Genomic DNA, 144,179 nt, shown 5'->3' on the forward strand with positions numbered 1-144,179 from the left:
CAATGAATGAGAGTTCCTGTTGCTCCACATTTTTGTCAGCATTTGGTGTCATCAATGTTTTGAATTTTGGTTATTCTCATAGGTGTGCAGTGGTATCTTGTTGTTTTAATTTGCATTTCCCTGATATGCAGGGAATCCATATGATTGGAGCATATTTTCATATGATTGTCTACCATTTGTACATCTTCTTTGGTGAGGTGTCTGTTCAGGTCTTAAGCCATTTTTAAATCAAGGGTTTTTTTTGTTTTCTTATTGTTGGGTTTCAAGAATTCTTTGTATATTTTGAATAACAGTCTTTTATCAGATGTGTCTTTTGCAAATATTTTCTCAACACATTTCTAAAAAATGAAAACATACTAAGTATGTTGTGAAATTAAGCTACATATCAACCACCAAAACAACATTAGAAAGTTTCACCATAGAGGTGATTTTAGCATTTCACTATTTCATATCACAAATATGAGTAATTCCAAGATGTTAATTGCAGTATGAAAAATTCTTCAGTATTGGTTTTCTGTTCCTTTTCTACATCATGTCCCAACTTCCATCCCCATACTCTCTGTGTTCCATTCATGTGGAACCTTTTCTTAGGTTCCCAGAATAAATACTTATTCTAAATAGGTATGCACCAAATAATAAAATTTCAAAATATTTGAAACAAAACTGATTGAACTGTAGGTAGAAAATGCAAATGCACAATTGTAGTTAGAGATTTCAACAGCCCTCTCTCAACAACTGAGAAACGACAAAAAATCAGCAATGATATAGAGAAAGTAAACATCATTCAACCTGGTCAAATTAAAATTTACACCACATCCCACCAACAAGAAAATGCACAGTTTTTCAAATGCTCAAGGAACATGCACCAAGGTAGACCATATTTTTGGTCAAAACAACCTCAATATATTTAAACTATTTGAAGTCATATAGAGAGTGTTGTACAAACACAACTGAGTCAAGCTACAAATCAATAACAGCAGGATAACAGGAAAACCTCCAACACTTGGAAATGAGACTATACATTTCTAAATAATACATGGTTCAAATATAAAGTTTCAAGAGAAATTTTTAAATTGTTGAGATGTAATATCAGCAAAATAGCAGACAAGAAAACTCCAAGACCATTCCCCATGGAGATATAGAAAAGGAACCAAAAGCTGGCTAGAGTGATCTTGTGGGAACTCTGAAAAAGTAAAAAATCTGCAGCTGCCAAGAAAATAGCCAGGGAAGAAAAAGACACATTTGAAAAGGTAAGGAAATTTCATGGTGTTTCTTCTTGCCCTTGCCCCACTCCATCCCCAGCATGGTATGGTCTTGCTCTGGAGCAGGTGCCAGCACAGTTGCCAATTCCCGCCCTTGAACTGGGGAGAGTAGAGCAAATGCATGCTCAGAAAAGACCTGAGAAGACCTCAAGCTTTCTGCTCATGCTGATCCCAGGGCTCAGAACACATGTTCTTAATTAGTGAAGGGCATCTGAGGCACAGATCAGTCTACAAGGCTGGAAATTCAAGTATTCGGGTATTTTCAAATACCCGAATTTCAACAAAATTTTTACAATACATACAAAGAAGCAGAAAAACATGGCCCACGCAAAGCAAGAATATTTAAGTGGCAGAAAATATCACTGAGGAGACATCAGACTTACTAGACAATTACTTTAAAATAACTTTCCTAAACATGACCAAAAAGCTAAAGAAAAACATAGACAAAAGAACTGAAGGAAATTAGGAAAACAATATATGAACAAAATGAGAATATCAACAAAGTGAGAAAAATTAAGTGAGGACATTTCTAGTGATTTTGCAGAAATAAAAAGAATTGTAAAAGAGTACTATGAACAATTGTACTCCAACAAATCAGATAACTTAAGTGAAATGGACAAGTTTGTAGGAACATATAACCTTCCAAGACTGAAACATAAAGAAATAGAAAATCTGAATACACTTATAACTGATAAGAATATTAAATCAGTAACCAAAACCTTCCAACAAAAAAGCTCTGCATCAGATGGGTTCACTGGTGAATTCTACCAAACATGTAAAGAATTAAACCAATCTTTCTCAAACTCTTCAAAAAACTAAAGGGGAATAACACTTCCTAACTCATTCCATGAGACCCACATTACGCTGAGCTAGTACAAGTTAAAAAATTACAGATCAATATTCCCTGTAAAGATTGATACAAAAATACTCAACAAAATACTAGCAAACTTAATTCAGCAGCATATTAACATGATTATACACCACGACCAAGTGGGATTAATTAATACAAGCATGTTTTAGCATATGAACATGTTATTATTATACACCACATTAACAGAATGAAGGGGGAAAAACATGATTATTTCAATTGCTGTAGAAAAAGCATTAGACAAAATTCAATGCCATTTTATGACAAAAGCACTCAAATCCAAAATAAAAGGAAACTTAACATAATAATATTTATGCAAAACTCACAGCTAACATTATACTAAATGGTGAATGACTGAAAGCTTCTCTTCTAAGATCAGGAATAGGAAGACTACATTCACTTTTGCCACCTTTATTCAACATGATTTAAGTTCTAGTCAGAACAATTAAGCAAGAACAAGAAATAAAAGCATCCAGTTGGAAAGAAAGAAGTTAAATTATCTCTGTTCATAAGTGACATTATCTTAAATGCAGAAAACAATAAATATCACACACACACACACAGAACTAACAAACAAATTCAGCTAAAGTTGCAAGATGCAAAATCAACCCACAAAAACTGGTTGTGTTGCTATACACTAACAATGAACAATATGAAAAGAAAATTAAGAAAACAGTTCCACCCATAACAGCATCAAAAAAGGATAAAATATTTAGAAATAAACTTAACCAAGGAGGCAGAAGACTTCAACATTGAAAACTACAAAATGTTGCTGAACTAACTGATAGAATACACAAATAAATGCAAACACAAAGGGCACACTCTTCCAGTTTTAAGAAGAATAAATTCTGAGAAACTAATGTACAGTATGCTGAGTATACTTAACAATACTGCATTGTATACATGAAGGTGCTAAGAGATTAAACCTTAAAGGTTCTCACCATAACAACAACAACTAAATGGTAATTATATGAAGTGAAGGATATGTTAACTAACCTTATTTTGGTAAACATTACATAATGTATATGTGTGTCAAATCATCACTTTGTACACCTTAAACTTATACAATATGTCAATTGTATCTCAATAAAGCTGGAAAAAATGTAAGTGCACCTCAAACTCATGGATCAGAAGATTTAATGTTGTTAACATGGCAATACTACACAAAATGATCTACAGATTCAATGCAATTCCTGCCAAAACTCCAATTATGTTTTTTGCACAAATAGAAAAATCCATCTTAAAATTCATATGGAATCTCAAGGTATACTGAATAGCCAAAACGATCTTTAAAAAGAACATATTTGGAGGACTTACAATTCCTGATTTCAAATCTTACTACAAAGCTGTAGTAACCAAAGAGTGTGGTTTTTGACACAGGAATATTTGTTTTGTAATTCAAATGATACTATCAAGAAAAGGAAAAGAATATTCATAGGATGAGAGAAAATATTTGCAATCATGTCTCATAAGTGAGCTGTATCCAGAATATACATAGAATATTTACAGCTCAATAAAAAAGACAAATATATCAATTTAAAATTAGGCAAGAATTTGAATAGATATTTCTCTAAAGAAGATAAACAAATGGCTAATAAGTTCACAAAAAATGCTCAAATCATCAGGAATTAGGGAAAAGCAAATTGAAATTATAATAAAATACCACTTAATATCATTAGATGGATATAATTTTAAAACACAGGTAATGAAAAGCACAATGAAATGCAACTTTACACTTTCCAGGATGGCTATATTCAAAAAAGATGGTTAATAACAAGTGATGAAAATGTGAAGAAATCTGAACCTTCATACACTATTGGTGGGAAGATAAAATAGTGCAGCAGTTTTGAAAGTAGTCTTGCAGTTCCTCAAAAAGTTACAGTTACCTTTTGGCCCAGAAATTCTACTTCAAGGTATATACCCAAATGAAATGAAACATATGTCCACAAAAAGACTTGTATACATATGTTCATAACAGCATTATGCATTATAGCCAAAAGGCAGAAATAACTCAAATATCCATCAACTGATGAGTGAATGAACAAAATGTGGTATATCCATATAATGGAATACTATTTTGCCATAAAATGAAGTACTGATACATGCTAACACATGGTTGAATCTTGGAAACATTATGCTAAGTTAAAGACCTAGTCACAATCTTATAATCAGTCTCATGCTTTTGATAGATTATTCAAGATCTGCTGATAAGAAAATGCCTGGGCTGGTCCTGTTTTGCTGTTTATTTGGAGTGTAAACATATATTGATATCACCACTTCACATGGTTATCATGCTGGATTTTGCCGGGAAGAGTAATGCAGTGAGAGATGATTATGTCTGCAAAAAGAGGTATGGAAGACTGAGATCTCTTAACCTGATGTCCTCCTGCTAGAAATATGCCCACTAACGAGAAAGACCTACAAACACCTGCAGTTCCTATCTTCTTGTTCAGGAGAAGTGTGTGTATATGCATGTGTGTTGGGGATAGGATTAGGGAGAATGGGGCTATGGAGATATAGAGAATTTTTAGATTTGATACAAGAATATGTGGTCCTTACTCCAGTTTCCTGGTTGCTTAAAAGGAACTAAACATTAAAATATATATATATATATATATATATATATGCCATATTAGTTTATAAATGCTTTTAATCAAAAAGTATAAGCATAAAATAAAAATCTGAAAAATAAAAAGACCTAGTCACAAAACATCACATATTTTATTATTCCATTTATATAAAATTCCCAAATAGACAAATCAATAGGATATAAAGTAGATTAATGATTGACAGGGACTGGAAGAAGGGAAATAAAGGAGTGACTGCTAATTGGTATGGGATTTTTTTTAGGGTGATAATAATACTTTGAAATTAGATAGTGGTGACAGCTACATAGTTATGCATATACTAACAACCACAGAATTGTATGCATTAAAGGTGTGAATTTTGTAGTGTTTTAATTATATCTCAATATAAAAAAAAAACTATGGCTAAAAATTTTTCCAAATATAATAAAAGATATAAACTCGTAAATCCAATATGATAAAGAAACCTCAGACACAAGAAACATTAAACAAGTCACATCATAATCAAATTCTTCAAAATAAATAATAAAAAAGAGTATATTAAAATCAACCAGAAATAGTAAACAATTTATGTACAGAGGAAAAACAACAAAAAGAAAAGGATGACAAGAGATTTTTCATTCAAAGTATTGCAAGCTATTTACAATAGCCAGGACATGGAACCAACCTAAGTGTCCATTGGCAGATGAATGGATAAAGAAGATGTGGCACATATATACAATGGAATATTACTCAGCCATAGAAAGAAATGAAATTGAGTTATTTGTAGTGAGGTGGATGGAACTTGAGTCTGTCATACAGAGTGAAGTAAGTCAGAAAGAGAAAAACAAATACCGTATGCTAACACATATATATGGAATCTAAAAAAAAAAAAAAAAAGGGTTCTGATGAACCTAGGGACAGGACAGGAATAAAGACACAGATGTAGAGAATGGACTTGAGGACACAGGGAGTGGGAAGGGTAAGCTGGGACGAAGTGAGAGAGTAGCATTGACATATATACACTACCAAATGTAAAATAGATAGCTAGTGGGAAGCAGCCACATAGTACAGGGAGATCAGCTTGGTGTTTTGTGACCACCTAGAGGGGTGGGATAGGGAGGGTGGGAGGGAGATGCAAGAGGGATGGGATATGGGGATATATTTATATGTACAGCTGATTCAATTTGTTATACAAGCAGAAACCAACACAACATTGTAAAGCAATTATATTCCAATAAAGATGTTAAAGAAAAAATATTGCAAGGAAGACAGTAGAAAACTTTGTAAAAGTAGAAAAAGGAAGAAAAAAAATTTGACCTAAAATTATCAATATCTTTCAAAAAGAAAGCCAGAGGACTTTCACTTATGGGAAGTAAAAGTAAACATACTTTTCCCTAATCCTCCCATTAACTACAAAATACTCTGGATATTATACATAAATATAAGAAGATTCTTACATGTGATGAGAAAAGGCACATTAGTAGCAACAGGATGATAATTTCACTAAGTTTTCTCTCTTCCTCAGGTATTTCAGAGTTAGAGCTGAAAAGCCCAGCAACCTGGAAATTCCACAGGGGCAGATTTTAAAAGCCCTTAAAGAAAGTTTAATCCCTCTAGTCAAAAATCAGGATGCGGCAGAGGCTGGGATCAAAATGGCAGAATAGAAGGATGTGGAACTCACTTTCCCCTACAAACTCATCAAAAATACATCTACATGTTAACAATTCTCATGGAAAACTAACTGGAAACTGGCAGAAGAACTCCTATACAACCAAAGCTGCAAGAAAGATCTCCACGTAACCAGGCAGGACAGAAAAAAAAGGCATTGAGTCAGGACCTGCACCCTTGGGAAGGATATGTGAGGAAGAGAAGGTCCACGTGGGAAGACCCTTGCCCTGGCAAGTAGCAGGCCGAGCCACAATCTGGGCATCCCAGTCCAGGGATCCTGCACAGAGGAGAAAAGCCCCCAGGTCCTGCTGGGAAATCTGCTGGGACAGATAGGAGGGCTAGAGAATCCTAGACTCTACTCACAAGGAAGAGTGAGAGCTGGCTTGCCAACAATCAGGACAGATAGAGCCTTGCACTGGCAGCTACAGCCTAGCCACACTTTCCAATCCAAAGGGGTGAATAGCCTGGGCCCACTCACTCCACACCACAGCCTGGTACAAGATCTGTGCAAAGTCTCAGCCTAGCCACACAGAAACAGACCAGTGTGCCTGGGCTGTGATCTGGGTGGAGCCATGGAGGCCATTGTCAGTGCATGCACAAGGTGGCAGGTGGCATTGTGGTGACCACTGTCAGCAAATGCATGGGGCAGTGCCACAAGACCATGCAGGGTCTGAGCTGAATCTTGGGCAGACAGGCCCTGGGAGAGGACTCGTCTAACAATGCAGAGACAGCCTGAGGGGCCTGGGTGTGGTCTGGGTGGGGCAGCAGCAGACACTGTCAGCACATGCAGGAGCACACAGTGGTTCCTCTCCCACTGAGAGCACCCTAGCTCTGCCCACTCCACTCCACAGCTTAACACTACATCTGGGGCAGACAGGTACTGGGAGAAGACTGCCACAGAGACAGCCCAGATCTCAGTCAGCAATGCAACCAACTCAATTCCTGCAGCCACAAAACCCCAACCCCCAGTCCCAGCCTACTCCACACCACAGCATCCCACTAGACTGGAGATGAACACAACAGTGAAAATGATGCAAACTTGGGCTACTTTTGAGCAGAACCATGAACATATACATAGTGATACATAGGTCCTCTGTGACCACACAGGCCTCACTTGCTTCAGCAATCACCTCCTTTGGGGCAGGGCAAACACTCAAGGTAAATGGAGCCTGATTGAACCCAACTCTCAGGGCTTATACTCTAACAACTGGGGAGCAGACCACACCCCTGACAGGGCAGTGACAGCCATGGAGTACAGAGAAAGCTCTGCCTCACATCCTTCACAGGCTCTAGGTACCGCAACAACAACAACACCCCCTATTAAGGGGATAACAGCCAGCACACTATGAGGAAAGACATGGCTAGGATCCATGCCAAAACCAGTCCTTGCACCAAACACAATTCAATACACACAGTCTACACAGGGATGCTCCCACATAAATACATCCCTTCAAGACCATAGTAAATAATTGTTTCCCCTACATTCATAGAGACAGAGAAAGTTAAGTAAAATGAAAAGGCGGAGGAACTACTCCCAATTAAAAGAACAAGACAGATCCCCTGAATGAATAAATAATAAAACAGAGCTCACCAGTCTACTAGACCCTGAGTTCTAAAAGATGATAATAAAAATGCTAATCAAATTAAGAAACATTATTGATAGAAATGCAGATCACTGTAACAAGGAACTAAAAAATTATTAAGATGAACTAATCAAAAATAGACAATTCAATTGCCAAGATAAAAACCAATCTAGAAGCAATGATAGCAGACTAAATGACACAGAAGAACGAAAAAGTGATCTGGAAGGTAGAATAATGGAAATCACCCAATCAGAGTAGCAGACAAAAAGACAATGAAAAAAAAAAAAGAAAGCAACATACAAGACCTATGGTATGAAATAAAACACGCCAACCTACACATAATAGGGATTCCAGAAGGAGAAGAAGAGGAAAGAGGATCGAAAATGTATTTGAAGACATTATGGCTGAAAATTTCCTAAAACCAAAGAAGGAAAAAGTTATGCAAGTACAGGGCAAAAGTTAAAGACAGGATTCTAAAACAGCAAGAGAAAAACAGTCAATTACAAGGGGATGCCCATAAGGCTATCAGCTGATATCTCTGCAGAAACTTTGCAGGCCAGAAGGGAGTGACATGATATATTCAAAGTCCTGAGAGGGAAAAACCTACAACCTATGATACTCTACGCAGCAAGATGATAACTTAGAATAGAAGGAGAGATAAAGAATTTCTCAGACAAGCAAAAACTAAAAGAATCCAGCAGTGCTAAAGGTATCTTAAAAGAAATATTTAAAGGTCTTCTCTAAATAGAAAAAAGCAAGAATCTATAGGAAAGGGAAAATCACAATAGGAAAGGCAAATATATAAAAGGATTGACGACCATTAAATAAGCCAGTACATAGATTTAAAAACAATAAAACTGTTTTGTAAAAGCGATTATAACTACAATTAACAGCAGAAGAATAAGCATGAGCACATAAAACAAAACATCAAAATCACAAAATGTGGGGGAGGGGAGTATAAAAATGCAGATCTTTTAGAAAGTGTTTGAACTTGAATGACTATCAGATAAAAGCAAGTAGATATAGATATGGGTCAACATACATAAACTCTATGGTAACCACAAATCAAAAATATACAATAGATTCACAAAAATCAAATAGGAAAGGACTGAAGCAAGCTACAAAAAAAATCATCAAGCTACAAAAGGAAAAAAAGAAGAAATGAACAAAGAAGAACTACAAAAACTACTGGAAAACAAGGATTAAAATGGCAATAAATACAAAGCTAACAATAATTACTTTAAAAGCCAATGGATCAATCAAAAGACATAGAGTAGCAGATTGGATTAAAAAACAAGAACCTGCAATATGCTGCCTACAAGAGACCCACTTCAGGGTAAAAGACACAAACAGATTGAAGGTGAGGGAATGGCAAAAAATATTTCATGCAGATGGAAACAACAAGAAAGCAGGAGTAACAAAAACTCATATCAGACAAAACTGAGTATAAAACAAAGGCCTACCACCTAAAAGAATTAGAAAAAGAAGAACAAACAAAACCCAAAGGCAACAGAAGGAAATAAATAATAAAGATCAGAGAGGAAATAAAGAAAATAGAGATTTTTAAAACACAGAAAAGATCAATAAAACCAAGAGCTGGGTTTTTTTTAAAAGATAAACAAGTCAACAAACCTCTAGCCAGGCTCACCAAGTAAAACAGAGTGAGGACCCAAAAAAAATAAGAAATGAAAGAGGAGAAATAACTGATACCACCCAAGTACAAAGAAAAATCATAAGACAATAATATGAAATTATGTGCCAACAAATTGAACAACCTAGAAGTTTCTAGAAACATAGACTGTCAAAACTGAGCAAAGAAGAAACAGACAATTTGAACAGATCAATCACTAGAAGTGAAATAGAATCTGTAAAAAACAAACAAAAAACTCCCTGCAAACAAAAGTCCAGGACCTGATGGCTTCACTGGGGAATTCAAGCAAATATACAAAGAATAATTTATACCTATCCTTCTGAAACCATCACAAAAGATTGAAGAGGAGGAAACATTCCCAAAGCCATGCTATGAAGCCACCACCATCCTGATACCTAAACCAGACAAAGACACTATTAAAAAAAAAAAGAAAATTACAGGCCAGTATATTTGATGAATATAGATGCAAAAATCCTCAACAAAATATTAGCAAACCAAATCCAACAATACATAAAAAGAATCATGGGATTTCCCTGGTGGTCCAGTGGCTGGGACTCCACTCTCCCAATGCAGGGGGCCCAGGTCTGATCCCTGGTCAGGAAACTAGATCCAACATGCTGCAACTAAGAGTTCACATGCTGCAGCTAAAAATCCCACATGCCGCAACTAAAGATCTCACATGCCACAATGAAGATCCCACATGCCACAACTAAGACCTGGCACAGCCAAATAAATAAATAAATAAATTTTTTTAAAAAAATGAATCATGCACCATGATCAAGTGGGATTCACTCCAGGGTCACAAGGATGGTTCACCATAAGCATTTCAATCAATGTGATACACCACATTAACAACAACAACAACAAAAGCATATGATCATCTCAATAGACACAGTAAAAGCATTCGAACAAAATTCAACATCCATTCAGATCAAAATTCTCATCAAAGTGGGTCTAGAGGGAGCATATCTCAACATAATGCCATTTACTTCAAACCCACAGCCAACATCATACTCAATGGTGAAAAATGGAAAGCCTTCTTACTAAATTCAGGAACAAGATAAGGATGCCCACTCTTCACCACCTTTATTCAACATAGTATTGGAAATCCTAGCCACAGCAGACAAGAAAAATAAATGAAATGTATTCAAATTGGAAGAAAAGAGGTAAAACTGTCACTATTTGCAGATGACATGATAATTTATATACAGACCCTAAAATCCCCACCCAAAAATTCTTAGAGCTAATAAATGAACCGAGAAAGGTAGCAGGATACAAAATTAATATACAGAAATCTGTTGCATTTCTTCACACTAATAATGAAATATCAGAAAGGGAAAGTAAAAAAAAAAACTATCCTGTTTAAAATCATATCAAAAAAATACTTAGGAATAAACTTAAACAAGGAGGTGAAAGACATATGTGCTGAAAACTATAAAATATTGATAAAGGAAATTGAAGATGATTCAAAGAAATGGAAATATATCCTGTGCTCTTGTATTGGAAGAATTAATATTGTTAAAATGGCCATACTACCCAAAGCAATCAATAGATTTAATGCAACCCCTATCAAAATACCCAGGACATTTTTCACAGAATTGGAAAAAATAATCCTAAAATTTATGTGGAACAACAAGTCCCTTAATACACCAAGCAATCCTGAGGAAAAAAACAAAGCTGGAGGTATAACCCTTCCACTCTTCAGCCTATTCTACAAAGCTGCAGTAATCTAAACAATGTGGTATTGGTACAAAAATAGACATATAGATCAATGTAACAGACTAGAGAGCCCAGAAATAAACCCACACACCTACAGTCAATTTATCTATGACAAAGGCAGCAAGAATATACAATGGAGAAAAGACAGTCTCTTCAACAAGTGGTGCTGGGAAAGCTGGACAACTACATGTAAATCAATAAAATTAGAATACTCTCTCATACCATATACAAAAATTACCTCAAAATGGTAAAGACCTAAATATAAGACATGACACCATAAAACTTCTAGAAGAGAACATAGGCAAAACACTCTTTGACATAAATAGTAGCAATATTTTCTTAGATCAGTCTCCAAAAGTGAAAGAAATAAAAGCAAAAATAAACAATTTGGACATAATCAAACTTAAAAGTTTTTGCACAGCAAAGTAAACCATCAACAAAACAAAAAACCTATGAAATGGGAGAAAATATTCACAAACAATGCAAATGACAAGGGGTTAATATCCAAAATATACAAAAGCTCATACAACACAATATCAAAACACAATCTGATCAAAGAATGGGCAGAAGACCTAAATAGACATTTCTCCAAAGAAGACATACAGATGGCCAACAGGCACATGAAAAGATGCTCAACATCACTAATTATTAGAGAAATGCAAATCAAAACTACAATGAAGTATCATCTCACAACAGTCAGAATGGCTATCATCAAAAAATATACAATTAATAAATGCTGGAGAGGGTGTGGAGAAAAAGGAAACCACTGACACTGTTGGTGGGAATGTAAATTGGTGCAGCCACTGTGGAAAACAGTACGGAGTTTCCTTAAAAACTAAAAATAGAGCTACCATATGATCTTGCAATTCCACTCCTGGGCATATATCTGGAAAAGATGAAAACTGTAATTTGAAAAAATACATGCACCCCAATGTTCATAGCAGCACTATTTACAATAACCAAGACATGGAAACAACCCTCGTGCCCATCAATAGATTATTGGTTTAAGAAGATATTGTATATGTATACAATGGAATACTACTTAGTCATAAAAAAGGTTGAAATATTGCCATTTGCAGCAACATGGATGGACCTAGAGGATATTATACTTAGTGAGGTAAGTCAGACAGAGAAAGACAAATCTGTCTATCTGTCTATCTATCTATCTATCTATCTATCTATCTATCATCTATCTATCTATCGATCGATCAATCTATTGATCTATCGATCTATAGATATATCCGAATCACTTTGCTGTGAACCTGAAACAAACACAGTATTGTAAATCAACTATATTTCAAAAAAATAAAATATTGCCATTGGCAGCAACATGGATAAAGCTAGAAAATATACTTAGTGAAGTAAGTCAGACAGGGGAAGACAAATACTATATGATATCACTTACATGTGTAATCTAAGAAATAATACAAATGAATCTACAGTAATTCCCCTACATACGAACCTTCAAGTTGTGAACTTTCAAAGATGCGAACATGTGCTTGCATGTCCAATCATGTTAAGTTAGTTCGCGTGTCTGGTGTACACTGTCACGTGCGTGCATCCTCTACAAGTGGTCGTGCTTTTGTGTACTTTACTGTACAGTACTGTATAGAGTACAGTAGTACAGTATCTTTATCTTAAGGCCAGGATATCTGGAAGCAAGCGTAAAAGCAGCAGTGACATAGCTGATACTGCTAAGAAGTGCCAAGTGATAACGATGGAAACAAAAGTGAAAATAATTGAGAGAGTGGAGCAAGGTGAAAAGATGGTAGACATCGCTCGCTCGTATAACATGAATCATTCAACCAACGGCATGATTCTAAAGAACAAGGACAAGATCATGGAACATGTGAAGTCTGTTGTGCTGATGATGTCAACAATAATATCGAAGAAGCATGGAAAAGTGATGGAGGAGATGGAGAAACTTCTCAGTGTGTGGATGCAGGATCAGCATCAGCATCAAGTCCCACTCAGCTTTATGCTGATTCAAGAGAAAGCTAAAAGCCTTTATGAAAACTTGAAGAAGAAACACGGTGAAGAATCAGAGGGCTCACCTTTTAATGCCAGCCATGGCTGGTTTCATCGGTTCAAGACTAGAGCCAACCTTCACAACGTAAAAGTAAGTGGTGAGGCAGCGAGTGCAGATACAGTAGCTGCCCGGCAATTTCCTGAAATGCTTTGAGAAATTATTGATGAAGGCATGTATTTACCCAAGTAGGTTTTTAATATGGATGAGACAGGACTGTACTGGAAGAGGATGTCAGACCGAAGTTACATCAGTAAGGAGGAACAGTTGATGCCAGGCTATAAAGCAGCAAGGGATAGGATAACTCTGTTGTTTGATGGTAATGCTTTTGGCAATGTGAAGCTGAATCCTCTCTTAGTTTATCATTCAGAGAGCCTAAGAGCCCTTAAAAACATAGCCAAGGGCTCTCTTCCTGTTGTGTGGAAGAGTAACCCCAAAGCCTGGGTTACGCAGGCCATTTTCCAGGACTGGTTTGTCCACCACTTTATCCTGGAGGTAGAGAAATATTGCTTGGAAAAGGACGTCCTAGTCAACATTCTTTCACTGCTTGACAATGCTCCAGGCCACCCCCCATTCGTGGACGACATTCAGTCCACCGTCAAAGTAGTGCATCTGCCACCTAATACGATGTCGCTCATCTAACCTATGGACCAGGGAGTTATAGCGACTTTCAAGAAATATTATTTATGTCACACTTTTCGTCAGACAGTAAAGGCGAGAGATGAATCAGGAACAACATTACAACAATTTTGGAAGGACTATAACATCTACAAGGCCATAAAAAACATTGACTTTGTTTGGTGTGAGGTTATGGCTGTCACCATGAATGGGGTTTGGAAGAACCTTTGCCTGAAGTTTGTTCATGATTTTCGTAGATTTGGGAAGGTGGATGAGGAGTCCAAAGAGGTCTTCAGCAACTTAGTGACCCTCAGCAAGAAGCTGGAGCTAGATCTGCAAGAGGATGACTTCATTGAACTCCTTGCTGTGCAACACAAGGAGCTTACTAATGAAGACCTGTTGGAATTGGAGGCCCAGAGAAAGGACGAAGAGAGACAAGAGGAAGAAGAAGTAACCAAAGAACCAAAGAGATTCAAGATGCAGGAAATGGCAAGGGGATTTTCTTTATTTGAGGAGGCACTGTTAATTTTTGAGGCATAGGACCCGAATGTAGAATGGTACACAAAAGTTGCAGCAGCCATTCAGAATGCAATCCAGTGCTACCGTGTCGCCTATGATGAGAAAAAAAGAGCTACTACCCAGATGTTACTGGATCATTTTTTCAAGAGGGTAGATAGAATTGAATCCAGCAAGCAACCAGAACCTGGGCCATCAACATCAGGCGTGAGTGAAATTGCAGCTTGCCCTCCATCTCCTACTGCTGACGATCCTTCAGCTCTACTATCTCCCACCTCCAGTCAGTAACTCTTCTTGCCTATTCGCCCGATGCCAGCCCCTGTATGCCAGCTGTTGCACTGTACTACTGTACTTTTCAAGGTATTTAACTGTAAGATTAAAATTTTTTCTTTATTTTTTGTGTTTTTTATGTATTATTTGTGTGAAAAGTATTATAAACCTATTTCAGTACAATACTATATAGCCGATTGTGTTAGTTGGGTACCTAGGCTAACATTGCTGGACTTATGAACAAATTGGACTTACGAACGCATTCTTGGAATGGAACACGTTCATATCTAGGGGACTTACTGTACTGAGAGATAAGTGTTGGGTAAAAGAAAAGATAGATTTATTGAGAAAGCTGGCAGTCCTTGGCAGAAGGTGAACTCATGTGCCAAGGAACCAACTCCTCACTGCCCATCAGGGGGCAAGAGCTTTCAAAGGGGAGTTTCAGGGGTACATAGGCAAGGGGGGGTTGCTACGTGTAGAAGAGCACATTCAGCGCCAACAGTCATCTTGAAATTGGTCATATGGTGGTCTGATCAGCATCATCTTGATTAAGTACAGTTAATCTTCAATTCCAGGGTTGGTTTGTTCCCATTTCCTTGAAGCCAGTTATTGCAATTGTGTAAGATGGAGCAGCTTATGTCATAGCTACAGTCTGGTCATCATGTAGTTAACTTCTTCCACCTGGTGGGGGTTTCAGTATATGCAAAACAGCTCAAAGAATATGTCTCAGAATATTATTTATAGTCCTTGAATAGGAACTAAAAGTCCTTGACTTTGTTTAATGGCTAAACTATTATTATTTTGTCTTGCTTGACTATTTTCCTTTGTTTTTGCATTTTCTCATTTCTCTGATTAAATGTATTCTTTGGAACTTGAGGTAGGCTTAGGAGGCTAAAATTTCTCTACAAACAAGGGGCAGGTGGAGGGCATTGGGCCAAAGTGGAGAGGGGAAGGGTCTGTCCCATGAAGGCCCCATAGGGTCCTACTCGGTTACAAAATCATACCAACTATCATTTTCAGCCGCAGCGGAATGAAATTAGAAATCAATGACAAAGTAAAGCTGGACTACTTATAAATATGTGGAAATTAAGCAACACACTTCTAAATCAGTGGGTGAAAGAAGAAATCAAAAGGGAAATCAAAAAATATCTTGAGGGAATTCTCTGGTGGTCCATTGGTTACAACTCCACACTTTCACTGCTGAGGGCCCAGGTTCAGTCCCTTGTCAGGGAGCTGGGATCCCACAAGCTGTATGGCCAAAATAAACAAAAAATCTTGAAACATTCTGTAGGTTGCCTTTTTGTTTTGTTGAAGGTTTCCTTTGCTGTGCAAAAGCTTTTAAGTTTAATTAGGTCCCATTTGTTTATTTTTGTTTTTATTTCCTTTGCTTTAGGAGACAGATCCAAAAAAAATATTGCTACAATTTATGTTAAAGAGTGTTCTGTCTGTTTCCTTCTAGAAGTTTTATGGTTTCTGGTCTTACATTTCAGTCTTTAATCCATTTTGAGTTTATTTTTGTATATGGTATTAGAAAATGCTCTAATTTCATTCTTTTACATGTAACTGTCCAGTTTTTCAGCACCACTTATTGAAGAGACTGTATTTTCTCCATGATATATCCATGCCTCCTTTATCATAGTTTAATTGACCGTTAGTGTTTGGGTTTATTTCTGGGCTCTCTATTCTGTTCCATTTATCTATGTGTCTGTTTTTGTGCCAGTAACACACTGTTTTGATTACTGTAGCTTTGTAGTATAGTCTAAAGTAAATGAGCATGATTCCTCGAGCTCTGTTCTTCTTTCTCAAGATTGTTTTGGCTATTTGGGGTCTTTTCTGTTTCCATACCAATTTTAAAATTATTTGTTCTAGTTTCATGAAAAATACCTTTGGTGTGTCGATAGGGATTGTATTAAATCTGTAGATTTCCTTGGGTAGTATGGTTATTTTAACAATAGTAATTCTTCCAATCCAAGAACACAGTATACCTTTCCATCTGTTTGTGTTGCTTCAATTTCTTTCATCAGTGTCTTATAGTTTTCCAAGTACAGGTTTATTCCTAGGTATTTTCTTCTTTTTGATGTGACGGTAAATGGGATTGTTTCCTGAATTTAAATGAAAAGAAAACCTACAGAATGGGAGAAAATATTTGCAAATGATATGACAGATAAGTGATTAATATCCAAAATATATGGACAGTTCATAAACTCAACATCAAAAAAACAAACAACCCATTAAAAACAAACAACCCATTTAAAAATGAGCAGAAGATTTGAATAGACACTTTTCCAGAGAAGAATTACAGATGGCCAACAGGCAGAAGAAAAGATGCTCAACATGGTTAATCATCAGAGAAATGCAAATTTCTCTGATGTATTATCTCACAACCAACAGGATGGCTTCATCAAAAAGACCACAAATAACAAATGTTGGTGAGGATGTGGGGAAAAGGGAACACATGTACACTATTGGTGGGAATGTAAATTGGAGCAGCCACTGTGAAAACCAGTGGGGGGTTCCTCAAAAATCTAAAAATAGAACTACCTCATGACCCAGAAATTCCACTTCTGGGTATATATCTGAAGAAAACAAAAACACTAATTTGAAAAGATACATCCATCCACATGCTCACTGCAGCACTATTTACAATTGCCAAGGTATGGAAGCAATGTATGTGTCAATAGATGATTGTATAAAGAAGATGTGGTACATATATACAATGGAATACTACTCAGCCATAGAGAAGAATAAAAAAATGTCATTTGCAATAACATGTATGGACATGGAGGGGTTTATACTTAACAAAATAAGTCAGACAGAGAAAGACATATACTGTATGATATCACTTATGTGTGGAATCTAAACAATAAAACAAACTATTGAATATAAGAAAAAAGAAACAGACACAGGTATAGAGAACTAACTAGTGGTTTCCAGGTGAGAGAGGGAAAGGAGTGTGGGCAAGTTAGTTGTAGTGGATTAAGAGGTACAATCTACTATGTATAAAATAAACAAGCTACAAGGATACGTTGTACAGCACAGAGAATGTAGCTAATATTTTATAATAACTATAAACATATAACCTTTAAAATTGTTAATCACTATGTTGTGCATCATGTAACACTGTAAATCAACTATCCTCAATAAAATACATTTTAAAAATATTGGGTTGGCCAAAAAGTTAGAGACAGCAGATATATGGACTGATCACTCCTTTCAGACTAATCCGGATTTGCCACCTGGCTGGAAAAGAATCAGTGACATCGCTGGGACCTATTATTGGCACATACCAACAGGGACGACTCAGTGGGAACGCCCTGTCTCCATCCCAGCAGATCTTCAGGGTTCTAGGAAAGGGTCCCTTAGTTCTGTAACACCATCTCCCACCCCAGAGAACGAGGATTTGCATGCAGCCACAGTCAACCCGGACCCCAGTTTAAAAGAGTTTGAAGGAGCAACACTGCGCTATGCATCCTTGAAACTCAGAAATGCCCCACATGCTGATGATGATGATTCTTGTAGTATCAACAGTGACCCAGAAGCTAAGTGTTTTGCTGTGCGCTCTCTGGGATGGGTGGAAATGGCGGAGGAGGACCTCGCCCCTGGCAAGAGTAGTGTTGCTGTCAACAACTGCATCAGGCAGCTTTCTTACTGCAAAAATGACATCCGTGATACAGTCGGCATTTGGGGAGAGGGGAAGGACATGTACCTGGTCCTGGAGAACGACACGCTGAGCCTGGTGGACCCCATGGACCACAGTGCACTCCACACGCAGCCCATCACCAGCATCCGAGTGTGGGGCGTGGGCCGCGACAACGGCCGGTGAGTGCCCCGGACCAGCGCTGTCTTTTGTCACCTCACCCGGTGCCCCAGTTTTAGCTTAACCCTGAAGCGGGGCCTCACTGTTACTGCATGTTGCTGAATATGAAACTTGACAGTAGACTCTCTATAGAAATGTGTAAAAACTTAAAGCACATCTCTATCCCTGCCTCATCAACCCTCCGAGCTCCTTCCGTTCCTTGTTTCTGTACCTCAAACCTTTTGTCAACTCTGGATCCTGCCTCTGATTCCATGTATTTCTCCGCCCCCCCCCCACCGCCACTCATCCTCATTCATCTAAGTTCCCTACTCATCCAGGCTTTCTGAACTCCCACCTTTTTATTTTTTTTTGTCTTCTCTGCAGTCTGTTTTAAAGTTGAGTCTCAGCTATTTCAGATGCTCTGCTATTGGTATTTTCTTTGTAGAGGGTTTGTTGGAAGGGAGAGGTTGTACAGCCTTTAATCACATGCTTTATTATTTTTTTAAATTTGTTTTATTGATGTATAGTTGATTTATAATGTGTTAATTTCTGCTGTACAGCAAAATTCACACTGTACAGTATAACTGTACAGGGATTCAGTTATGCATAGATATACATATTCTTTTCCATTATGGTTTATCATAGGATACTGAATATTTCCCCGTGTTATACAGTAGGATCTTGTTGTTTATCCAAATCGCAAGCTTTAGATCATTAACTCATGCTGATAAGGAGCTTCTGGGCTTTGAAGTTGGCTGAACTCTTTTAACGTTTGAAACGTCTGGTCATACCAAAGTTCCACTCAATGTGTATTTTTCTGAAATTGTACTGAATATTTGTCATTGCCAGCAAGTACTTCTTAATAGATGTGTTGTGAATTTTTTGCTCTCCAGAGTGACTGGAAACAAGGAAGTTCTGATTTTCAAGTACATATTCTAACTAATAAAGTAACAGTAATCACAGGCAAAAAATATATATATATATTGGGTTGGCCAAAAAGTTCGTTCAGTTTTTGTAAGCTCTTATGGAAAACCCGAACGAACTTTTTGGCCAACCAAATATATACACCCAACATCAAACCACAGCAACATATTAAGCAAATACTAACATATCTAAAAGGAGAAATAGACAGCAATACAATAATAGCAGGGAACTTAAATACATCACTCTTTACAATGGATGTATTGTCCATACAGTAAATTAATAAGGAAATATTGGACTTGAACCATACTTTACACAAAATGGACTTAGATATATTCAGAGCATTCCATCCAACAGTAGCAGAATACGCATTATCTCTAGTTCTGACATAACATTCTCCAGGTTAGATCATGTGTTATACCACAAAATAAGACTGAGCAAATTTAAGAACTTTGAGATCATCTGAAGTAACTTTTCCCACCAAAATGGTATAAAACTAGAAATAAAAAGAGCAGAAAAATTGAAAAATTAACAAGTATATATAAGTTAAACAACACACTCTTAACCAATGTGACGAAGAAGAAATCAAAAGGAAAATCAAAAATTATCTTGAAACAAAAGAAAATAGAAAGATAACATACCAAAACATATGGAACACAGTAAAAGCAATGCTAAGAGTCAGGCCAATACTGATTTTTTTTAAAGCTTACATTAAGAAAAAGGAAAGATCTCAAATAAACAACTTATAGGAAACATCATACTCAATGGTAAATGATTGAAAGCCTTCCCTCTAAGATCAGGAATAAGACAAGGATGCTCATTCTCATCACTTTATTCAGGATAGACCTAGACGTTCTACTAAAAGCAATTGGGCAAGAAATATTTTTAAAAGGCATCCAACTGGGAAAGTAAGAAATAAAATTATCTGTTTGCTTTTTACATGATCTTATATATATATATATATATATATATATATATCTTTTATATATATATGTATATATATATATATATAAAATCTCAAGTATCCCACTATTAGAACTAATAAAAGAATTCAGTAAATTCGCAGGATACAAAATTAACACACAAAAATAGTTGCCTTTTATACACTAAAATGAACTATCTAAAAAGAAATAAAATCCCATTTATAATAGCATCAAAAACCAAGAAAGTGAGAGATCTCTATACCAAAACTATTAGATATTGATGAAAGAAATTAAAGAAACACAAATAAATGGAAAGATATCCCATGTTTCTGGATCAAAGTAGAAACAACAATCCTAAAATTCATATGGAACCACAAAACGCCCCAAAGAGCTAAAGTAATTTTGAGAAAGAACAATGCTTAACACAATGAACACTCCCAGATTCACTGCAGCATTATTCACAACAACCAAGATTTGAAATAACCTAAGTGTTCATCAGTGGATGAGTGGATAGGAAGATAGATATAGATATATAGATCTATCTATCTATCTATCTATCTATCTATCTATCTATCTATAACATAGCATATTATTCAGCCATGAGAAAGAAGGAAGTCCTGCCTTCTGTAACAACATGGATGGAACCTGAGGGTATTTTATGCTAAGTGAAATAAGTCAGAGAATGACAAATACTGTATATTCTCACATATATACAAAATACATGAAAGCTGAACTCATAGAAACAGAGAGTAAAATTGTGGTTGCCAGGTGTTGGGGGCGTGGGGGTAATGGAGAGATGTTGGTCAAAGAGTACACATTCCAAGCTATAAGATGATTAGTTCTGGGGATCTAATGTACAGCATATTGACCATAATTAAGTATACTGTATTATATATCTGAATGTTAAGAGAGTAGCTCTTAAATGTTATCTTCTTTCAAAAAGTGGAAATTATTGAAGGGGATGGAGGTGTTAACTAACATTTTTGTGGTAATCATTTTGTAATATATATATGTGTATCAAATCATCACATAGTTTGTCTTAAACTAACATATGTTATACATCAATAATATCTCAATAAATCTTTAAAAAGGAAAAGAAAAATATCTCATATAAACAATCTAATTTTATAATTCAAGGGAATGTAAAAAGAAAACAAACTAAGCTCAGAGTTAGCAGATGGAAGGAAATAATAAAGCTAAGAGCAGAAATAAATGAACTAGAGACTAGAAAAATAATAGAAAAAATCAACAAAACTAAGAGCTGGAATTTTTTTAAAAATAAAATTGAAAAACCTTTACCTCACTAATAAAAAAGAAGACTCAAATAAAATATATGAGAGAGGAGATATTAAAATGATACCACAGAAATAAAAAGGGTTATAAGTCAATTATATGTCACCAAGTTGGATAACCTGGAACAAATGTACAGACTCCTAGAAACATACAACCTATAAAAACTGAAAAATGAAGAGATGGGAAATCTGAATGGACAGATGAGTAAATAGATTGAATCAATTAACACAAACCTCCTAACAAAGTAAAACCTGAGACAAGATGGCTTCACCAATAAATTCTATGAAATATTTAAAGAAATATGAAAATGCTCTCAAAATTTCCAAAAAAAAAAAAAAATGAAGAGGAGGGAAAACTTCCAAACTCATTTCATTATATTTTTTCAAGGAATGCTAATATATAGTTCATTATTTTAAAAGCAATATAAATTAAATTGATATGGTTCTCCTGGGCTCATTTGGTTTAAATTCAATGCTACACTGAAAAATAATAGTTTTCATTATTTTTTGTAATTTTTAATTAAAGTTTAATTGATTTATAATATATTAATTTCTTTTGTACAACACAGTGATTCAATATTTATATAGATTATACTCAATTTAAAGTTATTATAAAATATTGGCTATATTCTCTATACAAAATATCCTTGTAGCTTGTTTATTTTAGGCATAGTAGTTTGTACCTATTTATCGTCTACCTCCAACTTGCCCCTACACCATTTCCCTTTCCACTGGTAAACACTAGTTTGTTCTCTACATCTGTGAGTGTGTTTTGATTTTGTTATATTTAATCATTTAATTTTTAGATTCCACACATAAATGATAACATACAGTATTTATCTTTCTCTTTCTGACTTACTTCACTAAGCATAATAACCTCCAGGGTCCCTCCATGTTGCTACAAATGGCAAATTTTCATTCTTTTTTATGGCTGAGCAATATTCTATTTTATACATAAACCACATTTTCTTTATCCATTCATCTGTTGAAAGACACAGGTTGCTTCCATTGCTTGGCTATTGTAAACAATGTTGTTTCGAACATAGCAGTGCATATATCTTTTCAATTAGTGTTTTCATTTTCTTCTGAAATATATGTGGGAGTGAAATTGCTGGATCACATGGTAATTTTATTTTTAGTTTTCTGAGGAACCTCCATAATGTTTACCAAAATGGCTGCACCAGAGTACATTCCCACCAACAGTGTACTAGGATTCCCTTTTCTCCATATCATTGCCGACATTCGTTATTTGTGGAAGCTTGTCAATAGCCATTCTGACAGGTGTGGGGCAATATCTCACTGTGGTTTTGATTTGCGTTTCCCTGATAAGTGATGTTGAGCATCTTTTCATGTGCCTGTTAGTCATCTGTATGTCTTCTTTGGAAAAATGTCCAATCAGGTCTTCTGCCAATTTTTTCATTGGGGTGTTATTTTTTTTTATATTCAGTTGTATGAACTGTTTATATATTTTGGATATTAACCTCTAATCAGGCATATCATTTGCAAATATTTTCTCATATTCAGTAGGTTGTCTTCTCATTTTGTCAATGGTTTCCTTTGCTGTGCAAAAGCTTTTAAGTTTGATATAGTACTAATTGATTATTTTTGCTTTTGTTTCCCTTGCTGAGGAGACAGATCCAAATATCTATATATATATATATATTGTTAAGACCTATGTCAGAGATTGTACTGCCTATGCTATCTTCTAGGATTTTTATTGTTTCCAGTCTTATAATTAGTCCTTTAAACCATTTCGAGTTTATTTTTGTATATGGTGTGACAAAATATTCTAAATTTGTTCTTTTATATGTAACTGCACAGTTATCCTAAATACCATTTATTGAAGAGACTTCTTCTTTGTATATGCTTGCCGTCTTTGTTGTTGATTAATTTACCATATGTGCATGGGTTTATCTCTCTGTTCCATTGATCTGTCTTTGTGCCAGTACCATACTGTTTTGATGAATTTAGCTTTATAGCATAGTCTGAATTCAAAGAAGGTAATACCTCCAGCTTTCTACATTCTTGTCAAAATTGCTTTGGCTATTCAGGGTCTTTTGTGGTTCCATATAAATTTTAGGATTATTTGTTCTAGATCTATGCAATAAGTCATGGGTATTTTCATAGGGACTGTATTAAGTCTGTAGATTGCTTTCAATAGACATTTTAACAATATTAATTTTTCCAGTCCATGAAAACAGGATATCTTTCCATTTCTTTATATCATCTTCAATTTCCTTCACCAGTGTTTTATAGTTTTCAGAGTATAGGTCTTTCACATTCCTTCATTAAGTTTATTCCTAGGCATTTTATTCTTTTTGATGAGATTTTAAATGGGATTGTTTTCTTGCTTTCTCTTTCTGACAGTTCATTATTAGTGTATAGAAAAGCAACAGTTTTCTGTATCTTAATCTTGTAACCTACAACTTTACCAAATTCATTTATTAGTTCTAATAGTTTTTTGGTGGGGACTTTAGGGTTTTCTATATATAGTATCATGTCATCTAAATAGTGACAGTTTTACTTCTTCCCTTCCAATTTGGATGCCTTTTATTTCTTTTTCTTGTCTGATTGCTGTGGCTAGGACTTGGAATAATATGTTAAATAGAAGTAGCAAGAGTGGACATTCTTGTCTTGTTCCTGATTTTAGAGCAAAAGCTTTCAGCTTTTTACCCTTGAGTATAATGTTAGCTGTGGGTTTGTCATAAATATTTACATGTTATTATGAGATATGTTCTCTCTATACCAACTTTGATGAGACTTTTTATCATGAATGGATGTTGAATTTTGTCTAATTGTTTTTCTGCATCTATTGAGATGATCATGTGATTTTTATCCTTCATTTTGTTAATGTGGTATATCACATTGATTGGTTTGCAAATATTGAACCATCCTTGCATCCCTGGAATAAATCCCAATTGATCATGGTGTATGATCCTTTTTTATATGTTGAATTTTATTTGTTCATTTTTTGTTGAGGATTTTTGCATCTATATTCATCAGACATATTGGCCTATAATTTTCTTTTTTTGTAGTGTCTGCATTTGGTACCAGGGTAATATGGCCTCATAGAATGAATTTGAGTGTGTTCCATCCTCTTCAGTTTTTTGGAATAGTTTGAGAAGGATAGGTATTAGCTCTTCATTATATGTTTGTTCAATTCCCCTGTGAAGCTGTTTGGTCCTGGATTTGGTTTGGTGGGAGATTTTTTGATTACTGATTTAATTTTACTACTAGTGATCAGTCTAGTCAGATTATCTATTTCTTCCTGATTTAGTCTTGGAAGATTATATGTTTCTAGTCTATCCATTTCTTCTATGTTGTCCAATTTGTTGGCATGTAACTGTACACAGTATTCTCTTACAATTGTTTACATCTCTGTGATATCAGGTATAATTTCTCCTCTGTTATTTCTTATTTTGTTTATTTGGGTCCACTAATTTTTTATTAATAAGCTGGGCTAAAGGATTATCAATTTTTTTCTCCTTACAAAAACCAGCTCTAATTTCATTGATTTTGTCTACTGTTATTTTGGTCTATATTTATTTCCTCTCTAATCTTTATTATTTCCTTCCTTCTGCTTACTTTGGGTTATTTTTGTTGTTGTTCTTCTTCTTCTTTTTGTAATTCCTTTAGATAGTAAGTTAGTTTGTTTATTTGAGTTTTTCTTGTTTCTTGATGTAGGCCTGTATAGCAATAAACTTCCCTCTTAGAACTATTTTTGTGGTATTACATAGATATTGTAAATTTACATTTTTATTTTCATTTGTCTTGAGATATTGTTTGATTTCTTCCTTGATGTCTTCACTGACCATTTTTTTTTTAGTAGCATGTTGTTTAGTCTCCACGTGTTTGTGTTTTTCCCATTTTTCTTCCTGTAATTTATACCTAATTTCATACCACTGTGGTCAGAAAAAATTCTTGATATAATTTATATCCTTTTATATTTATTGAGACTTTTCTTGTTGCCTAGCATGTGATCTCTCTTGGAGAATATTCCATTTGCACTTGAAAATAATGTGTATTCTGCTGTTTTGAGATGAAATGTCCTGTAGATATCTACTAATTCCAACTGGTCTAATGTGTCATTTAAGGCCATTGTTTCCTTATTGATTTTCTATCTGGAAGATCTGTCCATTAATATAAATGAGGTGTTAATGTCCCTACTATTATTGTATTATTGTCATTTTCTCCCTTTATGTCTGTTAATATTTGCTTTATTTATTAAATTCTCCTATATTAGGAGCATATATGTTTAGAAATGTCATATCCTCTTCTTGTTTTGATTTCATTATCATTACTTAATGTCCTTCTTTGTCTTTACTTATACACTTTGTTTTAAAGTCTGCTTGGCTGATATGAGTATTGCTACCTCAGCTTTCATGTCATTTCCATTTGCATAAAATATCTTTTACCATCTCCTCACTTTCAGTCTGTGTGAGTGTGTTTAGCTCTGAAATGAGTCTCTAGTAGGCAGAATATAGATGGGTCTTGTTTTTTACCCAATCAGGCACCCTATGCCTCTTGATGGAAGCATTTAGTCCATTGATATTTAAAGTGATTATTGATAGGTATGTACTTGCTGCCATTTTGTTACTTGTTTTCTGGTTGTTTTTGTAGTTCTTCTTTGCTCTTTTCTTCTTCTTTTAGCTACTTCCCTTGTGGTTTGATGATTTTCCTTAGTGGTATGCTTGTGATGTTTTCTCTCTTGTTTTTGTGTCTCTGTTATAGGTTTTTTATTTGTGGTTACCATGTGGTTCATATATGTTGACCTATAACTATATCTATTTGTTTTAAACTGATAGTCATTTAAGTTCAAACACATTCTACAAGATCTATATGTTTTATTCCCCTCCCCCAAGTTTGTGTTTTGGATGTTATACTATACATCTTCATGCCTATCCCTTAACTGTTTATCGTAGTTATATTTGATTTTACAATTTTTGTCTTTTAATCTTTGTGTTCACTTATTCAAGTGGTTGATCCACAGCAATTACTATATATTGCTTTTATTAGTGTGGTTCCTCCTTTCCTACATATTCTTTCTTGTTGTAGCCTTTTCTTTTCCACTTAGAGAAGATCTTTTAACACTTCTTGTAGGGTCAGTTTAATATTGATGAACTCTTAGTTTTTGCTTGCCTGAAAAGTTCTTCATCTCTCCTTCAATTCTGACTGATAACTTTGTGTGATACTCTAACCCAAGGTAGAGTATCCTGGGTTGTAGGTTTTTTCCCTTTCAATGCTTTAAATTTATCATTCCACTCCCTTCTGACCTGCAGAATTTCTGCAGAAAAATCAGCTAATAGCCTTATAGGGGTTCCCTTGCATGTGACTTTTTTTCTCTTGCTGGCTTAAAATTCTCTTTTTAAAATTAATTAATTTATTTATTTGGTTGCACTGGGTCTTAGTTGTGGCTTGCTGGTTCCTTAGTTGTGGCATGCAAACTCTTAGTTGCAGCATGAATGTGGGATCTAGTTCCCTGACCAGGGATTGAACCCAGGCCCCCTGCATTGGGAGCTTGGAGTCTTAACCACTGAACCACCAGGGAAGTCCTTAAAATTCTCTCTTTATCTTAAACTTTTACATTTTATTTGTGATATGTCTTTATGTGGGTCTCTTTGGGTTCATCTTTTTTGGAACTCTCTGTGTATCCTGTACCTGGAAATCTGTTTCCTTCTTCAGCTTTGGGATGTTTTCAGCCATAATTTCATCAAATATATTTTCTACCCCTTTCTTTCTCTTATCTCCTTCTGGGACTCCTATAATGCAGACGTTAGTATGCCTCATGTTTTCCCAAAGTCCCTTCATCTATCCTCATTTTTTAAAATTTGTTTTTCTTTTGCCTGTTCTGATTGGGTGATTTCCATTTTTCTATCTTCCAGATTGCTTATGTACTATTCTGTATCACCTAGTCTGTCTGTTAATTCCTTCTAGTGTTTTTTCATTTCAGTTATTGTATTCTTCAGCCCCGACTGGTTCTTTTCTATATTTTCTAGTTCCTTGTTTAAATTCTCACTGTGTTCATCTATTCTTTGCCCAGGTTCAGTTAGCATTCTTATTACTAATGCTATTCTTATTATTCTAATGCTTTGAACTCTTTATCTAGTAAATTATTTCTCTGTGTCTCATTAGGGTTTTTTTCAGTTTTTTCTTCCTTTTTCTTTTGTTTGAAACAAATTCCTCTGTCTTCTGATTTTGTTTAACTTTCTCTGTCTCTATGAAGTTAGATGAACAGTTACCTATTCTAATCTTAAAACAGTGTCCTTATGTGGGTATGTCCCTATGCAATCTGTATGTGCCCAGTGGCTTTTGCTGTGAGAGCTGGATGTGAAGTGAGCATAGGTCCCATCTTCCCTTTGGGTGTGCTGGCAGCTACCACCTTGGTGGGAGGTAAGGCTGGAGATGGAGGGGCTAGAGCCAGAGCCAGGTGTGATCTGGGGCTTTTCCTATCCTCAATGGCCATCATCACCTTATCAGGGGGGTGGGATTGGGACCCCAAGAGCTAGAGAAGAGGCCCTGGTTCCACTCCTTCTAAGTGTGCATTCTTCCCCCAGCAATGGCACTTCCACTCTAGTGGAGAGCAGTGCCAGAAAAAGAAGGATTGGGGTCGGTACCTGGTGCAAGCTGGGGTTTATTCTGGGATGATCCCATCAAGCCAGTCAGAGCCCCAGTCTATTTCCAATCTGCTGCCTCTACAGCTCGCCAGCAATGGCTGACCCCACCCTATTCAGAGGCAGGGCCAGGTCTGAGCGATCTGTGCTTCCTCCAAGTGCATGCACCTCCCCAGCAACAGCACTTTCACCCCAGTGGGGAACAGTGCCCGAGCAAGAGAAGCTGGAGTGGGTACCCGGTACAGGCTGCCCCACATGCTAGGAAGGTCCCAGCATGCCAGTCAGAGCCCCAAGTTGCTCCCAAGTTTTTGCCTATAGTTGCACCAGCAATGGTTACCCTCATCCTGTTCAGATGCAGTGCTGGGTCCAGGTGGCCCCATCCCTTTCATGTGTGCACTCTCCTCAGCAAGGGCAGCCTTCACCCTAGTGTGGAGCTGCACCAGAGTAAGAGGGGCTGGAGCAGGCACCCAGTGCAAGCTGGGGTGCATGCTGGGGTGGTCACAGGAAACCAGTCAGAACCCCAGGGAATTTTCAATGTGCTTCCTCCACCTTGGTGCCAGGAGTAACCAAGTGTGTGTGTGCATACTTCATGCATGGAGTCTCGGTTTCTTACAGCCCTCCAGTAAGTCTCACTGGTTTTCAAACCAGCTAAGGAAACTCATCTTCCTGGTGTTGGACCTCAGGGCTGCGTTGCCCAATATGAGGCTCAAACACTCACTCCCCAGGCAGGATCTCTGAGCCCATGATATCCCCTTCCTCTTCTGTGTTCCCTGCTAGGGGTAAGGGTCATGACCTAATTGCTTCTCCTGACTTCCTGCCCAACTCCGTGTGGATCTTTCTTTATAGCCTTGGTTGTAGAAGGGCCTTTCTGCCTGTCTCCAGTTTGTTTTCAGTGAAAGTTGCTCCACCTATAGATGTATTTTTGATGTGTTCATGGGGGTAGGTGAGCTCAACATCCTCCTACTCTGCCATCTTGACCTCCCCTCTTCCAAACTTATTTTATGAGGCAAGAATTACCTGATACCAAAGCAAGGAAAGGACACTACAAGAAAAGAAAATTACAGGCCAATATACCTTAATGAACATAAATGCAATAACCCTTGAAAAATACTAGCAATCCAAATTTACCAGCAAATCAAAAGGATCACCCAACATCACCAACTGGGATTTATCCCTCAGGTGTACAAGTGGTTCAACTGCAATATCAATAATCGTGATTCCGTATTAACAGTATGAAGGTTTAAAAGTTTATGACCTTCTTAATAGATGCAAAAAAGGCATTTTCAAAAACTCGAAATACATTTATGATTTTAAAAACTGTCAACAAATTAGTTATAGAAGGAGTGTAGCTCAAGATAATAAACATCACATATTAGAAACCCGCAGCTAACGTCATACTAAACAGTGAATGCTGAAAGCTTTTCCTCTAAGATCAAGAACAAGACGAGAGTGCCAGCTCTTGCTACTTCTGTTCAACATAGTGTTGGAAGTCCTAGACAGAAATATTAGGCAGAGAAAAAATAGAAGACATATAAATCAGAAAGGCAGAAGTAAAATTTTCTGTTTTTAAATTATCTGATCTTATATATAGAAAACCCTAACAACTTCAACAAAAACCTGTTAGAACTAATAAATAAATTCATTAAAGTTGCAGAATACAAAATCAACATACAAAAATCAGTTGTGTTGCTATACACTGACAACAAACTAGCTGAAAAAAATTACAAAAGCAATCCAATTTACTATAGCATCAAACAGAATAAAATACTTCGGAATAAATACAACCATAGAGGTGAAAAATCTGTATACTGAAAAGTACAAAACACTGATGAAAGAAATTAAAGAAGACACAAGTAAATGGAAATATATCAATATTTTGTGTTCATTGATTGGAAGAATTAATATTGTTAATATGTCCATAATACCCAAAGTGATATAAAGATTCAATTCAATCCCTATCAAAATCCCAATGACATGGAAAAGACTCTGACAAGTACAGGTTTCTGGTAACTGACTGTACTGCTGAACTGAATGAATAAGCATTTTCAGAACTCTGATGAAAAACTGATGAACTCATAAAAGTGCTAACAAAAGATCAAGATGAAAAAAAACAATTAATTACATGGGACTGAGTGAACTGATGAGGATGAGTATAATTTTTGTGACTTTCTGTCTGAATTAAAAAAAAAAAAAATCCCACAAGGACTCAGAGGCAAAGAATATACAAATCAATTTTCACTGCAAAGTAAAGGAGCTGTTACAGTGGAGGATTACTGGACTGAATGTCAATATTATGACATAGTATGAGTGTGTTTCATGTTTGGTAATTGCAATCATTGTTGCTTTTGTTGTGGTCATCCAAAAAAAAAAAAAAACATAGTAAGTGTTGGCAAGGATGTAGATAAATTTGAATACTTGTATACTTCCAGTGGGAGTGTAAGATGCTGCAGCTGCTACTGAAAACTGTATAGCAGTTTCTCAAAAAATTGAAAATAGAATTATCATATGATCCTGCAAAAAAAAAAAAAATCCCAATGACATTTTCAAAGAAACAAAAAAAAACCCATAAAATTCATATGGGACAATAGAACCTGAAGAGTCAGAGCAATCTTGAAAAGAAGAATAAAGTTTCAGCAATTATACTGCCTGATTTCAAAATATACTACAAAGCTATAGAATCAAAACAGTATGGTACTGGCATAAAAACAGACATATAGAACAAAGACACAGGAAAGAGAGTCCAGAAAATAAATCTACGCATTTATGGTCCACTGATCTTTGACAAAAGTGCCAAGAACACTCAGTGGAAACAGGATAAATGGTGTTATGAAACTGGATATTCACATGCAAAAGAATGAAATTAGACACTTTTCTCATTCCATATACAGAAATCAACTCAAAGTGGATTAAAGATTTAAATGTAAGAGTCAAGACTGTAAAACTCCTAGAAAACATCATGAGAAAAATATGAATTTTTGTATTTGGCCCTGGAAAAACAGGCAACAAAAGTGAAAATAGACAAGCGAGATTGCATCAAACTAAAAACTTCTACACAATACTGGAAATAATCAACAGAGTAAAGTAAAATGTATAAGGAACTCAACTCCACAACAAAATAACAACAACAACAATAATAATAACCCAATTTTAAAATGGGTAAAGGACCTGAATAGACATTTGTCAATTTTCCAATTTTCCTCCAGTTATTGATTTCTGGTTTCAAATCATTATGGTTGGAAAAGATACCTGATATGATTTCAATCTTCTTAAATTTGTTGACTTGTTTTGTGGTCTAACATATGCTCTACTGCAAAATGTGCACATTTTAGAAGAGTGTATATTATACTGATATTGGGCAGAATGTTCTGTCCAAGAAGCTCAGAGAATACTAAGCAGGACAAACGCCAAGCAAACAAACAAAAACATCCATAGAAACATATCATATTCAAACTAGTGAAGACAAAGCAAGAGAAAATCTTGAAGGCAGCCAGACCAAAAAAAAAAAAAAAAACCTACAGAACATAAGAATTCCAGCAGAGTTCTCATCAGAAATCCTGCAAGCAAGAAGAAAATGGAGTGACATCTTTAAATTACTGAAAGAAAGAAACTGTCAATGCAGAATTCTATATAGTTTTAAAACATCTTTCAAAAGTGAAAAGAAACCCTTCTTAGACAAATAAAAACTGAAGAAATTTATTGCCAACATACCTACACTACAAAAATATATTTTTTAAGTTTTTCAAGCAGAAGGAATATGATATGTCAAAATTTTCCACCTAGGAAAAGAAGTGGAAGCATAGGAAATAGAATAAATGAGGGTAAAATACTTTATCACTTTTAATTGCTCTAAGTATAACTGACTATAATGCAAAAATATTAACAATGTATTAGATACTTATAGCTTATGTAAAGTGAAATATATGACAACAATCGTACAAGGGAGAGAAGGAGGAACTGGAAATATATTCTTAAAATGTCTTCACACTACACATGAAGCAGTGCAATATTATTCAAAGGTGTACTTAGATTATTTCAAATGCATATTGTAAACCCAAGGCAGAACACTAAAACATTTTTACAAAGAGATATAAATAATAAATAAAAGAGATAAAATGGAAAAATAAAAATGCTCAATTAAAGCAGAGAAAGCAGATAAAGAGGGGAAAATGGATAAGAAATGCATTAAACAGGCTGTGACAACAGCATGGTGGCAGAGTGAGATGCTCTCTTTGTCTCCACCTTCCAATATACAACCAGTAAAACATCCACAACTCAACAAAGGTGCCTCTGCCCACCAACACAACAGGATGCCAAAGAGTTCCACACATCTGTATGTGTAAAGGTGGATGGACTAGAATACATAGAGGAGACAGAAATGAAGGAACAGTAGAGGTGGTGCCTGAGATCCTGGCCTTCAGCCATGGCAGCCCCAGAGAACCCCATAGAAGCAGGGGAGGCAGAGCACATGACTCCAGTACTCATATCCACAAGTAACTAGGCAGCAGTAGCAGCAGGCCCTGTAACCCCATCTCTTCAGGCAGGGAGGTGACCATGATTCTGGCCCTCTGCCCTTCACAGGTGGCACCTGTGAATCCAACAACACCCAACATGGTTAGAGGCACCTGTGACCCTGGTTGCCCCCTGCAATGGTGGAGTCTGTAACTCAGGAGATACTGAAAGCAGTGGAACTGCCTGTCATCCCATGGCCTCAGGCAACGACACCAGCAACGCCAGCAACAGCGAGGCACCAATAACCCTGGAGGCACGAGCAGCAATAACAAGGATACTTGGCAACACCTCTGACAGGGTAGAAAATGCCCACTATTAAATATAATCAGAGGCAGCGCAGGTTAAGAGAAACCAAAAACTTGTACTATATTGCCACCTACTGGAAAATAAAAGAAAGGTCTTTAATTTCTAACCTGATAAATTATTAGAATCAAGTTTTAACATAAATAAATAAAAGCTTTACATAATGAAGAAAGGTGTTTGATACTTCAAATGTCAGACTAAGGAACAACTAACTCATCAGCACCATGAAGAACCACAGTAAGAGTTATCACAGAAAGAAAATGACAATTCTCCAGAAACAAAAGATAAAGTCGTGGAATACTGTGATCTAATTGATAGAGAATTTAAAATAGCTGTCATGAAGAGACTCAACAAGATATAAGAAAATTCAGAAAGGCAATTTGATGATCTCAGGAATAAAATTAATGAACAGAATTAATGTCCTACCAAAGAGATTGAAATGTTGAAATAGGAACACACAGATATTCTGGACCTGAGTAACACAGTAATTGAGAAGAAGAATGCATTAGAAAGCATTGGAAGTAGAGCATACGATAAAGAAGAGAGCATTAATGAGCTCGAAGTTACAAATCTTGAAATGATAACAGGTAGAAGAGGAAAGAGAATTAAGACCTTTTTGAAAAATGAAATCCTATGAGAACTACCCTTTGAGGAAGGGTAACATTATGGTAATGGGTATCCCAGAATAAGAAGAGAAGAAGGGAGCAGAGAGTTTATTTGAAGAAATAATAGCTGAGAACTTCCCAAACCTGGGAAAGGAAACGAATATACAAGTCCAAGATGCTAAGAAAACACCTAATTGACTCAACATATAAAGATATTCTCGAAGACACATTATATTAAAACTGTCAAAATCCACAACAAAGAAAGAATTTTAAAAGCAGCCAGAGAAAAAAGAGATGGGAACCTACAAAGGAACCCCTGTTGGGCTATCAGCAGATTTCTGACCAGAAATTTTACAGGCCAGGAGGGAGTGGAAGGACATTCTCAAAATACTGAAAGATAAAACGTGTCAGCCAAGAACACTCTATTCGGAAAAGTCATAATTGAGATATGAAGGAGAAATAAAGGCATTCCCAGAACAACAAAAGCTGAGAGAGTTCATCAACACTAGACCTGCCTTACAAGAAATGTTGAAAGGAGCTATTCTACCAGAGACAAAAAGGCAAAAGTACACAAAACTTGTAGTAAGGTGATAAGTATACAGACAGAGTCAGAAAATTGCAACTCTACATCAGAATAAGTTTTTAGACCGGGGAGATCAAGGTGGTGGAGTAAGAGGACATGGAGCTCACATTCCCCCATGAACACATTAAAAATATGTATACATGTGGAACAACATTCACGGAAAACTAACTGGAAACTGGCAGAAGGACTCCTGTGCAACCAAGGTTGTAAGAAAGATATACACGTAATCAGGTAGGAAGAGAAGAAGAGCTATTGGGTTGGGACCTGTGCCCCAGGTAGGGGACTCAGAGGAAAAGGGATATCACAAGGGCGTACACTCTCCCTGGGGAGTGAGAAGATCAAGCCACAGTCTGGGCATCCCAGTCCTGGGGTCTTACACATAAGAGACAAGCCCCTTAGCTACTTGGAGAACCACTGAAACGGATAGAAGGGATGGAGAAGCCTACACTGAACTCATGAGGAATGCGAGAGTATTGACTTGCCCCCAGGCAGGGCAGAGAGAGGTCTGACTCACGGGCTGCCACCTAGACATGCAGCCCAACCTGAACTGAGCAAACGCCCCAGCACTGCTGCTCACCCCATGCCACAACTTGGCACTGGATCTAGGGCATCCAGAACCTGGGAAAGGTTTATCTACCAAATAAAGAATTCAAAACATTGGTAATAAAAATGCTAACTAAAATAGGGAAAAGAATTGATCTAAACACAGATCAATTTTATAAGGAACTAGAAAATATAAAGAAGACTCAATCAAAAATAGATAATTCAATATCTGAGATTTAAAAAACACTCTAAAAGCAATAAATAGCAGACTAAATGACACAGAAGAACGCATAAGTGATCTGGAAGATAGAATAATGGAAATCACCCAATCCAAACAACAGACAGAAAGACAAATGGAAAAAAAGGAAAGTAACATAAAGATCTATGGGATAACATTAAACATGTCGACAGTCACATTATAGGGGTTACAGAGGGAGAAGAAAGAGAGAAGGGGATTGAAAATGTATTTGAAGAAATTATGGCAGAAAACATCCCAAACCTAAAGAAGTAAACAGATCTCCAGGTACAGGTAGCACAGAGGGTCCCAAGCAAGATGAACACAGAGACCCACACACACCAAGACATATAATCAAAACGGCAAAAGTTAAAAATAAATAAATAGAAAATTCTAAAGGCAGAAAGAGAAAAACAAAGAGTCATATACAAGGGAGCCCCCATAATGTTATCAGTTGATTTCTCTGCACAAAGTTTGCAGGTCAGAAGAGAGTGGAATGATATATTCAAAGTGCTGAAAGGGGAAAATCAGCAATCAAAGATAATTTACCCAGCAAGATTATCATTTAGAATAGGAAAGAGAAAGAAACTCTCAGACAAGCAAAAACTAAAAGAATTCATCAATACTAAATCTACCCTAAAATATATGTTGAAGGGTCTTGTCTAAATGAAAAAGAAGTGAGAAACTTCAGCAAAGAGAAAATCCCAGTAGGAAAAGCAAATATATAGTAAGAAATGAAAATCACTTAAATAAGACAGCACATAGATTAAAAGACAAAAAAAAATTGTCAGGGCAACTAAAATGATTGGGTTGGCCAAAAAGTTCATTTGGTTAGTGAATACATTGTTCAATAAAGTTGTTAGTGAAAATGAAAAATGTGTCTTTTATTTTTACTTAAAACCGAATGAACTTTTTGGCCAATCCAATACAATAAATAATAAAATAATAAGCAGAAAGGTATAAAATATGACATCAAAAACAAAAATGTGGGGGAAGGGAGTAAAAAATGTAGACCTTTTGGAGTGTGTTTGAACTTAAATGACTATTAGTTTAAATCAAGTAGATATAACTAAAATAATAGTAGGGGACTTTAACACCCCACTTACATCAATGGACAGATCACACAGACAGAAAATCAAGAAAGCAATCATGGTCTTAAATGACACAATAGACCAGTTGGACAAATAGATATCTCCAAGAGATTATATCCAAAAATAGAAGGATACACATTCTTTTCAACTACACATGGAACTTTCTCCAGGATAGATCCCATACTAGATCACAAAACAAGCCACAACAAATTTAAGAGGATAAAAATTATGTTAAGTATTTTTTCTGACCACAGTGACATGAAACAGGAAATCAACTACAGAAAGAAAAATGGGAAAAGAACAAACACATGAAGACTAAACAACATACTATTGAAAAATCAATGGGGCAATCATGAAATCAAAGAGGAATTCAGAAAATACCTAGAGACAAATGAAAATAGAAACACAACTTTCCAAAATCTATGGGATGCAGCAAAAGCATTTCTTAGAGGGACGTTCATAGGGATACAGGCCTACCTCAAGAAACAAGAAAAATCTCAAGTAAACAACCTAACTTACCACCTAAAAGAATCAGAAAAAGAACAAACAATGTCCAAACTAGCAGAAGGAAGGAAATAATTAAGATTGGAGAGGAAATGAATAAAATAAAGATTTAAAAAAACAATAGAAAAGATCAAGGAAACCAAGAGCTGTTTATTGAAAAGATAAACAAAATTGATAAACCTTTAGCCAGGCTCATGAAGAAGAAAAATGAGAGGATCCAAAATAAACAAAATAAGAAAAGAAAGAGGAGAAATACCAACTGGTATCACGATACAAAATAAACATAAGAGAATACTGTATATGCATATACTTTATATGCAAGAATAAAGTTATATGCAAACAAATTGGACAACCTAAAAGAAATGGACAAATTTCTAGAAACATACAGCCTGCTCAGACTGAATCAAGAGGAAACAATTTCAATAAACTGATCACTAGAAGTGAAACTGAATTTTTAATGAAAACACACCCAGCAAACAAAATTCCAAGACTGGATGGCATCACATGCAAATTCTACTGAACATATAAAGAATACCTATCCTTCTCAAACTATTCCAAAACATGAAGAGTAGGGAAAACTCCCAAATTCATTCTATTAGGGCACCACAACCCTAATACCAAAACCAGACAAAGACACTATAGAAAAAGAAAATTACAGGCCAGTATCTTTGATGAATATATATGGAAATATCTTCAATAAAATATCAGCAAACTGAATCCAAAAATATATAAAAAGGATTATATACTATGATCAACTTGGATTTGTTCCAGTGTCACAGGATGGTGCAACATTCACAAATCAATCAGTGTGATATACCACATTAACAAAAGAGAAGATAAAAATCACTTTATTATCTCAATAGATGCAGAAAAATCTTGTGACAAAATTCAACATCCATTCATGATAAAAACTCTCGTCAAAGTGGGTATAGAGGGACCATACCTCAACATAATAAAGGCCATGTATGACAAACCCACAGTGAACATCATACACAATGGTGAAAAGCTGAAAGCCTGCCTGCTCAATTCAGGAACAAGACAAGGAGGCCCACTTTTGTCACTTCAGTTTACCATAGTATTGAAAATGCAAGTCACAAAAATGAGACAAGTAAAAGAAATAAAAGGTATCCAAATTGTTAGGGAAGTGGTAAAACTGTCACTATTTGCAGATGACATGATACTTTATATAGAGAACACTAAAGTCTCCACCCAAAACTATTAGACCTGTTAAACGAATTCAGCAAGTTTGCTGAATTAATATACAGAAATCTGTTGGATTTCTATACACTAATAATGAAATATCAGAAAAGGAAGTAAAAACATAGTCCCATTTAAAATTGCATCAAAAAAAATAGATAAAATACCTAGGAATAATCCAAGGAGGTGAAAGACCTATACCCTGAAAACTATAAAACACTGATGAATGAAATTGCAGATGACATAAAAAATTGAAAGATATCCCCTGCTCTTGTATTGAATTAATATTGTTAAAATGGTTATACTACCCAAAGCAATCTACATATATAATGCAATTACTATTAAAATACTCATGACATTTTTCACAGAACTAGAACAAATAATTCTAAAGTTCATATGGAACCACAAAAGACCCTGAATTGCCAAAGCAATCTCGAGAAAAAAGAACAAAGCTGCATGTAAAACCCTCCCAAGACTTTAGATTATACTACAAAGCTACAGTAATCAAAACAGCATGGTACTGGCACAAAAGTAGTCACATAGCTCTATGGAACAGAATAGAGAGCCCAGAAATAAATGCATGCACTTATGGTCAATTAATCTATAACAAAGGAGGTAAGAATATACAATGCAGAAAAGACAGTCCCTTCAACAAGTGATGCTGAGAAAGGGGGACAGCTACATGAAAAACAATGAGATTAGAAAATTCCCTCACACCATATAAAAACTCAAAATGGTTTAAAGACCTGAATATAAGAACGGAAACCATAAAACTCATAGAAGAGAACATAAGCAGAACACATGTTGACATATACCAATATTTTTTGGATAAGTTTCCTAAGGCAAAAGAAATAAAAGAGAAAATAAACAAATGGAACCTAATAAACTTTAAAGCTTTTGCACAGCAAAGGGAATCATCGATAAAAACAAAAGACAACCTATGGAATGGAGAAAATATTATAAATGAAGTGACCGAATAGCGGTTAATATCCAAGATACACAAACAACTCATACAACTCAATATCAAAAAAAAAAAACAACCAATCAACAAATGGGCAGAAGACCTCAATAGACATTTTTCCGAAGAAGACATACAGATGGCCAATGGGCACATGAAAAGATGCTCAACATCATTAATCATTAGAGAAATGCAAATTAAAACCACAATGAGATATCACCTCACACCTGTCAGAATGGCTATCATCAAAAAGAACACAGATAACAAATGTTGGTGAGGATGTAGAGAAAAGGGAACCCCCATACACTGTTGGTAAGAACGTAAATTGGTGCAGTCACTGTGGAAAACAGTATGGAGGTTTCTCAAAAGCCCAAAAATAGTACTGCCATATGACCCAGCAATTCCCCTCCTGGGTATATATATCTAAAAAAACAAAAACACTAATTCAAACACATACATGTTCCCCAATATTCACAGCAGCATTATTTACAATAGCAAAGATATGGAAGCAACGTTAATGTCCATCAACAGATGAACAGATAAAGAAGATGTGATATATATGTGTATATATATATATATATATATATATATATATATATACACACACACACACAATGGAATACTGCTCAGCCATAAAAAAAGAATGAAATTTTGCCATTTGCAACAACATGGATGGACTTGAAGGGTATTACGCTAAGTGAAATAAGTCAGACAGAGAAAGACAAATACTGTATGATATCACTTATATGTGGAATCTAAAAAATAAAACAAACTAGTGAATATAATAAGAAAGAAACAGACTCACAGATATAAGGAACAATGAATGGTTACCAGTGGGGAAAGGGAAGGGGGGGACAAGATAAGGGTACTGGATTAAGAGGTGCAAACTACTATGTATTAAATAAATAAGCTACAAGGATATTTTGTACAGCATAGGGAATATAGTATATTTTATATTTTATAATAACTATAAATGGAATATAACCTTTAAATATTGTGAATCACCATGCTGTACAGTGGAAATTTATATAATATTGTACATCTGGTATACCTTAATAAATTTTTTTAAAAAATGAAAACATAGGGAAGAATCTCTTCAACATTGGTGTTGTCAATGATTTTTTAGATTTGATACCAAAAGAACAAACAACAAAAGAAAAAATCAACAAGTGTGAGTACATCAAACTTAAAAACTTTAGGACTCCCTTTCAATCCCACCATATACAGATTACCTTCTTTGGATGAAGACCGGACTTTAGTGTGGTTGTTGGTGGTTCATTTCACTTGCCCCATGATCTCTTCCATTCCACATTATTGTACAGTATCCACTTTTCATCGCCCGTCACAATTTGTTTTAAAAACGGAATGTTTTCATTATGTTTCAGTAGAGAATTGCATGTGGAAATATGGTCAAGAAGGGTTTTTTCGTTTGACTTATGCGGAAACCAAACATCAAAGCAATGAACATAACCAAGGTGGTGCAAATGATTTTCAGTGCTTGATTTGGATATTTAGAGTATGTTGGCTATCTCCCGCGTGGTATAATGTTGATTGTTTTCAGTTAACGTCTCGATTTGAACACTATCAACTTCAACTGGTCTATCTGACTATCATCCAGCGAGAAATCTCCAGCACGAAACTTTGCAAACCACTTTTTAAAAAATTAATTAATTTTTGGCTGCACTGGTTCTTCATTGCTGTGCGCAGGCTTTCTCTGTTTGTGTCGAGCGGAAGCTACTCTTCATTGCGGTGCATGGGCTCCTCATTGCAGTGGCTTCTCTTGTTTCGGAGCACGGGCTCTAGGCGTGCAAGCTTCAGTAGTTGTGGCACGCAGGCTCAGTAGTTGTGGCTCGTGGGCTCTAGCACAGGCTTAGTAGTTGTGGTGCACGGGCTTAGTTGCTCTACAGCATGTGGGATCCTCCTGGACCAGGGCTCGAACCTGTGTTCCCTGCATTGGCAGGTGGATTCTTAACCACTGCGCCACCAGGGAAGTCCCCACAAACCACTTTTGATGCATTTGATCAGTCACAGCACCTTCTCCAAACACTGCACAAATCTTTTCTTGTGTTTCAGTTGCATTTTTACCTTTCTTGAAATAATAAAGCATCATATGCTGAAAAAAAAACTTAAAAACTTTGCACCACATAAAAGAATCAACAAAATGAAAAATACAGAATAAGAAAAAAAATTTGCAAAGCATGTATTGAATAAGGGGTTAATATCCAAAATTTATAAAGAACTCATACAACTCAATCTAATTAAAAATGGGCAGAGGAACTACATAGAAATTCTTCTAAAGAGTCCAACAGGTATGTCCAACAGGCCAAGAAGTACATGAAAAGGTACTCAACATTACTATTGATCAGGGAAATACAAATCAAAGCCACAATGAGATATCACTTCTCACCTGTAAGAATGGCAGTTATCAAGAAGGCAAGAGATAACAAGTGTTGGTAAGGATGTGGAGAAAAGGGAACCCTTGTACACTGTTGGTAGGATTGTAAACTGGTTCAGGCACTATGGAGAACAGTATGGAGGTTCTGAAAAAAAATTAAAACTAGTACTACCATATGATCCAGCAATCCCACTTCTGGGTATATATTCAAAGGAAATGAAAACAAGTTATTGAAAAGATATATGCACTCCCAGCTTTTTTGTACCATTATTCGAAATAGCCAAGATATGGAAACAACCTAAGTGTCCATCAATGATTGAATGGATAAAGATTTGGTGTACATATACAAATACTATTCAGCTTTGAGAAAAAAGGAAATTCTGCCTTTTGCAACAACACGGATGGACCTTGAATACATTTTGCTGAGATCAGTCAAACAGAGAAAAACAAATACTGTATGATATCTCTTATATGTGGAATCTAAAAAACAAACAAACAAAAGAAAACTGAACTCAAAAGAATAGAGAGTGGAATAGTGATTACCAGGGGCTGGGGAGTCAGAATTGGAGAGATGTTGTTTAAGTGTACATACTTGAAAGTAGTAAATAAGTAAATCTTGGAGATCTAATATACAGTACAGTGATTACAGACAACAAAACTGTATTATAAACATTAAACTTACTAAGAGAGTACATCTTAATTGTTCCCACTGCTAGAAGAAATGATAATTATGTGGCACGACAGAGGTGTTACCTAATGTTACAATGGCAATATTATTGCAATATAAATTTATGAAGTCAATATGTTGTACACCTTAAACTTACACAGTGTTTTATGTCAATGATATCTCAATAAAAATGTTAATTAAAAAAATAAAAGAATGGAAAAAATATGATGCAAACAGTAACAATAAGAGAGTTGGAGTTTCTATATCAATACAAAAAATAAACTAACATTTTTACTTGAGATATAAAGGAATATTATATAATTATTAAGGATCAATTTAAAATAGAGTATGTAAACATAGTTACACCTAACAGAGGAGCCCCATACTACATGAAGCAAAACCTAACAAAAATGAATAAGAAGTGGAAAATTTAACAATAATATTTGGAGACTTCAGTGACCCACCTCTAAGTAATGAACAGCAAAATGAGACAGAAAATCAAGGAGGATATAGAAGACATGAACAGCACTATAATGTAGACCTAACTGACATTTTTAGAACAATCCAATCAACAAGAGCATAATATACATGGAACTTGCTCAAAAATAAATGATATGATAGGCCATGAAACAAGTCTCAGTAAATTTAAAAGGATTGATATCACACAATTTGTGTTCTCAAACAACACTGGAATTAAATTAGAAATCAACAACAGACAAAAATTTTGGAAATCCTCAAATATATGGAAATGAAACAACACACTTCATAATAACAAATGGGTCAAATAAAAATCACCAGGGAAAGTAGAAAATATTTTGAGCTGGATGCAAACAAAAACACAACACAGAAAAATTTCTCAGATAGAGCTAAAGCAGTCCCTAGAAGGAAATTTGTAGGAGTAAATATCTATAATGTACATGAAGGATCTCAAATCAATCATCTACGTTTCTGTCTTAATAAATTAGAAGAAAAGAGCAAATTAAACCCAAAGAACTCAGAAGGAAATAATAAAAATTACTACACAAATCAATGGAATGGATAATAGAAAAAAATAGTTTAAAATCAGTGAAATCAACAGTTGGTTCTGTGAAAAGATAAACAAAATTGAAAAACCTGTAGCTAGACTGACCAAGAAAAATGAGAGGGAGCATATAAATTACTAAAGTCATAATGAATGAGGAGATATCACTACTAATCTTACAGAAATTAAAAGGATTACAATAGAATGCTCTGGAAAATTTTAGGCCAACAAAGTAGACAACTTATATGAAATGGATAAATTCCTAGAAAGGCAAAAAGTACTGAAACTGACTTAAGCAGAAATATAAAATCTGAATAGATCTGTAACAAAGAGATTGAATTAGTAATTAAAAACTACCCACAAAAAAAGCCTAGGCCTCGTGAATTCCTTCAAACATTTAAAGAAGAAAAATAAAAATTCTTCACAAATTCTCCCAGAAAATAGAGGAAAAGGGAAAAATCCCCAAATGATTCTAAGAGGCTATCATTACCATAATACCAAATCCAAACCAATATCACAAGGAAAGAAATAGAGACCAATATCCCTCATGAATATAAATGCAAAAACTTAAATATTAAGAAACTGAATCCAGCCACATACATAAGTGATTATACACTAAGACCAAGGGGAATTATCCCAGGAATGAAAGGTTGGTTTAAGAACTGAAAATCAGGGAATTCCCTGTTGGTCCAGTGGTTAGGACTCCACGCTTCCACTGCAGGGAGCACGGGTTCAATCCCTGGTCAGGGAACTAAGATTCCACATGACACAAGACATGGCAAAAAAAAAAAAAAAAACTTAACTGAAAATCATATTATGTAATAAAACATATAAGAGAATAATGAACAAAAACTCCATGATCATGTCAATTGACATGGCATTTGACAAAAACCAAAGACCCATTCCTGATTTTAAAAAAACACAAAACTCAACAATCTAGGAATAGAAGGAAACTTGCTCAACCTAAATAAGGACATTTACAAAAGAAAAAAAAAAACTACAGCTAACATCATACTTAATGGTGAAAGACTGAATCATTTTTTCCTGAGATTGGGAACAAGTCAAGGTATTCTGCTCTCAACCCTTCTGTTCAATATTGTACTGTAAATTCAAGGCCATGTAATCAGGCAGGAAAGGGAGGGAGGGAGGGAGGGAGAAAGGAAGGGAGGGAGGAGAGAGAGAAGGAGGAGGAGAAGGAGGAAGAGAAGAAGGAGAGAAGAAAGAAAGGGAAGGAAAAGGAACAGGTAAACCTATGCTTATTTACAGATTACGTGAATTTATATGTAGAAATCCTAAGGTTTTCACACACACACATCTATTAGAACTAGTGAATGTGTTCAGTAAGGTCACAGGCTACACATCAATATACAAAAATAAATTGTATTACCATAAACTAATCAATTAACAATTCCATTCACAATAGTATCATAAAGAACAAAATCATTTAGCAATAAATTTAACAAAAGAATTACAAATTTTTTACACTGAAAGCTACAAAACATTATTGAAGGAAATTAAGGATCTAAATAAATGAAGAGGTATGTTCATGGATCAGAAGAGTTAATATTGTTAAGTTGGCAATATTCCCAAATTCATATACAGATTCAATGTGATTCCTATCAAAATTCCAGCTGGTTTTTCTAGAAGAAATTGATGAGATGAGCCTAAAATTTCTGTAGAAATGTGAATGACTCGGAGGGGGCAAAATAGTATTGAAAAAGAGCAAATTTGGTGGACTTGTATGCTCCAATTTTAAAAGTTACTACAAAACTATAGTATTGGGGCTTCCCTGGTGGTGCAGTGGTTGAGAGTCTGCCTGCCGATGCAGGGGACACGGGTTCGAGCCCTGGTCTGGGAAGATCCCACATGCCGCGGAGCAGCTGGGCCCGTGAGCCACAATTACTGAGCCTGTGCATCTGGAGCCTGTGTTCCGCAACAAGAGAGGCAGCGACAGTGAGAGGCCCGTGTGCCGCAATGAGGAGTGGCCCCCGCTTGCCGCAACTAGAGAAGGCCCTCGCACAGAAATGAAGACCCAACACAGCCTAAATAAATAAATAAACAAATAGCGTAAAAAAAGAAACAAAAAAAACCTGTAGTATTCAAGATGTTGTGGTACTGGCATAAAGACAGACATATAGATCAACTGAATAGAATTAAGGGTCCAGGAATAAACCCATACATTTATGGCTAATTCATTTTCAACAAAGGTATCAAGGTAATTCAACAGAAAAAAGATAGTCTTCAGCAAATGGTTCTGGGACAATTCAATAGCCACATGCAAAAATATGAATTTAAACCCTTACTACATACCATACACAAAAATGAACTCAAAATGGATAACAGACATTAAAAAAAACATTTAGAAGTAAACAAAGAGCAATTTTTTGACATTATGTTAGACAAAAATTTCTTAGATATATCATCAAAGGCACAAGTGATAAAAGAAAAATTTATTAATTGTATTTCATCCAGATTGAAAACTTTTTCAGTTCAAAAGACACCATTAACAACATGAAAAGGCAAGCCACAGACTGGGAGAAAATATCTGTACACCATATATCTGATAAATAACTTTTATCTGGAATATAGAAAAGGTACCTTGTAACTCAATAATAAGTAAACAAATAACCAAATTCTTAAAAGGGCAGAAAGCCATACACAAATGTTCATAGCAATTTTACTTACAACAGTTAAAATCTGGGGCAAAAACCAGATGTCTTTCAGTAGGTGAATAGCTAAACAAACTGTGGTACATCTGTACTGTGGAATATTATACAGCGATAAAAAGGAATGAACCATTAATACACCCAATAACCTAGATGATTCTCGGAAGTATACTGAGTGAAAAAGGCCAATCCCCAAAGGTTACATACTGTATGATACAATTTACATAATATTCTTGAAATTATAACAATTATAGGTGGTAGACAATTTAATGGTTGTGAGGAGGGGGGGTGGTAATGAAAGGATAACAAGAGGGATCCTTGTGGTGATGTAACTCTTCTCTATCTTGACTATGGTGGTTATACGAACCTACATCTGTGATAAAATTGTATAGAACTAAATACACATACACAAATGAGTACATGTATGACTGGAAACCTGAGTAAGATGTGTGGATTGTATCAATGTCAGTTTCATGGTTGTGATAGTGTACTATAGTTATGGAAGATGTTATCATTCAGGGATACTGAGTAAAGGGTTAAATGGGACTTCTCTGTATTATTTTTTACAACTATATATGAATCTCCAACTATCTTAAAATAAAGCTTAATTTTTAAAATGGAGCAAAAGATTTGAATAGACATTTTATCAAAGAAGGTATACAAGCACATGGACAACAAGCACGTGAAAAGATGCTCAACATCATTAGTCATTAGGGAAATGCAAAGTAAAACTACAATGTAATAGCACTTCATACCCACAAGAATAGCTATAATCAAAAAGATAGACAATAACAAATGCTGGAGAGGATGTGGAGAAAATGGACTCCTCATACATTGCTGGTGGGAATGTAAACTGATTGAGCAACTTTGGAAAACAGTTTGGCAGTTCTCTTAAATTCAACACAGTCTTACCATATGTCTCAGCAATTCCACTCATAGGTATCTAACCTAGAGAAATTAAAACATATGTTCACACAAGGACTTGTATGTGAATTTTCACAGCAGCATTTTCATATCTAAAAAGTAGAAGCAACCCAAATGTCATCATTTGGTGAATGGATAAACAAAATGTGATATATCCTTACAATGGCATGCTATTCATCAATTAAAAGGAACGAAGTACTCATACAAGACACAACATGGCTGAACGTCAAAAACATTATGGTAAGCGAAAGAAGCTAGACACAAAAGAGCACATGTTGTACAATCTGATTTATTTGAAATGTCCGGAAAAGAAATCTTAGAGACAGAAAGTAGATTAATTACTTCCTGGGGCTATGGGTAAAGAGTGGTGAATAACTGAAAATGGGACAGTGATTTCTTTTGAATGTGACAGAAATGTTCCAAAATTAGTTTGTGGTGATAGCTGCACAACACTGTAAATTCACTAAAATCACTGAATCATATGTTTAAATAAATAGATATCTAAATAGAGGAAAGAAAGAAAGAAAGAAAGAAAGAAAGAAAGAAAGAAAGAAAGAAAGAAAGAAAGAAAGAAAGAAAGAAAGAAAGAAAGAAAGAAAGAAAGAAAGAAAGAAAGAAAGAAAGAAAGAAAGGAAGGAAGGAAGGAAGAAGGAAAGAAAGAAAGGGAAGAAAGGGAAGGAAGGAAGGGAGGGAGGGAGGGAGGAAGGAAGCTGTCTTTTAAAAGTTGCAATTCTTTTCAGCTGTTTTAAGGTTGAAATTTTCCCCCCCTCAAATGGGTAAACCTGTGACCTTTTGCCTCATATGGGAGAATTACCTCCATGCCCTGCTTAGCACATCAGACAGAAAGTTACATGGTGTGCTTTCTTCTTCACTCCTAGCTTTACTATCCTTGATGGTTGCTAAAGTATCATTTAAAAATCATGTTGTCTCTTGTGTTGCTGACAAATTATGTTTTTCTCAGCTTGCCCAATTCCAAATTCTCCTATAGTTCAGCAAAACAAATTACCTTTGTAATCATATATACCTTTTCAGTCCACTGTATATGCAGGAAAACAGATAAGCAGATTTGACTATACTTGTGAGTTTCTCCAAGCATAGCACTTCTCTTAACTGTTTCGTCCTTTTGACATCTAAGTGTCAGGGGCCTCTTTCCATTTTGACTATGGAATTTCACCCTCCCTCTCCTTCCCTCCCATCTCCCACAACCATCATTTCTTCATTTTTACCATAGTTCCAATACCTCATTTACACTTATCACAAGTCCACTCCTTATACTCCTTTCCCTTCAAATGTCCCTACCTAGGCTAATCCTGAGTGGTGAACTACCACTTAAGCAGTAATCAGCACAATACTTCCCTCTAGAGATTGACTTAGTGGAACTTTACGGATAATATAAGATGTTTGAAAAATTTTTAGTATTGCCTATGGCTTTTTTGCTTTTTGAAAGAGAAGAACTGGTGCAGAATATTGATTTGATCTTAAGTCTAAGGTATTTTGCTCTGATAAATGACATGACATTATTTATTAATGCCCAAGAAAACAGACATACCAGAAGGCTATTATAAAATACTTTAAGGGTCTATCTTTAATTATAATTTCTGGCTAGTGGATAAAGTTCTCTCTGCTATAAAAAACTAGATTTTGTTGCTCACTGATAGTGCTGCAACTTACTTTTAAAGTTCCTAAATAATCAAGCTTTTGAGTACAACAAAATTGTTTTCCATTTTAATAATGCAAACTCCTTGATAATGATGATGGTTTGATCAGTGCCTTTCACAGAACTAATTTCTTCCTCCCTCATACATCCTAAATGCTTTGTTTTTACTGCTATACTGTTAATATAATGCTCACCCTAAATTCAAGTGTGGCTATATCTGTTTCCTGTCTCACCAACTAACTGGGATGCAGCTATAGTGTAGCAGACAGAGCAGTGAAGCTAACATTAGAATACCTGGATTACAGTATTTGTTTTATTACTTAGCAGCTGTGTGACTTTATTGTCTTAATGATCCCTGAATTATGGCATGGATTTTTGTGCTGCTGCCAAGTACGAAATAGTTTGAGACATGGATTGGAAACTCAAAATATGTGATCTCTGTAACATTTTAGCGGGTGTGGGGAAGATAGAATATTTGAAATGGAAAATCTTGGACAAAAGGTCGCCAGAGACCTTAATAAATTACTTAAACTTCCCGAGACTGCTTTGCCATCTATAAAATAGATAATGATGCTTACCTCACAGGATTGTTTAAGGGTTAATTGAGATATTGTATGTGAAAGAGTCTAGCCCAGTGTCTGGAAAATGGATGATGTTAATTAATGTTTCCTAGGGTTGGAGTCCTCCCTCCACACCCTCCATTTCCCTCCTCCCGCCTACCCCCGAAAACTCCAAAATTCAAACATCTTTCAAGATGTCCAAAAGGCACCACTCTACGAAGCGCTTCCAAACAACTTCAGGCAGTATAGCCCTTTGGTTAAGAGTGCTGGGCTTCTGGAATCAGAAAAGACCCCCCAAGTTTAAAACCAGGTCTGCCATTTAGTAACTCCATGACCTTGGGCAAGTTACTTACCTTTCTGCATCTAGGTTTCCCACCGGTAAAATGAGATCATCATGGTACATATCTCATAGGGTTGTGAAGTATTAAATGAGATATGCACATAGAGCACTTAGCACAGTCCCTGACACTTAGTAAGTCCTCCATAAGTATTGCATAGTAGAAGTAATAGAAAGTTTCCTCTTCGGTAAAATGTTAATAAAAATGCCTCCCAGGGTGTGGCAAAGTTCTGCTGCAAAAGTCTTTTAAACTGTAATGCTGAACAAACGTAAGGGATTAGTGTATACCTTAAGATATATGGGGCAAAGTTCTAACCTCACTTTTATAGAATATCCCTTCCCTGCACTGGAGGGAAGGGGGTAATAATACCCATTATTAATTAATAGGAAATAAAACCAGAAGATACGTCCCCGGGAAACAAGCAGCAGAAGCTCAAACAGCAGTATTAGGAGCAGCACCCGCATACCGTACCTCGACAATTCCCAGTAGTTCACCTCTAACGCCCCCCTTCCCTTGGAGCCGCGCAAGCGTACACTGATTTTGCTCCTCTCTCCCTCATGCCCCCGCCTCCAACACCCTCCGCCCCCCCCACCCCCCCACCACGCAGGCGCATCTCCTTAAGTCCTGTCCCTACCCCCCTCCTCTTTCTCTGCATTTCGTTCCCCCTCCTCTTCCAGCACCTCAGCAGGTTCAAACTCTTCTGCGTGAGGGTGGCGGTGATCGAGAGGTCACGTGATGAGCATCCTGCTGCCCAACATGGCGGAGTTCGACACGATCTCGGAACTGGAGGAGGAGGAGGAAGAAGAAGCGGCAACGTCGTCGTCGTCGCCGTCGTCGTCGTCGTCGGTATCGGGGCCCGACGATGACGAGGAAGATGAGGAGGAGGAGGAAGAAGAGGAGGAGGAGGAGGAAGAAGAAGAGGAGCAGGTGGAGGAGACGCCGCCCCCGCCTCGGGTAGTGAGCGAGGAGCATCTGCGGAGATATGCCCCCGACCCTGTATTGGTGCGGGGCGCCGGCCACATCACTGTGTAAGCGAGAGGGAGCCATGGGGTTTGAGAAGGCTGAGATTTGGCGACAGAGGAATAAGGCAATCGAGGGGCCTGTGGAGTGGGGGAGGGCTGACTGAGGCATATAGTTAGGAAAGGACACCTTGTCTAAATGGAGAAACTGAGGGAGACAGGTGTAAAGGAAGTGAGGAGAAAGCAAATGTGATGCACCAACACCGGGTAAAAAGTGAGTATAGGACAGGGAAGTTAGGGGGTTGGGAGCCAGAGGGTTTGGAGTAGGGGTGAGTCTCCTTGCTTCTGTGTATGCTGGCGATGAACAGTCTTTAAACTGCAGGATGTACCAGCGGACTCTTTGCCGCTAAGATTGATGTCTGGTGGAACACGGTGACAGCTGTAACAAGTGACGAGACCTAGGCTTGGACTCTTCAAAACAGAAACATAATATATTTTGTGAATAACATTATAGAATATCCACCCATCCACGTATTCATCCATCCATTCTTCCTATCTAATCCCTTTGTAAATGAATTCAATAATCCTTTCCGTGTCTTGATCACTCCTCATTCTGACGTTTCTTAAATATCACACAATTAGAGGTTCAGGTTGAGAAGTAGCTATGAAACGTAGAAAGAGCAATGGATTGAGAGTGAGGGCTCTTGTATGTTAGTCCCAGCCTTGCTTCTTACTGGCCCTGTGACCTTGGTCAGGTTACTTCCCATTTCTGGGCCTTGATTTCTCCATCGGTAAAATGAGGGGTTTGGAGTAGATGGTTTTTAAAGCCTTTCAGCTCTGAGATAATTTAACATACCTGCAGGAGATTTTGTATTCCCAAATATTAAATATGCAAACATTAAATATATATGGAAATTAGTCCCCTAGGAGCTGAGAATGATTTTTTGAAAACTCATACAGAGTTTTTTTAAAAATTGACATCTTGGATCATATTTAAGAAAATAAAAAGGGGGAGGGACCTCATAGCATAGTAGTTGGCAAAGCAGAAGAAAAATTTAATGGTTCTCTGGGCTTTGAAGAGTGCTTTCTCGTTTTTATGTGCTTGGACAGTAAATACTTGGAAGTTTGAATATTGTGTCATGTTCATCCTCTTAATTATGCTATCATTTACTGAGTTTTCAAAATAGGACTATTTTTTCTTATCAAGTCATGCTGCCTGTAATTTTGATAATGGCTCACCTACCCTCTGACTTTCAGTTGAGTTCATATTATCTGAAATCATATATTATGCACCACCTCCCCCCATCATGTTAGCTTTTAATTTTAACATGCTGAGTATTTTAATTGTAATATACTTTTGTGATCTTTGCATGAAAAGTATTAAGGAAGATTTTGAAATTGTGGAAGAGTGTGGGGAGATTTTAGACCTGTCTTTTGGTTAGGCGATTTTAACACAATTTCTCTTGGTCCAAGAATTTTGCAGATAGCCTACAATGTTCAGATGCCAGCTTACTGCGCTGTTTTATTTCCATTCCTTTCATCACTAGGGAAACAATTTATTACTCAAATTAATTATGATTCTGGTACCAAAGGTTACTTTCATGCAGATTATTTCATATCAAACAGAAAAAGGCTTTTTATTCCAGTCCATAATTTTATATTCCAGCATTCCTCCCCTTCATTTTTTTCTAAAATTCAGAAAACAAAGAACAGGCAAGAAAACAGAATTTAAGTTCCCTGAAACTTATTTGTGGTTCCATTCTACTCCTCACACAACCATGGTGAAGTACTTAACAACCTATTTTCAATTAAAAGCAAAGCACTGACACTTGCCATGCCCAGGCCCTTATGATAGGTGTAATGTCCCTCTCAGCTTAAAAATTCTGGAATAAGGAGTGTGAAATAATGGTGCTCATAGTAACTGCTGGTATTAATTGAAGCCAAAACCTGAAAAGCAGCAAACCAGTACTTGAATTGCTAACCAGTGTACATAGTTTGGAAAATTACTTAGTTGTATTGTACACATTCTCTGACCTAGAAAGCATGTTTGATGTTAAATGAGAAACTGGTCTTTCTATGATAGGAAAACCTTCCTTACAACAGGTAAAGTAAGATCCTTAGGAAATAGTTAATCTAATTCTGAGACGTCTAAAATATCAGCCTCTTTAATTTTTTTCTGGCATGGGAGTGTTAGTTGCCCTATCTGAATGAAATATTTCTTATTCTCTCCCATTCTTATTTTTTTCATTCTTCGTACAGTCATCTGTTCTTTAGAGGATGTTGTTTCTTTTCAAAGTTTAAAATTTGAGAACCATCACCTCAAATTCAGTATATCTTAAACCCAATTTATTTTCCCTCCCCAGATTGGCTGTGCATTCCAGTTGCCCCATTTCTGACCCTGATACTGCCATTCCAATCTTCCAGGGTAATATTTCAAGTCCTTGAGTCATTTTTAACTCTTCCTTCTCCTTGAATTGTCCTTTGCCAGTCTGTTCCAGAATTATGTCATCATGCCTTTTAAAAGGTCTATTAGATTATTCATTTCCTCCATTTCTACTGGCACCTCTCTAGTTTGGGTTGCCATCATCTCCTGCTTGAATTGCGGCCACAGTCTGCCACCTCTCCCCACCCCAATCCATCTGCATGCTTGTGCCAAACTAATTTTCGTAAAACACTGTTTAATCATGTCACTTTCCTGCTGAAACACCTGCACTGGGTCTTAATTAGGTTTGAATTCCTGTGCTCTCTTCCTCCACCCTCAGAGATCATGGAGTCCCTCTGCTTGTTCAAAACTCACCCCTCCACTTATGCTTTCCATACCCTTCTCTTCCAGCCTCCTCCCAGGCAGCCCCTCTCTCTATAATATTACCTCACTCAGCCTCTCTATTGGCTCAGCCTGTAAACATATTCAGAGTCTCTCTAATTCTTTAAAATTAAAAGCCTTCCTAGACCTACATTCCCCATTAGCTATTGTCTAATCTCTCTTCCTTCTTTCTCCAAATTTCTTAAGAGTAGCTGCATTCACCATATCTATTTCCTCTTTACCCTTCTGTAATCTGGATTCTGCCACCATGACCACAGACAAACTGGTATCATTAAGATCACCATGACCCTCCTGTTGCTAAATTAGTGGGCATCTTCAATTTCCTATCTTTCTGGTCCTCTCTGCTGCATATAATGACTCCCTCTTTCTCAGAGGCTTTTACTCCAGGGGTCATAAACACACTGGCCTTCAGAGGCGAGACGGGTCAAGAAAATAGTGCAGCATGAGTAATGATGGGGCCTTAGTTGAACTGGAAGGTATATGTTTTGCCTAAAGGTATTCAAATTCTGATTTTAAAAAAAAACATTTTGCCAGCCAAACAAATCTAGGAATTCCTTGGCCACTTCACTCTTCCTGGTTCTCCTTATATTTTTCTGGTTATTCCTTAACTGCCTCGTTCATGGGTTTCTCTTCCTTTCTTGCTCCTTGAATACTAGTGATCTCCAGGGTTTTGTTCTCAGCCCACTATTCTCATTCCCTACTCTATCTAGATAGTCTCATCTTGACTCTCATGGTTTCAATTATCTGATGTCTCCCAAATATGTATCAGTATCTCTATACCAGACTCTGCTCTGACTCTTATCTGGACTTCCTCACCTAATGGCTCACTGACATCTTAAATTCAACGTATTCAAAACAAAACTCATCCTCCCCCCCTCACATCCCCTCACACCCCCGTCCCAACCTCTCAAAAAATTCCTCCTATTTCTGAGTTCTCCAACTCAGTTAAATGCACCTCCTCCTATCCCATTATTCATCAGTGGTTCCTCTTTCCCACTCAATCTTCTCACAGCTAAGCAATCAGTGGGTATTAATAATATATGACCTAAAATGTTCTTCTTTTCCTCCCTACCACCACTTCCCTGATTCAAGCCCCTTTCACCACCCTACTAGTCATCTTGTCTTCATCCTTGTCACCTCCAAATCTATCCCTCAGCCTGCTGCTCAATGGAGACACCACTTTCTGTTTAAGACTTCTGTGGTTTCCCCTTCATCCATAGGATCAAGTCTAAGCTCTATAACATGGAATATAGAACTGGACCCTGCCTATCTATCAGCCTAATCTCTTGACATTTCCCTTTACTGCTTGTATTTTCTTATTCACAGTATGCTGTTTCTTATCTCTTTGCCTCTGCTCAAGCTGGGGCCTTCATCTAGAATCCCAGTACCCACCACCCTTACCTCATAAGTCACCACCTCCTGCAAGTCTTCTCTGCCCTGAATAAATTGGAAGCAGAAATGGCAGGACAATCACTGGTTACGTCTGAATTCTCAGTGCCTAACACAGTGCCTGCCCTGAAGTAGACACTCAGTAAAAGTGAGTTGAATAAATACTGGTTCACTTTAGTAAAAATATGCCCACCATAACGTGTGCTGTATTATAGGCCCTCAACAAATGATAGTTAGTTGAATCCTCCTCTGGAGAGTACTTGTGTTTCTGAGCATAGATACAATAATACTACCAGATTTGGGGTGGGGGGTATGGCATGCCCTTACCTCTGAAAGGTTTGTTGAGCAAGACTTTATGTGTCAGAATACCCCTGTGTACTTATATCATCTTTACACATTGGTTTTCTTGTTACTTATCAAGATATCATTTAATGTCTTATCAATCAATTATAATTTTTTGAGAAGTCGAATGACCTAACCAGAATAATTGTAATTGCAAATCTGAGATGATGATGATCATAAATGGATATTTGGGTATCTTTTTTCAAATTAAAAATTTTAAAAAGTGTCATTACGGCAGATATATTTGATGTGCTACTCATTGCTGTATATATGCCCAGCACAAAGAACAGTAACTGCCATCTTCTATGTGTCAGTATGCCAGTATGATGGGCACTACCATTTAAATATTGTATAACACACCTAAAATATTTTATTAAAAGATACAAGAATGCCTTTAATATATATGTAAATGGCAAAATTAACTCCCACAGATTTGAGGTTTTAGAAACAGAAATAATGAAATGTCTCATGTAAGTATTGTTTCAGAAATACTATACATTTGAGTGATGTAGCTTAGTATCTATCATTTTTCATCTTGATATTTTTAGGATGAATATTTGGATCCACTGTATTGAATTATAAGGAAAATTACATCTCATGAGATTTTTTTTCTTATTTATAGGTATTACCACACTCTTTATATTACTTAAAATATATAGATATTTACCCTTGATAATACAGCTGTATAGAAGTTAGTAGAGATGAGAGGTTACCAATTCTCAGGAATATATAAAATTCTCATTAAAATTAATCTAAAAGAGCTGAAGTGATTATATACAGAATTGAAAAAAGATGGCCAAATTTGTCAAACAGTGCATTTCTGCAGAAAGTTAGAGAGCACTACAAATATTGATACCTCTCTAATCAGTGAATGGAATGCCTTTTCTGTAAACAGCTGTCTTTGAGGAATTACAGTGAAGCATTGTTAATTTGTGTTTGTATAAGGTAAGTATTTTATAAGATTTTAGGCTTTGAGAATACTGAAGCTATGGTAACTTGTCATTTTACAGGGCGGCAAGACATGATTATTTCCATATGGAAGATTAAAGAAGTTTAACTAATTTTTTAAAATCTCTTTTAATTGAAGGGCATAGACTTTCCTTTTTCTTGGTATAGTAAATAGAGATCAGTGCACGTGCTTCAGAATCAGTGTTACTATAAGTGCATAGTTTTCTAGTGAAATGGTTTTTGTTGGCAGAATTTTACTACACTTTGATGTGTTTTCTTAAACAACCTGAACACATAAACTTAAATTTGAGCAAGGTTTTCAAAGGCTGATGTATAGTCATTTTCAAAAGAATTAAAAACAGTAAGGGGTATAGGGAGGGAGAAAAGAGGGAAGAGCAACTAGAGGACCCATCCTTCTTTACCTCAGTTTCCTTTACTCCAAAGAATTGTCCAAGAAATTAAAATTTGGGGCATTGGAGACACTTAACAAATAAAATACAATCATTAAGAACCACCAGCTGGGTCAGCTTCAAACACATAATAGGCTCTATATTTAATGAAGCCGATAAAATGACAGTGTGAGCAGTTCCCAAGTGCCTTTGTCTAATGCTGAAGAACCCCACATCTTGACTCATGTCTATCACTGATCAGTAATGGGTAGATGAGCTTGTCTAACCTCTGTGGACTCACAGTTCTTAACTTAATGGTTTACTTATGAAACAAAGCTGAGGTGTTCATTTAGCAGGAGCCATTTCAACATTTTCCTAGTAGCTGCTAAGTAAAATGTTGTGCCTAAGATTATTTAAGTACTTGTTTTAGGAGCTGAATATCTAATGGAGAAGTTAAGGAAAGAAATCCCTGGTGGGCAAGAACAGAATTGCTACTACCTTTTAGCCAAAATTATGAGAATATGTTGGGCCTAGTTTGCCTATCTTTATACCTTTTGAAGTAGATAAATGTAGGCCATAATGGAGTGTTTTAAGAAATAAAATGATACTTTCCTTACCATTTCTTTTTTGTTTTTATAAATTTTTTGTCCACCCTGCATAGCTTGTGGGATCTTAGTTCCCCGGCCAGGGATTGAACTTGGGCCCTTGGCAGTGAGAGCACAGAGTGCTAACCACTGGACTGCCAGGGTATTCCCTCCTTACCATTTCTAATATACTTTTTATATTTTAGAAAATACAGTCCATTTTTATATTAGAGAAGAAAATTTGTAATGTGAATTTAGCAAGGATTTTTTGAGGACCTGAGCACTGGGCTAAGCACTATGAAGAATACAGAAAAAACAAAGTACAGGTCTTGGTTTACAAAGCTAACAGGAAAAATCTCCTTTAAGAAATTGGTGTGGATCAACGAAGAATAAAAGAAAATATTTTATTAAATTTTGAATTGTGTAGTACAGATTAAAGTTGGCTATGAGTGTTCAGAGAAAGGGAAATCCATGAAGGCTTGCAGCAGGGGTTGACTTGAGCCTTGAGGACTGCATTGGATTTAAACTAGGGAGAGGAAGCAAGAGAAACCACATGAGCAAAGACAAGAGCCAACATAGCAGTGGCAATGGAAAGGAAGGAAATGATATGAGAATGATTTCAAAGGAACAAATAACAGGACTTGGGACCACCTGGATATAAGCAAGGTGCAAAAAATAGGAGAGGGAAGGTCCAAAAAATGATACCAGGGTCTAGGTTAAAGAGAGTCAATGGGGCTTCCTTGGTGGCGCAGTGGTTGAGAATCTGCCTGCCCATGCAGAGGACACGGGTTCGAGCCCTGGTCTGGGAAGATCCCACATGCCGCAGAGCAACTAGACCCGTGAGCCACAGCTACTGAGCCTGCGCGTCTGGAGCCTGTGCTCCGCAACAAGAGAGGCCGCAACAGTGAGAGGCCCGCGCACCGCGATGAAGAGTGGCCCCCGCTCGCCGCAACTAGAGAAAGCCCTCGCACAGAAACGAAGACCCAACACAGCCAAATAAATAAATAAATAAAATAAATTTGAAAAAAAAAAAAAAGAGTCAATGTGCCATTGATAGAGATGAGGAATTTGAAAGGGGGGAGCCAGTTTCCAATAAAAGGTAACTTTTAATTTTAGAAGTGTTCACTTGAGGTGTATTATTTTGTAGCAAGATATCCAAATGGAAATTGTTATTTTTGTTGTTGTTGTTTTTTAATTTATTTTATTGAAGTATAGTTATTTACAATGTTGTGTTAATTTCTGCTGTATAGCAAAGTGATTCATTTATATATATGTATATATTCTTTTCCATTATGGTTTATCACAGGATATTGAATATAATTCCCTGTGCTATACAGTAGGACCTTGTTGTTAATCCATTCTATATATGCTAGTTTACATCTGCTAATCCCAAACTCCCACTCCATCCCTCCCTCACCCACCCTCCCCCTTGGCAGCCACAAGTCTGTTCTCTATGTCTGTGAGTCTGTTTCTGTTTCATAGATAAATTCATTTGTGTCATATTTTAGATTCCACATATAAGTGATATCATATGGCATTTGTCTTTCTCTTTCTGACTTACTTCACTTTGTATAATAATCTCTAGGTCCATCCATGTTGCTGCAAATGGCATTATTTCCAAATGGAAATTTTTAGTATGCAGTTAGAGATGAGGGACTAGAGCATGTTGGGAAATATAGAACTAGAGGTATAGATTTGATGGTCATCAGCATAGAAGTGATTGTCAAGGCTATTAAAAATAGATGAACTGTTATAATTCCTTTAGAAAGAGGAGCAGATGACTAAAAGCTAAACTTTGGGAAAAGACAGGAGTGTTAGGAGAGAGTGAATGAATCGGAGAATGTTAAGAAGGAGTGGTGAACAACATCACAGGCTGCAAAGTCAGGGGGGAAAGTTCTGAGAAGAGGACATTGAATTTGGCAATAAATAAGATGAACTTGTCTTTCTAAATAAATTTACCGAATAAGGGATTATTTTCAGTAAAGTAACGGCATCAAAAGAGAAATTTCAGAAGGTTAGGGACTTCCCTGGTGGTCCAGTGGTTAAGACTCCGTGCTTCCAACACAGGGCCATGGGTTCGATCCCTGGTGGGGGAACTAAGATCCCACATGCCACACGGCACAGCCAAAAAAAAAAAAAAAAAGCCAGCATGTTCATTCAAAAGGTTAAGAAAGGAAGGGATAATATTAAGGAAGTGGAAACAGTGGCAACGAAAGTTCATTTGTCTGGTGATAAATGCAAAGAGAATAGCAAAGCTAAAATTTTTTTAAATAATAGAAATATTCCATGCATTTTGAGGAATACATCTGTCTATATCCTCTATGTATTTGATATGTAGTAAAAGAATGGCAACTGGGAGAAACTATAATGGCAGCAGTCTCTAATGGAGGTAGGAACATATTATTAACATTGTATCTAAAAGGCAAAAGGGGAATTCCCTGGTGGTCCAGTGGTTAGGACTCAGTGCTTCCACTGCAGGGGACACGGGTTTGATCCCTGGTCAGGGAACTAAGATCCCACATGCTGCACTGCACGGCCAAAAATAAATAAATAAATAAATTGGATTATTTTTTAAATTTTAAAAAATAGAAGACAGGCTATAAGAATGGAAATAGAGCTCTGCTTTCAAATGTATCATGTCTACCTTCTATAAATGAAACCTGTATCTATTTCTTTGTTATGCAATAAGAATTAACTGTGGAATAATGAATTCAATTACATCTTCTTGACTAGTGATAAGGTCACTATTTAGCTAAATATGATTTGAATGAAATATGTTTCTTGCTCTATTAAATATTTGTCATGTTACTGATTGCTTAGCTAGTACATAATTACAAATATATATTTAATACTAGAGTATCAGTTTCTCAAACAGCACATGAAAGTTGCCATAAAAATTCATGTACAAGAGTACCATTTTATTTTTAAGTTTGGCTATACTCCTCTATGTATAGATTTAAGGGGGATGTTATGAGAATGTTATTATAAAAATGTAATGCTCTCGTTATGTGTTGTACTGACACCTAGAGAAGTAATGAAGTTTTTTAATGAAGTTAAGGTCTTTTTATAATTGCTAATTGATTTTCTCAACTCTTTTAAAATATAGAATTTGTTGTTTTAAAATACATTTTAAACATGCAAGGTAAAATATATTTATGTACAGATATGTACCTTGCTGCTAGCTGCTAAATATAGAGAGTCTTTTTGCACAAAAAGAACACAAAGATTGGCTTTTGTCCTTGAAGAGGAGCTATTAGCATAAATGATACAAGGAGACTATGATTCTCACAGAGAGTTTTAATAGGACGTTGGATTCTTAAGATGTCTTTAAAGTGACCCTAAGACCAAAGTGCAATAAATCAGTAGAATCAAACAGGACATACAGTAGCTTATTATTCAACAAACTTTTATTAAGCACCTACTAGATTCCATTGTGCTACTAAGCATAGTGGAAGATAGCAAAGTAAATAAGCCATAGTTTCTGTTCTCAAGGAGCTTAATATAGGACAGAAAGAATTTAGGGATTAGCATTTGAATTTTGGTTGCCTCCTCTTACTATGTGACTTTGGGCAAGTCATTTGATTACTTTTTGAAAAAATTTTTTCTGAGTGTCAGCTTCCTTCTCTATAAAACAGAGATAACAATACCTCTCTTGAAGGGTTGTGAATTTTAGAGGTAATGTATTTGCCTAACACAGTGTCTAACCCATGGTAAGTAGATAGTTACTGGTAACTGTTACTATTATTGTCTACCTCAAAAGGAGTTCTTATTAAATGTTAGTGTTTTTTCCTTTTTGCTTACACTAACATAAAATTGTAGTCACTCTGATATATCATCTAACATGCAGGAAGTGACCTTTGTTATTCCTACTGAAATCAATCACCAAGTAGGTGAAGGAAGGCTTATAAAAAATCATTTTGACTTAGTACAGATTTCAATGAGTGTACTTGAAAAAAGTTAGAGCTTTTGAGGCTGGGATCTGTTTTCTCAAAATTGGTTGAACATATACATAAAAGCCATTCATAAGGATCAACCTTTGAGTATCTGAATAGTAACTGATCGGAAGTTGTCAAGCTCTATAGTTCCAAAGGTTACATTAGTTTTTATTAGGAATTTTCATATATCCACAGAAGTAGAAAGAATAGTATAATCCACTCCCACATACAACCCATCAGCCAGTTCCAACAGTTATCAATTAAAATGGGTTTTAACAGAAATGTTTCAATCAAAAGTTGTGATATTTCCCGCTCTGTGTCAGTGTTTCTCTATTATTTTTTAATCTCATATGATGGTTTTAGTTAGAATCCTACTTTAACATTGGCTCCTTAAGTTTCTTTTACTATTAATTTGGATTAATAGTCAAAGATTTATTTTCTATAAATATCAAATTATTTTTAGGACATGCTTTTAAGTCACAACATCAAAAGAAAAATGCATGGCTTTATAACTTTTTTAAGGGAAAGAGTTAAATATGCTGGGTAGAATATATTTTGTTCTGTCTTTGTTTTTAAGGTTTGGCTTGAGCAACAAGTTTGATACTGAATTTCCCTCAGTTCTAACAGGGAAGGTAAGTGAGAGTTTGCATTGAACTTTTCAATTCTAAAAACATTGTTTTATGGCTTATTTAGTGTTATGACAAGTGCTTTGACTCACTGTAATGAAGTCTAATAATAAGAGGTCAGGGTAATTGGAGGCTATGTCGTTAGTGACTGAAAGCTGTCTCCGTGACTACTAGCATATGACCAGTTATTTTGTTCATGTCCATTAATGCCAGCCATTATTTACTTATCTGTTCAGTTTTTCCAGTTTTGCCTTTTTTCTCAGCACTGGTAGCTATAATTGTTTTCATTTAGGTCAGTAATTTCCAATGATTTTAGAGTTAACGAAGTTATCAGTGTTCAACTTTGTATCACTCTATGATTTTTAAAGTGTCCTGTGATGTGATTTGTTATACATCAAAAAATCAAATTTTTGGTTGGACATTTTTCTGTCTTTTAGATAGCTTGAGCTTCTACAATTGGATTCACTGCAATAAATTGTTATTACCTTTTTGTTTCCTGGTTCCTCTACACCCAGTAGTATCTTCTAGCATCGAGGCTCAATATTCAAAGACTTCCTAGGATTCAAAACTGTTTGGAAAATCCTCTTACAACAGTAATGCTAACTTCTAAACCCAAAGGAAAAGGCTCTGACTAAGGCAAAAAGAATATATAAAACTCCTAGTGTATTGTCAGGTACTTATTAGCTTCACAATGTAAGTTTGTGGTTGTTATTGATAATTCTTCATCAGTATATCCCAGTTTCACCCTGATTGTTTTTCCAATTTTCTCTACTCACCAGCTTTCAATTTTAATTGCTTTTGCTACTTTAACCTTCTTCATCTGAGTAATCATTTGTTCTCAGTCCCAGCAATAATTTGTTCTCTTTGACTGTTGACCTTTTCTGTCTCTCCTGATGTATAATGTCAAATCATTCCATATAGTACTAAACAAGTAGTGATAGTCCCTAGCTAAGTGAACATTAGAAAATATGTGGCCATTTATCTTTTTAGGATACAAAGAGCCCTTTGGTTTGAGATTTTGGCCTCACTCTCTAGTATGTTCTACCTTCCTATCCTGATCATTTAGAATTATTCACCAATTTAAGCAGCAGTTCAGATTTAGATTTGTTTTATATGAATTAATCATAAATTTTTTTCCAAGGGAAAAATAGCTATGGAAAAAAATCTCTTGAATAGTAATTTGTCTGTGGAAAGATGGCAAATTCAATATTAAAATTAAAGAGAATGTGAATTAAAACATCTCCAGTGGAAAACTTGTTCTTTATGTTTCCCTTGATGCTGCTGCATGTGTTGTCTGGGCAGTTACATCCAGCTTTATTATTGGTTTAGTTGAAAAAAAGTTTGAATTACAAATCCAAGTAACTCTAGAAAATGAATAATCAAAAAATATGTCAGAGAATAGAGTTCCCAGGTGTAAGAATTATCCATCTTTGAAATTGGCCACTTTTATGTGCTCGAGGAATCTTCAGAATATTTCTTCACACCTCTTCATTTCTTTCCAAGCCTTCTAAAACTAGAAATTCCACCAGCACAAAAGATAGTCGTTTTTTAAACTAGGGAAGTAGGAATATTAAGCTGCCTTTGGTATGCATTCACACAACCTAAATGATCTGGATATGAACTGTTCTTAAAGATATCCATTCTTTTCAGGTGACCGTTTTCGTAACACATAATGATTGGATATTTATTCTAGTGTGCATTATTTAAATGCACAAAATTTCTCATATATTGAATGAGGCATAAATGATACAGTGATGTTTTTCCTAGTTTAGTGTTTGGTGATGAAAAAACACTAAAAGGAATTCTGAAAGTCTGATTTTTTTCAAAGTCACATGATGACTTTATTTTCTCTTTGATGAGATGATTTTTCTCCGGTAGGCACTATTTCATTTGTATAGGTTATTTTGGATTATCAAAATGCATCTCTGATAACTGTGGGGTCTTGAGAGGCAAAAAAGAATTTACATGTTTCAGAAAAAAACTAAAAGAAAAAAAAAAGGTTTGAATTCCAGACTTAGCAGCAGTGTAAGTATATTTCAAAATGAATAAATGCAGTAGGTAAAATAGAAAAATAAATCTGCATTTTACAAAACCAGTATTCCAGCATGAGTGGAATTCTATATAGCATTTATGCCTAAACTAAGCAAAATTGTGGAGTGAATTCTGAAAACCTCAAAAGCCATTTTGTTAAGCTCTGTGGCTCAGTATTAATTTTGTGCTTCTTATGTGTTCATGCTTTTAATATAAATAAAAAGATAATCTTTTATATTAAGTTAAGGAAAGATTGTTTCCTCCTTTCACTGAAGATAAGTTCTCCTGTCGTGATAGGACATGTCAAACAGGTGTATACATACAGATTCTGGTGACCAGAAAATGAAAGAACCACAGAACTTCAGAAAAGAAATAAAAGCTTCCGGCCCTCAGCTTGAAACAATTAAATGGTGTTACAGGGAGATTAGTGTGCAGTGTTGGGAACCATAAACCATAAAATCCACCTTTACTATTGCGATCCAGTATGACAAGTGATTGATTGGGTTGTGTTCCCATGATTGAAGGAGGCAAATCAGTCCTGCTGGGTTTTGCTTAGATTTTCTTCTGTTTGCAAAGTCTCTTGCATCCTGTTATAAAATATTATGACCCTTTCCCCCACCTTTATGATGTGGCTTTCTTTTTTCTTTCTAAGAAAGTCAAAAGGAATTAAATGTTTCTTTACAACCTGCCATTCAGCTACAAAGTAAAGGGCTTCTATCTAACCTTCATTACTAGAAATACTCAATTATATGGAAGTAAATGAGTAAAATGTTATTAACTCTGATTCCACACAGTTAACTAAACATTTCTTTCACATTGTTTAAAATCGGGAGTTAACCAATTCTCATTTCCTATGCCTTTATCTCTGTTTTATGACTTTTACTGTTATTCAAATACAGATTTTTTTTTTCAAAGACAATTCTGGCTTCCTTTTAAAGTCAAAATGAAGATTTCAGTTTATTCTTTGAAATTCTAGTAAAAGTTTTCTTTTCAATATGTTTCTGTTATGACTTCAAAAAATTTGAATTCTCATTTTTAGTAACTTGAATGTTTTAGTTTTTAATTTGTCCATAGTAAGAGAGTACAAACTGTGAATATTATGTGTTAAAAGTGGAAAGTATTGGTGGGGAAGAAGGAAAATTGCCACATTTTAGAAATGCTTTTGTTAATTCATTTCCAGAAGCATGTAATGAAAGATAAATCTTATAACAAATTTTATATACCTTGGCATATAATTTACTTCATTCACAGTGTTTTAAACAAAAATCAAATTTTACATTTTGGATTGATTCATTTCTGACTTTAGCCTCATTCTTTACTTTTTCTCATCTGTGCTTACACGCTTTTAAATAAAAGTTTTAAATAAAAATTTTACTTTTTAAACATAAATTTAAATTCTAATTACAAGCACTTAAATTTGTAAATGGACAAATTTAATAATTCTATGAGTTTCTATCAAAATTTGCCATATTTAAAAAATGTATTAGTGTTTCTGGATAAACAGTTTAAAGAAAATTGATAATAATGTTATATTACAGATTACAGCTAAATATGTAAATATATTTTCCTTATTTTAACTTCCATTTGCTTGCTCAGTGGTTTACTAGGAAAAAAGAAGTTGAATATCACTGTTTGAGAGGTAAATTTTAAGATAGCAACTTGGTACCTTGATTTTAAAAAGAACGTCTTTTCTCTAAAGAATTGAAAAGCATTAAATTTGCATTCAAAATGTAGCAGTTTATCCTTTTGTTTATAAGAGACTGTGTAGCAAAGCTGTGGAGTATTAAGTTACCTGACCCAAACCTTCAGGTGATATTCCATGCAAAAAAGAGCTTTGCTTTTCTTTCTCCAAATCTAGTCAGATATGATTCACTGACTTCCTTTCTCAAAGCATTCTAGTTAGGAGGTCCTTTCTAAGGTATAATTTCAATTCCCTGTGAGGTATGTAATAGACAAATTATTTATTTCACTTTATAGATGGGAGACTAAAACTCACAAAAATTAAATGAACTTACCTAGGATTTTTTATAACTAATAAGAAACTAGAATCTAGATCTTGACTTGTTGTCTTAATGTGCTTAGCCTGTTGTTGTTTTCTATTTTCAGTTATAAGCCATGGTTCTCTGAATTTATTTTCATATTTACTCCAGATATTTAGTCATTTATTTGGAATTCTTTTCACTCAGTGATTGTCTTTAGGTCATATTGGAGAATGAAATCAGTTTAGTTTCCTCCTGTAAATACAGTTTTGAGCCTTACAATTTCACAACTTGTTAACATATTAGGAAGAAAATCTAATTTATAGGTTAAGCGATTAACATTATTGGGTGGCATGAACAATTCTAATAAAGCTAATATAATTATTTAATGTTTAAATCATGATGGTACTGAATTCTGTGGTCATGTATCTTTCTAACTTCTGCTAATAGGTATGTATTGTAGTATTGATTCTAAGACATGTTTATTAAAAGACAAAAATGTAATAAATTGATTCCTCTAATACAATTTTTACTTGGAAGAGTTATAAAGCTCTGTATTTTTGATACCAAACATGCTAGTGGGGTTTTTATTTTACAGCAGCTTATTTTTCCTAACAATTTCATAATTTTTGCTTGCACAACCAGATGGCAGAATTTTTTTTCCCATAGATTTTACAGTGTGACAGCTTTCTAAATGAAAGGGAATCATTTTTGTGATCCAGAAATGTGATTTCACTGAAAGCAAACTATTTTTAGTATACCTTTGAATCCTATAACCTTCAAGCAGAGTTTTTGGTATAAATCTAATTATGCCTGTCATGCTCTTGCCTTTGAACTGACTTTGTCATTGTTTACAGAGAGGCACAAGCAGCCACTTCTAGGAATGGAGGTAGTAATTAAAAATATTAAATTTGTATATTTAAGGATCTCTGAACTTCTAAAACTTATAGCAGCTATGAGTCCATTTTATGCTAATATTAAGACTGTTTTTTGAATGTGATCACTCCTCACTGTCTTTTGTTAGTGTAGCTTTTCCCTACAAACAATGGCAAGTGTTATCTTGTAAATTTGCCAGGGAGAAAAGGTTTGAGAGTTGCCTTTTTAAAGATAATCCAGAAATATTGCCGAGGTCTAAATTTAATTCTATTTACTTTGGTAGTATTTAGGTTTTATTGTTGTATTATGCTTCTAGTCTTACTCAACCTTTAGTCTGAGTGACTGAAGACTATAAATAATATTGCTTTAATAATGAGAATATTTGTAAGAAAACTGCTTGACAGGTATCCTTTACCACCAATTTTACTGTTGTCACTTTATTGTTGGTAATTTCAAAAGATTGTTTTCGAACATGAGAATAAGTTCTGTAAACATGAAATTATATTGTTTTGCTTTCTAATGTCATCCAGGAGTATGTAATACATATTTATAGGGAAAGATAGGGAGGAAATATATTTAGACGTGTAATTCCTTAAAGTACTTGTAATAAGACAAACATTTTCTTTAGATTTAGAGATAAATAGTAGAAAGCTGCCCCCAGACTGCTAAAGATTGCGCCCTTGTTGTAGGTGGCCCCAGAAGAATTTAAGACCAGCATTGGCCGTGTGAATGCATGTTTGAAAAAGGCTCTCCCAGTCAATGTGAAATGGCTGCTGTGTGGTTGTCTCTGCTGCTGTTGCACACTGGGTTGCAGCCTGTGGCCCGTTATTTGTCTCAACAAAAGAGTGAGTAACCATTTTATTGTGTAATAATAATGAGCTAATGTTTATTGAGCACTTGCTTTGTGCCAAGTACTTTACAGAATTTATTAAATTCTCATAACAATGCTGTCCGCATTCTAGATATAAAGAAACTCAGGGTCAGAGAGATTAAGTCATTTGTCCAACCTTTATCAACGCTTTATCGCTTAATATGGGTTCCAATCATTATTTTAAATAAGTGCAAAGTAAGTGGAGTACTTAAGTAAATATAAATGTGACTGGGCTACTTATTCTTTTTACAAAACCTGAAGCTATGATTTAAAGTATTTCCAAGCCACAGGTATATGGGAGAGTTTCTTCTCATCTGAAGAAAGGCAGAAGTGAGAGTAATCTACAAAGTTGGTAGGGGAAATCCTTGTTAGTTTTGAACATGTCGAAATAACATTCTGACATGACATTACCAGTTATGTCATGGATTTAAGACTACTACATTTATCTCGTCTTCTTTAAAATTTTATTTTGATCTTTAGAATGATTTTCCCCCCAGTGGGAAGATATTTTTAAACTTTTTAATTGAAGCCAATGAGGGAAATTAATTCATTTTACCTACAGTTATTTTCCCTGTACCACATTGATGATTTCATTTAAACTTCTAAATAATAATTAGCCTACTGAACCATATTCAACATCACAGCACCTTGTGGGGGTATAATTAGTGATGCAGTTGTTTCATAAACCAAAAAGATTCCCAACAAGTACTCATTACATTTTCCTCTCCATCTTTCTCTTGCCCTCCTTAATGTCTACTTCAAAAAAACAAATAATAAAATACTGCCACCCCTATAACTTTTTGAATGGAAAATTAGACATTTTATTAATTCTCTTGGTCACTACCAGTAGATCAGAGCTTTATTTTAAATAGAGCTTAGTTTATTGTTTGTCAAAGCATGAACAATGTTCTCAAATGGCTTTCTATAAGTTAAAAAAATGACAGCATAAATTTTTCTTTAATTGTCATATCTTTTAAAAGTTACAAATCAATAACTCCTACCCATCCTCATTATTTTTAAAGCCTCAATGTGAATTAATTATGGGATTTTTTCATTACACAAATATAGCCAATTTCAATTACTTAAGAAGAGAGTTTTTGGTTTTAATATTATCCAGGATCTTTTTTTCTGATGACCTGTTTACGTATTTGCCTCTTTATTAATACCTCCGCCACAAGGCCTGAAATAGAAACAATTTATTCAGTCATGTATTTTACTATGATCACTACTGATATGAAATTAATACTGATGCTGTGATTTCTCCCCATCTCCCACTACTTTGGTTAGGAATTCATATTGAAATTGAGGCATCAGTGTATTCTTAGATCACTAATCTGTCAGTTTTAAAAAGTTTATTTAGTACAGATATGCAAACAGTTGTCCTGTGGGCTAAATCCAGCCCACTCTGTTTTTTAAACATTTAAATCAGTTGCCAACATTTAAAAATTAGAATATTTAAAGCAAAATTTGAAACAGCCAGCGTCTCTTGTAAAATCTAAAGCTCTGACAGTATTGGACCCACATGACTATATTTCAGCAATTGGCCCTTGCTGAGTGGTGGCTCCTTCCTTTAAATAGGACACGTGGTCTCTGGTTCACCATAGAACTACGCAGCGTTTACATTATCTGCCTTGCTCTGTACACTTTATAGTTATGGCCGTTGATTTTGTACATACTATGTTAACACACTAGACAACGAAGCACCAAGCACATGCTGGTAACCTTGTACAAGACACCGTCCTTTCTGGAGCCTCAATTTCCTCACCTATAAAATCCAGATAATATTAGTTACTTTTATGGTGGTTGTGATAATGAAGAGATTTAAGGCCCCTCACTGCTTTTTTTTGTCCACATGGAGAAATAAAAAATAAAATACAACAATTTAAAAATGGCTCTAGCCATTTCTAACAGGGTATCTAGCTTCATAGAAGTCACGTCTGTGTTTATCCACAAAATAAAACGGAAATAATATGATTAATCTGCCCTGTGTCACAAGGTTGCTGTGTAAATGAATGATTGTAAAATGTTTCCAAGAAAAGAACTTCTTAGTAAACAGTCTGCCTTGTGAACTTTTTTTTTTTTTTTTTGCCAGTATACATCATGGACATTTTTTTCCAGCAAATTAGTTGAAAGAAAAGAAATACAGACCAGAATGCCCTGAGCTGCTCCTAGTCTCTCTTGGCTCTGGTAGGATTCTAAGCTTACATGACATATGAAATGAAGGTCTTTGCTTACCCATTCTTACATTTACCACTGTGATATTACAGTCAATTTTCAGGCCTAATCCTGCCACCATCCTTAAATTTGAAATTACTTTTAACATTTATCTTTTTTGCTATAATATTTGCTAAACTGAGAGGGATGTTCAGAGGGAAGGGACTGTTATCTCAGTCTTACAACATGAACATAATGTTGTTTTCCTTATGATTTCTAATTTCATTCCATTGTTATTGGAGAAGATACTTTGTATGGTTTTAATCTTTTTTTTATTTATTGAGGCTTGTTTTGTGGCATAACATATGGCCTATCCTGGAGAATACTCCATGTATACTTGAGAAGAAATTTGTATTATATTGTTATGGGGTGGAGGGTTCTGTATATGTCTGTTAGATCTAGTTGGTTGACAGTGTTGTTCAAGCCCTGCCTTTCTTTACTGCTCTGCAAAGTTGTTCTATCCATTATTGAAAGTGGGGTATTGAAGTCCTAACTATTACTGTAGAAATATCTATTTCTCCCTTCAGATTTGTCAGTTTTTGCTTCATGTATTTTGCAGGTCTGTTATTTGTGTATATATTTATAATTGTCATTTCTTCTTGAAAGATTTATATTTTCATCAATATATATTGTTATGTAATTAATGTTTGTGTTCCCTCAAAAGTCATATGTTGCAGCCCTCCCCTCTAATATGATGGTATTTGGGGGTGGTTGGTATTTTGGCCTTTGGGAGGTACTTAGGTTTAGATGAAGTCATGAGGGTGGGGTCCTCATGGTGGAATTAGTGCCCTTATAAGAAAAAAATAGAGAGCTTGCTCTCTATCTCTCTACCATGTGAGCAACAAGGAAGTTGTCTATAAGGAACTTATAGACAACTATAAGGTGTTCTTCTATAAGGAAAAGGGCTCCCACCAGAACCCAACCAACCATGCTGACACTCTGATCTAAGACTTCCCATACTCCAGAACTGTTGTTTAAGCCACCTAGGATATGGTCTTTTGTCATAGTAGCCTGAGCATATTAAGACATAGTAGTGTCCATCTTTTTCTCTTGTAACATTTTTTTTTACTTAAAATCTATTTTGTCTGATATCATCTATCCCAGCTCTTTTTCTGGTTACCATTTACATGGAAAATCTTTTTCTGACCTCTCACTTTCAACCTACTTGTGTCTTTGAATCTAAACTGAGTCTCATGTAGACTCATGGATCATATTTTTTTGTTTGTTTGGTTTTTTGTTTTTGTGTTACCATGTTATGTTAAGATTTCTTTTCTTTTTTTTATTGGGATGTAGTTGTTTTACAATGTTGTGTTAGTTTCTACTGTATAGCAAAGTGAAGTAGATAGAGTTCCCTGTGCTATACAGCAGGTTCTCATTAGTTATCTATTTTGTACATATTAGTGTATATATGTCAATCCCAATCTCCCAGTTCATCCCACCCCCCCTTCCCCCCCTTGGTGTCCATACGTTTGTTCTCTACATCTGTGTCTCTATTTCTGCCTTGCAAACTGGTTCATCTGTACCATTTTTCTAGACTCCACATATATGTGTTAGCATACGGTATTTGTTTTTCTCTTTCTGACTTACTTCACTCTGTATGACACTCTCTAAGTCCATCCATGTCTCTACAAATGACCGAATTTCATTCCTTTTTATGGCTGAGTAATATTCCATTGTATGCATGTACCACATCTTCTTTACCCATTCCTCTGTTGATGGACATTTAGGTTGCTTCCATGACCTGGCTATTGTAAATAGTGCTGCAGTGAGCATTGGAGTGCATGTGTCTTTTTGAATTATGGTTTTCTCTGGGTATATGCCCAGTAGTGGGATTGCTGGGTCATATGGTAATTCTATTTTTAGTTTTTTAAGGAACCTCCATACTGTTCTCCATAGTGGCTGTATCAATTTACATTCCCACCAACAGTGCAAGAGGGTTCCCTTTTCTCCACACCCTCTCCAGCATTTATTGTTTGTAGATTTTCTGATGATGGCCATTCTGACTGGTGTGAGGTGATACCTCATTGTAGTTTTGATTTGCATTTCTCTGATAATTAGTGATGTTGAGCATCTTTTCATGTGCCTCTTGGCCATCTGTATGTCTTCTTTGGAGAAATGTCTATTTAGGTCTTCTGCCCATTTTTTGATTGGGTTGTTTGTTTTTTGATATTGAGCTGCATGAGCTGTTTGTATATTTTGGAGATTAATCCTTTGTCCATAGATTGGTTTGCAACTATTTTCTCCCATTCTGAGGGTTGTCTTTTTGTCTTGTTCATGGTTTCCTTTGCTGTGCAAAAGCTTTTAAGTTTCATTAGGTCCCATTTGTTTATTTCTGTTTTTATTTCCATTAATCTAGGAGGTGGGTCAAAAAAGATCTTGCTGTGATTTATGTCAAAGAGTGTTCTTCCTATGTTTTCCTCTAAAGAGTTTTATAGTGTCCGGGTCTTACATTTAGGTCTTTAAATGGATCGTGTTTTTAAACCCATTCTGCAAATCTCTCCCTTTTAATTGAGAGTTTAATCTATTTGCATTTAAAGTGATTGATGATAATATATTAGTTTGCCAGGGCTGCCTTAATTAAGTACCACAAACTAGGTGGTTTAGCCAACAGAAATGTATTTTCTCACAGTTCTAGAGGCTGTAAGTCTGAGGTCAAGGTGTTGGGAAAGTTGATGTTTATTTTCTGAGGCTTCTGCCATTGGCTTGTAGATGGCCGTTTTTCTCCCTGGGTCTTCACCTGGCCTTCCCTCTATACATGTCTGTGTCCTAATCTCTTCTTATTAGGACACCAGTCATACTGGATTAGGGCATACTCTAATCATCTCATTTTAGCTTAATTACCACTTTAAAAACCATATCTCCAAATAAGGTCACATTCTCAGGTACTGGTGGTTGTGACACTTGAATATATGAATTTGGGGAGAATATAATTCAGTCTGTAACAGATAAGGGAGGACTTTTGCCATTTTGTCTTTTGTCATTTCTGATAATGGAGCTGGAAAACAACTCCATTACTTCCCTATTTTATATTTAATTGATTTTTGTAGTGCACCATGTGCCTTCTCATTTCTTTTGTATATATTTTTAGCTATTTTCTTAGTTGTTACCCTTGGGATTATAATTAATATCTTAAACTTGTAACACACTAGTTTGAATTAATAATAGCATTTTAACTTCAGTAATATACAGATTCTGCTCCTGTGCATCTACATGCCTCCCCATATATGTTATTATCACAAATTACATCTTATATATTGTGTGTCCATTAACATAGATTTATAATTACCATTTTATACATTTGTCTTTTAGATCATATAGGAAGAAAATAGAAGTTCCAAAACAAAAACAGAACAATGTTGGTTTTTATATTGATTTATGCAGTTACTTTTACTAGTGTTCTTTACTTTATCATGTTGCTTGAGTTATTGTCCAGTGTTCTTTCATTTCAGCCTGAAGGACTCTTTTCAGCATTTCTTACAGGCAATTCTAATAGCAGTGAACTCCCTCAGTGCTTACCTGGGAATGTCTTAATTTCTCTTTTTTTGAAAGGATAGTTTTTCCAAGTATAGAAATCTTGGATGACAGGTTTTTTTTTTTCTTTTAGCACTTTAAATATGTCATCCCACTGCTTCTGAACCTCATGGTTGCTGATATGAAATTGGCTGTTAATCCTATTGAGTATCTCTTTGTACATAACAAGTTGCTTCTCTGTTGCGGCTTTCAAGAGTTTTCTTCTTGTTTTTGGCTTTCAAAGGTTTGAATATAGTTTCTCTCAGTATGGGTCTATTTGAGTTTATCCTACTTGGAATTCATTGAGCTTCTCAGTTTATCTTTTCCTGTGTGTGGACTCAAAATAATACCTGACGTACCTTGGTTTCAGCCTGAAGAACTTCCCATAATATTTCTTATATGGTAGGTCTGCAGGGAATGGATCCTCTCAGTTTTTATCTAAGAGTATCTTCATTTCATCTTTACTTTTTATATATAATATTTTAATTAATAGCCTATTTTTTTAACAATTTTAGGTTTACAGAAAAAAATTGAGAAAAAAAGAGTTCCCATATATCTCCCTCACTCAACCCCCAGTTTCCCCTATTATTAACATCTTGCTCTATTGAAGTACAGTTGTTAAAACTGATGAGCCAATACTGACACATTATTATTAACTGAAGTCCTTAGTTTACATTAGAGTTCACTCTTTATGTTGTACATTCTATGGGTTTTGGCAAATATATAATGACATGTATCCATCATGTATACCAATCTATCATCATATATACCAATATACTTTGTATCCTGGAACCTTTCTATAATTGCTTATTAATTCAAGGAGTTCTGTTGATTTTTCAGGATTTTCTACATAGACAGTCATGTCATCTATGAAGTAAGATAATTTTGTTTCTTCTTTCTCAGTATATACACCTTTTATTTTCTTTTTCTTGTCTTATTGCATTATCTAGGACTTCCAGAATGATGTTGAAAAGCAATGGTGAGAGGGAATATCCTTGCCTTGTTCCTGATCTTAGTGGGAAACTTTGAGTTTCTCACCATCAAGTATGATGTTAGCTGTAGGTTTTTTGTAAGATGTTCTTTATCAACTTGAAGAAGTTCCTCTATTCCTAGTTTGCTGAGAGTTTTTATCATGAATGAGTGTTGGATTTTGTCAGATGTTTCTTCCGCATCTATTGATATGATTATGTGATTTTTCTTTTTTAGCCTGTTGATGTGATGGCTTACATATTAATTGATTTTTGAATGATGAACCAGATTTGCATACCTGAGATAAACCCTACTTGTTGTAGTATATACATTGTTGTATTTCTTTGCTAGTGTTTTATACAGGTTTTTGCATCTATGTTCACAAGAAATATTGATCTGCAGTTTTCTTTTCATATAATACCTATGTCTGGTTCTGGTATTAGGGTAATACTGGCCTCATAGAATGAATTAGGAAATACTCCCTCTGCTTCTGTTTTCTGGAAGAGATTGTACAGAACTGGTATAATTTCTTCCTTAAATGTTTGAACCCATCTGGTCATGATACTTTCTACTTGGGGAGGTTATTAATTATTGACTCAGTTTCTTTAATAGATATAGGCCTATCCAGATTGTCTATTTCTCCTTGTGTGGGTTTTAGTAGACTGTGTCTTTCACATAATCAGTCCTTTTCATCTAGCTTATCAAATTCATGGGCATAGAGTTGTTAATAATATTCCTGTATTATCCTTTTAATGTCCATGGCATCAGTAGTGATAACCCCTATTTCATTTCTGAAACTTTGTAACATTTTTGTCTCCTATCTTTTTTTCTTAGTTAACCTGGCTAGAGGTGTATTAATTTTACTGATCTTTTCAAAGAACCAGTTATTTATTTTGTTGATTTTCTCTATTGAAGTCCTATTATCAGTTTCATTGATTTTTACTCTAATTTTTATTATTTCTTTTCTTCTTGCTTTAGATTTAATTTGCTCTTTTTTTCCCTAAAGTACAAGCATATATGATTGATTTAAGGTATTTCTTCTTTCCTACTATATGCATTCAATGCTACTGCTTTTACTGTATCCCACAAATTTTGATAAGTTTTGCTTTCATTTACATTTAGTTCAAAATATTTTTAAATTTCTCTTGAGATTTCTTCTTGAGCCATGTGTTATTATAGAAGTGTGCTGTTTAATCTCCAGGTGTTTTGGGGATTTTCCAGCTATCTTTCTGTTGCTGATTTCTGGTTTAATTCCACTGTGGTCTGAGAGCATACATTGTGTGATTTCTGTTCTTTGAAATTTGTTAAGATGTGTTTTACGACCCAGAATGTGGTCTGTCTTGGTATATGTTCCACATCAACTTGAGGATAATCTGTCATTTGCTGTTGTAAGATGAAGTCGTCTGTAGATGTCAGTTATATCCAGTAGATCAGTGGTGCTGTTGAGTTCACCTGTGTCTTTACCAACTTTCTGCCTACTTGATCTATTTCTGATAGAGGACTGTTGAGGTCACCAACTATATAGTCAACTCCTCTATTTCTCCTTGAAGTTCTGTCAGTTTTTGCCTCACATAGTTTGATGCTCTTTTGTTAGGCATATACACATTAAGAATTGTTATGTCTTGGAAAATTGACCCTTTATCATTATGTAATACCTCTCTTTATGTCTGATAATTTTCCTTACTCTGAAGTCTGCTTTGTCTAAAATTACTAAAGTGACTCCAGCTTTCCTTTGATTAGTGTTACTATGGTATATCTTTCTCCATTCTTTTACTTTTAGTCTGTGTATGTCTTTATATTTAAAGAGGGTTTCTTGTAGACAGCACATAGTTGTCTTATTTTTTGATCCATTCTGACAATCTGTTTTTTAATTGATGTATTTATACCTTTGATGTTTAAAGTAATTATTGATATAATTTGATTAATATTTACCATGTTTATTACTGTTTTCTATTCATTAATCTTGTTCTTTGTTCTTATTTTTATCTTCCAGTCTTTTTCTGTCTTCTCTGGTTTTAATTAAGTATTTTTATATGACACCATTTTTTATCTTCCCTTAGTATATCAATAATCCTACTTTTTAATATTTTTAGTGGTTGCCCACTAAAGAGAGTTTGCAATATATATACATATACAACTAATCCAGGTCCACTTTCAAATAACACAATACCACTTCCCAGGTAGAACAATTACGTTATTACAGAATATTTGCAATTCCTACCCCATCCCTTCCTTATAACATTTTTACCATTCATATTACTTATCCATAAGCTGTAATCATGGAATACATTATTTTTATTAACAAACTGTTACCTGTTAGATCAGTTGAGAATAGAAGAAATAAAAGATTTTATTTTGCCCTCATTTATTCCTTCTCTAACACTCTTCCTTTATATAGATCCAGGTTTCTTATCTGTAGCATTTTACTTCTTTCTAAAGAACTTATTTTAACATTTCTTGCAAGGTGGGTCTATGGGTGACGAATTCCCTCAATTTTTCATCTAAGAAAGTCTTTATTTCTCCTTCATCTTTGAAGGACACTTTTGCTGGGTACGGATGGAATTCCAGGTTGGTAGTACTTTTCTTTTAACATTTTAAATATTTCATTCCATTCTTTTCTTGGCTTGCATAGTTTCTAAGGAGATGTCTGATACAACTCTTATCCTTGCTCCTTTATATGTAAGGTATTTTTCCCCTCTGGCTTCTTTCAAGATTTTTCCTTGATCTTCTGCAGTTTGAATATGAGATAACTAGGTGTAGATTTGTGGGTATTTATCCAGTTTTCTATTCTCTGAGCTTTTTCAATCTGTGAGTTTGATGCCTTTCATTAATTTGGGGGGGATTCTGTTGTCATTATTGCTTTAAATATTTCCTCAGCTCCTTTCTCCCTTTACCTTCTGATATTTCTATTATGGGTCTATTGCCCCTTTTGTAATTGTCCCACAGTTCTTGGATATTCTGTTCTTTTTTCTTTTTTTTCTTTTAGTTTTGGAAGTTTCTACTGATATATCTTCAATCTTCATTGATGGTTTCCTCAGCCATGTCCAGTCATTGATGAGCCCATCAAAGGCATTCTTCATTTCTGTTATGATATTTTGACTTTCTACCATTTCCTTTTGATATTTTTCTTACAGTTTCCATTTCTCTGCTAACATTATCCATCTATTCTTTCATGTTGTCCACTTTTTTCATTAGAGCAAGTAGTATATTTATCATAGTTTATTTATATTCCCAGTCTGATCATTTCTACATCTCTGCCATTTCTGAGTCTGGTTCTGATGCTTGCTCTGCCTTTTCAAACTTTTTTTGTCTTTTAGTATGACTTCTAATTTTTGTTTGAAAACTACACATGATACACTAGTGAAAGGAACTGAGGTAAATAGGCCTTTAAAGTGAGATTTTATTTTCATTTGGCTGTGTTTACTGTTTGCTGTAGCTGTTGGAAATAGAAGGCTAAATGTTCCTTGGTGTCCTTGATTTTGTCTGGCCTATTTTCCTTGGATTTCCCTATAGACTTCTTAGATATCATCTGAGATGCACAGTTCTTTCAGTTGTATTCCTCATATTATAATACAGAAGCCTTATTGATGTAGTGGCAAGGTGCTGGGGGACTAGAAGTGTTCTATAGTATTATGATTAGGCTTAAGGTTTTTATTGAGCCTGTGTTCCTGGGCTGTGCCCTACACAAGTGCTTCTCAATTTTGTTTTGTTTTGTTTTCCCCTTTACATGGGACAGGAAAGCTAGAGGGTGCTAGAATTGTGTATTTCCCTTCTCCAAGATTGGTTGGGCTCTGGTAATACCCCAGTAGGTTAGGCTCTGGTACAATAGTTTCTCTTGAGAGCAGGCTTTGTTAAGAATAGAATGTTCTGGGCATATTTAAACGTGACTCTTCTTCCCTTTCTCCTGCCAGAAGATGAGGAGATTTTTCTGCAATCACTGTGAGAACCTGATAGGGCTTCTGGTAATAAAAGTCATAAAAGTGTGGGAGTCTTTGCCAAGACTGGGCCCCTTTGGAATTTTGAACTCTCAAACTTGTCCCACTGAGCTTCCAACAGTTCATCAGTTTAAGTTCAGGTATTGCTATCCTAGTCCTAGTTCCCACAAAGTTTTCTTCTCCTGCATTTCTACTCTGGTAAATTGTGCACAAGGTTTCCAGTTTCTCTAGATCCTGATCAACATTCATTATTTTCCATTTTATTGATAATAGCCACCCTAATGAGTGTGAAGTGATATCTCATTGTGGTTTTGATTTGTATTTCTCTAATGACTAGTGGTGTTGAGCATTTTTACATTTGCTTATTGGCCCTTTGTATATTAGGTTAGGGTATTTGTATATTACTTTGCCTATTTTGTAACTAGCTTGTTTGTTTATTGTTGAGTTGTGGGTGTTTTATATATATTCTCGTTACTAATTCCTTATCAGATATGTGATTTGCGAATATTTTCTGCCATCCTCTAGATTTTCTTCACACTCTATTGACAGTGTCATTTGATGCATAAAAGATGTTAATTTTGATGAAGTTCAATTAAACTATTCTCCCCTTTTTGCCTGGGCTTTCAGTGTCATATCTAAGAAATAACTGCAAAATCCAGTGTCATGAAGACTGTCTCCTATGTTTTCTTCTAAGACTTTTATGGTCGTCACTCCTATGTTTAGTTCTTTGATCCATTTTGAGTTAATTTTTGCATATGGCGTAAATTTAGGATCCAACTTAATTCTTTTGCATATGGATATCCAGTTTTCCTTGCAATATTTATTGAAAAGTCCTTTTTCCCCATTGAATGGTTGGTACTCTTGTCAAAAATCTGTTGTGGATATTCGAGGGTTCATTTCTGCGCTCTCTGTTCTATTCCATTGGTCTATATGTCTTTATTTCAGTACTGTATTCTTTTTGGTTATTGTTGCTTTGTAGTAAGTTTTGAAATCAGGAAATGTGAGTCCTTCATATTTGTTTCTCATTTTCAAGATTTTTTTGGCTAATAGGAGTCTCTTGGGATTCCATATGAATTTTAAGATGGATTTTTCTATTTCTATAGAAAAAGTCACTGGGATTCTGATAAGGATTGCATTGAATCTGTGATCATTTTGGATGATATTGTCATCTTAACAATATTAAGTCTTCCAATCCATGAACACAGAATTCTTTGCATTTATTTAGGTCTTTAATTTCTTGTAGCATCATTTTGTAACTTTATGTGTACAAGTCTTTCGCCTCCTTGCTTAAATTTATTAAGTATTTTATTCTTTTTGAAACTATTGGAAATGTAATTGTTTTCTTAATTTCTCTTTTGATTGTTTGCTGTTCTTGTATAGAAATGCAACTGAATTTTGCATGTTGATTTCATATCCTGAAATGTTCCTGAATTTGTTCATCAACTCTAACAGGTTTTTTTGTGGATTCTTTAAGGTTTGCTGCACATAAGATAATGTCATCTGCAAAGAGAGATAATTTTGCTTCTTCCTTTTTATTTGGATGCCTTTTATTTCTTTTCTTGCTTAATTGCTCTGTCTAGAATTTCCAGTAATATGTTGAATAGAAGTGGCAAGCATGGGCATCATTGCCTTCTTTCTGTCTTAGAGGAAAAGCTTTCAGTCTTTCACCATTTAGTATGATGTTAGCTGTGGATTTTTTTTAACCTAAAACCAGGGAGAGTGGGGTCTGCTAATATTCCCCATCTGTCAAATCAACCCAGAATATATCTGCCCTAGGAAGCTGGGAAGGTAAGAACTGCCACTCAGTTGTCAAACCAACTATAACAGCTCTCCCACGATACAGATGTGTGTCAGAAAGGGGGACTGCACTCTTCGTCAACTGTGCTGCCTATTTTGCAGAAGTTGTAGGTAGGGAAATGGGTGCTGCCCTGCTGCCACCACCCACTTGATATAGGCCTTCTATAACACAGAGCTGTGGAAAATGGGATCTGCCTATTTTCACCATCTGCCAAAACTACCCAGAAGAGCTGTTCCACTCTAGGTATCTGGGAGATATGGGAACTGCCTGACACTCAGCTCCCAAGCTTGCTTAAACAGTTCTTCCACAAGGCAGAGCTGTGGATATGAGTATAGCGCCTAGCTCCAATACCAAGGCTTCCCACTGTTCTTACTTATTTTCAATAGATTTTGTTGAATGAATACTTCTCAATCTGTTGAAAACCCTTTGATCAATCCCTAGAACATTTGAATGATTGTACTTGCTAATACTGACAAATTTTTTTTAAAGGAATTCCTTTTTTTTAAAATTTTATTTATTTATTTATTTATTTATTTATTTATTTATGGCTGTGTTGGGTCTTCGTTTCTGTGCAAGGGCTTTCTCTAGTTGCGGCAAGCGGGGGCCACTCTTCATCGCGGTGCACGGGCCTCTCACTATCGCAGCCTCTCTTGTTGCGGAGCACAAGCTCCAGATGCGCAGGCTCAGTAGTTGTGGCTCACGGGCCTAGTTGCTCCGCAGCATGTGGGATCTTCCCTGACCAGGGCTCGAACCCGTGTCCCCTGCATTGGCAGGCAGATTCTCAACCACTGCGCCACCAGGGAAGCCCAATACTGACAAATTTAATAGTTGTCTCTCCAGGGAAGAGACTTCCATAAGGTCCTCACATTGGCATTCTGGATGGGTTCTTACTATCTTGATGGTATCTTTGACACACAAAAACTTTTAATTTGATTAAGTCAAACTTATCTCTTAAAATTTTCTTGCGTGTGCCTTTTACATCATATCTAAGAGGGCTTTGCCTAACTCAAGATTACAGAGGTGTACTCCTGTGCTTTCTTCTAGTTGTTTTAAAGTTTCATTTCTTATGATTCAGTCTTTGATCCATTTTGAGTTAGTTTTTGTGCATGGTGTGAGATAGGGGTCCAAATTTATCATTTTTCTTTTGGATATCCAATTTTCCCATCACCATATGTTGTAAATGCTATTACAAGAGTCTTATAATTCATGAATACATATGGGATATTTTCTATTTATTTACCTCTTCTTTAATTTATTTTAGCAATGACCAGGGATCGAACCCAGACCCCCGGCAGTGGAAGCACAGAGTCCTAACCACTGGACCGCCAAGGAATTCCCTTTAACAGTGTTTTTTAGTTTTCAGTTTAAACATCTTATACTTCTCTTGTTAAATTTATTCCTAAATATTTTATTCTTAAATCTATTGTGAATAGGAATTAGGAGGATGGGATTAACATATAAAAAGAAAAAATCTATTGTGAATGGAATTGATCTTTTACTTTCATTGTCAGATTGTTCCTTGCTTGTATATAGAAATAAAATTTATTTTTATGTGTTGAACCTTGTATTACTTTTCTATCTAGCGTAACAAATTTCCACAAACTTAATGGCTTAAAACAACACCCTTTTATTTCACAGTCAGAAGTCTGGGTACAGTGTGGCTGGCTCAATTGGGTTCTCTTATTAGGATCTCACAAGGCCAAAATCAAGGTGCTGGCAGGGCTGCATTCCTTTCTGGAGATTCTGGGAAAGAATTTACTCCCAAGCTCATTCAGGTTTTGGCAGAAATCATTTCTTCCTTAGACTTTCTATGTGACCTTTCCATCTTAAAGCCAACAATGGTGGTTTGAGTACTTCTTGTGTTTCAAACCCCTCTGACTATTCTTCCATCAGCCAGAAAAAATTCTCTGCTTTTAAGGGCTCATGGGATTACACTGGGTCTGCCAAAATAATCTAAAATAATCTCCCTATTTTAAAGCCAAATGATTAGTAACTTTAATTATATCAGCAATGTCCCTTTTGCAATGTAATGCCTGCAATGTAATGTAATGTAACAATTCACAGGTGTAACTCCAGGAGGTGAAGATCATGGAAGCCAGAATTCTACCTACCACAATCTTGTTTCTTGCAAATTTGCTGAACTTATTTATTAGTTCTAGTAGTGCTTTAGTGGACTCCTTAGAGTTTTCTCTATATAAGATCATGTCGTCTGCAAATGGAGATGGTTTCACTTTTCCTTTACCAATTTGGATGCCTTTTATTTATTATTTTGTCTAATTGCCCTGGCTATAACATCTAGGACGATGTTGAATAAAAGTAGTGGGAGGAGACATCCTTGTCTTGTTCCTAATCTTAGGAAGAAAATATTTAATCTCTCTCCATTTAGTGTGATGTTAGCTGTAGGTTTTTCATAGATGCCCTTTATTAGGTTGTGGAAGTTCCCTTTTATTCCTAGTTTTTCTTAGGATTTTTATCATGAATGAGTACTGTATTTTGTCCATTGCTTTTTCTAAATTTATGAAGATGATCATGTGGTTTTTGTTCTTTAGTCTATTAATATAATGTATTACATCATTTTGTTTTTGTGTTCCTAGGATAAATCCCACTTGTTCATGATATAATGATTGCTAGTGTTTTGTTGAGAATTTTGCATTTATATTCATAGTATTATTTCTTCTTTTACTGTTTGGTAGAATTCATCATTGAAGCCATCCGGGCCTGGGGTTTTCTTTGTGGAAAGATTTATAACTACTCATTCAATTTCCTTATTTGTTACCCATCTGATTTTGTTTAGAGAGATTGTATCAAGTACAGTGGCCCAGTAGTATACTTTAACTGGCATTGTTGCTGATCTGGCCCACTGTAGATGAGCTGAATACAATTGTCATTGTTAACTTACATGGTTGAACAGTTAGAATAGTTTCTTATGTTGGTGCTTTGGAAATCATGTCAGATATAGTCTGGTTGTAAATCATTTAACGAGTAGTTTTAAAATTTAACAATGCCTACTAGCCTTTTTTATCAGAAACCTTATAAACCCTTTCTTAAAAATCAAAAATGCCTAACAATCTTTAATTTTAATGTTTTTGAAGATTTTGCAAACTTTTCTTACTCCTTGCAAAATATATGCACTCCAGATGGAGAAACTTGTCCTCTGTCCTCCTGTTTACTACAGTGCTGCTTCTGTTGTTTATATTTTTTCCTCTAAATACAAGTTTTCCTACTGGCTGTTTTTATATTTCTTTTCAGTGGAAATTCTGATATATGTTGGCTTGTTTTATTCAACCTGTAGACATTGACTGACTGCTATTTGCCAGGTGTTGTGCTAAGAGCTCTGATAAGAAAATTTTCTGCGAGTAATCAGATTAGCTTGGCATATTACATGTATATTAAAAAAGTAACCCTGTGAAAAGGTATATGAAAATCTAGATTTAGGTTCATAAATGGACTACTAGGAGTACTGGTAATGTTTTTATAATAGTCCAGCGAATGGACTCACAACACAGAGTAATTTGTACATATTTCATTTTGAAAAGAAAAACAAGAGGAGAGAATAATGGTATCTTACAAGTAAGCAGAAGAATATAGATACACATAGTTTACAAAGCTCTTCAATTCATCTTGTAACAAAGTCTTGATTCTTTCTCTTAGACCAGAAGATCAATTCAGAAGTTGTTAGAGTGGGAAAATAACAGATTATATCACAAGGTAAGAAAGTTTAAGCAAGTAAGTGTCCCATTCATACTTCCATTAATAAATTGAAAAAATGGGAATTTTTCAGGCCACAAAAGCATGGATTCGAGAACTAATAATCAATTTTTAATGTATACCCTTTACAAAGTATTTTTAAATGCAATGTTTTGTATCTTATTCCTGGATTGTTGTTTGGTGATTTATTCAAATGTGTAGGTAATAATTAGTATAAATTGCTATCAAAATTCTTAACAAACTTTACTTTCTTAGCTTGCTTTGCACTGGAAGTTGACTAAAAGGAAATGTGAAACTAGCAATATGATGGAGTATGTAAGTATGCAGTTACCTTTAATTACATTTTTTGGATTCCATCCTGAATGTTACATTGTACTATATTTATCATTTGTCAAATCTTCTTTCTACGTTTTTTCTCCTCAGCTTGAACTTTTGTCATTTGGAACATAGAGGTTTCCTTTCACCTTTTTTAGATTTGTAGCCAACATAAAATATCTTGAAAGCTGACAATTATTTAGATCTTAGAAAAATCTTAGCTAGTATGCTCAGATGAAAACATTGCATAACCTTAATCTTCTTTTTAACATAGGTGCAAACCATCGCATATGGTGATGGGCACAGCTGCTGTTGAACAAAATATTTCTAAATGTAATCTTGTCAAAACTTACATAAAATAGGAATTGACTTCTGAATTCTGGATTCCTTTCCCTGGCTTTTTTTTCTTAGCTGATATTTGACTTTCAGTGAAGAAACTATAGATCCTAATTTTTTTTTTTTACCAAAAGCTATGCAATCTTAGTCATAAAGCATAAATCCACATATAACCAATGTGACAAATTCAGCATCATTAACATTCAAAAGAATATGAAATTTATCCAAGCTTTAAATACATTAGTATTTACATGTACAAGCTTTTATATACATATAGTATATATTTAATAATAAACATTCCATTTCTATTTCATAAATAAGGATTATTATGTATCTTTCTCCACTTTGAATAGTTTTGGGCAAAATGTGCAAATGACCACAAATCTGAAATTCTCTATAGGTAAAATCTTATATAAACTGTTGTAAGTTTATATAAATTTATAAACATCTTAAGTTTTTATTATTATATTTCCAAACCTGTTTTAAATTAAAATGTTTTAATCTATTTGAACACTTTATTATTTTTTACAAAAAACTTCTAAAAGATAGTAATACTCAACCGATATTAGCTGCTTTAATTGAAAAATAGAGGGACGTAATATATATAAAGGTATTTCTTCTAATCCATGTAACAAAATTTTAATCCCTTCGACTTTGCTAAAAAAGAAAGGGGGGTGATGGAGGGAAGATGGGAAAGACATTAAAATGTAATAGGGTTTGCTTTTCTGCACCTAAACAGTTACTGTAAATCAGGTGATAAAAGCTATTAGCTATAGTAAGTAATTATGTTTTCCAGTTTAATTGCCAGTCTAATGGTAATTTGTGGTAAGTTCCTTTTGTAACTGTTTTCTATATTTCACTTGCTTTATCGTACAGGATCAAAATATAGGCCTGTGAAAAATGATTATAGACTCTCTGGGTTATATATAATATATAGTAAGTGAAAATTATTTTGTCAATATATTCTTGTTTATTTTTATTTTACAGGTAATACTAATAGAATTCTTACCAAAATATCCCATATTCCGACCTGACTGAGGGATTTTATTCAGTCACTTCTGTATTACCTGTCATTTCCTACCCTTAGTGCCTTGTAGATGATTTTGGAATGAAGATGGTCTCCTTTGCTGTGTTCAACTTATTCTTTATAATGGTAGAATATTCTCCTCACACTTTCATTTGTGTTGGTTTAAGAAGAAATTTTGCACATCTTTTTTGTTGTTAAATGAGGCTTGTGTTTTGCACTGTCAATTTTTAAATAAATACACACACACACATACATATATGTATATATATATATTGCCACTAAAAATAAACATCAGTGCTGGTGTTTAAAAATCAAAAACATGTTCTGAGCATGCTGCCTTATAATTTTCATACTCACTGTTTCTAAATATGCATCATTTTTCTAGGCTACTTAATGCTCTGTAATCCCTTACTGGACATACGTAAATAAGCTTTTGGTAGCTTCTAGAAATGGTTTTACTCTTACCTGCTTTTAAAGGACATGTAATTAATAGCACTGGTTTTGTCCTGCACTTTGCTAAATTATCACTTATGTTAGTGGATAAAATATTTAAACTCCTTAAGACTTGTAAATATTGTCTCTTTGTGTAATGTAAAATGTGATATGCCATGGTTTACAGAATGTAATGTTACTCTTAATGTATTGCCAACGATTCTGCATAGATTTTAATATGAATGAAGTTTGCAAGCATCCTTTTGAATGTAGAGACTGTTAACATGCTGTTTTATGGCAAAGCCATAATAAGTATGTTAAAAATTTCAGGTGTGGGCAGGGTTGCCCTTTGTAATGAGTGGATTAAAATTGAAATCATTGTCTGAGATCTGCATTGCACCTGAAACCAAGAACCTTATTTTTTTCCATTTAATTCAGTAAATCCCATTTTGTCCTCTACTCCCACCCCCAAAAGAATTCATTTGACATCTGACAAATTTCATAGCCTCAGTCTCCTCATTTATTTCCCTTTATGTATCCTTTCCTTCATTTGGAAATACACACAATTATGACCTTTAAGGAATGTTTCAAAATTTCAGATGTCTTAGGAGGTGTCTAGAACCCCCATGAAAGCCACTGCTAACCCCTTTCTGGAGTTATGATAATCTACTTGGAGAATGAGAGAGAGCTAATTGAAAAGCTGTACCTAAAGTGGCTGATTCATAATTGATTAAATACCCTTAATCCTCTTTTTGAGGATCCTTTGTAAACATTTGGATATTATTAATGAGGAAAGATAAGTATTTAGACAAAAGTATTTTAGTTTATAAATTAGCCACACGTTGCCTTTTCATTGGTATGTGCATATTTCTCTATTTCTCTTCACATTATTATGAGAGCACCACACTCTAATTCTTCTAGATTTGAATTTTTAACATAATGAAAGCTTTGCATTGCATTAATTCAACTTCAAATTTGTGCCTGTATATAGGCATTATTTGTAATTCCTAGTGCTAAGAATAAAAGTATCTGGGACTGAATATTTTATTTATCATCTTAGTCTTACTTGCTTTTAGTAAACTTTTTAAGGCAAACATTCATCCCAGTAAAGAGAACAATCATTTCTTCATACAAGGTCAAGCTTTTTAAAGCCACTTTTAAAATTTATGCCTAATTTGAAATCCACAGTCCTAGACCAGTAAAAGAAGAGGGGGGAAAAAAAGATACTATTTGAAATGTGACTGTAATTTTTTGCGCAAACACTTTTCCACCTCCCTCTGTAGAACCCCGTTATTACCCCCGTGCCACCCAGAATCTCTAACTTTTAATATATTGTGTGTGCCTGCAAAAATCATTTGTCTGTCTGCTGCAAAATTGAAGGTGTATTTTTATAGACAAAGTGGAAACCTCTGAATATGCATACCAAATGTCTTGTTTTATAGATAAGGTCAGGGAAAAATTGTATCTATGGTTTATGTTCCAGCTAGTATCATCAGGTTTATGCTTCATACTGTGACAGTTTAATACCAAAATTGATTTCTAGCATAGTACAGAATTTCTAATTATCACTGATAGAATAATTACCTTTAAGTGTCAACCCTTATAATCTAATTTTTTCCTGTAAACTTAGAATTTGGCCATATGATGGTCATAGTAACTTTTTCTGCCATGTATAAATCACACTTGTTTTGCTCAAAGAATAGCAGGAAGTAGTGAATTGTTTCCATAAAACAAATAATGAGACAGGAATAGAGTGCATCTGGAGGTGACAGAGTATATAATTCAAGTTACAGTAGTATTTATCATAAAAAGCATTTACCAGCATGTGTGAACTTAATTTTAAAACCTACTCTAGGGTACTTCCCTGGCGGTCCAGTGGTTAAGAGTTCGCCTTTCAATACAGGGGGTGCGGGTTCGATCCCTGGTTGCAGAGCTAAGATCCCACATGCCTCGCAGCCAAAAAACTAAAACATAAAACAGAAACAATATTGTAACAAATTCAATAAAGACTTTAAAAAATAGTCCACATCAAAAAAATCTTTAAAAAAAAATAAAACCTACTCTAATAGCTCTTAAATTTATTATCTTACTGTTCATTATGCTGGTCAACTCATTTTCTTGAACTACTCAGAAAATACCCAATTTTCTTTTTTTCTTTCTTCTATGACTGCTTTTTCAAACTCTTTTCCTTTGGAGGGGACTGATTAGCAGTTGAGTATTTTGGAGTCCTTTAAGGGATTTGTTTTCGTTTCAGTGGTATTGGCAGCAGTGAATGCTAAAATGACAGAGTACACTGTGGACATTAACTTCTCCCCCATTGACCTTTTTTTCTTACATCCTCAGGATACAACATGTCAAGTTAATAAAGTATTTTTGTGACAGTTGTTTTTAGATTGAAGAAACTAATTTTGAATTTCTTTGTTACATAATATTTCTTTATGAAACCTGCATAGATGTTTCCAGAGAAAATAACATGTACCTTACAAAGCTTTGAGGTTACAAGTTAAAACTGTTCCTTCTCTGACTTTCCATTATGCATCTCCACCTCCATAAATTGTATATAAAATGAAATAAGCTTTAACATTTTTCAGCTACTTTTTGTTCCCTTCTACCTGCTATGTTAATTTAGGAAAGAGACCATTGTAGTTAAATGTTAGAAGTAGATGGAGAAGTGCCTTGTCTTCTTTGAATAAAGATAACATTTTATGCTGAAGGAAGCAGAATGAATGAATTGGTAAATCATTATATTTAAAACCATCCTTTTCAGCTAAGTGTAAGAATATTTTGGTAGTACATTATATTTCTTCTATTTATTATTTAAAGCTTGTTCCCTTGGTTTCCCCCAATCATGAGATATATTAGTGAGAAAATATTACAGAACAGGACTGTCAGTCACTTACATAACTAGTATAATTCTAATGCTAGTAAACATGTAATTTAACATGGTTCTGGAAAAACAATGGTCTTTGAAGCTCTACCAAAACCTGCTTAAGTATTTAACACACATGCGATTCATATTATTATGACCTGTAAACACTAATGTCTGATCAGCTAATCAAACTGTGTTACTGTTTAGCACTCTACCATTTTAATGAAATTTATTCTTGTTTTTTCATAATTTGAGTGAAGTTCCATGACATTTGTAAGCCTTCAAACAAATAGGGATTTTTTTTAATGTAAGAGAGCTTTAAAAAAATCATTAGAATTTAATTTTGTTTACAAATAAATTGCCACTTAAAAAATCAAATCCCACTACTTAAACATAAAGCCTCCAAATAGTATTTTATTAGAATTGACTATATTGACCTGAGGGGATATAGAAATTGTATACACCCATTTAATTGGAGCAATTTCACATAGTGGAAATACTTTCTCCTAATTTGATAAGATGCTCAAATTCATTGAAATTAGGTCCTCTTATGCCTATAAAATTCTGCTTTAATCCATTTTGCAACAATTGTCAAATTGTTTAGGTTACTTTAAATGGTGAACTATTGGAAATTTTTCCACAAAAAATGAATAGATTTTATTAATAATACCTGTTCATGTAATATGTGGACTAAATATAAGGAGATACATACATATGTATGTATTTGTATACATCTCCATATCTTGCCCCCAGTTTCTCTTTCCTGATTCTGAGCCAGCCTTTTCATGTTTATGATGACAACCTGAGAATATGTTCCATTTTCTGTGGACTTTGTCAGATTCATACTATATGAGGAAATGATCTAATGGGCTCCAGGCAAGTCACTTACATTACATGTCAGTCTCTTCATCTGTAAAATCATGGGATTGAACCTAGAGCTGGACAGAAAATTAGAGGTCACCTGACATTCTGTGATTCTAGGAATCCTTAGGGAATGTTTACAGGATCTCAGAATGATTTTTCACAAATCTACTACCCTTGGTGGAAACTCTCACAGTGCCCTGCACACAGTAAACGTTTGATTTGCCAACTGGCTCCTAGCTGATGTGTGTTCATATCACACAGGCTCAACCTGATGCCTGCTAGACCTCAGCCCCTCCATGGTGATATGAATGATTGCAGTTTCCCTAGGAACTGAGGAATGAGGTCTATGGGCTTTACCTACATGGAATCTGACTATATGCAGTTGGTACCTGGGCAAGAATTATGGCTGTGACAACAATGGAGATGTGATAGGACCCACTTTGATATTTAATGTGAAAAAGAGTTTCATATCCTATCCAATATCTGCTTCAGTGTCTTATTTAGTTCCATATCCTCAAAAACATCTGTTGGAACAAATTGGTAATATTAGATGGAAAGGAAAGTGGTATAGAAGTCAAACCCAAGTCACTTCTAGTTTAATTCGTAGCTCTGCTGCTTAATTCCTCTGTACCTCATGTCCTCATTGTGGAAGTGGGGACAATAATCTGGACCTACCTCACAGGGGAATTGAGGATTTTTTCATATATTAATGTGCTTTTGAAATTGACTGAAGGATATATTGTACATCATAATTTGGTAATTTCTAAATAGAGTCCTTTAAATCTATGTTGTTATGTTTTCTTTCTCAGTCACACCTTACAGAATGAGTATTGCAGTTAATCTATTTTTGGTAGTAATTTTTGTTATTAATCCCTTATGTATTAACATGGGTAACTATGTTATATTAATACTTGATTTAGGGAGGAAAAGCACGTGGATATAAACCAATGGTTCTCAACTTGGGGCAGATGAAAATAGCAGTGGGGTCGTTCTTGAACCTTTTTCAGTATTCCAAAAAGTTATACTAGAAACCATATATTTACCCAAAATATTCCTACTGCACAAGCCAACTAAGACATTGAATTACACACATTTGCTTATATTTCTTTGATTCTAACACTGGTTATCATACACTGATCAGAAACTGAATGACGGTTATGCTTTTGATTAATTTTTTAAATGAAAAAGCCTATTGTTACATGCAATTTAATAAATAAAATACTTGAAAATATGGGGAAGGAATAATAAAGGGATCCTTATGGTAAAAATGTTGGGAGCCACTTTTATAAAGGAACCAAGATTATTTGACCTCTACAGGTTGCTTACCTAGTCCCTAAATAATGAAATGCTAGAGTGTGTGTGTGTGTGTTTTGGCTAGATTGGGCTATATAACTTCAGGTTAGAATTTGTCTTCATTTTTTTTCTGTTTCAGGATGATATAACTGAGCTAATTTATCTGGGTGTGTATGTGTAAATCATACATACATACACATATAGGATCACAAATGTGGAAAGTGTTATAATGTCATGTTCTAGCATTGGAGTAAATATCAATATCTGAGTCTCAAAGTAGTTCTGTGTATAAAGTCAACATGATGAGTCAAGGCAATAATTTCTCAAATGTTCCTTTTATTCCTGCTTATTTTGTTTGCTTTGATCTTTGCTTAAGTTTTTAATTTTTCATTTTTATAGTAAGCAAATAGTGTAAAATTGATTTAATACCTGGACTTTGAAACAAGTTACAAATGTTTGAAATTATATAATCTACAAGCTAGTTTGCCATCCTTGGACTAGCCACGTACAAATATGAGTCTCAGCTACAAAAACAGGAAATCCTGGTAGCTAGAAGGTGGGCATTGATAGAAATATTTGTTTGAAAAGCCTAGGATTTCTGCTTTTTGGCAGAGGATTCCTGTTGGGACAGTTTTACCAGAAAAGGATAAAAATGAATATGTCCATTTAAGCCGAGAACTTTCATGCATCTTGTATTGTTATATAGCCTGTGGAATGAATCATTTTTCTCCCTTGAGTTCGGGAGTGACTCCCCTGGAAGAACTCAACCTATATACAGCTGTGCCAAAATGAAGGATACCTGCCTCTCTGAAACCTTCACTGCTGCTTCTGTCGTTGTTCACTTGTCAGATATTAAATTTTATTATCTCAGGATGCAAAATTACAATAAAGTGCAAATCTGTATTAATGAATTGTGCGTTCTTTGGTGCATCCTCCTTTCTTCCTTCCATTTCCTGCTTTCATCATTATAAAGTAATTAAGGACTCCTTTTAAAATGTTTGTTTTGCATATTGCCGCTTCCCACATTTGCTAGTGTTATGTCTAACCCTGTAAGTAATTCATGCTATCTGTTGGCTTTGGGGGCCTTTGTTGTGCCCAGTGTTTGGCATTTGGCTAAGTAGGAATTTGTTTCTAAACAACTTTGCATTCACCCTGCATGCCTACTTGTGAACTATAAAAATAAAAGTACAAGTGGAGTTCCACCTTACCAAGCATAATGTTTTAGTGCAAGAAATGTTGAAATGTGAAGCTACTTGGCGCAAAAGTTTTGACTCTTGTTAGCAGACTATATAAGGCACTCAAGTGTTAACATTCTACTTGAGTTATTATTACTCAAGGTGATTAACATGCAATAATATTAGTTTTTTAAAAAACTTTTCCCAAACTTTTGCAAATTTAGCAAAACAGCAAATGTAACATAATAAGAAAAACTGTTTGATGTTTCCCAGTATCTTTGGTAATTGTACTGAATATTTCAAAAAGGCTTTAAATTTCAAAATGTTAAAGCAGAGATGACACACTTAAACCTACAGAGAAGTTTCATGTTTTGTTTTAAAATTCTTTTTTGAAACTTTACTATGTGGATGGATAAAAATCTATACTTTTCATTGATAACTTCTTGGATGTGGAGTAGGATATGCTATGTAGGAAATACTTTTACATTGCATTTAATATTATTGAGGGCAGAAGCCACATGCCTTTAAATCTCTCATTAAATAACATTTACCACTTTATGGGATGCTTCACTTACCTAAATGTAGGAAATTCTCTGGGAGATAGAGAATTCTTCAGTTGTAATTACCATAAATCTGAGTTGTAATCCCTGTTCTATCACCCGAGTGACCTCTAGCAAAAATCAGGACACTCAGTGAGCCTCATTTTATCCATCATCTCGAAGGTAAGAGGTTGGGTTAGATCAAGGTTGCAAACTAAGCTATAACCAGTCCTCAGACACACGTGTCTTTTTGACCTGCAGAATTTTTTTCACACATTTTGAATTAGTTGCCAGCATTTAAGAGACTTCACATAGAAATCCAGATTTCCGGCTTCCCTTGAGAAATTCCACATGTGAACAATCAGCAAGAGCTGAGTAGCAACCTGCCCCTTTTTGATGGAGCATTTATTTTCTTACTTTTTTTTGTGGGGGTAGTGCGGGGGGAAATGATAAACTTGACCACGTAGAGTTGAAGCAAAATTGATCTTTACACATACCACAAACAAAGACAATGCCAACAAATGGGTGTGGAGAACATTTGTGCAAATACATGTGTAATAAGAATATTGACATCAGCATTACTCATTATAATAACAGAACATTTGGAAAATATAGCCATTAAGAGGTACCAGGTAAGTAAATTTCTGTACATTCACACAATGCAATGCTATCAATTTGTGTTTTGGTTTATTTTTTCTTTTTTTTAAATTAAAGTATAGTTGATTTACAATGTGGTATTAGTTTCTGGTGTAAGCAGAGTGAGTCAGTTATATATATATATATATTCTTTTTATTTTATTATATATATATATTCTTTTTCAGATTCTTTTCCATTATAGGTTATTACAAGATACTGAATATAGTTCCCTGTGCTATACAGTAGGACCTTGGTGTTTTTCTATTTTATATATATTGTGTGTGTATCTGTTAATCCCAAGCTCCTAATTTATCTCTCCCCCCTTTCCCCTTTGGTAACCATAAGTTTGTTTTCTATGTCTGTGAGTCTGTTTCTGTTTTATAAGTAAGTTCATTTATATCAATTTTTTAGATTCCACATATAAGTGATATATTTGTCTGACTTCACTTAGTATGATAATCTCTAGGTCCATCCATGTTGCTGCAAATGGCATTATTTCATTCTTTTTATGGCTAATATTCCACTGTGTATGTATATATATATATATATGTATATGTGTGTATATATATATATATATATATATATATATATATATATATATACACTACATCTTTATCCATTCATCTGTCGATGGACACTTAAATTTCTTCCGTGTCTTGGCTATTGTAAATAGTGCTGCAATGAACACTGGGGTGCATGTTTCTTTTCGAATTAGAGTTTTCTCTGGATATATCCCCAGGAGTGGGATTGATGGATCATATGGTAAGTCTATTTTTAGTTTTTTAAGGAACCTCCATACTGTTTTCCATAGTGGCTGCACCAATTTACATTCCTGCCAACAGTGTAGGAGGGTTCCCTTTTCTCCACACCCTCTACAGCATCTATTCTTTTTGATGATGGCCATTCTGACTGGTGTGAGGTTGGAGCATTTATTTTCTGTTTTTCCAATGTCATTACTATTCCCTCTTGTCTCCCTGAAACTCAGGTTATTTTGTTTGTCTTATGGTATAGTTAGAAAAGAAGCAATATATTTCTTGAACCCATATCTCTTTCAAAATTATGGAAAAAATACAGACCATGATAGCTACGTGTATTATTTTTTAATATTTGGTGGGGTGGGGGATGGAGAGAGTGCCTTTTTTGTGGAAAGGAAGTGTTTTCTTACAAATGACCTATGCGGATTAAAACTGTCGCCTGCCATATCAGTAAACAAAGGGTGTTGCAGCCATCAAACCAGCAACCACTGCAGCCACCCCCAACTGTGCACCCTGAGGGGATTCAAGATGGAGAAAAGCAGGATACTGCTTATCAAAAGAATGATTTCAATGAGCCCAGACTCTTGCATCTACCCATATAGAAAAACGCTAAATTCATTAACTTGAGATGTCCGGCTTTCTTTAATTAACTGTAATCTTTTGATGTTCTGACTACCTGGTTTTTATCGCAAAACTCCTATATATCCTGGCTCCTCCCTTACCTCTTCAGATCAGTCCCTCAGAGCTCTCTGAGAGGCTGTCTTCTGGGTTTAAGACCTCAGTTTTGTCCACCAAATAAAACATAATTCTCAACTTTTAGGTTGTGCATTTTTTTCCATTGACACCTACTGCATTCATTGATGTTACCTGGTGATAATGGACACTTGATTTAATGATTCCATAAACTAGACAATCTGTAAAGCCTCATTTAATTCTGACATTCTGAGTGTCCATGAGGTGATTTTGTAACATTGGTATATTTCAAATTATTTGCCTTTTAAGGTCTGTATATGATGATGAATTGATGGTGTTAATAAAACTGGTCACACTTCCAAGTACAATAGTGGCATCAAAGACCCCATCTAGTGAAACACAGCCACAAGCAGGGAGGACCAACATGTTATTTTAGAACTGATCTTTACTTCATAACTTTCAACAAAATTTGGTCATCCATCCAAAGCAGCACCTGCCTTGTTATCTCTCAAGAGTAATATTGCCCAAGGTGATAACACCATGTTAAGAACTCTAGGTAGGAATCTATAAAACCTGTCCTATGTATTGTTATTTAGATAGGACTCCTGATTGTTTTTTTCTCACTATATTGACCCAAAATGATATTATTTTTTTAAAAAAAGACATTTCAAAAATAATTTAGACTCAATATGTTTAGATAATGCAACCAGAACTGTCAGTTTATGATTTAATAAGGATCTGTATTAGGGTCTGATGGATGGAAAGTATGGCCATTAAGATAACCTTTTCTTTATTATAAAAATACTTGCTTCCACTAGAAAATATATGAAATAGAAGTATGAAGAATAAAATTAAAATCTCCCATAATTTTACCATATGCTACCATTTTAATATCTTTAAATTGCATAACATTTTTATATGTGTGTATAGTGCATTTTTTACAGTTTTAATTATATTGTATATTGTATGCTGCTTTTACACTTTCATATTTTCCCATGTCAATACATAATCTTTGAAACTAACAGCAGAACAATGTTTGAATATGCCATAATTTAGTCATTTTGCTTTGGTATTTAGTCTGTTTTCAGTGTTTTGCTATTATAAATAATGACTTCATCAGCATCTTTATACATAAATCTTTACCAGAATCTGATCATTTCCTTTGAATATATTTTTACAAATTGATTATTGGGTGAAAGGGTTGAAGTCTTTATAGCTCTTGGTATATATTTCAAAATTGCTTTAGGAGAGGCATGAGAGATATGACACACAGAAACTGAGTATTTCTGTCTTCCTCTGGATAGATGGGGAGAATTAAGAGCAGGAATTAATATAGACACACTACTTATTAATACACACACACTTAGAGGTGCTAATTGAGGTGGGGTACTGGCGAAAATTGGAAGGATCAAACTGGCATCCCCAGCAGCTACAAATAAAACAGAGGATCCTTGCTCCTCCAATCGAGGGCACGTGGAACACCATCCTCAGCCCTGCAGAGCTGTCCCTAAAAGTCAGTGCTAGTGGCCTTATCCCTTGAAGGAAGCCACCAGCTCTCAAATTCTATTATTTACAGACCTCTGGTAGCTCAATGAAAAGCATCAGCAAATACAATTTGTGACAGTCTAGAATTATCTCCCCTCCCTTCTTTCAGCAGTCAGATGGGAAAGCAAGCTGCCTAATCCCTCTCAAACATCGACCACAGGCTTCGATCGCCATGTTTGCCTACTGCTTCCCTTGACAGCTTTTTAAATTTGACTTTATGAAAGAGACTTTAGTCACAAATTATTCGCCATATTCTGTGTTCCTATAGCATTCTCACTCCCTTGAAATTGCTGCCTCTTACCACTTTACCAATTGTAGGAAGGCTGTCATGATTCAGAGAAAGAAACATTGGATTTATATTATATTTATTGTAGACCTGGCCTTATGCTTCCTGCCTGCCATTTCCATCTAGACAATCTTGGGAAAGTAGTTTAACTCTTTTAACCTTGGTGTGACAGGAATAATTACACCTAAGATAATTGTTAGGACTAACAATTATGCAAAAGAGCTGGGAAGATATCAAATCACAATATTTTTGTTTCTGGTGAAGAGTAATTTCACAATCTATGCCTTCTGATCGGTACGTTAATCCAATTCTTTCATCAGGATTGTCTACACTGCTTATATTAAACATGTTGACCATTCAAAACTCCACCAAGGTAGTGGGTCTTAGTTCTTTTTACTTAGGGGCTCTCCTCAGGTTCTTTTGCCATTCTTTGTACACCTGTCATGTGCATGGCCCCTGCCATGTCTACACAGCATGTGATCTCTACCTTCCAGGAGCTAACTTCTAAGGTGGCACACTACGTTATTTCATTCTTTCATTTATTCAGTCGGTATTTAGTAAGCATTTAATATGTGCCAGGTTCAGCATTAAGCATTCTTCCTACACTGTTTTGTTTAAGCCTATGTTCTTAACCACTATGCTATTCTGACATCATATACTGCTTATGAGTATACACATGTACACATTTCTATATTTTATATATATGCACAATAAAGTAGATTAAATAGCAAAAACATTATTCCTGAGATCAACTTTGCATTCTACTTTTGTTGTGTGATTTTTTTAATGTTTTAAGCAGTTTGGACTAGAACTGAGTCACTTGGTAGGAGGCAGAGGGCAGGAGTGAAGCCAATCAACAAGCAGAACTCTGAGATAGCTGGAAATCCAGTTTTATTTCTCTTGTCTGGGAAATACAAGAGTGTCTCTGTATGACAGTCTCTAGGTCCATCCACATCTCTACAAATGACCCAATTCCATTCCTTTTTATGGCTGAGTAATATTCCATTGTATATATGTACCACATCTTCTTTATCCATCCTTCTGTTGATGGACATTTAGGTTGCTTCCATGTCCTGGCTACTGTAAATAGTGCTGCAATAAACACTGGGGTGCATGTGTCTTTTTGAATTATGGTTTTCTCTGGGTATATGCCCAGTAGTGGGATTGCTGGGTCATATGGTAATTCTATTTTTAGTTTTTTAAGGAAGCTCCATACTGTTTTCCATACTGGCTGCACCAATTTACATTCCCACAACAGTGTACGAAGTTTCCCTTTTCTCCACACCTCTATGAGATGTCCCAAAATCTGCTAAATACTCTATCATTTTTCATTCTTCTTATGCCTACAGCCATAAAGAGAAAGATTGATAAGGTTGGCGAATGACATGTCTCTATCAACTGCAAAGATCCTTTTTCTATACCTCTAATATTATAAGTTCTGACCCTGAATGTGAAAAAACTTGACATCACTACACATAGTATGATTTGAGAACGATTGCAGGGTGTATCATCCCTAAGCATCCCTCTAGCTTACCTGCCACAGTGCCTAAAGTTTATACTATTAATCATTCTTCTAGGTTAGGGCACTCTTGCCAGAAGGTTCAATTATATAGCAAGGAATAGAGGGTGGGCTATTAACACACCTGCTGTCACCTGGGAAAGCAGCAGACAGAGCTCTGAAGAACTGAGCTCAGGGAAAGACATATTAATAAATTATGGGGGGGGGGAAGCCCAGAATATAGGATAATCTCCCAGTGACAGCCCCTGGGTACAGCAATGCCAAAGACTAGATTTTCCTTTTTCAAAATGGCAGTCAGATTCTTGCCATGCATGTATTTGATAAATTTAAGAAATATATTTATAAGCAATATATAATTAAAAGAGCACTGGGTTGGGAGACAGAAGACCTGAGTTCTATTAGTAGTCCAGAGTGGTCTGGGAGAGAACCCTTTTTTCCTTTCTATTTCCTGTAAGTCAAATGTGAAAATTAAATTAGATGATATCATAGATTCTAACGGGTGCTAAATCTTTGATTCCCATAGTGAGTCAGGTCAGTTACCTTGATGTCTAGTGTAGATATGGCATAAACTAATGCTTTCATTCCTCCTTATTTACACTGTGGCTGGTAATGTTAAAACAACCAAGAACTCCTTGGCCTAGTAAGAACCCAAGCAGTTGGAACTGTCATACTTTGAAGAGGGACATGAAGAAAAAACCTAGGACCAGAGAAAGTCCATCAAAGTAATTTAAAGGGAAAGAAGTGGGAGTGATGACAGGGAGATGGCTGAATAAGATGTGGTGTATATATATACAATGGATTATTACTCGCCATAAAAAAGAATGAAACCTTGCCATTTGCAACGACATGGATGGACCTAGAGGGTATTATGCTAAGTGAAATAAGTCAGACAGAGGAAGACAAATACTGTATGATCTCACTTGTATGTGAACTTTAAACAAAACAAATGAAAACATAACAAAACAGATACAGAGCCATAGATACAGAGAACAAACAGGTAGTGGCCAGAGGGGAGGGACATGGGGAGAAGAAAGAAATAGGGGAGGGAGATTAAGAGGTACAAACTTCCAGTTGCAAAATAAATGAGTCACAGCTATGAAATGTACAGTGTGGGGAATATAGTCAATAACTATGTAATATCTTTGTATGGTGACATATCATAACTAGACTTATCGTAGTGATCACTTTGAAATGTATAGAAATACCAAATCACTATGTTGTGTAACAGGAACTAACATACTGTTGTAGGTCAATTGTACTTCAAAAACAAACTAACTCATAGAAAAAGAGATCAGCTTTGTGGTTACCAAAGGAGGGGGTGGAGGGAGGGGGAATTGCATAAAGGCATTCAAAAGGTACAAACTTCCAGTTATAAGATAAATAAGTACTACAGATGTAATACACAACATGATAAATACAATTAACACTGCTGTGTGTTATATATGAAAGTTGTTAAGAGAGTAAATCCTAAGAGTTCTCATCACAAGAAAAAATTTTTTTAATTTCTTTAACTTTGCATCTATATCAGATGATGGATATTTACTAAAGTTATTGTGATAATCATTTCATGATATATATAAGTCAAATCATTATGCTGTACTCCTTATACAGTGCTTTATGTCAATTATATCTCAATAAAACTGGAAGGAAAAAAAAGTCCTTCACTTGTATACCTCCCTCAGCAACAGCAATTTGGCATCCATCTATGGACAAAATTACCTTTGTGGGAGCTGTGGGATCCAGCACCCAATGCCTAAGGGCCCAGGAGGAATATTGCCCACCCATATGTCAGATAATAGCCAAACAGTACTTGGTCCCATCTGTGGACCCTGAAATGCACCATGAACCAACTCCAGCCCCTCTAGGCCATTGTCTGGGAGCCCCTGGAGAACAAACAGACTTAGATTATCACCCACAAATGAGAGAGCCTTTGTGGGAGTCCAGTGGAGAAGTCCCAGCACACTTTTGGAGAAAAAAATCAGAGATTATATGCATTGGAGAGGGTGAGGAACACATTGACTTTACCAGTGTTCAATGCCAAGAGAGTCCTTGGCTCATGATTTCTCCTGCAGGGAAAAGTGAGAGTGTGTGAGTGCGTGACTTCTCCAGTTGTGCAGAACACTGCCAAAGAACACTGACATTTCTCTCTCATTCCATCTAGAGTCCTGAGTTGTGAGCTGGACAACTAAGGGGCAGTGAGCAGCTGGGAGAACAGCAGCCAGTGTTTGGAAAGTATCAAAGGAACAGAATCCTAATAATGACATCATGGACTACACTGGGAGGCCCTCAAATGAGCCCCTGAGACTTCTCGTGTGTAGATCTCCCCAGATAGCTGAAGGTCATCCCAGTGTTTTATGTACCTCACCCACATCACCCTCCACCTCATGGCTGACCCCCTCTGAGTGCTCCCAGTGGCAGCAAGAGTGAATTTTCGCAGATGGCTAGTGAGCATGTACAGAAAGCTGGTCCAAATCTGCAGGCCAGGGAGAGATCACAATCTGGGCATTTAGTACCACCCTTGGGAAAGCAAAAGGGAGGCTGCCAGAACTTGGACTGGTGCATTGCAGTATTGAGAGAAGGCGTACAAGCTTAAGAATTCTGCCACAAGAGGGAGCAAGAGGCACAAAGCAGCTGTATTCATAGAAGGTCGGAGAAAGCCTTAGAATTGCTAATAAGATGACAGAAGGTATTTCTCTCCTGAAGTCAGTTAGTAAAGACTGGAGGAGGTGACTGCTACTTTAAATACAAAGATAGCAATGCAAGACTTCAAGGAACACATAAAATCAAGGAAACATGACACCACTAAAGGATCACAATATTTTTCCAATAATCAACCCCAAAGACATAGAGATAGTCAATTTACCTCATAAAGAATTCAAAATAGCTGTTTTAAGGAAACTCAATGAGCTACAAGAAAGCACAGACAATTCAACAAAATCAGGAAAATAACACACAGACAAAATAAGAAATTTAACAAAGAGATAGAAATCATTTAAAAAAGAAAGAACCAAACAGAAATTCTGGAACTGACAAATATGGTGAATAAAATGAAAAATGCAATAGAGAGCATCAAAATCAGAACAGATCAAGAAGAAGAAGAAAAATCTGTGAAGCAGCAGACAGACTCTTCAAATAACCCAGCCAGAGAAGAAAAAGAAAAAAAGAATGAAAAAAAAAGTAAAGAAAGCCTATGTAAACCATGCACTATAATGAAAATAAGTAATGAGAAAATTATTGGAGTCCCAGAAGGAAAAGAGAAGGAAAAGGAACAGAAAGCTTATTTAAAGAAATAATGGCTGAAAACATCTCAAATTTGGGGAGAGATTTGGACACCCAAGTTTGTGAAGCTAATAGGTCCCCAAACAAACACAACTCAAGAAGATCTTCTCCAAGACACTTTGCGATAAAACTGTCAAGAATCAAACACAAGGAGAATCTTAAAATCATCAAAGGAAAAGAAGCTTATCACTTACACAGGAACCCCCATAAAGCTATCAGCAAATTTCTCAAGCCAGGAGAAAATAGGATGCTATATTCAAAGTGCTGAAAGAAAAAAAATGTCTAAAAAAAAACTAACTGGCAAAGTTGTCCTTTGCCATGAAGAAATGAAGAAGAGATAAAGATATTTCCAGATAAACAGAAGCTAAGGGAGTACATAGCCACTAGAAATTTTTTATAAGAAATGCTGAAAGGAGTTCTTCTAGCTGAAATTAAAGTATGCTAATTAGTAACATGAAACCATATAAAAAATATAAAATGCACTGGTAAATGTAAGTATATAGTCAAATTCAGAATATCTTAATACTGTAATATAGAAGTGTGTTAACCACTTAAATATTACTAATAAGATTAAGGGATGAAGTATTAAAAATAGCTATACCTATAATTATTTGTTAATAAATACACAATAGAAAAAGAGATAAATTGTGACATGAAAAACACAAAAGGAGGCAAAATTTTATTCTTTTTATGACTGAGTAGTATTCCATTCTATATATACCAATCTTCTTTATCCATTCATCTGTTGGTGTACGCTTAGGTTTCTTCCATCTCTTGCCAATTGTAAATAATGCAGCTATGAACATTGAAGTGTATGTATCTTTTCGAATTAGTGGTTTTTTTTTTTTTCAGATATGTACCCAGGAGTGGAATTGCTGGTCATATGGTAGTTCTATTTTTAGTTTTTTGAGAAACCTCCATAGTGTTTTCCATAGTGGCTGCACCAATTTACATTCCCACAAACAGTGTACAACAGTTCCCTTTTCTCCACATCCTCACCAACATTTGTTATTTGTGTTATTTGTGTTTTGATGACAGCCATTCTGATAGGTGTGAGGTGATATCTCACTGTGGTTTTGATCTGCATTTCCCTGATGATTAAAGATGTTGAGCATCCTTTCATGTGTCTGTTGGCCTTCTGCATGTCTTCTTTGGAAAAATGTCTATTTGGGTCTTCTGCTCATTTTTTAATACGGTTGTATGTTTTTATGATGTTGAGTTGTATGAGCTCTTTATATATGTTGGATAGTAATCCTTTATCATTCATATCATTTGCAAATATTTTCTCCCATTCAGCAGGTCGTCTTCATTTTGTTTATGGTTTCCTTTACTGTGCAGAAGCTTTTAACTTTAATTAGGTCCCATTTGTATATTTTTGCTTTTATTTCCTTTATTTTGGGAGACAGATCCAAAAAAAAAAAAATACTGCTGCGATTTATGTCAAAGAGCATTCTGCCTATGTTTTCCTCTAGGAGTTTTATAGTATCGGTCTTACATTTAGGTCTTTAATCCATTTTGACTTTATTTTTGTGTAGGGTGTTACAGAATGTTCTAATTTCATTCTTTTACATGTAGCTGTCCAGTTTTCCCAGCACCACTTATTGAAGAGACTGTCTTTTCTCCATTGTATATTCTTGCTTTCTTTGCTGTAGATTAATTGACCATAAGTGTATGGGTTTATTTCTGGGCTTTCTATTCTGTTCCAATGATCTATGTGTCTGTTTTTGTGCCTGTACCATACTGTTTTGATGACTGTAGCTTTGTAGTATAGTCTGAAATTAGGGAGCATGATTCCTTCTACTCTGTTCTTTTTCCTCAAGATAGTTTTGGCTACTTGGGGTCTTTTCTGTTTCCATACAAATTTTAAAATTTTTCGTTCTAGGTGCGTGAAAAATACCATTGGTACTTTGATAGGGTTTGCATTGAATCTATAGATTGCCTTGGGTAGTATGGTCATTTTAACAATATTAATTCTTCCAGTTCAAGAACACATTATATCTTTCCATTTGTTTGTGTCATATTCAATTTATTTCATCAACCTCTTATAGTTTTCTGAGTTCAGGTATTTTACCTCCTTAGGTAGATTTATTCCTAAGTGTTTTATTCTTTTTGATGCAATGGTAAATGAGATTGTTTCTTTAATTTCTCTTTCTGATAGTTCATTGTTAGTGTACAGAAATGCAACAGATTTTTGTATATTTTATATCCTGCAACTTTACTGAATTTATTAATGAGCTCTACTAGTTTTCTGGTGGCATCTTTAGGATTTTCTATGCATAGTGTCATGTCATCTGCAAACAGTGAAAATTTTACTTCTTCCTTTCCAATTTGGATACCTTTACTTCATTTTCTTCTCTGATTGCTATGGATAGGACTTCCAATATTATGTTGAATATAAGTGGCAAGAGTGGGCATCCTTGTCTTGTTCTTGATCATAGAAGAAAAGCTTTAAGCTTTTCACCATTGAGCATGATGTTAGCTGTGGGTTTGTCATATTTAACCTTTATTATGTTGAGTTATGTCTTCTGCAGCCACTTTGTTTAGAGTTTTTATCATAAATGGATGTTGAATTTTGTCAAAAGCTTTTTCTGCATCTGTTGAAATGATCATATAGTTTTTATTCTTCAATGTGTTAATGTGTTTTATCACATTGATTGATTTACAGATATTGAAAAATCCTTGTGTCCCTGGGATAAATCCCACTTGGTCATGGTGTATGATCCTTGTAATGTATTGTTGGATTCAGTTTGCTAATATTTTGTTGAGGATTTTTGCATCTATGTTCATCAGCGATATTGGCCTGTAATCTTCTTTTTTTGCAGCAACATGGATGGACTTGGAGGGCATTATGCTAAGTGAAATGTCAGACAGAGAAAGACAAATATGGTGTAATATTTATATGTGGAATCTAAAAACTACAACGAACTAGTGAATATAACAAAAACAAAGCAGACTCACAGATATAGAGAACAAACTAGTCATTACCAGTGGAGGGGGAAGGGCAATATAGGGGTGGAGAATGGACAGGTACAAACTGTTGGGTGTAAGATAGGCTACAAAGATGTACTGTAGGGCTTCCCTGGTGGCGCAGTTGTTAAGAATCTGCCTGCCAATGCAGGGGACACAGGTTCGAGCTGTGGTCTGGGAAGATCCCACATGCCGTGGAGCAACTAAGCCCTCAAGCCACAACTACTGAGTTCGCACACCACAACTACTGAAGCCTGCGTGCCTAGAGCCTGTGCTCTGCAACAAGAGAAGCCACCACAATGAGAAGCCCGTGCACCACAATGAAGAGTAGCCCATGCGCAGCACCAAAGACCCAACGCAGCCAAAAATAAATAAATTAATTAATTAATTTTTAAAAAAGATATACAACACGGGGAATATAACCAATATTTTGTAATAATTGTAACTGGAGTGTAACCTCTAAAAATTGTATTAAAAATTTTTTAAACATAAAAGGAGGGAGAGAAAGGGTAGAGTTTTTATGCAATTGAAGTTAAGTTGTTGTCAGCTTAAAATATACTGTTATATATATATATATAATGTAAACCTCATAGTAACCACAAAGCAAATCACTTGAGTAGATACTCAAAAGATGAAGGGACTCAAAGCACACAACTACACAAAATCATCAATTCACAAAGGAATACAGCACAAGAGGAAGAAAGGAACAATAGAACTATAAAACAACCAGAAAACTATTAGTAAGATGACATTAGTAAGTCCTTATCTATCAATAATTACTCTACATGTAAATAGCTTATACCCTCCAATCCAAAGACATACAGTGGCTTAGTGGATAGAAACGATTTTAAACTACATGCTGCCTATAGGAGATCCACTTTGCTTTAAGAACACTCGTAGGCTCAAGGTGAAGGGATAACAAAAAGATATTCCATACTGTATATGCCTGCAGTAGGTGCAACAATTCTTTAATTCACAGTTATGGCTGGACAGTCAACAATCTTTACTGCATAGGTCTGTAGTGTAGTTGTTCATACTCTAACTTGTCCAAGTACCATACTCAAAACTTTTGCCATATACTCACAACTCCAATGCTATTTATAACTCATATAAGATTTTTAAGACACTTCACTGTCTTGTTTTAAATTTCATTTTGAAGATTATTTTTAGAGTTTTACATTCAAAGCAAAATTAGGAGGAAAGAACAGAGATTTCCCATATACACTCTACTCCAACACATGCATAGTCTCCCTCATTATCAACATCACCCACAAAATGGTACATTAGTTATAACTGATGAACCTATATTGACACATCATAATCATCCAAAGTCCATACTTTAGGATTCACTGTTGGTGTACATTCTGTGGGGTTATATATATTTATAATGACATGTATCAGTCATTATAGTATCATACAGAATATTTTCACTGCCCTGAAAAACCTCTGTGCTCAGCCTATTTATCCCTTCCTCTCCTAACTCCAGCAACTGCTGATCTTTCTGCTGTCTCCATGGTTTTGCCTTTTCCAGAATGTCATAAACTTAGAATCATACAGTATGTGGGCCTTTTCAGATTGACTTCTTTCACTTAGTAATGTACATTTAAGTTTCCTCCATGTCATTTCATGGCTTGATAGCTCATTTCTTTTTAGTACTGAATAACATTCCATCCTCTGGATGTACCATGGTTTATTTATCAATTCAACTACTGAAGGACATCTTGGTTGCTTCCAAGTTTTGGCTGTTATGAATAAAGCTGCTATAAACATCCACATGTGAGTTTTTTAGTGGACATTAGTTTTCAGCTTATTTGAGTAAATACCAAGGAATGAAATTGCTAGATTGCATTGGTAAGACTGCTTAGTTTTGTAAGAAATTGGCAAACTGTCTTCCAACTGACTGTATGATTTTGCATTCTCACCAGCAATGAATGAGAGTAACTTTGGTTCCTTATGCCCACCAGCATTTTGTGTTGTCAGCATTCCATTCTAATAAGTGTATAGTGATATCTCGTTTTTTTAATTCGTATTTCTCTGATGACATATGATGTGGAAGATCTTTTCATATGCTTCTTTGCCATCTGTATATATTCTTGGGTGAGCTGTCCAGGTCTTTTGCCAATTTTTTACTGAGGGTTGTTCATTTTCTTATTATTGAGTTTCAAGAGTTCTTTGTATATTTTGGATAATAGTCCTTTATCAGATAATTCTTTTATAAATATTTTCTCTAAATCTGCGGCTTGTCTTCTCATTCTCTGGGCATTCACAGAGCAGAGTTTTTTATTTTATTTTATTTTATTGATATAATTAATGCACAATATTATATTAGTTTCACATGTACAACATAGTCATTTGATTATTTTATACACTGTGAAATAATCAAAATAAGACCAGTTACAGTCTGTAACAATACAAAGTTGTTACAATATTACTGATGACATTTGCTATGCTCTACATTACATCCCCATGCCTTACTTATTTTACAGCTGGAAGTTTGTACCTCTTAATTTCCTTCACTTATTTCACCCATCCCCTCTTCCCCTCTGGCAACCACCAATTTTTTCTCTGTATCTAAGTCTGTTTCTGTTTTGTTTTGTTTGTTCATTTGTTTTGTTTATCAGATTCCACAATAAGTGAAATAATACGGTATTTGTCTTTGTCTGACATTTCACTTAACATAATGCCTTCAAGGTCTATTCATGTTGTCACAAAAGTTAGATTTCCTTAATTTTTAAGGCTGAAAAATATTTCATTGTATATATATACCCCAACTTCTATATCCATTCATCCATCGATTCATGTTGTCACCAACAACAATGAAATGGAGCAGGACCCTATGGTCATTGTCCCCCATGTCCTCTGCCTGCCTTTTGTCTGTGGAAAAACTTTCACCAAAGAATATTTTTAATCAGAGAAGTGAGAAAATGCAGAAACAAAGGAAAACAGTCAAAGGAGACCAAATAATAATAGTCTAGTCATTCAGCATAGTCAAGGACATTTAGTTCCTTCTCAAGGGCTACAGATAACATTCTGAACCATATCCTGTGATCTGTCTTATAGATACTGAAACCTCCACCAGGTGGAGAAGTTAACTACATGACGACCAGACTGTAGCCATGACATAAGCTACCACAATTATGAGAATTGGCCTCAAGGAAATGGGAACAAACCAACCCTGGAACTGAAGATTAACTGTACTTAAAACAATCAAGGGGTGGAGTCAAGACGGCAGAGTAGGAGGACGTAGAGTTCACGTCTCCTCACAGGTACAGTAGGGGGGCATCAGAGAAGTTCTCACGGAGCACCTGCTGGGTGCTAGTTGTGGACCTCAGACACTTAAGTGGACAGGAGGGGTCCCTGTGCAACCGGGTGGGACATGGGAAGGAAGGAGGGGGTGAAGAGGGGTGGAAATGGCACAGGACTTGCGCCCCTGGAAAGGGGCTAGGGGAGAGGAGAGGCTCCTGCACTCAGGGGACCCACTCGCAGCAGGGGGTATTGGTGGGGACAGAGGGGGACTTTCTGGGGATCAGAAGGGAATGCAGCTACTGGTCTGTAGGGGGCAGGATGGAGTGGGGCCTGTGGTCTGTGCCGCAGCCCTCCACACCCCAGGCTAGGTCGTGTGTCTCCTGGTGGGGAGGAAGGCTGGGTACTGGAGAATGGGGTTTGGAGGGTGGACCCAGGGAGGGGACGGCTGCTGATGGTGAGAAGATGGCCTGAGGCAGCATGGAAGAAGGGCTCCACAGCCAGGAAGGTTGGCGGAGGAGGCCTGGGCCACCAGGGAAGCGGGGTGTCATTGTTCAGTGATGTGCGAAGGGCGGAGCCACTATTGCAGTCCCCTTCCCTGCCCGCCAGCCTGGCTTCCTTGTGCAGTGGCAGGGGCACTCACCTGAGCAGGCTCACCTGCCCCTCAAGCCCCGGTGAGCCTGCTAGGGTCCTGGGCCTGGGCCTCGCCCCCACCAAAACCTCCGAGGGCCACGCAGGTCTCGGAGGCCCACCTGCCACCCCTGACAAAGCCTGCTCCAGCCGCATGGGTCCTGGGCCTCAGTCCCACCCCCACCGAGGCCTCCTCTAGCTGCACAGGTCCAAGTGGACATGAGAACTGCATCCCCCAAAGCCTCTGTAGGCTGCACAGATCCTAGTGGCCTGCATGCCGCCACTGACAAAGTTTCCTCTGCCCACATGGGTCCAAATGGGCCAAGCACCACCCCCCTCCTCCACCTGTGCCAGCTGCTGTGGACACTCCTGTGGAAGCCTGTGCCCCAGCCAGCCTGCACGGGCATGTGTGCTCCAGGCCAGTTTCAGCAGCAGATGTTGGTGAAAGGAACACACGCAGAGGTAGGGATGACAAAGCAGGGCCAGAGACCTACCTGCAGGTCTTGGAGGCCCTCCTGGGGAGGCAGGGGTTGGAAGTAGCTCACTTTGGGGGCAAGGACACTGATAGTGGATGCACCAAGGAATTGTTATTTTTTAATTTATTTTGTATCTCTTCATTTTTGTTTATTTATGTTTGTTCAATTTTTTCCTTTTTCTGTTGCTGTTGTTTTGTTCTGTTTTTGTTGTTTCATTTTTATTTTTATTTTTTCTAATATATTTTTATTTTTCTAATTTTATTTTATTTTTTTATTATTTGTTATTGTTCTGCTTTTTTTGTTTGTTGTCGGGTTTTTGGTTTTGTTTGTTTGTTTGCCACACCGTGCAGCTTGTGGGATCTTGGTTCCCTGGCCCAGGGTTGGGCCTGAGCCCCTGTGGTGGGAGCGCTGAGTCCAAGTTGCTGGACTAACAGAGAAAGTCAGGTCCCAGGGAATATTAATTGTTGTAAGCTCTCCTGGGGGTCCTCATCTCAGCACCAAGACCCAGCTCCACCCAAATGCCTGCAAGTCCAGTGTTAGACGCCTCAGGCCAAACAACAAGCAAGACAGGAACACAGCCCCACCCATCAACAAAAATGAGATGACAGAGAAATATGGTACAGACAAAGGAGCAAGGTAAAAACCCACAAGACCAAATAAATGAAGAGGAAATAGGCAATCTACCTGAAAAAGAATTTAGAGAAATGATACTAAAGATGATTCAAACTCTCAGAAATAGAATGGAGGCATGGATTGCAAAAATACAAGAAACGTTTAACACGGAGCTAGAAGAAGTAAAGAACAAACAAACAGTGATGAACAACACAATAACGGAATGAAAACTACACTAGAAGGAATCAATAGCAGAATAACTGATGCAGAAGAAAGAATAAGTGAGCTGGAAGATAAAATGGTGGAAATAATTGCAGAGGAGCAGAATAAAGAAAAAAGAATGAAAAGAAATGAGAACAGTTTCAGAGACCTCTGGGACAACATCAAACACACCAATATTTGAATTATAGGGGTCCCAGAAGAAGAGAAAGAGAAAGGGTCTGAGAAAATATTTGAATAGATTATAGTCGAAAACTTCCCTAACATGGGAAAGGAAATAGCCACCCAAGTCCAGGAAGTGCAGAGACTCCCATACAGGATAAACCCAATGAGAAACATTCCGACACACATATTAATCAAACTAACAAAAATTAAATTCAAAGAAAAAAATATTAAAAACAGCAAGGGAAAAGCAACGAATAACAGACAAGGGAATCCCCATAAGGTTATCATGTGATTTTTCAGCAGAAACTCTGCAGGCCAGAAGAAAATGGCAGAATATAGTTGAAGTGATGAAAAGGAAAAACCTACAACCAAGGTCACTCTACCAAGCAAAGCTATGATTCAGATTGAATGGAGAAATCAAAAGCTTTACAGACAAGCAAAAGCTAAGACAATTCAGCACCACCAAACTGGCTTTACAACAAATGCTAAAGGAACTTTTCTAAGGGGGAAACACAAGAGAAGGAAAAGACCTACCAAAACAAACACGAAACAATTAAGAAAATGGTAATAGGAACATACATATCAATAATTACCTTAAATGTAAATGGATTAAATGCTCCAACCAAAAGACACAGACTGGCTGAATGGATACAAAAACAAGAACCTTATATATGCTGTCTACAAGAGACCCACTTCAGACCTAGGGACACATACAGACTGAAAGTGAGGGGATGGAAAAAGATATTCCATACAAATGGAAATCAAAAGAAAGCTGGAGTAGCAATACTCGTATCAGACAAACTAGAATTTAAAATAAAGACTGTTACAGGAGACAAGGAAGGACACTACATAATGATCAAGGAAGCAATCAAAGAAGAAGATATAACAATTATAACTATTTATGTACCCAACATAGGAGCACTTAAATACATAAGGCAAATGCTAACAGCAATAAAAGTGAAATCAACAGTAACACAATAATTGTGGGGGAATTTAACACATCACTTACACAAATGGACAGATCATCCAGACAGAAAATTAAAAAGGAAACACAGGCCTTAAATGACACATTAGACCAGAAAGACTTAATTGATATTAATAGGACATTCCATCCAAAAACAGCAGAATACACTTTGTTCTCAAGTGCACATGGAACAGTCTCCAGAATAGATCACATCTTGGGTCACAAATCAAGCCTCAGTAAATTTAAGAAAACTGAAATCGTATCAAGCATCTTTTCCAACCACAATGCTAATTTAGAAATTTCACAATGTTAATTTTAGAAATTTCTAATTTCTAATGAAATTAGAAACCAATTACAAGAAAAAAAACTGTGAAAACAAACACATGAAGGCTAAACAATATGCTACTAAATAACCAAGAGATAACTAGAGAAATAAAGAGGAAATCAAAAAATACCTAGAAACAAATGACAATGAAAACTCAATGACCCAAAACCTATGGATGCAGCAAAAGCAGTTCTAAGAGGGAAGTTCATAGCAATACAATCCCACCTCAAGAAACAAGAAAAATCTCAAGTACACAACCTAACTTTACACCTAAATCAACTAGAGAAAGAAAAGCCAAAACAACCCAAAGTTAGTAGAAGGAAAGAAATCATAAATATCAGAGCAGAAATAAATGAAATAGAGACGAAGAAAACAATACAAAAGATCAATGAAACTACAAGCTGGTTCTTTCAGAAGATAAACAAAATTGATAAACATTTAGCCAGACTAATCAAGAAAAAAAAGGGAGAGGACTCAAATCAATAAAATTAGAAATGAAAAAGGAGAAGTTACAACTGACACCACAGAAATACAAAGGATCATAAGAGATTATTACTAGCAACTATATGCCAATAAAATTGACAACCTGGAAGAAATGGACAAATTCTTAGAAAGGTATAACCTTTCAAGACTGAACAAGGAAGAAAAAGAAAATGTGAATAGACCAATCACAAGTAATGAAATTGAAACTGTGCTTATATATCTTCCAACAAACAAAAGTCCAGGACCAGATGGCTTCACAGGCCAATTCTATCAAAGAAGAGCTAACACCCATCCTTCTCAAACTCTTCCAAAAACGTGCAGAGAAGGAACACTGCAAGCTCATTTTATGAGGCCACCATCACCCTGATACCAAAACCAAAGATACCACAGAAAAAGAAAATTACAGGTCAGTATCAGTGATGAACATAGATGCAAAAATCCTCAACAAAATACTAGCAAACCTAATCCAACAACACATTAAAACTATCATATACCATGATCAAGTGGGATTTATCCCAGGGATGCAAGGATTCTTCAATATATGCAAATCAATCAATGTGACACACCATATTAACAAACTGAAGAATAAAAAACATATGATCATCTCAATAGGTGCAGAAAAAGCTTTTGACAAATTTCAACACCCATTTATGATTACAACTCTCCAGAAAGTGAGAATAGAGGGAAACTACCTCAACATGATAAAGGCCATATATGACAAACCCACAGCAAATATCATTCTCAATTGTGAAAAACTGAAAGCATTTCCTCTAAGATCAGGAACAAGACAAGGATGTCCACTCTCACCACTATTATTCAACACAGTTTTGGAAGTCCTAGCCAAGGCAATCAGAGAAGGAAGAGAAATAAAAGGAATCCAAATTGGAAAAGAAGAAGTAAAACTGTCACTGTTTGCAGATGACATGATACTATACATAGAAAATACTAAAGATGGTACCAGAAAACTACCGGTGCTAATCAACTAATTTGGTAAATTTGCAGGATACAAAATTAATGCACAGAAATCTCTTGCATTCCTATACACTAGCAATGAAAGATCAGAAAGAGAAATTAAGGAAACACTCCCATTTACCACTGCAACAAAAAGAATAAAATACCGAGGAATAAACCTACCTAGGGAGACAAAAGACCTGTATGCAGAAAACTATAATACACTGGTGAAAGAAATTAAAGATGATACAAACAGATGGAGAGACATGCCATGTTCTTGGATTGGAAGAATCAATACTGTGAAAACAAGTATACTACCCAAGGCAATCTACAGATTCAATGCTATCCCTATCAAATTACCAACGGCATTTTTCACAGAATTAGAACAAAAAATATTTACAATTTGTATGGAAACAGAAAAGACCCTGAATAGCCAAAACAATCTTGAGAAAGAAGAACAGAGTTGAAGGAATCATGCTCCCTGACTTCAGAGTATACTACAAAGCTACAGTAATCAAGACAGTATGGTACTGGCACAAAGACAGAAATATAGATCAGTAGAACAGGATAGGAAGCCCAGAAATAAACCCACACACCTATGGTCACCTAATCTATGACAAAGGAGGCAAGAATATACAATGGAGAAAAGACAGTCTCTTCAATAAGTGGTGCTGGGAAAACTGGACAGTTACATGTAAAAGAATGAATTTAGAACACTCCCTAACATCATACACAAAAATAAACTCAAAATAAATTAAAGACCTAAATGTAAGTCCAGACACTATAAAACTCTTAGAGGAAAACATAGGAAGAAACAATCTTTGACATAAATCGCAGCAAGATCTTTTTTGACCCACCTCCTAGAGTAAGGAAAATAAAAACAAAAATAAACAAATGGGACCTAATTAAACTTAAAAGCTTTTACACAGCAAAGGAAACCATAAACAACATGAAAAGACAACCCTCAGAATGGGAGAAAATGTTTGCAAACAATGCAACTGACAAAGGATTAATCTCCAAAATATACAAACAGTTCTTGCAGCTCAATATCAAAAAACAAATAACAAAAAACAACCCAATCAAAAAATGGGTGGAAGACCTAAATACACATTTCCCCAAAGAAGACATATAGCTGGCCAAGAGGCACATGAAACGTTGCTCAACATCATTAATTATTAGAGAAATGCAATTCAAAGTTACAATGAGGTATCACCTCAAACTGGTCAGAATAGCCATCACCGGAAAATCTACAAACAATAAATGCTGTAGAGGGTGTGGAGAAAAGGGAACCCTCTTACACTCTTGACTGGAATGTAAATTGATACAGCCACTATGGAGAACAGTATGGAGGTTCCTTAAAAAACTAAAAATAAAACTACCATATGACCCAGGAATCCCACTCCTGGGCATATACCTGGAGAAAACCATAATTCCAATAGATACATGCACCCCAATGTTCATTGCATCACCATTTATAATAATCAGGATATGAAAGCAACCTAAATGTCCATCAACAGAGGAGTGGATAAAGAACATGTGGTACATATGTACAGTGGAATATTACTCAGCCATAAAAAGGAACGAAACTGTGCCATTTGTAGAGACGTGGATGGACCTAGAGACTGTCATACAGAGTGAAGTAAGTCAGAAAGAGAAAGCCAAATATCGTATATTAACACATACATGTAGAATTTAGAAAAATGGTACAGATGAACCTATTTGCACAGCAGAAATAGAGACACAGGTGTAGAGAACAAATGTACACCAGTGGGGGTGGGGGGTGGGATGGATTGGGAGATTGGGATTGATGTATGTACACTACTATGTATGAATCAAATGGCTGGTGAGAGCCTACTGTATAGCACAGGGGGAAAAACAGAAGGTACAATCTGTTTGCTGGACCTATATTAAGCTAACCTTAAAAATGCATTCCAATATACATTAGGTGCAGACAAATACTGCTTGATTCCACTTATATGAGGTACCTAAAATAGTCACATTCATAGAGTCAGAAAGTACATTGCTAGATGCCAGGGACTGGGAGGTGGGGATGGTGGAGAGGGGGAATGGGGAGTTAGTGTTTAATGGGCACAGCGTTTCAGTTTAGGAAGTTGAAAAATTCGGGAAATGGATAATGGTGAGAGTTGCACAACAATGTGAATGTACTTAGTGCCACTGAACTGTACAGTTAAGCATGGTTAAAATAGTATCTTTTATATTATGTGACTTTTACCACAATAAAAAAAAACATTAAAAAAAACAATCAAGATGACGCTGGTCAGACCACTGATGACCAATTTCAAGATGACTGTCAGAGCTGACTGTGCTGTTTCTGCATCCAGCCCCCTCCCTTAGCCTATAAAAGCTCTTGCCCGCCCTCCCCACACACCCCCGGTTGCCAGCATCCAAAATAAAGCAAATTTTCCATTCCATCAACCTTGCCTCTTAATTGGCTTTTGAGCAGCAAGCAGCCAGACCCCACTTCTGGTAACAATGACTTCATTCTTTTTTATGGATGAGTAATATACCATTTTATATATATATATATATATATATATATATACCACATCTTCTGTATCCATATAGATGAACACTTAGGTTTCTGCCATATCTTGGCTATTGTAAATAATACTGCAATGAAAATAATGGTACCTATATTTTTTCAAATTAACATTTTCATTTTCTTTGGATAAGTATCCAGAAGAGGAATATGTGGATCATATGGTGGTTCTATTCTCAATTTTTTTGAGGAACCTCTGTACTGTTTCCCATCGGGGTTTCACCAATTTACATTCCCACCAACACTGCATGAAAGTTCCTTTTTCACTGCATACTTGCCAACATTTTTTCTTTCTTGTCTTTGACAATAGCCATTCTGGCAAGTGTGAGGTGGTATCTCATTGTGGTTTTGATTTGCATTATCCTGATGATTAGTGATGTTGAGCACCCTTCTTGTGCCTGTGGGCCATCTGTATGTCTTCTTTGGAGAAATGTCTATTTAGGTCTTATGCTCATTTTTGGATTGGTATGTTTTTTTGATATTGAGTTGTGTGAGCTGTTTGCATATTTTGGATATTAACCCCTTGTTGGTTGCATTGTTTGCAAATATTTTTTTCTGTTTCTGTAGGTTGTCTTTTCGTTTTATTTATGGTTTCCTTTGCTGTGCAAAAGCTTTTAATTTTGATGTAGTCTCATTTGTTTATTTCTGCTTTTTTTGGCCTTGCCTGGGGAGACATATCCAAAAAAATATTGATAAGACCAATGTTAGAGAGCTTACTGCCTATGTTTTCTTCTAGGAGTCTTCTGGTCTTACATTTAAGTCTTTAGTTCATTTTCAGTTTATTTTTTTACATAGCGTAAGAAAGTCATTCAGTTTCATTCTTTTGTATGTAGCTGTCCAGTTTTCCCAACACCATATACTACAGAGGCTGTCTTTTTATCATTGTATATTCTTGCCTCCTTTGTTGTAGATTAATTGACCATATGAGTGTGGATTTATTTCTGGACTCTCTATTCTGTTCCATTGATCTCTGTGCCTGTCCTTGTGCCAGTACCATACTGTTTTGATTACTATGGTATTGTAGTATAGTTTCAAATCTGGGAGCATGGTACCTCCAGTTTTGTTCTTCTTTTTTTCTGCTTTGGCTATTCTGGGTCTTTTGTGGTTCTATACAAATTTTAGGATTATTTGTTCTAGTTTTGTGAAAATGCCATTGGTATTTTGATAGGGATTGCATTGAATCTGTAGATTTTTTGGGGTAGTTATGGACATTTTAATGATATTGATTACTCCAAACCATGAACATAGTGTATCTTTCCATTTATTTGTGGCTTCTTCAACTTCTTTCCTCAGTTTTTTATAGTTTTCAGAGTACAGGTCTTTCTCCTCCTCATTAAATTTATTCCTGTGTATTTTATTCTTTTTGATGTAATTGTGAATAGGATTGTTTTCTTCTTTTCTCTTTATAATAGTTCATTGTTAGTGTTTAGAAATGCAACAGATTTCTGTGATTAATTTTCTATCCTACAACTTTACTGAATTCATTTTTATGTTCTAATAGTATTTTGGTCTTAGGGGTTTTCTATATGTAATATCATGTCATCTGCAAATAGTGACAGTTTTACTTCTTCCTTTCCAACTTGGATTCCTTTACTTCTTTTCCTTCTCTGACTGCTGTGGCTAGAACTTCCAATACCATGTTGAATAAAAGTGGCGAGAGTGGGCATCCTTGTCTTGTTCTTGATCTTAGAGGAAGAGCTTTCAGCTTTTCACCATTGAGTATGATGTTAGCTGTGAGTTTGTCATATTTGGCCTTTATTATATTGTCTTCTGTACCCACTTTATTTAGAGATTTTGTCATAAATGGATGTTCAATTTTTTTTTTTTTTGGTCGCACTGTGTGGCTTGTGGGATCTTACTTCCCAGACCAGGTATTGAACCCAGGGCCACAGCAGTGAAAGCACTGAGTCCTAATCACTGGACCTCCAGGGAAGTCCCAGATGTTCAATTCTGTCAAAGGCTTTTTCTGCACCTAGTAAGATGTCATATGTTTTTTTAAAAATTTTATTAATGTGGTGTATAATGTTGATTGATTTGTGGATTTTGAACCATCCTTGCATCTCTGGGAAAAATACCACTTGATCATGGTATATATCATGGTATATATGATCCTTTAATGTGTTGTTGAATTTGGTTTGCTAATATTTTGTTGAGGATTGTTGCATCTATGTTCATTAGGGATATTGGCCTGTAATATTTTTTGTGTGTGGTGTCTTTGTCTAGTTTTGGTATCAGGATAATGTTAGCCTCATAAAGTGAGTTTGGAACTTGCCTTCCTCTTCAATTTTTTGGAATAATTTGAGAAGGATAGATATTAATTCTTTCTTAAATGTTTGATAGAATTCACCTGTGAAGCCAATTGGGCCTGGATTTTTGTTTTTTGGCAGTTTTAAAATTACTGATTTAGTTTTGTTACTAGTAATCAGTCTATTCAGATTATCTATTTCTTCATGATTCATTCTTTTTTTTTTTTTTTTTGAATTTTTATTTATTTATTTATTTATTTATGTCTGTGTTGGATCTTTGTTTCTGTGCGAGGGCTTTCTCTAGTTGCGGCGAGCGGGGGCCACTCTTCATCGCGGTGCGTGGGCCTCTCACTATCGTGGCCTCTCTTGTTGCGGAGCACAGGCTCCAGACGCGAAGGCTCAGTAGTTGTGGCTCACGGGCCCAGTTGCTCTGCGGCATGTGGGATCTTCCCAGACCAGGGCTCAAACCCGTGTCCCCTGCATTGGCAGGCGGATTCTCAACCACTGCACCACCAGGGAAGCCCATGATTCATTCTTGGAATCATTGTATGTTTCTAGTAATTTATCCATTTTTTTCTAGGTTGTCTAATTTGTATCATATAATTGTTTGTAATATTCTCTTATGATTCTTTGTATTTCTGTCATGTTGGTTGTAACTTCTGCTCTTCCAGTTGTGATTTTATTTATTTGTGCCCTCTCTCTCTCACCTGGCTAAAGGTTTCTCAATTTTGTTGATCTTTTCAAAGAACCAACTCTTGGTTTCTTTTATCCTTTCTATTGTTTTTACTTTCTAGTTCATTTATTTCAAATCTGATTTTTTATTATTTCCCTCCTTCCACTAACTTTCTGTTTTGCTTGTTCTTCTTTTTCTAGTTCCTTTAAAAGTATATTTAGATTGTTTATTTAAGATTCTTCTTTCTTGAGGTAGGCCTGTATTACTATAAACTTACCTTTTAGAATTGCTTTTGCTGCATCCCATAGATTTTGGACAGTTGTGTTTCCATTTTCAATTTTGTAAAGTTTTTTTTTCCACTTTGATTTCTTCATTGACCTACTGTTTGTATAGCAGCATGTTGTTTAGTCTACACTTATTTGTGTTTTTTCCTGTTTTTTCCTTGTAGTTGACTTCTAGTCTCATAGCATTGTGGTCAAGAAAGATGCTTGACATGATTTCAGTCTTCTTAAATTGACTGAGAATTCTTTTGTGGCCTAACATGTCATCTATTCTTTTAGTGTTATGTTTATATTCATTTTTCTTTATTTTTTGTGTGTTCATTGTAGGTTTTTGGTTTCTGGTTACCATGAAATTCATATATACCATCCTGTAGATGTAGCCATCTATTTTAAGCTAACAACCACTTAAATTTGAAGGCATTCTAACAGCACTGCATTTTTATTCCCCAACCCACGTTTTATGTTTTTGATGGCGTATTTTACACCTTTTGATTTTGTCTTGCCCTTAACTATTTTTAGTTATAGTTGATCGTACTACTTTTGTCTTTACCTTTATACTAGCTTTTTAAGTGGCTGATCAACTGCCTTTCCTATATATTTGTATTTTTCAGTGACATATTTTCTTTCATATATTTTATTTCTAGTAGTGTCCTTTTCTTTTACACTTAAAGATGTCCCTTACATTTTCTTAAAAGTCCAGTTTAGTGGTGATGAACTCCTCTAATTTTTGTACATCTGAGAAAATCTTTATCTGTCCTTCAATTATGAATGACAACCTTACTGAATAGATTATTCCAGGTTGTAAGATTTTTTTCCCTTTCAGCATTTTAAGTACATCCTGCCACCTCATTATGGCCTGTGAAATTTCTGCTGAAAATTAAGCTAATAGACTTATTGGGTTTCCCTTATATGTGATTAGCTGTTTTCCTTTTGCTGCCTTTAAGATTATCTTTTTATCTTTAACTTCTGCCATTTTAATTGTGACATGACTTCGTGTGGATCTCTTTGGGTTCACCTTACTGGGACTCTCAGTGCTTCCTGTACCTGTATGTCTGTTTCCTTCCCCAGATTAGGGAAGTTTTAAACCATTATTTATTTTTTTCTTTTTTTTGAACATCTTTATTGGAGTATAATTGCTTTACAATGTGGTGTTAGTTTCTGCTGTATAACAAAGTGAATCAGCTATATGCATACATATATCCCCTCTCTCTTGAGTCTCGCTCCCATCCTCCCTATCCCACCCCTCTAGGTGGTCACAAAGCACAGAGCTGATCTCCCTGTGATATGCAGCAGCTTTCCACTAGCTATCTATTTTACATTTGGTAGTGTACATATGTCAATGCTACTCTCTCACTTCATCCCAGCTTCCCCTTCCCCCAGTGTCCACAAGTACATTCTCTACATTTGCATCTTTATCCCTGCCATGGCACTAGGTTCATCAGTACCATTTTTTTAGATTCCATATATATGCATTAACATACAGTATTTGTTTTTCTCTTTCTGACTTACTTCACATGGTATGACAGACCACCACCTCAATACAAATAACTCAATTTCGTTCCTTTTTATGGCTGAGTAATATTCCATTGTATATATGTGCCACATCTTCTTTATCCATTCATCTGTCGATGGACACAAGTTGCTTCCATGTCCTGGCTATTGTAAATAGTGCTGCAATGAACACTGTGGTACATGACTCTTTTTGAATGATGGTTTTCTCAGGGTATATGCCCAGTAGTGGGATTGCTGGGTCATATGGTAGTTCTATTTTTAGTTTTTTAAGGAAATTCCATACTTTCTCCATAGAGGCTCTATCAATTTACATTCCCACCAACAGTGCACGAGGGTTGCCTTTTCTCCACACCCTCTCCAGCACTTATTGTTTGTAGATTTTTTGATGATGGCCATTCTGACCGGGGTGAAGTGATACCTCATTGTAGTTTTGATTTGCATTTCTCTAATGATTAGTGATATTAAGAACCTTTTCATGCGTTGGTTGGCAATCTGTATATCTTCTTTGGAGAAATGTCTATTTAAGCCTTCTGCCCATTTTTGGATTGGGTTGTTTGCTTTTTTTGATATTGAGCTGCATGAGCCGCTTGTATATTCTGGAGATTAATCCTTTGTCAGTTGCTTCATTTGGAAATATTTTCTCCCATTCTGAGGGTTGTCTTTTCATGTTGTTTATGGTTTCCTTTGTTGCGCAAAAGCTTTTAAGTTTAATTAGGTCCCATTTGTTTATTTTTGTTTTAATTTTCCTTACTCTAGGAGGTGGGTCAAAAAGGATCTTGCTGTGATTTATGTCATAGAGTGTTCTGCCTATGTTTTCCTCTGAGTTTTATAGTGTCTGGCCTTCATTTAGGTCTTTAATCCATTTTGAGTTTATTGTTGTGTATGGTGTTAGCAAGTGTTCTAATTTCATTCTTTTACATGTAACTGTCCAGTTTCCCAGCACCACTTATTGAAGAGGCTATCTTTTTTCCACTGTATACTCTTGCCTCTTTTATCAAAGTTAAGGTGACCATATGTGAGTGGGTATATCTCTGGGCTTTCTATCCTGTTCTATTGATCTATATTTCTGGTTTTGTGCCAGTGCCATGCTGTCTTGATTACTGTAGCTTTGCAGTATACTCTGAAGTCAGGGAGCCTGATTCCTCCAGCTCCATGTTTCTTTCTCAAGATTGTTTTGGCTATTCAGGGTCTTTTCTGTTTTCATATAAATTGTGCAATTTTTTGTTCTAGTTCTGTAAAAAATGCCATTGGTAATTTGATAGGGATTACATTGAATCTTTAGATTGCTTTGGGTAGTATAGTTATTTTCACAATGTTGATTCTTCCAATCCAAGAACATGGTATATCTCTCCATCTGTTTGTATCATCTTTAATTTCTTTCATCAGTGTCTTATAGTTTTCTGCATACGGGTCTTTTGTCTCCCTAGGTAGGTTTATTCCTAGATATTTTATTCTTTTTGTTGCAATGGTAAATGGGAGTGTTTCCTTAATTTCTCTTTCTGATTTTTCATCATTAGTGTATAGGAATGCAAGGGATTTATGTGCATTAATTTTATATCCTGCAACTTTACCAAATTCATTGATTAGCTCTAGTAGTTTTCTGGTTGTTAACCAAGAGATCACTGAAGAAATCAAAGGGGAAGTCAAAAAATACCTAGAGACAAATTACAACAAAAACACGATGATCCAAAACGTATGGGATGCAGCAAAAGCAGTTCTAAGAGGGAAGTTTATAGTAATAGAAGCCTACTTCAAGAAACAAGAAAAATCTCAAAAAAACAATATAACCTTACAACTAAAGGAACTAGAGAAAGAAGAACAAACAAAACCCAAAGTTAGTAGAAGGAACGAAATCATAAAGATCAGAGCAGAAATAAATGAAATAGAAACAAAGAAAACAATAGCAAAGATCAATAAAACTAAAAGCTGGTTCTTTGAGAGGATAAACAAAATTGATAAACCTTTAGCCAGACTCATCAAGCAAAAGAGGGAGATGACTCAAATCAGTAAAATTAGAATTGAGAAAGGAGAAGTTATAACAGACATCACAGAAATACGAAGCATCCTAAGAGACTACTACAAGCAACTCTATACCAGTAAAATGGACAACCTGGAAGAAATAGACAAATACTTAGCAAAGCACAACCTTCCAAGACTGAACCAGGAGAAACAGAAAATATGAACAGACCAATCACAAGTAATGACATTGAAACAGTGATTAAAAATCTTCCAACAAACAAAAGTGCAGGACCAGATGGCTTCACAGGTGAATTCTATCAAACATTTAGAGAAGAGCTAACACCCATCCTTCTCAAACTCTTCCAAAAAATTACAGAGGAAGGAACACTCCCAAACTCATTCCATGAGGCCACCATCAGCCTGATACCAAAACCAGACAAAGATACTACAATAAAAGAAAATTACAGACCAATATCACTGATGAATATAGATGCAAAACTCCTCAACAAAATACTAGCAAACAGAATCCAACAACACATTAACAGGATCTTACACCATAATCAAGTGGGATTTATCTCAGGGATACAAGTATTCTTCAATATACACAAATCAATCAATGTGAAACACCATATTAAAAAATTGAAGAATAAAAACCATATGATCATCTCAGTAGATGCAGAAAAAGCTTTTGCCAAAATTCAACACCAATTTATGATTACAACTCTCCAGAAAGTGAGAATAGAGGGAACCTACCTCAACATAATAAAGGCGATATCCGACAAACACACAGCAAACATCATTCTCAATGGTGAAAAACTGAAAGCTTTTCTTCTAAGATCAGGAACAAGACAAGGATGTCCACTCTCACCACTATTATTCAACATAGTTTTGGAAGTCCTAGCGATGGCAATCAGAGAAGAAAAAAAAACAAAACGAATACAAATTGGAAAAGAAGAAGTAAAACTGTCACTGTTTGCAGATAACATGATGCTATACATAGAGAATCCAGCTTTCTTTTGATTTTCATTTGCATGGAATATCTTTTTCCACCCCCTCACTTTCAGTCTGTATGTGTCCCTAGGTCTAAAGTGGGTCTCTTGTAGATAGCATATATACAGGTCTTGTTTTTGTATCCATTCAGCCAGTCTATGTCTTTTGGTTGGAGCATTTAATCCATTTACATTTAAGGTAATTATCAATATGTATGTTCCTATTACCATTTTCTTAATTGTTTTGGGTTTGTTTTTGTAGGTCCTTTCCTTCTCTTGTGTTTCCTGCCTAGAGTAGTTCCTTTAGCATTTATTGTTAAGCTGGTTTGTTGGTGCTGAATTCTCTTAACTTTTGCTTATCTGTAAAGGTTTTAATTTCTCCTTCAAATCTGAATGAGATACTTGCTGGGTAGAGTAATCTTGGTTGTAGGTTTTTCTCTTTCATCACTTTAAATATGTCCTGCCACTCCCTTCTGGCTTGCAGCGTTTCTGCTGAAAAATCAGCTGTTAACCTTATGGTGATCCCCTTGTATGTTATTTGTTGCTTTTCCCTTGCTTCTTTTAATATTTTTCTTTGTATTTAATTTTTGATAGTTTGATTAATATGTGTCTCTGTGTTTCTCTTTGGGTTTATCTTGTATGGTACTCTCTGTGCTTCCTGGACCTGATTGACTATTTTCTTTCCCATTTTAGGGAAGTTTTCGACTCTGATCTCTTCAGATATTTTCAGACCATTTCTTTTTCTCTTCTTCTTCTGGGACCCCTATAATTCGAATGTTGGTGTGTTTAATGTTGTCCCATAGATCTCTGAGACTGTCCTCAATGCTTTTCATTCTTTTTTCTTTATTCTGCTCCCTGGCAGTTATTTCCACCATTTTATCTTCCAGCTCACTTATCCATTCTTCTGCCTCAGTTACTCTCCTATTGATTCCTTGTATTTTTAATTTCAGTAATTGTGTTGTTCATCACTGTTTGTTTTCTCTTTAGCTCTTCTAGATCCTTGTTAAATGTTTCTTGTATTTTCTCCATTCTGTTTCTGAGATTTTGGATCATCTTTACTATCATTACTCTGAATTCTTTTTCAGGTACGTTGTCTATTTCATCTCCATTTATTTGTTCTTTAGGTTTTTACCTTGCTCCTTCATCTGTAACATATATTTTTGTCATTTCATTTTTTTTCTCCTTTTTTTTTTTTTTGATGGATGGTTCTGTATTCCTGTCTTACTGGTTGTTTTGCCTGAGCCTTCCAGCACTGGAGTTTGCAGGCAGTTGGGTAGAGCCCAGTCTTGGTGCTGAGATGAGGACCTCTTGGAGGCCTCATTCTAATTGGTATTCCCTGGGGTCTGAGGTTCTCTGTTAGTCCAGCAGTTTGGACTCGGAGCTCCCACCACAAGAGCTTGGGTCCAACCTCTGGCCTGGGAACCAAGGTCCCACAAGTTTCGTGGTATGGTTTAAAAAAAAGAAAAGGAAGAAAGGAAAAAGGAGCAGTACAATATCAAAGAATAAAATACAAAATAAAATTAGAAAGATAAAAAATATATTAGGAAAAATAAAACTATAATTGAACAACCACAACAAGGTAAAATAAAACCACAACAGAAAACAGAAAGAAAAAAAAAAACAAGTGCAGGGCAGGGAACAAGCCAAAAGGAGAGAACAATAACAAAGTATAAAGAATAAAATAAAATTAGAAGATTAAAAGATTTATTAGGAAAAATAAAAATATAAAAGAATCAACAGCAATGAATCAACAAGGTAAAAGAGAACCCCAATCTGAAAGAGGAAAAAGGAAAAAAGAGGTCTCTACATCAGGGGTGGGTCCTCGTGGATACCCTGGAAGCTTTGGCCAACTATTAGAACTGGAGTGGGCATGAGCCAGGGGAAGTCCCTGGGGAGTGCTGAACTGAGGCAGCCTTGGCAGGGTGGCTTGAGCTGAAGTGGGCCTGGGCTGGTGGTGGTCCCCAGAGACTGCTGTTCCTGAGTCCCACCTTGGTGGGAAGGCTGCAGATGGAGTGGGCCTGGGCCAGGGTAATTCCCTGGGGAGTGCCACATTGGGGCCACCTTGGCAGGATAGCTGGGGCTGGGGTGGGCCTTGGCTGGGGGCAGTCTCAGGAAGTGTTGCACCAAGGCCTCCATGGCAGAACAGCTGGAGCTGGATCAGGCACAGGCCTGGGAGTGTCTGGGGGCATACTTCACCTGAGGCTGCCTTGGTGGGATGGCTGGAGCTGGAGTGGGCATGGGCCTGGGGGAGTACCTGGGGAACTCAAACAATGCCATTCACTGATACCTCCAACCCTGGAGAAGATTCCAACAGTTCCCTGCCCATTCAGCCAAAGTTCCAGGGTTAGTGTATAGATTTCCTTCCCTTTTAGTCTAGGTACCCTTTAAATTGCTGTTTTTTCACTGTGTCCCAAGGTGGGTGAGTCTGTGCCCTGGCCCCTCAGCAATATCCCTCCCTACTACAGGTCTCTACATCAGGGGTGGGTCCTCGTGGATACTATATTCCCATCTCTCCTACCCATTTCTATGTGATCCTTCTCTATGCAGTAGCTGTTCAATCAATCAGTTGTTCTTCAGGAGGAATTGCTCTATATGTGAGGAGGCGACCTCAGGGTCTTCCTATGCTATCACCTTGGACCCCTCTTTCAGAAGTGTTGCACTTTTTTGTTAAATTGATTCCTAAATATTTTATTCTTTTTTATGCCATTGTAAATAGAATTTTCTTTCAGATTTTTTACTAGTGTATAGAAATAAAATTGATTTTTATATGTTGATTTTTGTATCTTGTAACTTTGCTGAAATTGTTTATTACTTCCAATATGTTTTTATTGGATTCCATACGATATTCTAAATATAAGCTCATGTCATCTACAAATACAGTTTTACCCCTTCTTTTCTAATCTGGACACCTTTAAATTCTTTTTCTTGCCTAACTGCCTTGCCTAGAACCTACAGTAAAAAGTTGAATAAGAATAGCAATGGTATATATCCTTGTTCCTAGTTGTAGCTAGAACACATTCCGTCTTTCAGCAGTGAATATGATATAAACTGTGGATTTTTCATTGACATCCTTTGTCAGGTCGAGGAAGTTCACCTCTCTATAGTTTGTTGAGTGTGTGTGTGTGTGTGTGTGTGTTTTTTAATCATGAAAGAATGCTGGATTTTATCAAATGCTTTTTCTGCATCAATTGAGATGATCATATCGTTTTTTTTCCTTCATTCGATTAGTGTGTTGTATTACCTTGATTGCTTTTTCATACAATAAACCAACATTACATTCCTGGAATAAATCCCCATTGGTCATAGTTTATTATCTTTTTTAATGTTGCTGGATTCAGCTTGTTACTACTGTTTCAAAAATGTTTACCTCTGTATTCATATGGAATATTCGTCTACAGTTTTCCTTTGCTTGAGATCCCTTTGTCTTGTTTTGGTATCAGGGTAACAATGGCCTCATAGAATGAGTTTGGAAGTGTTAGCTCTTTTATATTTTTGAACAGTTTGTAAAGATTGATATTAGTTCCACTTTAAAGGTTTGGTGGAATTCACCAGAGAAGTCATGGGCATGGGCTTTTTTTTGTGGATAGTTTTCAATTTCTAATTCAATCTCTTTAGTTTTTATGGGTCTATTTCTATTTTCCCTTGAGTCAGTTTTGGTACATTCTGACTTTCTAGTAATTTTTCCACTTCATATAAGTTATTAACTTGCTGAAATACAGTTTATAATATTCCCTTATAATCATTTTATTTCTGTAATATTGGTAGTAATGTTTTCCATTTTATTACTGATTTTGTTCTCTCCTTTAATTGCTAAGTCTAGCTAAAAATTTGTCAATTAAGTTGATCTTTTCGAAGAAACAACTTTTGGTGTCATTGATGGTCCCTATTAATTTTCTACATTAATTTTCCCTAAAATCTTTATTATTTTCTTTTTTCTGCTTGCTTTAGGCTATTTTACTCTTCTCTTTCCAGTGTCTTAAATTGGAAGGTTAGGTTATTGGCTTGAAATCTTTCTTCTTTTATAATATAGGTATTTTCAGTTACAAATTTTCCTCTAATTACTGCTTTCATTGAATTCCATTAGTTTTGTTATGTTGTGTATTCATTTTCACTCATCTCAAAGTATCTTCTAATTTCCTTTCTGATTTCTTCTTTGGTCCATTGGTTATTTGGGAATGTGTTGTTTAGAACCCACATAGTTGTGGATTTCCAAAATTTCTGTTGTTGATTTCTAATTTCATATCATTGTGGTTGAAGAACATACATTGTATGATTTCAGTTCCTTAAAAATCACTGAGATTTATTTTATGCCCTACTTTGTGGTCTTGTAGAATGTTCCATGTGCACTTGAGAAGAAGGGTTTATCTACCGTTGTTGAGTAGAGTTCTGTTGTTCTGTAGATATCTGTTATGTCTAGTTGATTTACACTGTTGTTCAAGTCTTCTATTTCCTTGTTGATATTCTGCCTAATTGTTCTATCCATTTTTGAAAGCGTAGTATTGAAAACCTCAAATATTATCATTAAATTGTCCATTTTTTCCTTCATTTTTGTCACTGGTTGCTTCCTGTATTTTGTAGCTCTCTTGTTAAGTGTATATATGTTTATAATATCTTCCCGATGTATTGACCTGTTTATCATTATAGAATGTCCCTCTTTATCTTAGTAGCAGTTTTTTTGTTTGTTTTAAAGCCACTCCAGGTTTCTTATGGCTGCTGTTTGCATGATATGGCTTTTTCTGTCCTTTATCTTCAACCTATTTGTATCCTTGAATCTATTGTGTCTACTGTAGACAGTATATAGTAGGTTCTTTTCTTTTTTCAACCTGACAATCTCCTTTGATTGGATTGTTTAATCTATTTGCATTTAATGTTAAGTTTGATATAGTTGGATTCACTTCTGCCATTTTACTTTTTGTTTTCTATATGTCCCAAGTCTTTTTTTGTTCCTCTTTCTTCTTTACTTCTTTACCTATTTTGTATTAGGTAAATATTTTCTAATGTAATATTTAAATTCCTTTAACATTTTATGCACTGTATTTTTTTTTTACTTTTTTTTTAAGAGTATTAGTCATTTTTTTTTTTTTTTGTCTGTGTTAGGTCTTCATTTCTGTGCGAGGGCTTTCTCTAGTTGTGGCAAGCAGGGGCCACGCTTCATCGCGGTGCATGGGCCTCTCACTATCGCGGCCTCTCTTGTTGTGGAGCACAGGCTCCAGACGCGCAGGCTCAGCAATTGTGGCTTACGGGCCCAGTTGCTCCGTGGCATGTGGGATCTTCCCAGACCAGGGCTCAAACCCATGTCCCCTGCATTGTCAGGCAGATTCTCAACCACTGCGCCACCAGGGAAGCCCTGCACTGTATTTTTGACTCATTTTCTCAGTGTTTGCTTTGGGGCTTATACATCTGAAATTATGGAAATCTATTTTATATTTATATTAACTTAATTCCAGTGAGATACACAAATGATACTCTTATGCAGCTCAGCTCTCTTGTCTCCTTTTGTGTCCTATTATTGTTATACATATTGCATCTATGTATTTTATAAAAACAACAATATTTTGTTATAACTTGTATCATATACTTTTATGTCTTTTTAAAAGCTGAGGATAGAAAGAAGTATATATTGATACTTTCTTATATTAACTTTCTTATTTATCATTTCTGGTTCTCTTCATTTGTTCCTCTGGATTTGAGTTACAGTCTGGTATCATTTAGCTACTCAAATGAAACTTTGTCCTTAATCACCTCCCTTACATTGTTATTGCCAAATATATTTCTATATAGAATCACCAATACAATTATATAACAATTGTTTTATACAATTGATGTTTAAATCAGTCAAGAGAAGAAAGGAGTGGAAATATTTACACTGTCTTTTGGAATTGCTAACATAATTACTTTTACTGCACTCTCTTTTTTTTTAATGTGAATTTGAATTGTGTCTGTGTTTATGTGTTTTGTTAGTTTCCTATTGCTGCTGTAACAAATTACCACAAATTTAGTGACTTAAAACAACACAAATTTGTTCTCATATTTCTGGAGATCAGAATTCTAAAATCAAGGTTTCAGGGGGCTCTGTTCCTTCTGGAATTCAGGAGAGAATCCTTTATTTTATCTTCTAAAGACTGCTTGTATCCTTGATTCTTTACTCCTTCCTCATATTACTGCAGCTTCTTGCTTCCACTGTCACATTTCTTATTATCTTTGACTTTCTTGACTTACTTTTACAAGGACTCTTGTGATTATATCTGGCTTACCCATATATTCCTGAATAATCTCCCCATCTCAAGATCATTAACTTAATCACACATACAAAGTATCTTACCATGTAAGATAACATATTAACAGATTCTGGGAATTAGGACACGGACATATTTGGGGAGCCCATTATTCAGCCTATCACACTTGCTCTCAGCTTGAAGAATTTCCTTTATTATTTCTTATAAGGAGGGTCTGTTGTCAGTGAATTCTCTCAGTCTTTGTTTTCTAGGACTGTCTTTATTTCACCTTCATTTTTAAGAGATAGTTTTGAGAGATAAAGGTTACTGTTTGATGGGTTTTTTTCTTTCAGCACTTTGAGTATGTCATTCCACTGTCTCCTGGCCTCCATTTTTTCTGATTACTAGAGAGCTATGAATGTTACTGGGGTTACACATTGTACATGACAAGTTGTTTTTCTCTTGCTCCGTTCAAAATTTTCTCTTTGTTTTAGGATTTCAATATTTCTCTATGATGTGTCTGGCTGTATATTACTTTGTGTTTATCCTACTTAAGATGATGAATATAGAGTATCCTATATATTAATCTTTGATCTATCAGCTAAACAAAACCAAACTACTTTTCTGTTAATTGCAGGAATACTCAGTGCATTTGTTTATTTAAGTAAACTTTACATAACATAAATTTCACCATTTTTACCATCTTAAAGTCAACAAATCAGTGGTTTTTAGAACATTTACATTGTTGTAGAATTATCACCACAGTTTAATTTCAGAGCATTTTCATCACTGCCCCTCCAAAATACCTCATACTCATTAAGCAGTCACTACCTATTTCCCCTTCCCCCCAGTCTCTGACAACCAGTAATCTACTTTGTCTTTATTAATTTGACCTATTCTGAACATTTCATATATAAATGAAATCATATATGGACTTTTGTATCTGGCTTCTTTCACTCACCATAAAGTATTTGAGGTTCATCTTTGTTGTACCATATATCAGTATTTCTTTCTTTTTATGGGTGAATAATATTCCACTGTATGGATTTACATTTTGTTTATCCATTCATTAGTGGATGGAAATATGGATTGTTTTCAATTTTTGCTAATGTGAATAGTGCTACTATGAACATTTGTCTACAACTATTTCTTTGAACACCAGTTTTCAATTCTGGGTACATATGTAGGAGTGGAATTGCTGAGTCATATGACCATGCTATGTTTAACTTTTTGAGGAACAGCTAAAAGGTTTTCCATAAGACCTACAATATTTAACATACATACCAGCAATGTATGAGTGTATCAATTCTTCCATGTCCTTGTCAACACTTGCTTTCTTCTGTTTTCTTTATTATAGCCATCCTACTGTGTGTGAAGTAACATCTCACTGTGGTTTCAACTTGCATTTCCCTAATGACTAATGATGTGGAACATGTTTTCATGTGCTTATTTGCCATTTGTATATCTTCTTTAGAGAAATGTTTATTCAATTCCTTTGCTCACTTTTTAATTTGGTAGTTTTTCTTTTATTTTCTGAGTTGTAAGTGTTTATTATATATAAGAGATACTAAACCCTTGTCAAATGTAGGGTTTGCAAATATTTCCACTCATTCTGTAGGTCTTATTTTTTCTTGACATCATCCTTTGATACAAAAACATTCTTTTTTCTTTTTTTACTGTTTATTTTTTACTTTTATATACTTTTAAAGATTACACTCCATTTACAATTATTACAAAATATTGACTATATTCCCTGTGTTGTACAATACATCATTGTAGCCTATCTTACCCCCAATAGTTTGTACCTCCCAATCCCCCACCCCTATATTGCCCCTCCCCCCCCACTGGTGACCACTGGTTTGTTCTCTATATCTGTGAGTCTGCTTCTTTTTTTTGTTGTATTCACTAGTTTGTTGTATTTTTTTAGATTCCACATATAAGTGATATCATACAGTATTTGTCTGTCTCTAATTTATTTCACTTAGCATAATGCCCTCCAAGTCTATCCATGTTGCTGCAAATGGGAAATCTTTAATCTTTTTTATGGCTGAGTAGTATTCCATTGCATATATATATACCACATCTTCTTTATCCATTCATCTGTTGATGGACACTTGGGTTGCTTCTATATCTTGGCAATTATAAATACTGCTACTATGAATATTGGGGTGCATGTATCTTTTTGAATTAGTGTTTTTGTTTTTTTCAGATATATACCCAAGAGTGGGTATATCATTTGATATATGATATATCATATGGTAGATCTATTTTTAGTTTTTTGAGAAACCGTAGTGGCTACACCAATTTACATTCCCAACCAACAGTGTACGAGGGTTCCCTTTTTTCCACATCCTCACCAACTTTTGTTATTTGGATACACAAACATTCTTAATTTTGCTGAACTCCAATTTATCTGTTTTTCTTTTGTTGCTTGTCCTTTTGGTGTCAGATCTAAGAATCCATTGCCAAATCCAAGTTCATTAAGATTTACCTGGATATCTTCTTCTAAATTTTGTTATACTTTTAGCTCTTTTATTTAAGTCTTTGGTCCATTTTGAGTTAATTTTGAATAGGGTATGAGGTAAGAGTCCAGTTCCATCGTTTTCAAGGGTATAGCCAGTTATCCCAACACCATTTGTTGATGGTTCGATGGTTTAATGGTCTTGGCACCCTGTGAAAACTCAATTGACCACAGACGTATGGGTTTGTTTCTGGATTCTCAATTCTATTCCATTGATCTACATGTCTATTCTTATGCCTGTATTACCGTGATTTGATTACTGAGCTTTGTAGTAAGTTTTAAAATCAAGAATTATGGGTACTCTAACTACATTCTATTTCAGCATTGTGTTGACTGTTTGGGGTCCCTGACAATTCCATATGAATTTTAGGATCAGCTTGTCCTTTTTTGTAAAAATGACAGTAGAGATTTTTATACAGATTGCATTGAATCTGTAGATCACTTTGGGAAGTAGTACCATCTACAATATTAACTCTTACAATCCATAATCATTGGATGTCCTTCCATTTATTTAGACCTTATTTAATTTCTTTCACTGTTATGTAGTATCCAATTTACAAGTCTTGCATCTCCTTGATTAAATTTATTCCTAAATATTGTATATTGTATATTGAGCCACCTTGCATTCCTAGGATAAATTCTACTTGTTCATGGTGAATAATTCTTTTAACATACTGTTAGATTCCATTTACTGGAATTTCATTGAAGATTTTTGCATCTATATTCATAAAGGGTATTGGTCTATAGTTTTCTTTTGATGCCACTGTTTAGCTTTGGTATCAGATAAATACTGGCTTCATGGAACAAGTTAGTGTTCCAATCACTTCTGTTATTTGAAATTGAGAAGGATTGAGGTTAATTCTTTATTAAACAATTGATAAGCCAATATTGATTTGTGTTTTTTGATTTCTTACATTAGAGTTTTGTAGTTTTTCTCATAAGATTTTTCCCATATTTTATTAGATTTATACCTAAGTATTTCACTTTGTTGTTGCTAATGTAAATGACATTGTACTTATATTTTAAAATTCCAGTTGTTCATAATTGGTCTCTAAGAAAGGAACTGGCAGTTGTATATTAACCTTCTATCTGAAACATTCCTGTGATGGCTTATTAGTTCCTGGAGATATTTTGTTGATTCTTTGACATTTTTCTACACAAAGAGTCATATAATATTGAGGTAATTTTTAATTTCCTTCTTCCAAACTGTACATGTTTCCTTTTCTTCTCTTGCTAGCTAGGGATTCCAGTATGATTTTGAGTACGAGTGGTGAAGGTAGAAATCCTCACAGCTCTAATATTTATTATTTCTTTTATTCTGCTTATATTGAATTTAATTTGTTCTTATTTTTCTAGTTTCCTGAAGTGGAAGATTAGATTATTTATTTTAGCTATTTCTTCTTTTCTAATGAAGAAATAGCTAAATTAATTCTTCTTTTCTAATTCACTTTTCCCTCTAAACACTACTTTTTCTGCATCCTGGAAATTTCAATGAGTTGTATTTTCATTTTCATGTAGTTTAAAATATATTTTATTGTGGTAAAAATACTTAACATGAGATCTAACCTGCTAAATTTTTAAGTATGCAATACATTATTGTTAACAACAAGTGCAATCTAGAGATAGCATGTCTCTAGAAATTATTTATCTTGCATAAATGGAGTTTTATATGCTTTGAACAGCAATTCCCTGTTTCTTCCCCTTTGCCCCTGCATCTATCATTTTACTCACTCTTTCTGAGTTTGAATATTTTAGAGACCTCGTTTAAGTGGAATGATGCAGTATTTGTCCTTTTGTGACTGGTGTATTTCACTTAGAATATCCTCCAGTTTCATCCATGCTGTTGAATATGGCAGGATTTTCTTCCATTGTAGAAAGAATAGCATGCTGTTGTATGTATATATTATATTTTCCTTATCCATTCATCTGTCAATAGGCATTTAGGTTGTTTCCATATCTTGGCTATTGCAAATAATGCTGCAATAAACATGGGAGTGAATATATCTCCTGCAGATCCTGATTTAAATTCTCTTGGATATTTACCCAGAAGTGAGATTGCTGGGTCATATGGTAATTCTATTTTTAATTTTTTGAGAAAACCGCATACTGTTTTCTGTAGAAGTTGCACCATTTTACATTCCCACCAACCACATACAATGGTTCCAATTTCTACACATCATGACAAAATTATCTTTTGCTTTAAAAAAAAATAATAGCCATTCTAAGGGATATGAAGTGGTATCTCATTGTGATTTTGATCTAAAAAAATATCATAGTCATCCTAACAGATGTGAGGTGACATTTCATTGTGGTTTTGAACTTCCCTGATAATTAGAGATGCCAAGCACCTTTTCATATACCTGTTTGACATTTGTATGTCTTCTTTGGACACGTTTCAAGTGCTTTGCCCCTATTTTAATCAGGTTGTTTGTTTTTATGCTATTGAGTTGTAGGAGTTTCCTATATATTTTGGCTATTAACCCATTATCAGACATATGGTTTGCAAATATTTTCTCCCACTCTGTTGGTTTTTTCCTTACACATTTTGACTATTGTGTGAATAATGTTGTTATGAACATGGTTTTACAAATATCTTTTCAAGTCCCTGGTTTCAATTCTGGATATATACGCAGAGGTGGAATTGCTGGATCATATTATACAATAATTCTTTTTTTTTTTTTGAGGAACTGCCATACTATTTCCCACAGTGGCTGTATAATTTTACATTCCCTTCATTAATGCACAAGTGTTCCTGTTTCTCCACATCCTTGTCAACACTTGTTATTTACTTTTTTTTAAAAAGTCATCATAATGGATGAGAAGTGGTATTTCATTGTGGTTTTATTACATTTCCCTAATAATTCGTGATGTTGGGCATCTTTTCATTGGCTTAATGGACATTTGTATATCTTCCTAGGAGAACTGTCTATTTAATCTCTTTCTTCATTTTTCAATTGGGTTTTTTCTGTTTGTTGTTGAGTTGTGGAAGTTCTTTATATATTTTTTTTAATGGATTTTTTTTTTAAGTTTTGTTTTTTGTTTTTTGTTTTTAAAGGAACTCCTTTATTTATTTATTTATTTATTTTTGGCTGTGTTGGGTCTTCGTTTCTGTGCGAGGGCTTTCTCTAGTTGCGGCAAGTGGGGTCCACTCTTCATCGCAGTGCGCAGGCCTCTCACTATCGCGGCCTTTCTTGTTGTGGAGCACAGGCTCCAGATGCGCAGGCTCAGTAGTTTGTGGCTCACGGTCCTAGTTGCTCCGTGGCATATGGGATCTTCCCAGGCCAGGGCTCGAACCCATGTCCCCTGCATTGGCAGGCAGACTCTCAACCACTGCGCCACCAGGGAAGCCCTATATATTCTTAATATTAACTCCTACTAAGCTATTTGATCTGCATACATTTTTCTCCCGCTTCACTGGTCGCCTCTTTACTCTGTTGTTAGTGTCCTTTAATGCACAAAAGCTTTTTAAAATTTTAATGTAGTGTAATTTATCCATTTTTCTTTTGTTGCCTATGCTTTTGGTGTCATACCCAAGAAATCATTTTCAAATCCAGTATCATGACAATTTCCCCCTATATTTTCTTTTTTTTAAATTTTATTTATGTTTTTGGCTGTGTTGGGTCTTCGTTGCTGTGTGTGTTTCTCTGGTTGCGGAGAGTGGGGTCTACTCTTCGTGGCGGTGCACGGGCTTCTCATCGCAGTGGCTTCTCTTGTTGCGGAGCACGGGCTCTAGGCCCACAGGCTTCAGTAGTTGTGGTGCAAGGGCTTAGTTGCTCCACAGCATGTGGGATCTTCCTGGACCAGGGATCAAATCTGTGTCCCCTGCATTGGCAGGCAGATTCTTAACCACTGCGCCACCAGGGAAGTCCCCTCCCCCTATATTTTCTCCTGAAAATTTCATAATTTTAGCTCTTACATTTCCATCTTTAATCCATCTTAAATTAATTTTCATATGTGGTGTAAGGACCCAATTTTATCCTTTTGCATGTGGATATCCAGCTTTCCCAACACCATTTGTTGGAAAAATGTCCTTCCTCCATTGAATGAACTTGGCACCTTTTTGGAAAATCATTTGGTCATATATGCAATGCTTTATTTCTGGACTCCCAATTCTATTCCATTGGTTTGTATATCTGTCTTTATGTCATTACCACACTCTTTTTTTTTAAACAACTTTATTGGAGTATAATTGCTTTACAATGTTGTATTAGTTTCTGCTGTATAACAAAGTGAATCAGCTATATATGTACATATATCCCCATATCCCCTCCCTCTTACGTCTCCCTCCCACCCTCCCTATCCCACCCCTCTAGGTGGTCACAAAGCACTGAGCTGTTCTCCCCTTGAGATGTAGCTGCCTCCCACTAGCTATCTGTTTTACATTTGGTAGTGTATATATGTCAATGCTACTCTCTCACTTAGTCCCAGCTTACCCTTCCCACTCCCTGGGTCCTCAAGTCCATTCAAGCCTCTTAGGGAAAGGAGGGCATTTAAAAGCAACTACGTATACACTTCCCAATTTCAAAACTTACCACACTCTTTTGATTAGTGTAGTTTTGTAGTAAACTTTGAAATTGGGAAGTGTATACGTAGTTGCTTTTAAATGCCTTCCTTTCCCTAAGAAGCTTACCCCTGTTTCTATTGTGCCTTAGCTGTTCTGTATTCCTCAATCAATAATCTCTTGCGTGGGCATTCTGGTGAGGAGCAGAGAAGTGGCGGGCACAGCTAGTCGGTGAGGTGTGGAGCCGGGGTGCAGCTCATTTTCCCACACACACACCCTTCCCCCTCAGGTGCAAGCCCCTCCCCTCTGCCGGCCTGGCCCGCCTGACCAAACTATCCCTTATGGCGTGAGCAGGGGGTGGCTCCTGGTGCCCCTCAGCAGAACCCCCACCATGGGCAACCAGAGCTCCAAGGCTCCCTGGGGCGACGTGACCGCCGAGGAAGCAGCAAGCACTTCCCCCGCTAAGGTCAATGGATGGGAGAATGGCCACGTGAAAAGCAATGGAGACTTATCCCCCAAAGGTAGAGGGGGGTCGCCCCCACCCTGTGAACGGAACAGAGGAGGAAGCCGGGGCCACTGGCGATGCCATCGAGCTGGAACCCCCTAGCCAGGGTTCTGAGGTCAAGGGGGAGCTTCCCCCTGCCCCCCAACCCCCCGCCAAGGAGACCCCCAAGAAGAAGAAGAAATTCTCTTTCAAGAAGCCTTCTAAATTGAGAGGCCTGTCCTTCAAGAGAAATCGGAAGGAGGGGGCTGGGTGGATCCGTCTGCCTCGTCACCCACAGAGGAAGGGGAGGAGCAGGGGGGTTCGGTGCCTGCAGTGAGGAAGGCACTGCCCAGGGAGGGAAGGCTGCCTCCACCCCTAAGAGCCAGGAGCCCCAGGCCAAAGGGGCAGAGGCTAGTGCTTCCTCCAAGGGAGGAGGAGACACAGAAGAGGCAGGGCCCCAGGCGCAGAGCCATCCACTCCCTCTGGGCCAGAGAGTGGCCTTACACCAGCGAGCGAGCAGAATGAGTAGCTGGGTGGGGGCAGGTGGGTGATCTCTAAGCTGCAAAAACTGTGCTGTCCTTGTGAGGTCACTGCCTGGACCTGGTGCCCTGGCTGCCTTCCTGCGCCCAGAAAGGAAGGGGCTGTTGCCCCGCTAGCCACGTTCCCTCTCCTCCTCTCCCTATGTGGATTCTCCCATCATCCATCTGGTCTTCCTCTTAAGGCCAGTTGAAGATGGTCCCTTTCAGTTTCCCAAGTTAGGTTAGTGATGTGAAATGCTCCTGCCCCTGGCCCTACCCCTTCCCTGTCCCCACCCATGCATAAGGCAGTTGCTGGTTTTCTTCCCCAATTCTTTTCCAAGTAGGCTTTGTTTACTCCCCAAATCCCTGAGCCACGTGTGGGGGTGCCTACACTCCCAAACCCTGAGTGTCCAGCCTTCCCCTGTTGAGTTTTTAGTCTCTTGTGCTGTGCCTAGTGGCACCTAAGCTGGAGAGGACACTGCCCCTGTCTAGGTTTTTATAAATGTATTACTCAAGTTCAGACCTCCAGCTTGTGAATCAACTGTATCTCTTTTTTTAACTTGGTAATCAAGTATTAAGCTTTCGGGTTGGGGGGAGTTCTGTAATGTGAAACAACTTCTTGTTGTCTTTTTTCCCCTCCCATTGTTGTAAATAACTTTTAATGGCCAAACCTCAGATTTGTACTTTTTTTTTCTAACTTTTAAAACCATTCTCTTCCACCTGGTTTTACTGTAACATTTGGGAAAGGAATAAATGGCCCTTTAAAAAAAATCTCTTGCATAGTAGCTGATACTATGGTGGTAATCATTTTGCATTTATAAATGTATCAAATCAGCACGTTGTACACCTTAAACTTACACAATGTTATGTGTCAATTATATCTCAATAAAGCTGGGAAAAAATCCCCACAAAATAATCTTTTGCATACAGGCATCTGGTGGATTTTCATTAGCCATGCTCTCAGCTTCCCAAGGCTACCCTTAGCCTGAGATCCAAGCTATTTTCTGTCCTTTGAACTCTGAGTTAAGCATTGTAGATATCATTCCCTTACACAGTGCGCAGACAGTTTAGAACATAGCAAATTCAGTCGAACTTTCTCTACTTCACTAAAAGTAACAAGGGATAAGACTATTGCTTCTCCCATCTGCGCTACGCTGTGCAAGGCAGGGATGGAACACGGACAAGTAAAGATTCCACAAAATTCCCTGCCATTTTAAATGTGGCTTTTGTCTTTAAAATTTTTTTATGCAATTTTTAAAGGTTGCTTTCCATTTACAGTTATTGCAAAATATTGGCTGTATTCCCTGTGTTATACAATACATCATTGTAACCTATCTTAAACCCAATAGCTTGTACTTCCCACTCCCTAATCCCTATATTGCCCCTCACCCCTCCCCTCTGATAACCACTGGTTTGTTCTCTATGAGCATGCTTCTTTTTTTGTTATATTCACAAGTTTGTTGTATTTTTTTTTAGATTCTACATATAAGTGATATCATACAGTATTTGTATTTCTCTGTCCGACTTATTTCATTTAGAATAATGCCCTCCAAGTCCATCCATGTTGCTGCAAATGGCAAAATTTCATTTTTTTTTTATGACCGAGTAGTATTCCACTGTGTGTGTGTGTGTGTGTGTGTGTGTGTGTGTATACACCACATCTTCTTTATCCATTCATCTGTTGATGGACATTTAGGTTGCTTCCATATCTTGGCAATTGTAAATAACGTTGCTATGAATATTGAGATGCATGTATCTTTTCCAATCAGTGTTTTTGTTTTTTTCAAATATACACCCAGGAGTGGAATTGCTGGGTCATATGGTAAATCTATTTTTAGATTTTTTGAGAAACCTCCATACTGTTTCCATAGTGGCTGCACAAATTTACATTCCTACAAACAGTGGGAGGGTTCCCACTGTTGAGGGTTCCCTTTTCTCCACATCCTCACCAACATTCTTTATTGTGTTCTTTTTGATGATAGCCATTCAGACAGGTGCAAGGTGATATCTCACTGTGGGGTTTTTTTGTTTTTTTTTTTAATTTATTTATTATTTATTTATTTTTTTAAATTTTTGGCTGTGTTGGGTCTTCATTTCTGTGCGAGCTCTTTCTCTAGTTGCGGCAAGCAGGGGCCACTCCTCATTGCGATGTGCAGGCCTCTCACTATCGCGGCCTCTCTTGTTGTGGAGCACAGGCTCCAGACGCGCAGGCTCAGCAATTGTGGCTCACGGGCCTAGTTGCTCTGCGGCATGTGGGATCTTCCCAGACCAGGGCTCGAACCCGTGTCCCCTGCATTGGCAGGCAGACTCTCAACCACTGTGCCACCAGGGAAGCCCCTCACTGTGGTTTTGATTTGCATTTCCCTGATCATTAGCGATGTTGAGCATCTTTTCATGTGCCTGTTGGCCATCTGCATTTCTTCTTTGGAAAAATGTCTACTCAGTTCTGCCCATTTTTTAATTCAGTTGTTTGTTTTTGTTTTTGTTTTAATTAATTAATTAATTTATTTATTTATTTTTGTCTGTGTTGGGTCTTCGTTTCTGTGTGAGGGCTTTCTCTAGTTGCGGCGAGCAGGGGCCACTCTTCATCGCGGTGCACGGGCCTCTCACTACCACGGCCTCTCTTGTTGGGAGCATAAGCTTCAGATGCGCAGGCTCAGTAGTTGTGGCTCACGGGCTTAGCTGCTCTGCGGCATGTGAGATCTTCCCAGACCAGGGCTCGAACCCGTGTCCTAGTTTTAACATTAACAGATACTATAACCCTTTTTTTCAAAGGTGGTACCTTCATGGTAATCTCCAGTGGTAGGAAAAACCTCTACTGCTTTGGTCCTAGTAGCATTTCTTGGCCCTCTTCAGGAATAGAAGATCTTTCTTCCTGCAGTTGCAGTGAGTGACGTAAGAGCAATAGTTTACTCTCCTTCCCCAGTGTCATAAAGACGTTTCTTTCTTATTGGAAAAGGTTTTTGGTGGAGCTTCATACCTTTCTCATAAACATGTCTGCTACTTTCCTCCAATCCTTTACCCAAGGGTGATTATTTCCACTCTCTTGTCTATCCCCCAATTCTTCTCATAAGCTCTCAATGATGTCTACAGAGAAGAACTTGCAAGGGTATGAGTTCACCTTCTATCTGTGGTTCCCAGGGGCTCTATGTTTTCATACTAACCCACACTTGACCTTTAGAAATTTGTTGAAACTTTTAGTCAAATTCTTATAACCTGCTTATATGAAGGCCACATCTTCTTCCCATTGCCAGAGGTCAACCAGTGCTCATGTTTTTAAAAAATATTTATTTATTTATTTATTTTTGGCTGCATCGGGTCTTTGTTACGGCAGGTGGGATCTTTCGTTGTGGCACATGGGCGTCTCTTTAGTTGTGGCATGCAGGCTCCAGAGCACGTGGGCTCTGTAGTTGTGGCATGCGTGCTTACTTGCCCCATGGCAAGTGGGATCTTAGTTCCCCAACCAGGGATTGAACCCCCTGTTCCCTACATTGGAAGGCAGATTCTTAACCAGGGAAGTCCCTCATGTTCTGTCTTGAAAGCACACATCTTTCCTCACAATTCAGGCTAGTTGGTTGCCCTGTAATCTCAGCTCTCTAATGGATTCAAGTTATGATTTTATAGTTTATCCGGCTTTTTCTTGTTGTTGTGGGAGTGATGCCTTTTCTAGCCTTCTATGTCTTATGTGGAATCTAGAAATTCCTGAAGTCTGTTTGTACCTATTTGTTTAGGTTTTTTCTATAGTTGTTATAATGGGAATGATGATCTTTCACTATCTTCTACCTTATGATTTAAAATCAAATGTCCTAATAATCTTCCTAAAATGTAGATTGGATCATGACACTCCTTTGCTTCCTATCTTTCAGTGGTTTCACATTGTATAGCAAATTTTTTAAAGTAATAACATTTTAAACTAATTCATTCATCCTCTCTCTTTCTCTCTCTCTCTCTCTCTCATTTCTTTTTCCTATAAGATCTTGCATGATCTTGTTCTTTCCTACCTTTACAACCTTATTTCATGCCATTATCCTTACTTTCTATAGTCTAGCCCAGGGGTTGGCAAACATTCTTTGTAGAAAGCCAGATAGTAATTATTTTAAACTTGAGCCATATGGTTTCGGTTACAAGTATTCAACTATGCTGTTGTAACATCAAGCAGCTATAGACAATACTAATTAGTTTGGCTATATTCAAAAAAACTTTATATATGGACACTGATACTTGAATTTCATATAATTTTGACATGTCATGAAATATTATTCATTTTTAGTTTTTTTCCTTCTAACTGTCTAAAAATGTACAAACCACTCTTAGGATTCAGGCCATACAAAATATATATATATAGCAGGTCAGATTTGGCCCATGAGCTGTAGTTTGCTGACCACAGTTTATTTACATTACATGGCAAGTACAATCCATTCCCTTTGGATTGACTTCTTTATCCTTAGGTTTGTCTTTAAATATGACCTTTGCACAGATTCCTTCTCTTAACCACACTTTCTAAAGTAAATATGTCCCTCTCCCTTGTCACTGCATCCTATTTCCTTTTAATGTTCTTATCACAATGTATAACTATAAGTTCATGTTTCCTTGGTTATTGTCTGTCTCCTCTAATAGATTTTAAGTTATTTGGTCAAGGACAATGTCTGTTGGGGTTTTATTCACCAATGCCTAAGACTATCATTTAGTAAGGATTAAATAAATATTTCTTAAATGTACTACTCAATCTCCTTCTGCCCTTTTGGCTTTAATTGCTTATTTGAAGGTGTTGATCCATCTGACTGCTTTAATTATGGATTTACTGAAGACACTTGGAAGGCTTAATTATGTCAAGCAGTACCAAGTCTATGGCTTGATGAACCTAGATTCATTTGCTTCCTCTTTGCACATCATGGACGACAGCTTGATGGTAGATCTATAACCTGTAAGTTTCCATAGCTGAGTTCTAAAATTCCTCTGATTTTGTTGGGAAACAAAGTAGAAAACTTAGTAGTTGGCCTCAACAGCACAGCTAAAATCTTACATACCTTAAAGAAAGTAGGATGAGGAACAAAAGAAAGACTTTCTTATGAGGTCATAACTGAAAGTTTATTAATTGATTAGTAGCTATCTGAAATGCTGTATAAAGGATTGTGGGGCAGCATCCAGTTGTTTTTAGTTATGGGAAAAAGAATAGGCTACTGTAAGAATGAAAATCAACAATTCAGTGGTTTAAAGAAATATTATTTCTTCCTTACATGACAGTCTCAATGTAAAAAGTTCAGAGCAGGACAGCTCTGTTTCTTAGAGTTGTTCAGGGACTTGGTTTCTTTCCAAGTCACTGTTCTTCCATCTCATAAGGAAGGATCTGTCATCTGTAAGGTTGAAGGTGGATAGCCATTGTCTAGGTTGCAGCTGGTGGGAAGGGATAAGAGAGTGGAGAGGTGATCATACCCTAAGCCAGGCCCATAAATGACACCCATCACTTCCATTCACATTTTGTTGATTATAATCATCTAGCTATGCATAACTGCAAAGGAAGCTGGGAAATGTAGTCTAGCTGGGCAGCCACGTGTTAAACAAGGGAGACTATATTTTGGTGGGCAACTAGCAGTCTCTAGCGACTAGGCTTAGCAGGAATAAGTGTTAGGATTGTTTAATACCATCTGCCATGGGTCGAAAGAAACTGTGATGTATTAGCTGTTCTTGCCTTAGGTGTGGAATGTCATGTTTTCTCTCCTAGAGGGTCCTGAAGTTTAAGTATGATTCAACAGGTATTTGTTGAGCATCTCCTATGGGCAAGGCACTGTTGTTAGTTTCTGTGCAGGTACAAAATAAACAGTCCTGCTTTATCACATATTGAAGAATCAGAGACTCAACTCCAGATAATGGAATATCAGACATCAGCTACGAAGAAGGGGAGACACAAGCTTGAGAAATAAGGCCTTCTTGTACCTTGGAAATCACATCACACAGGCACTATACAGCTCTACCTATATGTAAGTCTAGCTTTATAAAAGTGAGAATGTTGTTTCAAAGATATCATTAGGAAATGGGCAGAGAGCACTTGGCAGGATAATAGCTCCAAACACTAAGGTGAGAAAGGATCAGAATATAGGCAAGGGTTATAGAAGCAACTAAATGGCATTGGTACCTGGTTAATCAGCCTATCAATTAAATGTGCAGACTGTCCTCCCCACTAAATTAACATATGTTTTGGGACTCTAGGATATGAGAGCCCTTGCTTAATAATGGGTCCTTCTGTGCCTTGCTATCCTAAATCCTGCTGCCTCTTCTGTGACTTCCCTTACAGGTTTATTTCCTCTAATACTGGCCATTACTCCAGCATCTTATTCCAAAGATGGACAGGTAAAAATAAAAACAAAACTTTGTTGGAGGAAAAAGTGTGTAGGGATTGGCATTGGAAAGAGGAAGTTGAGCACTCTCTCTGGCTCAATTAAGAATGGCATTTAAGAGGGACTTCCCTGCTGGTCCACTGGTCCAGGGGTTGAGTCCGCACTCCCAGTGCAGGGGGCCCAGGTTCGATCTCTGGTCAGGGAACTAGATCCCACAAGCCACACCTAAAAGATCCCGCATGCCGTAACTAAAGATCCCACATGCCGCAACTCATACCCAGTGCAGCCAAATAAATAAACAGTAAAAAAAAAAAAAAAAAAAAAAAAAGAATGGTGTAAGATGCCAACAAAGGAGTAGAAACTCTTGCCTATAAACACTGGGGTCATATGCCTATGAAGTCACCAATCTAACATTCAAGTATTTAAGTATAGGAACATCAAAGATCCCTTCACCTACTCAAGGATTGGACCTGTTACCTTCTTTAATTACAGTGACTACCTTCCTGAATACATTCTACTTCCCACAGCCTTAAAAATATTTTTATGCACTATTCCTATCCCAGCCCTCTTCTTCAATAATTTTTTGCTTCTCACATTTTTTAAATTGGGTTTGTGCTTCTCAGTATTCCTGACCAAAGCAACTGAAGCTAGAAAAAAAAAAAGAGACCTCAAATACTTACCCAAACTGGGTGATTAAGACAATTTTTTTTAAAAAATTGAGGTAACTAGTGTGGTTAGGAAGGGACAGTGAGGTAGAACTTGTTACATTGAAATACAAAGTTTTCAAAACAGTACATTTTTATTTGACATTAAACAACAAACTCCCCAATTTGTCTCAGTTGTGACATACAGACAGCTCTAGATTGCTTTTTTGCTGGTCACCCATGCTGAACAAGACTTTTCAATCTTCAAAACAACCATGGCTCAGAGATTCTGCGTTTCACATCAGTTCACAAGTCCAAGTGTGTCTTCCATTCATCGGAGCATTTTGTCATAGATTCCCTTTGAGGTAGAAGGATAAAGATGAAGCCATTTCCTTTTTAAAAAAAGATTTGTTCACAACTTCATTTATGCCACAAAAATCAGATGATAGCATGTTCTCTTATTCTTGTTTAGCAGTAGTGGTAGTCTTGGGATGCCAGAAACTGTGAAAGGAAGGCTCTTAGTTACTTTCTCCTTTCTACTTTCCAATAATGCACCCCCCACCCCCATATGAAGAAAGGGGAGTTACTGAATCCAGCTAATAGCACATATTAAACACCAAACATTAACATGTCAGATATACCTGATGCTTAAATTAAAATGTACAAAGCAAAAACTACAAACATCACCTTCAAATCCTCTTCAAATTTGCTCCCTCCAGCAACTATCTTTTGCCATCCATCTATTTCCTTCTCCATTTACTTATTTTATTGTTGGCTTGCCATGTAAACTAAAGTTTAGATGGTTTGAAAGTATGTAAGAATTATAGTGAACAATAAAGTCCTGTTCCTTTGCAGTGAATTTTGACTTTAACTTTAAGACTACCTTATGATGGAGAGGTAACATAGATTTAATTAATAAATTCCATAATTATCTAACCCAAGGCTTAATCAATAACCATTAAACAAAAAATTGTTTCTCAAAAACTTACAGAAATGAGTGGGGACAAAGGACTTTGTCCTCATCTCAACAGTGACCAGTTACTGGAATTGCATTAAACTAAAAACAGCAATCCCCAAGTTAGATCTGGAGGTAGTAATGCTTTTAAGACCGACCCTTTTTAGAATCAGGTTTGACCTTTTCTTTCACTCTTCCTCCTATCCCACCCTCTGTGAGTGATTTAAAAAATAGAAAAGGCCAAAGCCCATTT

General features: G+C 36.0%; 1 protein-coding gene and 1 pseudogene across 3 annotated transcripts; both read left to right on the plus strand.

The window, feature by feature from the left end:
• Positions 1–49,647: 49,647 nt before the first annotated feature.
• CHIC1 (cysteine rich hydrophobic domain 1) lies at positions 49,648–105,654 on the plus strand. Of its 2 annotated transcripts, none has more exons than XM_082447465.1 (6): positions 49,648–50,075; positions 60,995–61,049; positions 66,619–66,774; positions 82,878–82,934; positions 83,190–83,249; positions 99,381–105,654. In XM_082447465.1, the coding sequence occupies exons 1-6, from the start codon at positions 49,783–49,785 to the stop codon at positions 99,393–99,395; spliced, it is 636 nt and encodes a 211-aa protein (XP_082303591.1). In that variant the 5' UTR covers positions 49,648–49,782; the 3' UTR covers positions 99,396–105,654. The 2 variants fall into 2 exon arrangements, with proteins under 2 accessions (XP_082303591.1, XP_082303590.1); XM_082447464.1 differs by lacking the exon at positions 99,381–105,654 and adding an exon at positions 84,573–90,981.
• Positions 105,655–133,842: 28,188 nt separating this feature from the next.
• On the plus strand, positions 133,843–138,027 carry LOC309653086 (MARCKS-related protein pseudogene; annotated as a pseudogene). The gene has a single exon. The product of its transcript is annotated as an MARCKS-related protein pseudogene (transcript).
• Positions 138,028–144,179: the final 6,152 nt, after the last annotated feature.

Source organism: Balaenoptera physalus (assembly GCF_965194825.1).
Source record: "Balaenoptera physalus genome assembly, chromosome: X".
Lineage (NCBI taxonomy): Eukaryota > Metazoa > Chordata > Mammalia > Artiodactyla > Balaenopteridae > Balaenoptera > Balaenoptera physalus.

Bases quoted from the DNA above. Each gene is read 5' to 3' on its own strand.
- CHIC1 (XM_082447464.1), top strand. From the start codon at position 49,783: ATGAGCATCCTGCTGCCCAACATGGCGGAGTTCGACACGATCTCGGAA. The intron at 61,050-66,618 runs GTAAGTGAGAGT...CCCTTGTTGTAG, and splicing joins CCTCAGTTCTAACAGGGAAG to GTGGCCCCAGAAGAATTTAA. The intron at 66,775-82,877 runs GTGAGTAACCAT...TCTTTCTCTTAG, and splicing joins TTATTTGTCTCAACAAAAGA to ACCAGAAGATCAATTCAGAA.